The 105320-nt window shown below is 40.4% G+C and overlaps 3 protein-coding genes and 1 long non-coding RNA gene across 14 annotated transcripts; 1 reads left to right on the top strand and 3 right to left on the bottom strand.

The window, feature by feature from the left end:
• Nucleotides 1–10755: 10755 nt before the first annotated feature.
• On the bottom strand, nucleotides 10756–53541 carry TENT4B (terminal nucleotidyltransferase 4B). Of its 2 annotated transcripts, none has more exons than XM_055818686.1 (12): nucleotides 52861–53541; nucleotides 31720–31843; nucleotides 27059–27105; nucleotides 24462–24582; nucleotides 23349–23456; nucleotides 19999–20127; nucleotides 18527–18740; nucleotides 17532–17658; nucleotides 17329–17432; nucleotides 15733–15920; nucleotides 15013–15177; nucleotides 10756–13688 (listed from the first exon to the last, which is right to left on the bottom strand). In XM_055818686.1, exons 1-12 carry the CDS (start codon nucleotides 53406–53408, stop codon nucleotides 13509–13511), a joined length of 2055 nt encoding a protein of 684 aa, XP_055674661.1. In that variant the 5' UTR covers nucleotides 53409–53541; the 3' UTR covers nucleotides 10756–13508. The 2 variants fall into 2 exon arrangements, with proteins under 2 accessions (XP_055674661.1, XP_005233902.2); XM_005233845.4 differs by lacking the exon at nucleotides 52861–53541 and adding an exon at nucleotides 52109–52489.
• Nucleotides 53542–56022: 2481 nt separating this feature from the next.
• HEATR3 (HEAT repeat containing 3) lies at nucleotides 56023–78864 on the bottom strand. 4 transcript variants are annotated; one of them, XM_055818688.1, is made up of 15 exons: nucleotides 78727–78864; nucleotides 76637–76809; nucleotides 75751–75838; nucleotides 74676–74788; nucleotides 72780–72889; nucleotides 72286–72426; nucleotides 71237–71520; nucleotides 70492–70582; nucleotides 67265–67422; nucleotides 66149–66231; nucleotides 65762–65898; nucleotides 63238–63326; nucleotides 62259–62402; nucleotides 61980–62156; nucleotides 56023–61037 (listed from the first exon to the last, which is right to left on the bottom strand). In XM_055818688.1, the coding sequence occupies exons 2-15, from the start codon at nucleotides 76681–76683 to the stop codon at nucleotides 60918–60920; spliced, it is 1782 nt and encodes a 593-aa protein (XP_055674663.1). In that variant the 5' UTR covers nucleotides 76684–76809; nucleotides 78727–78864; the 3' UTR covers nucleotides 56023–60917. The 4 variants fall into 4 exon arrangements, with proteins under 4 accessions (XP_055674663.1, XP_055674662.1, XP_027637387.1 ...); XM_055818687.1 differs by lacking the exon at nucleotides 78727–78864 and adding an exon at nucleotides 78262–78422; XM_027781586.2 differs by lacking the exons at nucleotides 76637–76809; nucleotides 78727–78864 and adding exons at nucleotides 75210–75295; nucleotides 75396–75590.
• On the bottom strand, nucleotides 78764–85894 carry CNEP1R1 (CTD nuclear envelope phosphatase 1 regulatory subunit 1). Of its 3 annotated transcripts, none has more exons than XR_003553002.2 (7): nucleotides 85765–85873; nucleotides 83414–83485; nucleotides 81110–81183; nucleotides 80641–80750; nucleotides 80465–80519; nucleotides 80115–80215; nucleotides 78764–78892 (listed from the first exon to the last, which is right to left on the bottom strand). XR_003553002.2 is itself a non-coding variant. In XM_005233844.4 (6 exons), the coding sequence occupies exons 1-6, from the start codon at nucleotides 85787–85789 to the stop codon at nucleotides 80174–80176; spliced, it is 378 nt and encodes a 125-aa protein (XP_005233901.1). In that variant the 5' UTR covers nucleotides 85790–85894; the 3' UTR covers nucleotides 78924–80173. The 3 variants fall into 3 exon arrangements, 1 of the variants encoding a protein (XP_005233901.1); XR_001226465.3 differs by lacking the exon at nucleotides 78764–78892 and adding an exon at nucleotides 78924–79685; XM_005233844.4 differs by lacking the exon at nucleotides 78764–78892 and having other exon boundaries at nucleotides 78924–80215; nucleotides 85765–85894.
• A 96-nt stretch (nucleotides 85895–85990) lies between these two features.
• On the top strand, nucleotides 85991–102077 carry LOC129785640 (uncharacterized). 5 transcript variants are annotated; one of them, XR_008749793.1, is made up of 6 exons: nucleotides 85991–86038; nucleotides 87581–87664; nucleotides 93462–93638; nucleotides 93870–93982; nucleotides 99681–99776; nucleotides 101828–102077. It is a non-coding gene; the product is annotated as an uncharacterized LOC129785640 (long non-coding RNA). The 5 variants fall into 5 exon arrangements; XR_008749790.1 differs by lacking the exon at nucleotides 85991–86038 and adding an exon at nucleotides 86045–86306; XR_008749792.1 differs by lacking the exon at nucleotides 85991–86038 and adding an exon at nucleotides 86367–86896.
• The last annotated feature ends 3243 nt before the right edge of the window (nucleotides 102078–105320 follow it).

The raw sequence follows: 105320 nt of genomic DNA, 5'->3' as shown, positions 1-105320 counted from the left end.
GATTAGTAACCAAACACAATTTTTATTTGCGTACTGCTAGCCAGCTGGTATTTTCTATACTCTGTAGGCCCGAGCTATGTGCTTGAATTGCCCCTCGCGGAGGGAGCAGCGGTTCAGTGCACACACCACAAGCACGACATCTTCGTTGGACCCTTAAGCTCCTGTTTGAGTATTGGTGGGCAAATAGGAAATACATTTCCTGAGACTGCCCAGCCATTAGGATGCTTTGGGGATGTTAGGGCTGGGGATCTTGGAAAGGAATTTAAATCCAGTTTCAGCAATTTGGGACAAGTATATAACCAATACAGCCGGGGAAGAAGTGGTTACATACCTGAGGCGCAGGACTGGGCAGCAAGCAAACTGGACTCTGCTCCTCTGTTCCCTGCCCTGTGACACTTTTATGCCCAGTCCTGAGCAAGTTACCTAATCTTACCTAGGTCTTCCCATTCCCATTTTAGATACCGTGTATCTGAAAAGCACTAGGAAATTATGCAAGTGTTCAGATGGAAGCAGCACATAGGATATTCAGACCATTTCTTAGAGAGGAGAAAAAGGATCTTCCAGTAAAATGATTGTCCAAAAGAATTCCTCCTCTTCGCTGAAAGCTGGATTAGATAACAAGATCTAAAAATCGCAGGAAATGGAAAATGCATTGTTCTGCTGAGATCATAAGTGGAGTCGTTTCAGAACAGATGGCCTCCATTTACCACTTCATCAACACTTTGTGGACCTTCAGAGTCCACATAGATTGCTTAACATCATTTCTGTGTACCCACAAATATTTACTATTCCAGAGTAAGATCTGAAATTCCTGCATGATTCAGTGTGACAGACATTGTGGGGTTTTTTTTAATGGCAGCAGTACCAAAGCACTCTTCAATGCTGTATGTACGCTGTTATGCAGATTACTCTTAAACCACTGGTAATTACTATAACACATTTTTAGCAAAACAGATGTAAAAGGAAAAAAGCAAAATATGGAAATTAATGTCCAGCTAATTGGCTCCTGTATGTGCTACGTATAACTTCCCCTTTTCTGTTTCTGCTGCTGATTTTTCTCTCGCGCGCTGTGCAGCTGAAGTACAGTCAGGGCTGATTTTCACAACGCAGATGCTACCACCCCTTACTGGAGAGCACCTGACATTGCTGGGAGACATACTCCACGACTACCCAAGTGCAAGGTTCTGTTCTGGGTGAGAAAAAGTGATAGCACTTAACCTGCCATTTCAATACCTTATCTCTTTGCACTTACAGATTGATCTAAAATAAATTTCCTATGCGTATGTGATAGCTGGAAATATTTGATATTGTGAAAACATAGCACTTAATCGAAGGTCCATCTGAAATGACACTGTCCAAATTAGAATACAGCAATCCCTAGGGTTTCATTTGCTTCTGTGAAAGCATTCTTCATAGATGAGCAAGTATTATGATTTTCAAACTCTCACTTAGAAAAAATTCCAGCAGCTCTACAATGATATGGACATAATATATTGAATATATAAAACGAGAGAATTAAACACACACACATCTGATCTTCCAAAGATTGAATTGGATAACTGTATCGTAAATACTTTTGGATTTTTAGTTAAAACAGAATGCAACACAGATGATAAAAATAAAAAAAAATAAAATTCAAACTATTTTTCAATTTTTTATTCAAAGTATTTTTAGGTAAGGTGTTTATACCAAATCTACCTGCAGTGCCATTTACAAACTGAGTTATAGAGCATTACAGAAGCCTGTTTTGTACAATTCAGATGTGTGCTTCAATGTAAATTGCCATAGTACCCAATGCCATGAATCATCATGAAATAGGGAAAGATCACTATTTTTAAAAGCAGCAGAAATAGAAAACCATAGTAATCTTCAAGTATAATTTTCACATGGGGGGGTTACAATTTCCTCTTAGTAAATCATCATGGGTTGAATCTGCCTTCAGTATACGCATGCTTGTACTATTCACACTAGTAAAACGTATGACACTGTTTGGTCCCAGCAGGTTACTTCTGAATCATTTTATTTGCAAAATGTTTCAATATTCAGATTTTCAGTGGCTCCCATAAATGAGTCAGAGAGGACTCAGAGGGTGGTTGCTGACCAAACATATACATGACGAAAGCAAAACAGAAATACAATCTCAGAAATTATTCTTTTAAATTCTTAGGAATAATTTGAAAGTGAGTATACAGTGGACTATATTGTGGGTTAGACAGGATCTTAAATAGCACGATACTTTTAAAAGTCTGTACACAGTACTTTTGAAATTAGCAGGTAGACTTTTAAATGTATTCACTCCTTTTAAATATGCCTTTGACATCCTGCAATACCACAGCAGACAGCATTTAGGAAAGCATGCTTTACCACTCTGCCTTTTTGCAGTTCCTCAAATAGCCAGAAACAGTGACCAAGACAACCTTAACTTCTTTTCTTCACTAGTTTCATGATTATAATTCAGAAAGCCAGGAGTAAAGTGCTGCCTTTAATGAACACTACAGTAGGAAGTATTTATTAGAACATTTTTGATGTTGTTCTTTTGGGTGAGATTTAGCACCTATTTACCAGTGCCCATATGCACACACTACTCTCTTGGCCACTGATCAGTTTAACGAATGAGACAAATAACTTGAGTAAATTATTTGCTATTTCCTGTACGTTTATGATTTCAAAGACACCGAATAAAAGAACAATCCCAAAGTGCGAGGTGCTACATACTTCGGAAGGATGTAATGAGACATTATTTTGAGCGGCTACGTTGCTGTCACCCTCATTTACAGGGCAATACTAGAATCAACTGCTGAAGACCGTAAAGTTTATGCTATTATATGCAGGAGTATCTTATTGCATCAGGGTAAAGAGAAGGTAGAGTTTCACTGCTGTTATGTAGTTTGCACTGAACAATCTTTTGGGAATCATTTGCTGCTTTACTGCAAATAAAGCAATAAATGCCACACGTTTGGGGGTTTTTTAGGGAAATGAAAAGCTATTCAGGTCACTTGTCCTGTTCGTTATTTCTTTTAAAGTTGCCCAAGAGTTTAACTGACTTGGAACGATGACCGTATTTGCTAGCATTCCAGGTTTCATCAGTGGGACTTAATGCTACAGCAGTAATTTCTCCAAAGAAAACTTCAAGCCCAATGCAAACTCACAGCACCGTGAAATAATAGAATAAATTAGGAGAAGTATCAACAGTTCAAAAAAGTATCTGACTGAGGAGTTAATATGCTCTCTTCTAGAGGAACTGAAGGACTGCAGAATTCTAGAAGGTTTTGTTCCATTTCTTGGATTAAGAATCAGAAAAATACCTCCATCTCCTATCCTGCTCGTGATTCAGGTTCCTTCTCCAGAGCAAGAACACGCATTATGACTTGAAAAATCAGTGCCTGGCTAATTGCTTAAGCCTTTTACCTGTACTTGCAGGTGTGATTTGGACTACACTAAGGGCTATAGATCAGACTTGGTTTAAAATCTTTCTGTATAATCAAGTTGAACTGTATTAAAAATGGAACATTTTCTTCTAGAAATTGAATTACTCTTAACAATACTGAGTGACTGGTCTGGTCTGTGACTTCCTACAAAACTGTTAAATGGTCTTATTGAGGATCACTCTTTCTTTTCATTAATTGACAAGTTACGCAAGGGAAGAAAATAAATGAAAGGAAGGCCATTTCTCAGTTAGATATGGTAACACTGTGGGTGGAATTTGCAACAAAACGGAATATATTATTGATTTAAAGAACACAGAAGAGTACTGATCATTTTATTTTCACAGTGAATGATGAAACTATTTAGCTAACTGTTTCCAATTTGCACTTCCAATAATCTTCCTCTTAGTAGCCCGGAGGGCATATTGGAAAGAAAAGAATACTTCTTTTAACAAGTGATAGGACAAGAGGGAGTGGCCTCAAATTGTACCGCGGAGGTTTAGATTGAGTATTGGGGAAAACTTCTAAAAAAACCCCCAAACTTCTAGGGTTGTCAAGCATTGGAACAGGCTGCCCAGGGAAGTGGATGAGTCACCATCCCTGGAGGTATTTGAAAGACGTGTAGACGTGGCACTTAGGGACATGGTTAAGTGGTGGACTTGGCAGTACTGGGTTAACGGTTGGACTCAATGATCTTAAAGGTCTTTTCCAACCTAAACGATTCTATGCTTCTCTTTGGAAAAATCAGTAAGGAACAAATGGACCACGTGTATTAGCAGGGGAAAACGCTTTTATGTAAATCAAAATACAATTCTAGAACAGGAAGTTCTTAAGAGAATCCACTAGGAAACACAGAATTACTAACAAAAAAATTTTTAGAAGTCTGTTACAAAGCGATTTTAAAAGTGTGTGGACAAAGTTCACCTGGTTAAATCAACATAACCCTATTATACTGAAGCCAATGGAGTAAAAATTACTTACTACCCGAGGCTCTAGCTTTTAATATTAATTTACTGAGCTTAGGGAAGTACTTGACCTCTTGAAGATTAGTTTATTTAGATTGCAATGGTGATTGTAAAAGAAATACAGAGTAAAGAACATAGCCCTCCCTTTATTTTCCTTGATGCTGAGAAACGGAGTGTATTTTCCTCCAAGTAGCTGGTATTTTCAAACAGACTGATGTCGTAAGTATCCCAAAGCTGAGAGGGACTAAGATGGGAAATGCTTTACTTTCTTACTATCCTGAAATCAGAGTTCTGCTGCAGCAGTAACTGATGGTGTTTTTAATTGCTCACAAGACCAGTATCAAAACCCATCCTGGTACCACCAGACATCACGATGCTATTAAATACGGGCCAAGGAGGTTTTAAGAGTTTGCCTCACCTCAGTGGATCAAACAGTGGGCAACCGGCTAATCTAGTTCGTGATGGCAAACATGGTTCTAGTCCCTGGGATCCCACCCCTGGTGGAGTCTGTGGTGCAGGAGGTCCTTCGCCATTCACCAGGAGCTGGAGGAAGGGCCTCTAGCACCACCTTCTCCTTCACCCACCCCCTAGTCCAAGAATCCACAAGCTGTGTAGAGTTACTCTGTTGATTGGCATGGCTTCTGACATTTCAGCTGTGTTTAACTGTTGTCTTCTAAGCAAACTTGGAAGACAAGTCACTAAGTGTTAATGGGTGGTCTATAACTGAGCAAGATGCCTGCATAGTTCTAATCACTCTACTGATGTATATACATTAGGTTTTGCTTAAAAAAAAAAAAAAAGTTGAAAGTCTTTGAAACTCTGAAATCAAAAGATTGAAAAATCAGAGGAAAAAAACAGATAAAATTGATCTCACTGAAATCAGTAGGAAACCTCCCCTTGAATTCAACAGAACCAGGCTTTTAGTGGTAATTCTTGGAGTAAGGCAAATGAGTAACCTCAAATTTGCAACAGCAAAGATCTCTCTCCTTTGCAATAAAACCTAAGAATTTTTATTGATATAGTAATGTTAAAATTGTGTTCATACTGCACCTTCATCATTCCAGTACAACACATTATTAACTGAAATCAGCTGGGAAGTGATTAATTTCAGGATAAGGATTGTCTAGTGCTTTAGCATGTCCACACAACAGTGGGTTGTACTGGTATTGTTATGATAATTTTCTTCCATGTGGATCGAACAGGGAAGAAACTTAGCTAGCTTCTAACACAACTGTATCAAAACTGCATACTTGCTGTTCTTTAACAGTGATCCATCCAGCTCATAAAATTCAGTCTTAACCGATGCCAGCAACCTGCTTAGGATACAGGACAGCTGTGATTTCCGATGAGGCACATAGGTAGGAAAAAATGTATAAAACCAGAGATGCTGATGAGAACACAAAACAAGAAATGAAAATAAGTAAGTCTGTAATAGTGACATCAGAAAAGTAAACGTCAGTTCTAATTTATGTCCTTTTAGTATTGCACCAGCTCATCACAATTGTTAATTGTACTCTTCCCTTACTAGGCAGCATCAGAACATTCAGACTCTCCCAAATGTACAAATACAGTAAGACTTCACAACTACTGTTTTTTGTGGGCAGCTTTTTAAGTGTTGGTAAGTGGAAAAAAGGTACATAATACAGAAACTATAGGACTAGCATTACTTCATGACTTACTGTTTTCTATTGCTTCTACTTCAGAAACACTCCTTTAAAATCACCACTGTAATCTACAACACTACTTCATTCAATAGAAATGAAGTGCGGTAATGCCATTTGAAGATTTAGGGGGTTTTTTTGGTTGGTTTGTTTTTTTAAATATGACTATCCATGCACAGTAAAAGTACCAGACCACTGGTCTCTGTAACTGCAAAAGTTGGCTTCCTTCCTTCAGCTTCCAGATTCCCAACTTCTTTATTTGCCTGCACTCCTAAGTAGTTTGTTCTGGTTTTGACTGACCATCATGTGACCTCGTTCTGAAGGATTCAGAAGTACTTAGTTGTTAAATGTATTTATTTAAAGCACTTTGTGTTGGAAAGCAGGTCCAGGGCAACGAGAGCTGGCCAGGGTGGTCTCTGGCCCGTTTTGCTGGAGGAGGTGAAGGCTGCCTGGCTGCACAGCTGGAGATGCCAGGGCAACCCACTGCCCCGGCTCCTCTTCCTAATAGCTGGTACCACTCTTACCCCATGGCTTTTGAACCTACTGATTTTGTTTAACCTTTTTTTTTTAGGCAACAAAATTCAGTTTTCTCAGCCATACCTTCAGAACAGTCAAAATCTGTGAGATTTGGGATGCGTAAGTGCAGACAGTAGCTCAGCATTACCAGGTAAGTTACTACTACCTGATGGTGCTATTGTCTGCATAAAAACATGGTAAAACAGAAGCCTTCAAGCTACCTTTTGTAGTTGGGAGTATGTAGCTTAGACACTGCACAAAAGCAAATCACTAGATGGCACACACTCCAGCTCAGAGATACGTGAAGTTTTCAGCAATTAGATCGCTTTACGATGTTATCTATGATGGATAATAGTTGATATCATAACATAGATTTAGTAAGACATGCTTTGAGATGAATAAAAATCTCGTAGAAAAGATTGAATTATTTTGTAAGTTATTCCTCCCTTGCACTGTCAAAAATTTTGACGAGCACAAGCAAACAAGCTAGCATTGAAGGAAGACAGTATGAAAGATTTCTACTGGGTTAGCCATTGATTTTTCTAAGAATGGTCTTTTCATACTTACTGATTACCAGGCAACCAGAAATTAGTTTGATTCAAGATCCACTATAGAGAAGCAAAAAATCCAAACCTGCCTTAATCAGTCCTCTACTTGTAAGAATGAACAACAGTTTTGTTTTGAAACAGGCCACAGAAGGAGGACAATGCAAACAGCAACCATTAATGCACATTTCACCTAAAACAAATGTTATTGGTATAAGAAAAATATTTCTTCATACTCTAGGTGCAACAACCTGTTGTACAAAGACCAGCAAGGTGAATTTGTTTTGGGATTTTTTTTAAGATGGGAACTTCACGTTCAGAACAGGCATTGCTGTGGTACACTGGCAGGCAGCATAAACAAGTGACTTGAAGCAGGTTTATTTTCAGATTTCACTGTCACTAAATCTGGTTCAGTAAATGAACTTTAGACCTGGGAAAATGCAGGTGAGAGCAGCGATTACTTTCTCTAATAGCTATTCAGAAACATTTGATTGCTTAATGATATTTCAGCTCAAGAGTCAAACATTGCTTCACACAGAAACAAAAGTAGCTTTATATACAAGAGTTTGTTTTGTTTTTTTAATTTTAAATAAGCAAAACACTCACCAAATCTGTACCCATGGTTCCTTAGACTTCCTCTACCACCACACAAATGCATTCCTTACAAGCCAGCTCTTGCATACAGCTGAGAAGTTTCTTCCTCAGGTGCTTTGTACTAGGGAAACTAGGGCTTCATTATACAGAAAGATTTTTTTTTTTTAAAAAAAAAATATATATATTTAGTCTAACATCCAAACATTAGATTCTTGAATGATTTGCACAGAAACTAGCTTCAGTGAGGGCTAGGGGGATGTATTGCCAACTCAACCTGCTCAATTAATGAGGTTTGTGAGGTTTTATTTTTCTTTAAAAAGCAGCTGTAGCAGCAGGCAATACCCTTTTTAAAGCACTATCGGTCTCCATCCCTTCCCACTTCACTATAGCCTGTTGGGACAGGATTTGATAAATGCCGTACTCACCATCAGATCTCTGGGTCATAAAAAATGAAGGGTGGACTCAGTTAAAGAAGGATGAGGAGGTTCAATTCAGCAAGTTTAAAATATCAAGAGCCATCAAGGATTTCAAAGACAACTTTCAAAGGACCACTAGCAGGAGAGCAGAACCAAGACATACCCATATCAGTCTAAATGGCAAGCGGATTCACTGCTCAGGCCATTCAGCATCTGACAAGTAGTAATGTCTGAGCACACTGACTCATTAGAAGACGGCGCAGCGCCTCATTGTTCATGCATCTAGGAAGCCAGAAAGACAGCATTCCTCCAAATGGTTTTTATACGGAGGATCTCCAAGATTTCTTTTTTGTCTTCCCTTACTTGTGTCCAGAAGTGATTTTCAGGATCCTATCACCTTGTACCAATTCATTTACAGCAAACTAACTCCCCATGTCATAGCTGCCCAAGTTCACCGCTGGTTACACTGCTACAGGAAGGAGCAAACAGGAACAGGCAATTTTTAAGCTTGCTACTGCCAAGAGAGAGGCCTATTGAACTGTCGGGTCAAGGTGTCTTAACAAAAGCACCGCACTTCTGTTAGAAGTTTTTGGAGTCCACAAATCGATAGAATGGTCATGGCGGGGAAATCACTAAATACACTAAGAATTAAAATCAAACCTGTTCAGAATTTAACTGATCTAAATTTTACAGTAATCTGAAATATAGATTGATTTGATCTAGCACTACCTTAACTAAAATGCACAAGCAACAGCCACTTTCCGGCTCTTTCATTCCCATTTCCTTTTCAAGTAGATACTTGACACAAACTTTGGCCTTGTAAAGACCCAGTAAGGCCACTTGAATTTTAATTCCTGTGTTACTCAGGATGTTGTTCATTGAGTAACCTGCAAAGGATTCTTGGTGCTGAATAATTTCTCTCAGATCATCTCAAACATCCTAACAATCAACCTTTGAAGATTAGTTCATTAGGTTCAGAGCAAATTACTACTGGGAAGAGCCCGGTAACTTTGACACAGGAAAATCTACAACCATGATGTAATTAAAGCACCATGAGAACTGTAAAGCTGGTTTCAACTTACAGATGAAACCACGAACACGTATGTCAGAACTGCTGGTAAATGACTCATGGAAACAGAGTCAAAGCACATTTACATTTAGGTCACTGCACCTGGAAAACATTTTTGAGGAGAACTTGTGGCAACACTACAAAGTAGCTAGAAAAATAAAGCTCTCAAATTCTGCACTTTCAAGACAGTTTCAAGACATGGCAAACTTGATTCTTAGAAAACTATTGCACTATTAAGAAGCAACTTCTAGGGAGTCTGCAGAATAAATAATCACTAGTCTGCACTTTAATAGTAGCTGGAATAATTAGATGTATTTTCTGTTACAGCCCCTAAATAGGTAAACATACTCTCTTCTGGAGTAATTATATACTCTGTAATCTCTTATAGCTTTTACTCTCCAGGGAATAAAGTTGGAGTCTCACGTTCAGTTTTATCATCTATCATCAGTGTTAACATCCATCCAGATGTCAAATGGCTGGCTGCTTTTATTTACGTTTTCAAGATGAGACTATTTTCTAATCAGTTGCTCACGTTATATTTAGGACGCACTCATGATTACTCCAGACAAAAAAATTAAAAGTTCCATTTTGAAAGTACATTTTAAAAGTTGCCACCAGCCACTTGACTTCTGATTATTTTCTTAAGATTAAATTCTAGGAAAACAAGTCTATTATAAACATTTAAAAACCTGAGCTGTGAATTCTGAGGAAGCTGCACAGAACATGGAGGTCAGTATCAGGTCATGTCTCACAAATGGGAAAGTTTACTTACATTTCAGCTTCTTTTCTGCCACAAGGTGGAAGACTGGCAACTTAAAAGAATAAAATCAATAAACACACAGCTTTTAACTATAAACACCATTTGAACTATTCTTTAAAAAAAAAAAGTAAAAAAACCCCTTAACAAAATAATCTAATGTCAAACAAGAAGATATATAAACATTTCAGCTTATTTATTTCAGATGGTCTTTGTAGACTACCAGCAGCACAACGACAAGAACTTTCCAGTGTGTGCACTGATTTATGCAAGCAAGGAAGATAACCAAAGTTAAGAGCATACTTTGGCAACATCAGCTGTGCTTCAGGAATTATGCTAAACACTGTTTCTAGCTGAAGGTAACTCAAATTAACTTTTGCGTATTTCTGCAACGCCCTCCTCAGCGTGGCAGCTGTGGACAGCTGTGTCCTGCAGCTGGAACACAGCCCTTAACCTGAGTTCGCAAGGGAAAGAAAACACATCCTTGCACAAGTTTCCCATGTACAGCACAGAGGAAAGTTAAGAGAAAAATTATACGTTAAGAACCCTTTACACATGTATATTCTTCCACTTATTCTCAGGCATACAGACTCTGCTTCAGCTCTCCTGGGAGGAAACATGGCAGACCAGGCCCACTTGAACAAAACAAGCTTCCAAATTCCAGGCAGAGGGGCCCAACGCTCAGCTGCGGAAGCACCCAGATACTACACAAAAACGTTACAAAGCGCCTTGAGCAGTCTGCTCTTTCCACAGGACTGTGAAGGAAAAAACAGGGTAAGCGTCAAGAATGGTGATAAACTGCAGTAGTTAGATTAAACATTTATTTTCATATATTCACAAAATCTTCACAAAAGTATTTAAACTCAAAAAGGAATTAGACTTGAGTCAAATACAGAGATGAAATGTACAAGACAAATGAGCAGGCAAACTAAAAGGTCTTGAAAGTATTTTACTTCAGATTGAAAAACGAACAGTTCAACTGTTCTGTTTAAATAAAGATTTGCAAGATATACAGTATTTTATGAATACAATGCTGGTCATTTGAGGCAATGTAAAATACCTCAATTTTTCCTTCATGCTTTTTTTTTTTTTTTTTCTTTTTTTCTTTTAGAAAGATACTGTTTACCAAAAAGAAACTTGAGCAGTCCAGGAAAAGCTATTTTCCATTAAATTTATGAAAACCATAAATTGAGGCAAACCTAAGATTCCCAATGGAATCAAGATTATCTTCCCGCTACCACCACCTTAAAATTATCACATGCTTATTGGAACACTAATATCTGCACCCTAAGAGTACATTTGCTTTCAACAATGAGGGTGATTCTTTTAAAAACACTTCAGTGTGGTAAATGCGATACAGATCTTTGTAAGCTTTAAAGTTTTGGAACAGTTTTGCTAATAGCAGCTAACAATACTGGATTAATATAATTTATAAATAATTGTTCCCTAAGCGGTGAACATAAGTCTACACATTCACAATAATCTAAAACAAAATAAATACTGTGATTATGCATAATGTGGTACAACTTTTACTAGTTTCTATGAACAAAAGCTCAACATCTTGTTGATAAAATTATCTGATCAAATTAAAATATGAAACTAATTTTTTTTAAAGAAAACATTGTCAAATTAACATCACTTAAGCTTAGTGTTTGAGTAAATGTTACGACTTTTCATATCTTTGGAATATATATTTTTTTCCTTTTTGAAGTAAAACACTTTAACACATTGAAAATGTTTATTAAAGTGATGACATCAGTTCTGGTCTTATTCTAGCATTATTTCACTTTAAAAATCATTGCACTCCTTAGTGCCCATTAAAAGTCAGGTTGGTCTGTAGTATTCTGTAAATGTATATAAAAAAAAATTTCTAAAAGCTAATAGCACTTTTTATAAAATCATCATCTCCGGAATAGCTGCATTTAATACAGCCACATATGCCGAGTACAGACTTTCCTCTTTAAAGAAATAAGTGAAAGTAAATGCCACTTAACTTTCTACCGTTGAAGTGTCCCAGCTCCTGTTCCAAGCTATGCCTGTGAGTGTAATTACACATTTAATTTGCATTCATGGCATCAAACCGCAACCTAGACTTGTAATGCAACTGAACCAGACAAAGGTGGAGTTTAAATTAAATGGTAACTAGATCAATGAAGAAATAACATGAGATATGAAAGGTTTGGGTCTTTAAGGCAATACAAAATATATTTCATTATTTGTTGCTCTGTGTTGATTTTTTTTCAGTAATTAAGTGTAAATATAAAAATGCCTAAGAGGGGAGTGAGAAAAAAATACTTTAATTGTAAAATTCACTTAAAGCTTCAACAGTTATCATCTCCTACAGGAGTTAGCAAAAATATAAAAGACAAAAAAACCCAGACCTGGAAGGAGGAGGGAAGGCACAAACAAAGAGGCATGGGATTAAAGCAGCCCAGGAATGAAAACGTCTGTAACAAACCGAGTTTTGTTTGTGTGGTATTTTTAAACGGAAAAAAAAGAAGAAAACAATCACCATCAACAACCAAACAGGAAAAAAAAAACCAAGTGGCTTTGTATTTCTTTAAAAGAAAGGGTTGGGAGTGACCACTGAGGGGAGGAAGAAGGATGCAACTATAAAACCCCATTGCCTGAAACGATGGCACTCTAGAAAACAAGGTGAAGGATACTTCTCCGAGATGACAAGCTCAGTGTCTACACAAAGTACATGTACACTTTATACAAATGAAAAACTTCATTTGCCACCATAAACCTTTCTTTCAGAGGAACAGCTTTTGCAGATCAAATGTTCGATTAAATCCTTTAAATGCCAAGAAAAGAAATTCTGAGCAATATAACTAGTAATGTCTCTTTATATGGATGTTAAGATGACAATTCAGATTATTTTCCAAACTAATCCTGAGAAAAATTTATGTTTACAATTTAAACAGTAATGTTATGTAAAAAGTATTAACAAATCCACTATTACAAATGTCAGTTTTCCTATATGGTCATCTATATATACACAATAAAATGGTAAGTATATGCAAAAATAATAAAAAAATCATGCACAAATTACTTTCACCTTTAAAGGCTGGGTTTCCCTCAAAATACAATTTTTTGCTTTTTTTTCCTATTTTTTGTGTTTTATTTGTTTGTTACCACCCCCTAGACACACTGAGTACTACCTCTACAGGTCAGCATGAGCTGATGGGAAATACATTTATTTTACATTCAAGCTTTTATATTCTAAATGACCCTGTTGTAGCATATGACTTATCAAATGAGCAGCCTTTTTCCTCTTTTTTTTTAAATTTTTTTCTTTTTAAATTTTTTTCTTTCTTTTTTTTTTCCTTTTTTTTTGTTTTTTTTTTTGTTTGTTTGTTTTGTTTTTTTGGGTTTATTTGTTTTTGCAGTGATCAATCTTCATGATCCGTTCCGTGGCGAGCTGGGAAAAAAAAAAATGCAGTTGCTAATCAATGTCTGAACAGTCTGAAGCTCCGGAAGAGATCCAAGGAGTCACTATCAAACTATCCTGTAGCATGAGATCATTGCACACAGAAGAACAGTCATAAAATAGGCAACTATCTACAAAGGTCTGAAAGGGCTGCATCCCTCTTGTGTTTCCTCTTTTTGCCGTGGAAAAACTGATGGTGTGATTTGCTGCCTTGGTGTTGTTTGTTTGTGACTGAGGTACCGTGGCTTGAGTTTGTTGGACCTTGGAAGCCTTTGTTAGAAGAGCGAAATAACCGTGCAGATCCATGCTGTAAAAGAAGAACATGGCAAATCAGTGCTAAAAAAAAGAAAGCTGTGGCAATTACACAACCCTACTTCTGGATAATGAGGATGTTACCTCATGACGGTGCTACACTTGGAAAAAAAAAAAAATGGATGTGGCAAAAGAAGCTAAGCCAAAAGCAGCACAGTACCACAAAACCTTTCACTTTGGTGGTTGCAAAGAAATGCCCATCTCTAGACCCAAAACCATGCAGGTTGAGAGAGAAGAGCAGAGCACTCTGAATTTTGAAAAGGATAGAACTGTTCTATCGCTCCTACTTTGCAACCATCAAAAAAATGTTTTACAGAAATGTAAATCCATAATCTGAGATGACAGGTGAAGATTGCTCAAATCTCATCTTCTGTGCAAAATTAGGAGAACGTTTTTTTAAGAGCAGGACTAATTTTATACCGCATCTTTGTTTACAGATGTAGAATATCTCACATTGTCACATTCACATTCCAGCACCAGAATTACCTCTGCGTAATAAGACAAACATGCATTCATGGTATATCGAAAGGCCTAGTTTGTAAACGGTCTCATTACTAGCTAGAGATACATCGTCAGCAAGCAGGAGGCAAGTCTTGAGAATTACTTTTCAGGAATAACATTCCAGAAGATGCTAGACTATTTATCATTTATTAAAGAACTCCTAAATTCTGAAAAAGCATAACAATTTAAAACTGTATATATCCCAAATATACAGTATATAGAGGCAGACAGTATTTCTAGATGACCGAGTTGTCACAGAAGCATTCCTCAACATGAGAAATCCCCTAAATGCATAAGCTCTGGGAGGTCTCATTATAAAGATATTTGTCTTTAGGTGGAAACAAGTGGGAATTTCAAGTATCAGCAAGGAATCTTCATCTCCCTTAATGAAAGACAGTTCAACAAGTATCAACAGCTAACTGAGCAGCGAGTCACAGTGTTAAACACACACTTCTGCTAATTGTTTTTCACTAAATGTAGGCAAGCCTCATTAGTTCTCAAATTCTGTAGCCAAGACTGAACTGACATGCTTTTGGGTGCAACACGGCTGTGTACTTCCAGCAAATCCAGATTTCCCAAAACAAAACCAATCCAGTTTCATCTGTTTTAAGGCTGGGAAAGCCACTGTTGCAAACTCATCTGTGTAAGCTAAACAGAGAACCAGGTGATTTCAGATACAATCAGTACGCAAAGCTTTTTAGTGGGGTAAAGGGGAGCTGAAAAACAGCATTTCCTTTCCAGAACAAGCTACCCTTCCATGGAGGACATGTAATATTCAAATAATCTCTACCGTTGTTGTTTTCAAACATTCCACAAACCTGAGATTTGTTCGTGTTGCTGGATGTATTGGCTGTTTGGCTATTTTGTGTTTTCCCACTTGACTGAGAGGATTCCAGTGACACTTCTTGTGACCCCACTCTGTTTGTGGTAGATTGACGACAACTCAATTGTTTAGAGGTTTTGCAAGGTGTTCCATCAGAATCCTTCAGGAAAATGTAAAGTATTAGTGAGTTTTCCTACAAGTGAGTGTTCCCTTAAAAATAAAGCTAGCAGTGGACAAACACTTAAAATGTGATTGTTTTCATTAGATATTAAAACTCCTTCAATCCAGAATTCTGAGTAAAATGGACAGATTTAAAAATGTCTTGATGCATGATTCTGATTTGGGGATTTGCCTTTTATTTTTTAAACAGAATTCCCAAACAGATATTTTTTAAGGCTTTTTTTTTTTTTTTTTAAAGCATATGGCTTAGGACTACCAGTCCTTTTTCTGAAATACAGTTTTCCCAGAGAAAAAGAGGGCCATGGAACTTTTTATCTACTGTATTCACTTTCTATATGTGCTGTGTCAAAAACACACTGGAACTTACACGTGTAGAAATTGCATAAGAGCCAATACCTCATGCAAGTTAGGATTCTGAATGAAATAACTAACTAGGATTCCAAGCTTTCAAAATGTGTTCTGTAGCAATACAAATCAGAAAAAAAACCCCAAATAAATTTTAAAAAAATAAAATCAGAAAAACTCCATTACTTACTACATCACTAGAGCTGGACAGCGTAGACGATGATGACGATAAAGGACCTGATGAAGAATTTGAAGAATGTTTACTAAGTGTTTCTGAAGTTTTATTTCTAGGTTTTCCCAGCGCTTCGTTCTCTTCAGCAAGATTATTGTTGCACTTGTCTAGCTGCTGAGTGTCTACTATCAAGGTTACTCCATTACCTATTAAAAACAAAACAAAAACATCACTACACATTAACTACTAAAATAGGTTGTGCTTTTTTTTAATTTATTTATTTATATACCCACTCAGGTATTGCACATCTATTATATCCAGCAGGACACATACAGACATTTGCACACTTACATACTTTTAATACATGCAGACACTTGTGTGTACGTATGGCATGCAGCAAGCCAACACCTCACCGAGGGCGCGGTGGTTTCCCAACAAGATCCATTAACGCACACTAAGAAAACCACCAAGCACTACCCACAGTTCAAGATGGAAATTAGAAAGCAGACATGGAAGAAGGCAGGAAGTTCAGATGTGCTGCTTCATAAAATTATTTCATGACATACTTCAACAGCACACAAATACATAGGTTTAAATTCTGTTCCTACATGCCTAATTCTCAGAAACTCCCATTTTTCTTCTACTGGAGCTGCCAGGGTCATAAGAACTCCCAGCAAGTCTCGTTGCTTTGTAGGATATGCTACACTGAAAATACAAGATACGGAACTCTCGTATCTCACTAACTTGTACCTTAATTTAAAAAAAAAAAAACAAACTGGAACTTAAATCTAAACTAAATCTACAATATGACTACTGTAACTGTCATCATTATCTTCCTGATAAAGGATTATTTTTTTAACTAAGGTTTTATCTCACATAAGACACCTAGGAGTTACCTCTGACATATAATATACATTTGTCGGCCACTAGCTGTATTTGTACATAGAGCTTAGTACAGAGATCACAACAGGTAGCCAAGTATTACTCTGGAGCTTGTGGGACTGCAGTGCAGTTGTCTGCCATCGCCAGGGGGTACAGCAGTGCCACAAGGCTGGCAAAACACGAATGGCCCAGAAGCACACTGAGTTTACAAGGGCAGTGAGGGAAATCACTAACAAAAGCTTTAAAAACAAATAAACAAAATCCCAACATAGCCTGAAGACTGGGTAGCTGTGTCACTTTCTCTGATCAGTCCCTAACAAGAGAAGACCTCTAGTTGGCCACATTCTAAAACTGAAGAGTATTAAAATTAATTTGAATTTGAAAACTTCCAGACAGCAGATCACCTACATCAAAAGAGGGTGGCCACTGGCTGGTGGAGTCAGAAGATGGGCAATGAAAATAAAGACAATTTTAAAGGGCATTTTCAGCAAGTTCTCTGGATAGATTTTTTTGTTTCCCTTTGTTAGTAACAAGAATTATGATTGGCATTTCAGGATTTTTCTGTGTAAAAGACTTATTCCACTTATATGGTCAATCCTGGATTAAATATTGCTTCTGCACACATAGACTACATTAAACTTCAAAATGAAAAACAAAAGAACAGAGGGTAAGGATTTAGATTTAAACTAGCAAGAATTTTCCCACTATCAGCCAGGCTCAGTCAGAACCTACCATTACACGAAGACTCTGTCCGACTCTGCATTCCCCACTGCTTTGATATCCAGTCTCTGTACGTGGCCACTTCTTGTGTTACTCTAATTATTCTACCTAATATACTGTAAAGCAGGAAAAAACCAAAAACATCACCATGATTAACTCCAAGACACGCAAAATATCAGCAATTCATGTCTGAGATTTAGACTCATAACATTTACCTTTCCGTTTCGTTGTTAGGATAATATTTAGCTATTGGGGAAACTGCATGGCTCAAAACAACATAGGCATAATCAAAAGCCTGTTTCACTTGCATGGCACCATAGGAACTCCTCCCAACATCATTACCTTAAAATAAGAATATAATTAAATAAATAAGTAAGATTGAAACCGTGGGTATCTCCATTCAGACAGGAGACAGTAGTTTTTAAAAATTGCTCTTACGTCCCAACTCGCTGCAGTTACCTCTTGTAGAATAGGATTAGTGATGCATAAATATTTGAAAGAGCTTAAAAGACCTATAAATATTTACATGCACAGAAATTCAAAATAGCAATTCTCTGGGTAAAAGTCCAATAAAGAGGAAACAAAAATAGTAATAATCCTGTACCGCATGTATTACACGTAATAATACTGTCCCGATGACATACTTCTAGATCAGAAATACGTTAACTCTTTTCTACGAACCGCACTTGACCCATCATTTCAGAAGCCACCCAATTCAACAAACTTAATGTGTAGGAAACGGTACGCAATGAAATCACTGTGTGTTTGTGTGACTTTACAGCACCCAACAGGACGCAGCGCGCAGGGGTGTACATACGTGATAAAGTGCAACTGTGACACAGGCAAGCACAAGCTTGAGAGGAAGCATGTGTACATACAGCGCGTCCAGCCCACACTCAGGCCCACGCCGCTGCAGCTCCGTCGCTGTTACCACCGTGCACGTGACAGCTGTTTGGCGTGCCTTCTCGCACCCTGCCTCCCGACTGCAGTACAGGCGTGCTCTCGAGTGGCACGGAAACTTTTGGTAGAAGCACGTCTTAAAAGAAAATTATTGTGTTCCACATGCATCGTGTGTTCACAGACGTGAACGAGGTGCTTCCATTGGGGTTTTGATGGTCATTCTATGCTATGCTTTGATTTAACTCCCCTAGATTAAGCATTTGCGCAACTTTTTTCTGTCAATATGTTATATTTTGGGTTATAAGGATACCTGGCTGTAACGGATCTTCGATATACAGCATTGATGGTCTGTAGCCATCCAGCATGCTTTTTTGCACTTCATCCTTGGCAACGTAAGAGCCACCATCCTTTATTCGGATTCCGGTCTTCAGATAATTGAAGTGACGTCCATATAATTCAAAAAACTCTATTAAAAGAACACCATAGTTGGCATTTGGCATACAGGCATCTTCCCTGGGATGCAGCTATTAAGAGAGAAAAAAAAAAAATTCTTCAGACTTCAAGTGCCTCTAAGTGCCTTTTCTTTTTCACAGCAAACACGTTTGAACACAATCATGAATAAAACATAATATAAGAAGCAAACATATCTAAATATAGTATTTTCCCTTGAAAAAGCAGTTTTCTTTAAAGAAAGATGCTATCAAAACTTTCGATAAGCTAATTACCTCTTAAAAATAAGGCTGTCAAGTACTGCAGTTTTTGTATGCGAACTTTCAGTTCAGTAAGTGAACTTCCAGCACTAATGGCAGGGTTCTTGTAAAAAAGCGAAGATATTTACACTTCACAAACCTGGGTTTGCAATACAAAATACAGGCTTCTCATGTGCACAGCCGTATAAATGATCGCCTCTACTGCTAAGTACTCAGCCTGAGAGAGGATGCACAAAACCAGTTCATAACTGTAACAGATGCAAAACCTGACTTCTGTTTTTGCAGGAGCAAATGGAAATGCTATTAGTCAATCTAAGAAAAAATTGGGGTTGGGAGATATTTTGGTTTCTTTAGAAAAAAGTACACCTGTTGCCTTTACTTTTTTTGTGTTCAGTAGGCAACTGCATTAGCGGCCAGCAAACACGGAGCTCCAGTTCAAGGCTCAGGTTTAAGAATAACTACAGTCTGGAACAGACATACACATACACGCACACGGTTACACAGTAACATTTAGTACAAGAAAAAAAACCCTAGGTTGATAAAGCCAGAACTCGGCTCCTTTGTATTTCTACAGTATTTTTCTCCCCCAGGCAGAACAAAGCAGATTTAGCTCCTGCATTTTCTCCTCTTAGATTTAACAGAAAGTTGTAAAACATGTTTATTTGATCTCAGCTTAAAAACCCAGACAAACAAGCAAAATTCCATTGCATTCATTAAAGCATACAGGGTGTACGACTGGGAAAACAACTGCTATACAGGACAGCTGCATCTAACACTAACCTATGTAGCTCGTTCCAAGTAACTTGCACAACAGTCAAGTGATTTTACCATGAACGACACACGTGCCTGGTATTGATACACCAACGGATATTCCGAACATCTCTTAATACCAAAAGAACCAGTATGGGAGAAAGAACAGAAGACAGGTGGGATGTGTTGATTTTTAAATGAAAAGAGGGTGCAAAACCACAAACAGGATAGCCTAAATGATGAAATTTAAGGATTGGTTAAATTCCTTCTTAATGTAACGTCCTTTTGCACCAATGGCATCCATAGATTTCATTAAGCTTACCTGAAGGAAACTGACAGCCATTAAAAAAAGACTGTAAGAACCGATTCCACCTGTAAATACTTCATTAAGGTCCCTCTGCAACAGGAACTGTTTCAATACTAAAACTAGATAGGGTAATACAGGATATTTCTGAAAGAGAAAAACAGAGGTGTCAGGATACTGTGATGCATACACACAACATGCTAATAAAGCATATTGAAGCTGTCTGTTACATTAAGTCTCAAAGCGAAGTATAAATCTAACTTCTTTTTAGTAACAGGGGAGAAGCCAAGGGCTCTGCCTGGAATCAATACTGTTATTTTACCTCTTCACCTCTGCTGGCAGCTATTAACAATAGAAAAAAAGTTATTACCTCATAAAATCAGAACGATTTCGCTTGAATATGAAAATACACTTGCTTTTCTCATACGAGTGAAAAGGAGAGCGAAGGAGATACCCACATCTGTAACAAAACCTTCCTGCTACAACCAGTGATATCCCAAAGAGGACTGAGACTCCTGTCCTGCAAGGGCTTCCGATGCCCAGAGTTCCAAACAGTCCTCCAAAATCGCTACACCCAGGTAACATTTTTCAAAGGAGCTAAATCCTTACCTTTGGGTAACTGCTCCTGCAATAGCTTTGTCCGCATGGGTTCCCTTAGAGGCGTGCATACACTGCACGTGCGGAGGACACGGACCTTGTGGACAGCAGTGGAGGCTGGGGCTACGCCTGCACTCTGTACACCCCCTCACAGGGGAGGGGGCAAGCGAGGCTCAATAAAATCACTGCTTTTATCAACACAGAGCTAAAACGTTCCTTAGTGTCAGAGATGTGGATCATGGCATCTGCGATCGCAAAAGACTGAAGGGAAAGAATTTCTCCAAGAACAACTCTGCACGAGTCTAAGGATGAGCAGCGGGAGCCCTACTGAACTGTACATCCCATGATCACTTTTTTGAACTACTAAGAACTTACAGTCACAAGCTGAAGTGTGGAGTATCAGTATATACCAAAATTCAAAGACAGGGTTTTTGTCAGGAAACAGCAAACCCTTAATTAAGGATTCAGCTGCCTCAGACTTCCTACGTGAATTAGATTAAGAGAAACAAGCATTTCCAAGGGTAATACTGAACATGACGCCTCAGCTCGGTATTCAAAGTTACGTGGGACAAAATAAGACCCAAGAGAATTCCCTGCAAGTGTTTTATAGAGAGGTCCTCGAGAACACCGATGAAGTCAGCTTGGCAAGTGCACATCAAGTTTTCTCCAGGTCCAACAAGCGACCCTCGGCAGCAGCGCAGCCACGACCTGCTGGCGTCAGGGCCCAGTGCCACCTCTCCCCGCCACACCGGGCTCGGCTGCCCGCGCCCCAGGCCGGCTCTGGCGCAGCGTGGCGGCACAGCAGGGCTCGGGCTGCTGCCAACACAGCTGCGTGGGAAAGCGCCGCGTGGGAAGCCTCGCCGGGAGCCCCTCCGCTTCGCTCGGGAGCTGCTGTTCACCTCAGCTGTTCCCCTCCGTCTGCCTGAGCCAGGCTGCTGCGCGCCGACGCCGACCCTGACCGCTGACTGGGCGGCGTCAGCCTGGCCCTCCTCACTGCGGCCTTGCCCGCCGGCCGGCCAGCAGGCTGGCCCTGTCACCACCACGCCTGTCATCACACAACCTGGGGCACCACGGGGCTGCGTCCCTGCAGGCAGCGCCCCTGCCCGTGCCTGCCGCGCAGCCCCCACTCGTGCCATGCCCTGACCCAAGGCCAAAGCTCCTTCTCCAAAGGGCTCCAAACAACCCGGGCAGCAGGAACACGCCAACACTCCGTAAGCACACAAAAACGCTTCCCAGTCGTCAAGGGAAGGCTACCCCAGCCCCCCCCCCCAACATTAAGCAGCACACAGGCAATTTTGGGCAAGTATGCAGGGCCTTATGGACCCACCTAGAAATAAACGTATACGCGGAGCGTAAGAGAAATACAGCCCCTGTGTTGCGGCAGAAAACCAAACACAGCCTGCCTGTCTACCACAAGGCATCACAACAATGTAAATGTTGTAAATTGGGGAAAAAAAGAGGATGTAAAAACGGCAGTTAGCACCCAAATTCCAGGTAGGCATCTTACAACAGAGAATCTGGGCGGTTTTGTTCCCCAACGAGGAGCTACACAGCACAAAACTGTCGGTCTTGATTTAGCGGCAAACGGCCGGCCAACAAGAACGACTGTGCTCGTCGGATAGAGGCTGAGAGAGGAGAGGTCTCTGCACCCACCCCACCGCTTACCTCGGACGCGGGCACAAGGGGCCTCACAGCACAAGGTGCAAGCAGGAGGGCTATGTAAGCACACCGGTGAGACTAGGTGGACAAGAACTCAGACTATCCTACTGAAATTAAGGACAGAGATTTTTCTCCTGTGTCCTTCTATAGGTTAAAGAAATAAGAGACTGCAGAAACAAACTGAGCTACTGTCATACTTGCTGCTAAATGTACATAAAGGAACAGAAGATTAACAAGTTGAAGGCCATACATTCAACTCATTAGCAATTGAAAATTCCCCAAAATCTAGAAGACTTCTTGCAACTCAATGACGTTATTAAAGCAGATGTACGTCATTTCTAACCCTTAATGACTGAAAGTGAAGCGCTTACCTTATTCAGATTTATGGAGTTTTCTGAAGGAGCTTTACCTGTCTAGCTAGTGAAATACTTTGATTCTCCTGCTGTCCATTAGTTTGGTTAAAAAAACAAAGCACTTGGTAGTAGAACAGTAATACCTAAGCACTTAAGACTGAGCTGCACTTCGTCTCCCTACAGAGAACATGAAATTCCAAGAAAAACTTTTAACTGCTTTTATGAGACATTTACTACGAGTGTTCAGTGCCCTGAACAGGGGCAGGGAAGGGAACACAGTGTAATAATACTTCAGAACTTTACATACAAAAGCAAATCAATCCTAACAAAATGATCTCACATATTAAACAAAAATAACTGTGATGTATCTATGATACAGGTATTAGTGAATCCCTGAACAGCAACTTACTAAATTTAACTTATTCTACTTCATTGAATATTGTTTCAGCGTGCAAATGCTAATCTAGAAAAAGACAGTTCCTACTTTCTCAGAACATGTGGTTACTACTAATCTTAAGTTCAAGAAACTTGGTCGTTGTACCACTGTAACTCCTCCATAGTTTCTTTGTACGTTTTACTGCCTTCATGCCTTTTTAGGGCAATATACCTAAAACCCCAGAACATCACACAGTAGTACCAGAAAATAAAAAATAACAGAGTGAAAGTCTATTCTAGGAAGGATGCAATCAAAGTAAAACAGAAAATCAAATTAAGTCATCGAATATTCAGCTCTGTAGCTCTACTATAGTGTTGCCTAACCTTGATGAAATCTTTGATGAGCTGGGCTGCTTTAACCCCATTCTGTACATTAAAGCTTATATCAACTTTTACTTCAGTGAAGGAATCTGTCAGTTTGATAATAGGTACCTGCAAAAGAAAGACAGATTCAGTCAATACAGATTTCCAAGACACATTTGGTTTCATTGATACTTAAATGTTTTATGAATGTGTAAAAGAAGGTAGCCAGAGAAAACAGGACTCCCATCTATTTACTCTCTCCTTGCCAATCTGTTTACATAAACTTTGCTCTTCTAATTCATAAATGCTATTTTCAATTTACTAATGTGTTTAACAGAACTTAACACTTCATCTTCAAAGCGATTCATTTTAAATTGTTTTCAGTCAGTTCCTGGTGCAGAAGCATAGTTCCAATGGGAAAAACAAACACCAGAGGGAGACAAAAGCTTAAGAAATAAAGATAAATGGTATTAGATACTCTTAAAGAAAAGACACACTCCTGTCATTGTGGGCCATTGGTTCCTCACCAAAATTATCTTCAAACAAGCAACACAAGATATTGAGAGCATTCTGACATATCTCCACCTGAGTGATTTCCAAGTTACCTCTCTCTGCTAATAACAGCCATCAATTAGGCACCTGTCTAAACCCCAACACTTTACATACTCTTACAATTAGCACATGGTAGGAAGTTATAATGGAACTAATCCTACCCTGTGCGAGACATACCATTACATATTTATACAAGGCTGTACTTACTACTTCTATAGGAAAATATACTACATCTGCTGGCGTGCAGTAAGAAAAAATTAAGTAATTTACTTAGGTACAAACTCAGCTCAGAAATTCACAAGTCTAATCACATTAACTGCAACAACTGCTGGTATAATCTCACTTAAAAGCAAGTGGATGTTGTGGAATATGGAAAACCTGATGATTTTCTCCAACAGAAGAAATGCTTCTGTTGCAGCACTATTATTTTGTCAGTAAAAAAACCCGTACTAAATAAAAATTATTGATTCTATTTCAAATTTATATATAAAATAGCTCCTGCTTAAGAAAATTCATCCTTTTAACCAAGATCTTTAGAAATTTAGCTTAGAATAAGGAAATACCCTCTTCCCCCAAACTTACTGTTGCTTTATCTAAAACCTTTACTGAGTTTTCATCTGCTACATTGTGCTTTCTAAGAGCTTCTTCCAGGGTCCAAAGAGGTAACGTCTCCCATTTTCCAAACACAACTAAATCAATATCACTGAAATGGAAAGAAAATAATACTCATTCAAATTAAAAGGCCAATACAGTTAAAAGAAAAAAACCCTGACATCCACACATAATTAGAATAACGCTGACAGAATGTGGCTTAACCAACTACTTGATTCTTAATTTTCTGAGGAAAGGGATGGGGATGAACTCTTACACTTGTGGAAACACAGAACACTTCAGGTTACCGAAGGGAGGGGACAGGTAAACACACAAATCCACGTAGGTCATCACAGCACCTGTGGGCACATGGTACGCAGCTGGCCTGTAGGGCCAAGAACAGGGAGCAGGGAAGGAGAGAGGAAAATGTGGCAACTTTGACTTCAGGAAGCAACAAGCTCTTAAATAAGATCAAACCAGCTAATTAACTCTAGTCATTAATTCAGCTCCTTGAAGAAGTGTCTCCACCCCACCACACTGCCTCCCTACGCACATACACATTTCATTTGTCTACACAGGGAGCTGGCACCCTAATTCAATGCCTAAACTCAAATGCAAAAGATGACTGGCATCCGAACCGAAGCCAGTGAAGGTTACCCTGAGATCCCAAGCTTTTTTGTCTTTGCTCCTCAACTTCTTTGATTAACCCTGCTTGGCTGGGAACATGAAGGAGGCGAGCGTATAACCCTACGGTTATACTACCAGGCTGCTTCAGCAATATGGAAAACTGTGTACAGGAAACACGAAAAAGATCAAGAACGCTTCTTCCCTCCCAATACATTCTACAGGTCTGCTGATTCACAAACACCACTGCTTAAACAGTCTCAAAGAAACTGCATCTGCATTAATGAAAAAAGCAGCATTGGCAGCAGGCAAGTTCAGCGGCCGTTCAGCTGCACACCATCTAGCTGACAAGGACAGGCAGCACTCGGCCAGTTTCAGAAAATTATGTTCAAAACTCGCCTGGAGAGTGGGAAATGCTTCTGGACACTTCTCTTCTAAACTAATTAGTGTTAAACCCGTTACTGATGCTGACAGTTAACAACGGGGGACATTTTTATGATGCGCACCAAGAGAGAAAAAAAGCAGCTCTGTTGTCACCTTGAGAATGGACGATGCCTGCAAAACCACACAAGAGATCCAGCAGCTACACAACCACATGCCCAAACCTTCAGTATCAGCTTAAGTAAGAGGATATAAGGCAAATTTTAACAGAGTAACAGAATTAAAAACACACTGTAAGTCTTTCCGAATCCCAGAACCTGAAATCTACAGTGACTACGCAGTTAGTGACAGGTAGGGAAAACCTAGGGCAAAGCGAAGCCCTGATAGAAGGCAACACTGAATTAATTACCAACAGACAAATGCTGGTTATTTTGAAAGTTTGGCAAGTACTGCCACAGGCAGGTTTTCTGTGGGTTTATGTACTGTGTTTATAGTATCTGCATTTGTTCTCCAACAGAAACTCAGCTGAAACAGATACGGAGGAAAGAGTATATGAAACCAAACAAACAACTGCAAAGCATTTTTGTTACATCAATTTCAAAACAATCAAGCAAATATAGTAAAGAACTATTGCCATCAGTCATGTGAATAAGAGTATCTCTCTTGCATTAATTATCAGCATACAATCAAGTTTAAGCAGGCCTATTTGAAATCAATGAAAAAAGGGCAAGAACAAGGCCAAATGTGAAAACAATGTATATTTGTACACCTTCAGACTTTCTGAACAGAAACACAGTATTTCAGCCTACCTGCAACTCCTTACACTAAAGCAGACACTAAAGCATCCACCTGATACTTCCTTTTTGAAAAACGGATTAAATGATGACTTGGGTATCCATCAGTTGCAGCCAGTACTAGATACTAATTCCTCATGTTCCCAATGTACGGAACTCAATTCAAGTGTTAACCTCAGACTTTAGCTGTTTAAATGCATTTATCACCTGCAGCCATTCAAGCCCTTCATTCTCTTTAATTGTCAAAAACACAGTTTCTACACAGAGGATACCAGTGTCACCGATGAATTACTTTTCTTTATGACAACTAGTAATAAATCTGGAAAAGGCAGATGTTGACTACTGTACAGATTTCACAGAAGCAGACTGAAAGAAAAGCAATTCTGTATGTAATCTTTTCAGTGCCAACAGTATCATTAACAAGGTAACATTACAGGTTTCAATTTAATCATTTGTGGAGAAAAAAAATAGCTTTTCTTCTAAGGCAAACCTCTTTCTTTGGTTCAGTCACTTAATGAAGGCAAATCACAAAACAAGCCTTTTTTTGACAACATGGTAGTTCAGACCTTTTACCAATACATGCAAAATACATATATGTATTATAGCTAAGTCTTAATTACTATATTTCCATACACTTTGCAGAGTACTAATAGCTTAACACTTTTTTAACACTCCAAGCATACGCACAAGTAACACAGCTATTGAGAGATCACATAAATCACTACAGGGGTACAGGTTCAACAGGCTCTCTTTTCTCTTGCACTGAATTTACACTGAAAAATTACTAACCTTGTAGGTAAATATAAACCAGTTTTAAAACTTCCAAATATCTGCACCTGAAACACAAGAACACAATACATGAAAACAAATTTTCAGGCTTTGGAAGACGAACAAGTTCCATAAAGTTGCTTGTAAAGGCTGGTTATTGCTACCCTCCATTGGTAGATTTCGGTATTGCTAACAGGCACATTCTGAACAGAAGTATTGGGACTCTTTTCTGTTAACACATTTCAGTTTAGTGGATTTCTGTTGCTTTGTGTACTTTAAAAGAAAAATTAAATCACCATCCATTTATTTTTTCTGAATTACAGAGCAAGTGGCACAACTGTGTTTACTTCTGCTTAAACAACATACTAAAAACGTTTCAGATCCCACATATTTAGTTTATTATGCTGGATTTTTACTAGCACTGGAGGTTTAAATAATCAGGTTTCCACCATAAGCTGTCTGAAACCACACTCTCATTAACTTAGCCAAGCCTCGCAGGGAGATCGGACTCATGTGCTAAGTCTCAAAGGGGAGTGGTGAGACTTCAAAGTAAAAATATCTACACATTTGGACTAATTTTCAACCAGTCAGTCTTCTGATGTCTTTTCTGGAGCCACCTTACAGACTTGCATATTCTGCTTTAATAAGTCTCATACACTAGCTCGATAGCCACCTATCTGTATGTCAAGTGACCCGCTTCTTATGTTTTACCCCTTTGGGATAAGAAAAAAGGGCGAGATGGGAAAAGGTGATGTTTTGCAAGTAAGTGTCTTGATACTTCACTAGACTAAGAAGCAGTATGAGTGCTTCCTCATTATTATTTTTTTATCACTTCACTCTTTTTATCCCCTCACCCCCACACCCACCAAAAAGCACATGCTGGCAGTAAATTTAATGTTGAAAGTTCACAGCTTCTCAAACTAGAAAAGACTGCAAAAGATGCCACAGAATTAGCATCAATATCGTACTAGATCTTGGTAAAAGCATAAAGGCATCACAACGCTAGAAATGTAATAATTATTACTATTTCTAATCCAGGATAATAATAAAAGCATTCTCTGTGAAACTGTTTGGGTTCAATCAAATCAGGATTTATATGGCTATCAAAAACATCTGAGAAGTGCTTTTGCACAGTTAAGACAACTGCTGATGGATTCGGAAAAAACGAAATGTGCTTTTACATTATCAAACAAAATACTGTGTTCAGCTGAATGGCAAAGAGAGCCTTTACTGAATAAACAACCCTGTAAGCACTCGTAAACTTACTGATACAACATATATGACCTTTACCAAAAGGAATGAGACAACATCTGCTGTTGTACAATAATTTGGAGTATAAGAAACACTGAATTATTATAAAAGAAACCCACACCCACACTTCAATCCCTCTCTCATCAAATCTGGAAAGATGGAAGAGGAAGTGGGGAAATCAGAAGTTTTAAAGGATTTTGATTTATTATTTGATTTATTTATTATTGGATCGGAATTTAAACTGTTGAAGCTCTGTAGCCATGTACGTATTTAAAGCATCCCAAATATGGGACACTACTACAACTTGAGACATGAGCGTTAGTTTCTGTGTTGTGCCAACACTGCCGATTACGTTTTTGTTCTATGTGGACAGAGAGATGTATTTCCGTTCATAAGATAACTTAAGACTTCACAGTACTGTAACAGACCCCTTCAACTCCTTTATGTTATTGTTACTATTTATCCTACATTTCTGTGAACTTGTTCATATTAAATTCCCAAGTTCCTGAAGGGCTTTGCTTGTGGTATGTGTCCAAATATGTCCTCACTATGCACAACTTGGAAACGCACAAAAGCTTGCAAAGTCCTCGCTACCAAAATCCCTCCATCAAACCAACCAAAAAAAAAAAAATCTCTGTAGCCAATTCAAATTTACCCTTCTTCTACATCATTAAGTAGAATTTTCTGAAGCTTGTCAAATTAAATAGAGTTAATCTTACTACTTCCATTTGCAATCACAGTATTTTCATAACTGAAGCATGTGAAGTATACATTACCTCTTTTCCGATCTACGAGGCGCCACGCAATACTCTTGACAGAAAGCTGAAGGCATTATGACAACTGTATCCTAAATTCTACTGTATAAGTACTTACTTGTTCAACAGGCAAATTTTCATATTCAACTGGTCAAAAAACTTTTTCTTAAGATGCTTTCATGTAATGTTTTGGGTTGTTCAGTTTCAGCGTAATTAAAGCCTTTCTTACGGTCAGAGCCTTGCTGATGCCAAGAACAGTTCTCACTTACTAGGAATGTTTCCTTCTAAGCACATTCCCTTGAGTAAGAGAGCAAATGACACAATTGCTAACTTCTATAAATAAAGTAACAGTTTAGGATACCTAGTTTTACCCCATCCTCCATCTGCTTTTTCAGCCTTTTCCTAAGTGGAACAGGAAAAAAAAAAAAAAAAATGCATGTGCACAGACACATTCCACATGCTCTCTATACATTTAGATTCATGAAGCCTAATTTTCCTTTACTTGGTATCTGATTTTTATAGAGCATGTCTTACCTACGTGTTTAGTGAGAAACTACAAACTAAATGTGTATGTTTAACTTACAAGTTTATTTTAGCTGGATTCGCTGCATCTATGACTGAGAATGAACAGCTTAAACATTAACTTATCGCTTTACACTACAGCTAAAGCTGAGGACATTGGACCAGATAACACTCCACCTTCTCGGAGTGTGTACTCAAAACTTACATCTTACAAGTAGCTAAACCAACAGATTTCCCAAAGGTTAGTGATTAACTCAGACGACTGAAAAATTACAACAAAAGACTGTCGAAGTTGAACACAGTTGAGTTCAGCAGCTGTTCTCAACAGATCTGTAAAGTATTAGAAAAATAACATTACAGTAATTTCTAGATTCTAACCTGGCGTGCTGAACTGAACCATCGTTCAGTTCCCTTCTAGTCTCCAGAAAAAGGAGAATTCTTCCTTGATGTAATGACAGCAGACAAAATGCAGTTAGGCTCTGAAGAGCAGAATTGAGAAAAAAAGGAACTGGCATGCTCTTCTCTCTAATATTTTGAAGAACAGCAAACAAAGATGGCCACGGCCGTTTTAAATGGTACTAACTGAAAAGCGAACTTTCAACTACACAATGTGTGCTTCCTCTCAGTCACGTTACAGCTAAGCCCAGTGGTCAGCTGTCACTTGTGGTAGGGCTTGTAACTTCCTTCCCCTTAGTGACAGCTTCTCTAGGCTGAAGCCATCAGTTATTTTGGTGAAATCCCCCACTACAAGCCTTTGGCAGGGTGTACCATAGCACACACTGTTTCGTACCTGCACTGCTTCCTCTGCTATTCAGCCTGTCAGACCGGCAGCCCACTCCTCCTGCTCCTGACTACGGTCTACAACACTGTTCACTGGGTGAGAGGAGAGCGGTACACCACCACCTGTGAGGTTTGCTCAAGTCTCTTGGAAAATTTATTGGTTTTGCTCAGAGAAAATTACCAGACACGTGTAGCACTGACTCTATCAACCTCCTGTAACTCTGCAGAGGTGGCTATCGCTGAGTGGAGAGCGCTCCTTCCATATTATACATCACTAATACGATGCCCATAACACAAGAACCACCTTGTAAATGTGAGTATACTTCACATACAAAACCACATGCCACATAGATACAGCTAACGCAGAATTCACATTCTGCCAATTTCTAAAAACACATTCCAAAAAACAGGTTAAGAGGATCCAAAATGAACAGTGGGTTTAAGTCACTCATGTCAACACTGTCTGTCACTATGGCAGGACCAAAGAGCATTAAAGATTCTGCTGTCTGAATTTGGTTTACTATTCCAGCTAACAAGTCTTTATTTTCAGCTACTGTTATCTACAGATAGATGACTACAGCTACAAATCTCCATTCTTATTAACCATGTTAGCAGAGGGATACAGTTAAACTATATTCAATTAAGCCAAAAATCCAACCGAGTCCCCGTAAAACCATCTGGAGTTGTAAAAGCAACTTCCCTGGCTTCTCTTTAATGCAACCCTTATTAAAAAAAGCACAGCTCTGCATAGGAGAAACGAATTTCAATTGAATGAAGTACTAGCAAAACCCCATCTTCAGTGGAAAGAGACTTTACAGATTTTCAGCTCAATACACAGATTTATAGACTTGTTCGTGTACAAAAACCCAGTTCCTTTAATTTTGTAAGATATGTCAGTTTAACTACCCATTAAGAAGAGCATGATCTATGTAACGCGGCGTTGCTGACATTCCACCTTAACAGACATATTCAAGACTGCAGGTCTTAGGGCTAGAAGCCCTGCTACTAGTGAAGATCTGAGTTTCAGAAGCTGCTTTTTTTTAACACGATACTTATCAGGCATGCATGCACGTCTGATACGTTCCCATATAATCTTAGTAAATAAATATTAATGAAACTACATGTTCTCACATCTTATACCCTTTGTTTGACTACAGTAGGTCTAGTTTGTTTTTGTTCCTATGTGCGATAGAAAAAGTTGATCTTTTTGACCAGAAATCCCTTTGGGTTTGTTCTGTTGTGGGTTTTTTTGTGTTGGTTTTTTTTTTTAATACGGAAAAATAAACATTACTTTCATTGGTGAATACTTCACAAAGTAAACGGGCACAAAATGTTGTTTTTACGTATTAACAAATAGAACAGCGTCCTACTCACATCTGCATTAGGCCACAGCTCTTTTATAACGTTTTCTATCCTGTTCACCACTTCCATCCGCATTCTCTCTTCTTCAGGTCTGGGAGACATATACTTATAAAAGTCAATGATTTCTTCATGAAGACTAAGAAAGAAAAAAAGAAAAAAAAATAACAGAAAGTCAGGAAAAAAAAACCACAGGAGAATGAAACAGCAACTACTCTAATCGAACATGCTTTTTAAGCTCCTAGTTACCCATTTAGTTAAGAGGCAGTTGAAGATAGCGTGCAATGAAAAAAAGCCCACCAGATTTACAACACTTAGTACTGGTTAGTTCTACATCAGTTTCTTAAGCCGTAGGTCAATATTGCACTGCATTTGCTAAAAGTGTGGAAGCAAATCTAAATCCAAGCGCCTCAATTCACATTGAAAATCACACTCCGTATTTTAATGCCAGCATAACACAGAAACTGTTTGGTCTTCAGCTAGGAATGCAGCTGTAAGCTCCGAGTACACACTTCCCAAAAATTTAAACAGGAGGTTTTCAGCCAACGCTTCCTAGTCAGCCCCTTGGCACCAGCTAGGGAGTTTCAGGCATCAGTCTGTGTTCAGTACCAAGCTTTTAAAAAGTCGATAGTAATTGTGCCAGTACTAGAGCTAGAAAAACTGCTTCTTTTTACTGCTTAGAGAAGATGAATAAACTCCAAATGCACCCGCTCCCCATAACAAGAAAATATGTAGTACAAGTGCAGAAGTGGTGGCTCAGAAGAATAAGTGATTGACAGACAGTTAACCCATATATTTGGCAGTTTACTGTATTACATGTGCTTCTCACCGTCAGTAAGTCATTTTTAAACTGCCTATTATTAGAGATGAAATAAAAATGTCTTCATACAGCGCCACAAATTTCTACGCTTCTGTAATACCAACAACACATCACCCTCTTGACTAACAACATTTTTGAAAAAAAACCAGACGCAACCCTTTCATTTCAGCCACAGAGCAGCTAAATTAATTTCATTTGTTCCCTGCAATGGCCATTATAGTAATAGCTATTTTTTTAAAATGTATTGTTTCTAGTTACCACATACAACTGCATCTCTCCTTAAAGCTCTGAGGGACCATCAGGACAGAGCAATTCATTAAGAGCAAGCCCTCAGATGAGATGTGGAATCTAATACTTCCCTACTGTACACACATTTAAATAAATCAAATGTTAATAACTGGAAGTTGTATACAGGTGTCAACAAAACAGATTAAAATATCTGAAAGTTGTATTTAACGGAGTCAGGGTAAGGACAGAACTCAAACCATCTGGCATTGGCATTATGTTCTTCAATACTGCAGCATTATGAACAACACAAGCTTCTTTCTCTCCAAGATGAAGGAATAAAATATTTACATTACTTTTTACTGAGCATCTACTGGAATTCCCTACACACACACACGGCAAGGGGAATAGTTATAAAAGCCTAGCAACCTGTGGTAGCCATCATCACAGCTCTCTACAGCTAACGCAAAAACTCCTCTGACAGAGCTCCTCCAAAGGGAGATCCAGACAGATACCCAATTTAGCTGTTCCAAAACCACCTTTGGAGAAGCTTCTCCTCATTTGACACCTACAGACGGAGACTCACAAACACTTCAACTAAAAACTAAAATAAAACCACCCCTCCGCAAAGATCTCCTGCAAAAATGCAAGGTGCCACCTCCCCCCTTCTCCCCCGCCTTACTGGCACACTGGCACCAGCACCGAGCCCCGCTCACACACATCATCTCAGGTACCACAAGGATGTTCTGAGCAACGCAGCTGCAATAGTCATACCGATAAATGCTGTTTTCAGCATGTATTTTGACAATGCTAAGAAATTTCGTACCTCCTCCTACAGCTGCTTTCTTGCTTTTCCTTGGAAGCTTACAACCTGGGGTTAACATGCACGTTCTGAACCACCACTGCCATCCTGGGCACGGGCTTCTCTGCCTTTGGCTTTTCAGCCATCTCCTGTCCTGTTCCTCACTGTTAGTCAACATACTGGCACTTAAACATTCTTAAAGTTATCCTCCTGTTGCAAGAATTGAATTCACGTGAGAAGTGCGTGACAAAGGGCAAGTTGAGCACTCCAGCAACCAAGTTCACTCTCCGTCCCCACTGCCAGTCACACATACCGACTGCTAGTTTAGTCTCTGCGTGCTTGACCATTAAGGTAGCATTCAAAAACAGGAGCAACTAGGGGAACAGGCAAAAAACTCGATAATCAAACTCCAGAAAATAAAAATTATTTTTCAACTGTATTTGGCGAACCAGCTTACGGGAAGACCTGGGAGTCAGCCCAAGGCTTCCTACCATGTCTGGCAAGCTCTTCACTTTCTTTGTGGACTACACAGGGGGGAACTGATCAAGTTAACACAGACCTGCTTCTGCCTCTGCTCCTCTGGACTACCTGGAACAGACTGGTTACACCCACAAGGCACAAGATTTGCCCCAGAGCAATGTTTTTAGTAATAGAAGATGGAGTGCACACCATGAGGAGTGTCACCACATCATCTGAGGGCACTTAATGGCACAAGATGTGCTGGGATAATACCAAGAGACTATCCCTGGGGAGAGATTCATGTATGGCACAGCACAAATCCATACTGCCCGTCATTAGTGGGCCCAGCTGCTCCTGGGCTTCCGCTTTACGGGAGTTAATTGTTCCCCTGCCCCGTAAGGGAACCTTGGAAGAACAAGGCAATCAGAAATGAGGTCCCTGAAGTGCACAAAGGGCCAAGCCATGCAGACACTGCAGTTCTCAGGGCACTTCTCTTTATTAACTCCACTGACACTTTTAATCGAGATAATTATATCAACTGGCGTACTCTTCAGAAGCTCATAAAATAATGATGTATTGTCAAAATCAGAGGTATTTCTTTTTTTAAAAAAACATAAAAAACATATGTCTGCATCTCTTTCAGTGGGATCCTTCTTGGTCTTAGGTAGTCATAGAAAGCTTTACGGCAAAACAAAAAATTAAGCAGCACGCAAACACAAGGAAACATGTATTACACATGCACTGGATGTTACTGAACAAATGCAGATGTAGAAAAAAAAATAAATTTGAAATTTTTCAATGATAAAAGAAAGGCTTACAGACTACTAGAGAAAGTTCCCATCACCACACCAGCTGGAAATATTACAGATCTATCTGCGGCTTCACCTGCTGCAAGACTGCATGCAGCTAGGACCGCCTGTGCTGCACTAAGCCAGTGTGCAGAAGGCAGGCAGAAGCCATAAAGGCTCCAGACTACACCTAGACCCATTATTTCCCTGCCCAACAATGACTGCTGCCAAGAAATAATAAGGGGATGATTAATTAAAGCCAAGACAAACAGAAGCAGCCACATGCAGATTTCAGAGCAGTACAACATGACTTAGAGGTGTGACTCCAATTAATGCCGAGTTAACTCAAGCTGCATTGAAAATTAAAACTCAAGGTTATTCACTGTCTTAATCAACATCTATTATAGTCGCTGCTTTTCAAAACAATTTGTTTGGATTAATGGAGCCTGTTTACAAGAGTCTCTAGTGGAATTTTATATCTTTAACCAAAATGAAGATCAAAGAGACTGAGAAGTTATTTTTGGCATCATAACAGTATTTTATTATTTAATGCCATTACATTCATCAGTTATTTTAGATAAAAGTCTTTAAAAAGAGACTTGTTTGTAGAAGGAAATTATGCTGTAATAAACCTGATTTCATTATGGAGAGATACTTCATTTGGCTTTACAGTCATACTGAAGCATACCAACACCCAAGAGCTACTCGGGATGGATGGAGAGAGGTCTCTGCAATGCATAAGAGTATTAGTTTACTGGTTTTATTACAGTAAACAGCAATAAACAACTGGGTCTTTGTCCCATGCTTCAGGAAATCTTAACATGTGGGGAAATGAAAAATTAAATAGTCTCTTACGCTTTCTCCGAGTATGTTCTAAAACAAAGTACTAGCTACATCACACCCTGTTTTCAAGCCTGGTAAGCTGATTACATCAGAATTTCACAGACAGAACACAATTACAGGGAAGAGAAGCCACTAAATTTAGTGGATTATAGCACCTGTTATGTTCATCTGACAGAGTTAGTGATGCACCATTAAAAAATAAATTATGGCTGCAAAAGTTGTAATCGCAAACTTCCCACTGTATCATCACTGAATAGCACCAAGAGGAATGCGAGTCTGCTAGACTCAAGCTGTTCAGGTGAAAAGCTGCAGCTTTTGCGCAGGTGCAAGTGCTACAGAACACCGCACATCACACCTCTGTCTTAGTTGGATCACACCTTACTTTATTTTGTAGCACAACTTGTGGGTTCTAAATGTGCAACTCAGGATTTCAAACTCGTTTACATCTGTCCCAGATGTTTTTCTGGAGCATGAATCTTAATGCACCTCTGGCAATCAATTAAAAAATAATCACATATGAACAAAGCATTATTTCTGTTTTATATGCACAGCACACAGACAGATACACGGACAAACACATACGCTTGACCGTATGCTTCAGTCACCTTACACATAAAGCAGCACACCTCGCTACTGCTGTACATTAGAACTGGAACCAAGAGCGATACTGCGAGGCATGTTGCTTTGTGAAACCTAACTGGAGATACAAGAAGTTTTACCTTTTGCACTAGGATCCTGACGCAGATTTAATGACCGGCCCGCTGTGCTCACTGATTCTGGCAGCTGGAGGAAGCCAGCCCGACACAGCCGATGCCCAATGCTTGCCAGCCACGCCAGCGGCTGCCCTGCATGGGACCATGCCCTGCATGGACCTCCCCTGCCTGCCCCCGGCAGCTGAGAAGCAGAGGCACAGTCCTGCTAACCTGAGCAGCCGGCAAAGGGAAGAGAATTCTGACTGGTTTTGTTTAATCACAGGATAGCAGTTACGCGTTGCCTTTGTGTGCCCACACAGCAGTATTACTAACCAGAGTAATATGTTTTAATTGAAAAGTTTCCTCCTTTTGTCATTCTGGAATCGTGTTATACTTCTGCTCTCCTCTGGCTCTTCTTCACTCTTCATTTCACAGGAGAAATTATGCAGGCATGCATATTCTAATTTCTCTCATCAGGGTGTTACCCACAGCTTCTGCTCCAACTGTTAAAAACGAGTGGGTTAAAAATCTTGCTCATCCATCCCAAAGAGTTTCCTCTGCCTTGAGCAAAAATATTTCTTTGCACAGGAAATGCTGTTTGCAAACATCACTAAAGGTAATTTAAAACAATAGATATTAACCACATGCAAAAGAATCGTACAGTGCTCATGCACCACAGTTTGCTCTTTGGCAGGTTTTTCTGCAGGAAGCTTCGTTTTCAGAATCATGAAAATCTAAATTATTTAGAACCTCTGCGGATGGTGGTCAGAAGTAAGCAATGACTTTTGCCTTCCCAAACTCTATGCTTTAACATGAATCACTTGTGATTTAAGACTTTGATTTTGTATCCACACTTGGATGGGATGTTTGCAATGTACCCCTGTAGCACTTAAGTAAGCCTTTTGTATCTGAATTTTCTTTGGATGAGTAATTCCTACAGGACAGTGTTTAGATGCCCCTAGCGTTTTAAGTCTCCTCGGGGGGGGTGGGGAACCAAAGGCAACAATGAGAAATATTGTAGATGTTCAGGTTTATAGTTGTTTTTGAGGAAGACAGCGAAAGAAGATGAATCCGAGGTGTTTTAGCATCTTGAAAGCATCAATAGTTAGAAGTCCTAACTGCATCCATCCCTCCACTCCCAAGAGGAAAGCTAGCATTGCACAGGCGAAGAGAGAGTAACTTAACTCTGGTCCTTTGGAAGTTCCACAAACTAAACAAAGCTCTTCCCTCTCCCGTCTGCAATCTACTTGATCCTAAAGCGGTTTTGAACAAAATTGCAACAAAGGTAAAGGAAAGACACAGAGAGCCCAATCCTCTCTCTCTCCCCCTTCAGAATTATGCAAATTTTTTTTAATATTTATTTTAAAAGTAACATTGACACTCTACAAGATGGGGAATCCAACAGCTTCCCAAACTAACTTTCCGTTTTAACATTTACCTCCCACAAGCTTAATAAAATAATTTCTAGACTACTACTACCACCTAGACGTGTCGAATAATGAAGCAGGAACAACAGCAGACACTGTAAAGATCATAAATTGTTTTCCCACCTACAAACTCAAGCAAAACCAAACAATTTGAATCATCTGCTGAAGTCCTCTACTTACCGCCTGGGCCTCTGGAGCAGAAAAATTCTTTTAGTATTTGCTGGTTTAAGCTACTGAAAACACACCTAAGTGCATCTGCAGGTGATTTAACAGGCAGTTAAGTTTCACATTGACTGATACATCAGTCCTCATGAGAAACTAAAATTGTGCATAATAAAGCAAACAATTTTCAAAAGCCTCAGAGACTCTGACCATTACTTCTATATCCTTAGTTACTAAACCATATGAATATATTATAGGTCACATATATTGAGCTGCATATGCCCTATGGGAGCTTTAAAATGAAACATCCCAAAAAACATCCTGATTAGTAACCTGACAAGTCACACATTTTTCCTCAGTTTCGTTCACCCGTTTGAAATCCAGCTTCACAGACCATCTTTCCACAGTTTACCTAAAGACACACATGCAGAAAAAACACAGGTATTCCACTGCCATATGATTACTAAACAGCACTAAAACCCAGGATACCTACTGTATAAACCGTTTCCCAAGGTGCAAACAGAGAATTACACTTTGCAGAGGGCTAGGTAATGAGACTTATTTCTGTCCCCCTCCATTAGAGCCAGGTGTTTGTCACCACTCCCTGGCTTCCCAGTGACCAGGTCTGTTATAACAGGATTACACAGGCCTCCCTAATCCATCTAGGGCAAAGTTAGCCAAGTTAAACCCCACCACCTTCATCAGTTCAGCTAAAGCAGCCAACTTCTCCTAAGTGTAGCCAGGCACCCGACGAGGAGCCCTTGAGGACAGCAGCAGCCGTCACTTCCACACGGATGGCACTGGGTGAAAAGAGAAGGAGAAGAAACACCTTCAGCTGGTGTATCTACAACCAGAAGACACCCCTCCAGCCACCAAGCAACATCTGAGTAGCTTTCAGCATTCACCCAACAACAGCTTGACCCTTCTGATTAGCATTTATCATCTGCTCAGTAATTCACTGAATTGCCTTGCAGGATCCAGGGAGGACAAAATTTTCACAGATGCATTAAATGATTCAGGAACCTAGATCCTGTTTTCAGGACTAATGCCTTTCAGGATTAACCTAATCACTCTGATCCTGAGTTTGAAAACGCTTTTCTGAATGGAGTTAGTTCATTCCCTTCAACAATTTATGGTGGACAGCGGAGTTCCCTCTCTCTTTCTCCCATGAAACAGCCATCCCCCCAACCCCTCCCAAATTAACACAGGGTTTTATTTATGCTCTGGATTTAACCTCAACTTAAGGGTTTAACTGCATCATAAAAGGCACTAAAATAGCACTGCCTTATGGAAACAGCCAAAGTGTGGTAGAAATGTATTAAAACACAAGGAGAAAGAAGCAATGTGGGCCATTCTTTTCAATTATGTGTGCTTTGTCTTCCTAAAATACACTCAGATGTGCTACAATTTTTCCTACAGAAATTTGTCTTTTAAGAGGAAAGAAAGTCCTATTGAACTTGAATTATAACTCAGTGCTTGAATTAGTCCTACCAATAAGCAATCTGAAGTATAACTCTGCAACCCATCTACTGGATTTTAAACCCATGCTTTATGCACACCTAGTCTTGCTATCTATTTTTACAGCATTTCCAACAAAAACATCAAATGCCAACTGGAAAGACTATTTTGAGAAGTAGCCTCACTTCCCATTGTTTTTTCCTTTTTTTTAATCATACTGTACATAAAAACAATCTAGCTGAATCACTACATGTGTGGGAACAGCCTTCTCTTTTTTTTTTCCCTGGAAAGTATCTACATATCATCCCTTCTTCTCATCTCTGTAAGCAAGCACTATGAGAATCTGCCGCTTCTTCTTCCAGGCAATGCATGGCCAAAGGCATGTGGTTTTGCTAATGGGTGGTATAATAAAAATTAAGAGAAACTGCTACCTCAACTGAGCTGAAAGAAAAATTACTAACAAAAGAACAAGATAAAGCAGGAGAGAAAGGTTTTGTGCAGGAAAAACGAAGTGGGAAGCACAGAGATGGGAAATTGCAGTTTTATTTCATAATGACAAAAAGGCTTCAACTTCAGTAATACCTAATTATCTGGAAACACACCAGTAATTCCAACATCACCTATAAAATACTACCACAAGGTTTTTCTTTAGCTCACTTGTAGAATTGTATTAGTCTGTTGGAACAGTTACATATACAGACCAGCTATGCAGTTTGCAACCTCCTAATTTAAAATACAGATATATATGTTTTAAAGCCTCCAAGTTTCAAGTGCAAGTGTTAGCATGCACTTCATACATTCCATAATTACAACTTGAGGTAAATTTCCAAACAGCTAAAACCACAGAAAAGCTAAAGGTATCTATTTCCTTATAGTGGAGGATTAGTAATTCCTCAGCCTGCCAGTTCCCCTTGCTTAAAACCCTCTAAATCAAAAAGACTGAATAACAGTTTGTAAGTGTTTTTTTTTTAAGTAAGAGCTTAACAAAAAGGAAAAGTAACTATCAGTATCAGTAGTAGTTCAGTTTATTTTAGCTGAACTTTCCCAGCAACACAGTAATGTTTGTGTTTGTGTTAGTATTGTAATAAAAGCTACAGCCAGCAAATCACCACAACGCTTGTGAGTAGGTCTGACCCCTTCTGTACCAGCACAACAGGCAGGAGAAGGCAGTTACAACCAAAAAAAGTGTATTAGATCAGTTTTGCAAATTATCACCAGTGGTGTTGCTATTAAACCAGAACCGCGGGATACAGCAGGTCAGCTAATACACCTTTCTGTTTGGTTCATAAAGCCAGGCTAGCAGGACGGTTCTTTATACATCATTAGCACACTGCTACTCTTTTGCCAGTGCAGTAAATATTATCACACACACAAAACAATCCGTGACCTGCCAATAAATGACAACACATCACATAACTGGGCAGAGGTGAGACTAACACACTCCCGGCAGGCTTATGAGCATTTCCAATGGATAACGTGTGCTCGGAAAAAAAAAATCTCCATCTGAGGTCAAGCTAGAAACTTGCAGCATAGACCTTTGTTACCATGTAAATAGCTGCACGTGTGGCAGGTCCCCCAACATGAAGCCAGGCAAGCCTTGCACGGGGCTCAGAACAGCGTTTTCTGACACAGAAGAGTGTGGAGAAAATTCCACACACAGCGGGTTCTGCCTAGCAAATATTCTTCTTCTTTATGACTTGGGAAATTAATTCACTTGAAAGATTAGTTAAACGAACAGAAGGACAGCAATGGCATTACAAACTCCTGTCTCCTTCCACCAGAGTTGATTTAAACTTTCAAATGTCCACACCAGTCCCTAAGAAGGAAGAGGGATACTATCACAATCCCAGGCTTACGCTGTTCGCCCCAAAGGCAAGTCAAAAAGCTGCTTAAAGTCCAAGTTCCTACCAGCAGCCAGTACTGCTCACATACTGGGGCCTGCAAATTAGTCCCACACACCTCAGAGCGCACTGTGCCGACTCCAGAAAGCCGCCTCACGTCCAGCTGTGCAGCAAGCCTGCTTTCTAGCTGCTAAGCAGGCAGAAGAACCAAGAACAGAACAAAACTCTAAACACCTCTGCTTCAGTAACACATTAGATCTAAACTTAAAATAATAACATAAAAATATTAAGTCCAGTAACTAGCCCCAGCTGCAGTTCATTAAGGTCTTTTCAGCTCTAGCATAACATTTTCAAAATACATTTGAAGTGCCAGTATGCTACCTGGAAAGTCAATGCAGATTCCTAAAGCTTTCCCAACATCATCTAACGATCACAGTTTTGGGTAGCTTTTTTATTTATCTTTTTTTTCCAAGAGGAGACTTTTGCACAGGGTTTTGCAACATTCAAGGAACACAGAAATGAGCCACAAGTCACTCTGGTCGCATCTCATACTAAAATATTCAAAACTTCTTATGAGAAGATTTGAAGTTAGCATTTGCTATTAAAACCACAAGGTTTTAAATTTGCATGTTAAATTTATATCCTCCAAGCAAAATGGACAGTGATCCTAATTCACCTGTTTAGCGCATATTCAGAACCAGCTTATCACCCATTTTGTAGTTGTTGCTGCACTTTGGTGACGCTCCGCTACAATATCAACCCAAGTTTAGACGCGTGGCTGGTCATATCCAGGCAAAATTCAAATCCCAGTAGCAGTTCTCCCTCCCACTTCCAAATGCTCAAAAGTGACTGGAGTGGGTGCATTTTGCAGGAGGATAGGGAGGAACAATCACACATGCTATGGCAAGGTACAAGGAACATTTCAGGTGGCTTTTTACTTTGATGATTTGTTATCTTTACAGTAAGGGTGTACACAGTGAACTATGTTCACATTAAACAACGCAGTACTCATTTTGGGACTCACGCTGCAGTAATACACTCTTTTAGAAGGTATATATTAGAAGCTGTTTGTTCATATTCTGGTTTGTTCTCTTGTGCTCAGACACTCCCACTAGCAAGGCAGGATACACGGGGATCAGAAAAACCTTGGGCTAGGAGGACAGCACTCCACCTGCAAAATATTTTGGAGAGTCACCAGCCTCCTTTTGCTCTGCTTATCACTCTGGGCTAGAAAGCTACAAACAAAAATACAATGCCTAAGCAGATGACAGCAAAATGTTTTCCGAGGTCATTTCTACTAGCCCAGTGATAAAAGGCATGTTCAAGAGCTGTGGTGTCAGGAACTGGAAGAAATGCTTCTTCCTCCATGCAGGTAACCAGTCTCATCCTTCAGAGTATCTGGAGAAGCCAGTCTCTTCACTAAACCTGTGGATCAAATCATGGTTTTTATCTTCTTCTTTTCCTTGAAGCTTCAGGTAGTACATCTGTCAGAAAATCAGCAATATAAGCCCAGAAAACACTTCACTGAAATATCTTCCATGAGTCCAAAACCTGAAAATTCAGAAACACCAACATATGCTGAAAGATGCCTTAAATAAAAGATTTCAGTTGCTCAGCTGAACCTCAGTTGCTAGGTTTCTGTTTGGACATAAGGACGAAAAAAACCATCACGCTGTGAAAAAAAGGGACTTTAATGGTTTGAGAGTTAAATCCTCACAACTGACCCAGGTTCAGCATCATGTAGGCGAATGCTGGAGCCCACTCTAGCATGGGACACCCCTGGCACTGCACACACACCTCCTCACACCATCCACATGTTGTACACTAACATATCTGTGCGCGGCCTTCCGACTGAAGCAGCAAACAGTGAGGGGCTCTGCAGAGCTCTCTGAAACCCACTCCAAACTCATCCAACTCACCTACTGAAACCACTCTTGCAAAATAATTTCAGTAATAATGTGAAGATTAAGCAAATGTGCGTAGTGTACCAAAAAAGTAAGTAGAAGATGCAGTAGTGGAGACCAGTGATCAAAGAAGCACAAGAGGGTGTCTGCGAGCTCTACAAACTGCTGAATCAATAGCAACTGGTAAAAGCACGTTTCAGCATGCCTGAAGCAGGTACGGTTCAGAGGAGCCAAGGCTGCAATGAACTATTCCAGCATATAATGTTCAGTGACTTAATGCCTACAGGCAAATACCGCATTATACAAGAAATGAGAAAGTTTGTTATTACACAGTTATTCTCGTCGTTCACTCTGTGCTGTTATACTGGGAGCTGACACTGCTACTTACTGCCATTGAAACATTATCTTTTACCACCTACATATACCCTGTCACATCTGGCCAAGTTGTAACAAGAGCAGCTTCAGAAGATCACTAGTTAATTCAAATTTAGGTAAGATTTGAGCTAAGAAAAGGGTTGCAGCTGACGTGTAATATAATTACAAGACAGCAACAAAAGCAAGATAGTACCATCCCTTCTGCCCGATCTCAAAAACTATCCCGTAAGAGGAAATCCAATAGCTCGATGAGGCAAAACTTCTCTTCCACCTGAGGCTGGAAGCAGAGGTGCATGTAAAGAAGCTGCTTACCTCAAAAAACGAACCAGCTCTTCGAGGCAAAAATCAACATGTAAATTTTCTCCTGTGAGTACCTGCCAAGTATGACTACCACAAGGAAAAATCCCCATGGATGAATGTGAGTAAGACACTGAGTCCAAAACACGACCAGAAAGCTAAGTAAATAGAGGATCCTCAAGCACGCGAGTTGAATCACCCAACTGAAGAAGAGTGTGACATAACAAAGCAAACATTAAATAAAATCCACTATCAGGACTTCATTTTTTCAGCCTGGCTCAATACTGGCCCAAGACTGTAATTTACAATTGTGATCATTACTCAAATGAAGGTAGTTCCTTCACCACACTACGTTTAACTCAGTGATTTAACTGACAGTTGCAGAAAGCTTGCCAACCAGGAGTACCTCTGACTATGTAAGAGAGAAAGCCATCACGCTTGACAAGGCACAAGTCCAGAGTAAAACTTTACACAATTTTCAAAAACGATATGCATACTTATTTTAGATTAAAGCCAAAATCTCAGTGAGGGAGAAGGGGGAGGAATGTAAATGTATATAAAGGAGCATGCTTTTTGTCACCATCCCCTTGAGAAGAAACAAACAAAAAAACCCAAAAAACAGAACTAAAAAAACTTTTGCTTTTAGTAATCTCAAGAAAATATCAGCTGTTCCTAAAGCAACGGAGGAAGTGAACAGCTCTAAAATGAACACAGTGAGACAAAGAGAGTTACGTTATCATACTTCTTCAGTCTTCATCAATCACAACATCAAGAGGTCAGGCAAGGTCAACAAACTTTGATTAAGGACTCACTATCTTCAGACTACACACTGACACCTAACAGTAAGATCAACACCTTAGTCATCAGACTACAGCAAGATACTCCTGTGTACTGCATTTCAGTGGTATTCTTACCCTAATTACAGTACGACTTTATTTGAAGGGCTTATCTGTACTTGGTATTTGTGACAGGTTAATGCAAGTTCTTTCAGATTTTACTGGGTCCGTAAACAAAGTATTTGTAAGAAAGCATGTGACACTTTAAATGCGTGTACTTAAATCTACCTGGAAGTAAATCTACACTGAGTGAAGATAAGCCAATGTTCCTACTGCCTACACACCTCTTCCTCTGGCACCCTCATTTCCCCGATTCGAAAGTTTCTAGAGGACTTTAATGTTTGTATTTGCCCACTGTTGTACCCCATTACTTGTAGAATCACACCATTACTTCCTCCATGCTGTCTAACAACATTTTCAATATGGTGTTGGCTATTTCCCCCCTAATTAATCACAGCGACAAGACAGAAGAGCGGAGATGCACAGTTGCCTACTTTGATCCTAAGCCTCCGTGTATTTGAGCCTCTGCTACCACTGTTTTCCAGTAAAAATCCTGTAAAATGCAATGCAAACCCACCCTGCAAGATGTATGCAGTACAGTATGGTGATGGAGAACTCTGCACCGTAAAACCTTCCCAAGCAACTGTAGCAAGACTGTGCCCCTTTAGCTGCACATCGCTTTTGAATAATTCAGATGTAGTTCTCATGCCATGGAGGACATTACGAGCCTGTCAGAGAGGCTGATCTGGAATGAGGGCTGCCAAATAATCTTAATTGTCACCATGGGAGGAAGAAAATTAACAGATGTTGCTGATGTACCGGCATAAGACATCCTCAGACCCAGTCACGCAGCCAGTTCATCCTCACACTGAGCTGATGTGCTAGAACTGCCCTGGAGCAGCTGCCTCCTACCTGCGACCTGCCCTCAGAGCTTCACGGCCTCAAAGGCGGCCATGGTACACCACCAGCTCCCAGGCCGTGCTGCTCAGTCTCACACAAATTTTGGGTCAGAAAGATAATCATCGGGAACAGCTAGCATCAAGAGATCTATACTGACTACAGCAATACTAACACATGAATCGCATGATCATGATACAACACAAGTATCAACATAAAGTTACCAAAAAGATTTACACAGGCTCTAGAGATCTGTAAGAGAGTTTTTTGTACAAACTTACCAACAAGAGTTCTTCTGCCTCAATCCACGTCTATCTCTTGCTTTGACTTAATACTATGACATTCATAGTATTCCTGGAAAAAATTCCTGCTGCGTTATCTATTGAAGTTACAAAATGATTAAAGTTCACATTGCTCCTTCTGTAAAGCTATTTGCAGCCTAGGAAAAATATCTGAAGCCTGCCTCCAGCTCACTAGTTTTCCTCTCTTTTTCTTGCTTATAGGAGTATTTTCTTTAGTCCCAATTTCCAGGCAAAGGGACAGAAAGCAATGTTCAAATATGACCGACATCTTGAGCACTCTTCGGCAGTTCATCCAAAAAGATAATCCAGGAAGATGAATGCTCATAATTTAAGAAATCCCAGCATGTTCAAATAATGAATTAGCATGCCAACTGCTCACGAAGGACGGCAGTAGCATTTATTTGCTTATAATATGTGTTAAGCAAGATTTTCACTGGTTGTGTCACTTGATCACTACCAGCATACACACCTCTCAACACAACACGTAAGGTGGCTCTAGGCTGCATTCCGCTACTGCTGCCAGCTCCAAGAGCCAGCAAAGACAATGCAGGAACCACTCGTTTACATCACATGCAACATCAACAAATTTTAAGCAACCATCACCTCTTAAATTTTGGCATATACGCTATTTTGGGATCACATACCCTATATTCACAGATGTATTCTGAATCGCCATGTTATGAGGTCAATAAAAAGAAATACGAAGCATTTATATTATTGCCTATTTTGATAGTAAGGTTACGTACAACACTTATCAAAACTGCATTTCAAAATTTTGCAAATTCCCAAGGTAAAAAGCAGACCGTGTACTCCAGTTTTAAGTAAGCTAATAGAAACTGCTCAGGAACAAAGCATAACATCAAGATGGTTTAAAAAAAAAAATTGAAAGATTGAAAAAAGCAACAATATGCTTTCATGATACAGGTCTCCATCTATTTGTGTCCCCCAGGACCAACAATATAATCTCAGGCTTCCTAAAACTGACCTTACACTAAGAGTTTGCCAGTTAAAAAAGTAAGAGCTCCAACCCCAACGTAGTTTAATACAATACTAATAAAGATTAAGGGTGAGCAGATCCTCTTTTTCCAAATGCATACTGCTACAGAAAGCACATATCTGCTCTTGGAAAGCAGCAAGCACACAAGAGGGATTCACATACTCTTCCTATTACTTAATATAGACATCTCTATGTACCAAAAAAAGTCTGCCAAACTTCTGTTCCTTATATAGCCACTCCAAGGTAAATAGGTGTCCAATTCACAAATACAAGATAAGAACTGGAGAAAAAACAGTTCATGAGAATACATTCACATGCTGCTCCCCTGCACATGTAGAAACCAGCAGGCCTCTGAAGTCCTCCTTAAATTGTTTAAACAAAGCACGCCAAAATGTTGGCACATTCCAAAATTCTGCAAGCACAAACAACACTGTTATATAATATTTACAGTATATTTCCGAAATGTTTCCTCCAACTGCCTTTAGTCCAACATCTTCATCCCCTAGTAAATCTGTTTCTCTCTCCCAGCCCCTCCAACAGAAGTCATTTCTTACCGTGGAGGCTGTGGGGCAATGCGTGGTTTCACCTCCACAAACCCCAGATCACCGCCTTCAAGAGCTGCACAAGCTGTCACCAGGTACTGCCAGACCTGTGCTGTGCCATGACTCAGGACAAGACGGAGAGTGACGGCGGATCTTATCGGATGGATACAAGAAAAAGGATTTGCACCCAGGTCACATCCTTGCACTTCTACCTTACAGCTTACATACGCAGCTACAGCGTGAGGAAAGAGTACTGTTCTAAGAGGCTTTTCTGGGAAGCAGATTTGTGCCTATGAACTCCTCCCGAATAACTCATTTTTACATGACATACATGGTAAATGCAACCGCAATCTAGTTTTAACATACATGTCTTCAAGAAATCCAAAACGCACGCAACTACTCTAACAGAAGACATATTAAGAAGTCACACACACACACACCTCGTCCTTTCAGCAGAAATCGGAAGGCTGCGCCCAAAAGCGCTTGTTTCGCATATGTGAAGCTTTCGTATGTACCGAGTAATGCAACAGCGAATCAAGTACCACCCACGCATTTGATTTAAGCGCTTAAGAGCACATGATGGAAAACACCACAATTGATTAGGATTTAAAAGATATCCTGAAGTTAGGCATTCAGTCTGGCTAGACCTTTTGATGCAGGTACACGCGCCTGCTCTGCTCACAATACACTCAGCTCTTTCTGTTCATGCTCCGACCCACGTAGAAATCACACCGCTGTGGCTGGTACCACGCAAGGGCCTGAGCTAGTAAGAACTAAAGAGACACGGGGTAAGTTATCTCAGGCAGACAGCTGCACCACTGTAGCTACACGTCCTCTGGTCAGCTCAAAGCCTGCAGAGAATGAGCCTGTGCCTGCCTTAATGCACTTAGCTTCTTTCAAAAAAAAGAGATTAAAAGACCTGAGAAGCTGACAAACTTCACGCGGAAAAAAAAAAATCATAATAGAATTTCTGCAGCAAAAATGTATGGCTTTAAGCTATTTTCTTCCTAAAGTAGTTGCGATTTTATTTCATGGTATTCTCTGTAATCCTGGGCAACATGCTGGGAACCCTTGTATCAAGCTGAAGCCTGCTCAGTTCGCTGCCAACCAATTCAGCAGCCTGCGAGCGCGTGCACGTCCGTGTGCAGACCCCTCCTCTGGGGTCACAGGAGTCTCTCCCTTTCATGGCAGTTTCTATCAGTACTTCAAAACAGCGTGCATTCAGTTTTTCAAAACGCACTGTTTTCTATTTAACCCAGGTTCCTCCTCAGGAGTACATGACAGATTTTCCTCCTTAAGCTCACACATTAATTGGGTTCTTGCCTTTGGCTGCAGCTGCCTGTGAAAACTAACCTGCTCCCCACACCATCCCAAAATCCGCATCTCCTACCTGGGACCTGCGTAACTGGACTCTGGCACCAGAGTCACAGAAACCTGTGAGAAGACAGGTCAAACTCACGTGCAAGTCTTTGGGTTTGGGTTTTGTTATGCTGAAGGCTTCTGGCTTCAGCAGTTGTTCTTGTGTCACCTTTTAGCTAGACTCAATCTAAATCCAGCGAAACCTGTAAAACAGCCGTTTCAGAACCCCAAATGCTTTTTCTTCCTTTTTAATCGTGACACTAGTAACATTACTACTAACACTTACTGTTGCCCTTGGGACACGGACACACTCACCCCAAATCCCCTCCAAAACCTCAACCCACACATCCTTCTACATCCTTGCGTTTTCCTACAAAGTACCCTGTGTCAAGGCAAATCCAATTAAACTCTTTTAACACACGTTATGTGTTAAGTCAACAGTAACATCATACAGATGCTGTAAGGCTTTGAATTCGTTTTCTGCATTATCTGTTCTTTTTAGCACTACTGTCTGTGGACAAAGTCCCCAGAGGATGTAAGATACGCAAGTTGAATCCGCCTGGTGCAAAGCAACTTGCAGGCAGCACAAGACAACTGATTTACAGCAATATTTCAGAAGTCGCAAAGTTAAGTGTGCCAGAACAAAGCAGAGTACCTGTAATGCAAATATACACATTATTAATTGAACTGCAAGCCTGAAAACTTAGAATAAAGGAAAATATTAAAAGATAGGCCAGAATATGATGTATACGATAGCACCATTAACTCTGTGAGGGAATGAAAACTGGCCCTCGTGTTGAAGGTCAATATTTCAGCACCAGTGAATGTTAGCAAATATTGTGCAAATTTTGAAATAAATCTTGGAATAGAAAACAATACTGTTGTGGGTTATTTTTTAATTATTTGGCTATATCTTCATATGTATAAGTAGCCTTAACTAAGAAAGTATGTTTCTCAATATAAATTAAAAAACTGAAAAGAAAAAACTCAAAGGTTTGACTGAACAGATACTTAACTTTTAACCTCTACTATTCCAACATGTTTACCTTACCTAAATATTCTTACAGCTAGTTACACGCTGCTATGTGTTTACATAAACTGTCCAACTAGCTAAAAATTACTGGACTGTTTTTCCAAAGAGCTGATCAATATAATTGCGTATTCAGAGCTGGTTTTGCACAGCCATACACACAAGTGACATCCTTGCTCTGGAAATATGAATGCCACATATCAGCATTCAACTGTTTGCCAGAAAATCAGGCCTGATCTTTCTGAAAATGGGTCTGTTCCACAATGCTGTCATATTCAGAAGGCTCAAAATTTAAAGCTATTAACTGAAAAAAGTTACAGGACGGTATATAGGGAAAAGTGTTAAGAGCCTTCATTACTTTTTCAAAATTTGCATCGAAACAATTAGGGAAGGAAAAGGTACCTGTTAACACACAAGTAACGCAGGTATCTTCTTTTTTCTCAATAACTGTTGGAACTAGTCAACACAATTTTAGGAATTCATGTTGCAAACAATTATAAATATTTACTTCAGCAATAATCTCATTTGCTAGGTTACAAACCTCCCTATCCATCATTACTGTACAGCATCTCAAGACCCGAGACAGACACCTTACAACAGTTAGTTATTAAAAAAGAGACTTGTAGGCGGGAGCGATGGCAGCACCTCAGCGCAGACCTCGGGCAGTTCCACGGGAGGTTTCACACAGCCTTGCCAGCAGCCAGTCAGTCACACTGCAACCTTCACAAGACCTAAGTGTTCCCTGTGCTTTCCTAAGAGGCTTCAGCACCTTTCAGAAATTGTTTTCACAATTTTTAATTCAAGATTGTTAGCCAACTGCCTCTAAATACCTTTGGAATAAATAGCTTGTTAGAAGCAAGCACCATTCACTTCTGTAATTCAGGAAAAGCAATGTAGGGGTGTATCTTAGAGACAAGAAACAGCTAAAACAGAACCTCAGCATCACGTAAATATATACCACAAACTAGACAGTCAAACCAAATGCAGACCAACATGTTTCAGTACTTTTTGATACTACTAAAAAAAAAATAAATTGTCTACAACACACTTCCAGTTGGAGTTTGAAACAGATTCCACCAAAATTCTACTCTAGCAACAGACGCTGAATACTACCACCTTGAATACTTTGGTACATATTATTATTATTAATCTCTTTCTGAAGCTCACCCTTCCCCCCTCCTCCCCCGTATCTTTGATAAAGGGAAAAAGTTTACGGATTTATGAGACAGAAAGACAAAGGCACTTCTAAAAATGTTCCTCAACTTTCAAGTGAGTGAGTGACAAGCTAGAAGACAGAGTCCAAAAACTAACCTACAAAAATGCAGTACTTGGTATGTTTTGCACATACTGCTTTTAAGTCATATGAAGCAAGTTATGGAAGGTTCCAATGTATAGTGACTACAGAACTTAAAATAGCATGCTTCTGCAGTGTCATTTTATGAATTATTATAACCCCAGCACTAAAGGTAACATAGGAGCTGGCAAGAAAATACGCAGCCAGAAGCAGTAAGAGTTTGTCTTCCAAAGCAACCAGCAAACCTGAAGAGTCATTTTGACAAATCTTACAGAACGGTGGATTTTGGAAGGCAAAGAGGTCAATGCTTTCCAGCAGGACGGGACTGAAGGACCCTTAGGTACAAGTTGGGCACACACAAACTGACAGCACCCAAAACATAACTGATTGCTAAAATGAGCTCTTCTGGGCCTTCGGCTGTCACCATACACCTCCGCCATCTGAAACCTGGAACCGAGCCAGACTCGTTTGTAAAGGAGAAGGATTGGCAAGGGTATTACACCTGCAGACACCACACCAGAAACTCACACTTAACCAGTCCAACACACGTCAACGTGCTCCTGCCACGGGGAGGAGAGGTATGCTGTGGGTCAAGGCAAAGGTTATATTTTGAAAAGCATGAACTTAAAAAAAAACAACCAACCACATAAGTTACTAAATGGCTTTTACCCAGGGCATCATCCATATCAAAAGCTAACCCTGCGTTTAAAAAAAAAAAAAGGGGGGGGGGGGGGGGGGGGAGGAGTGAGAGCTCAAAAGAGTATTCTGCTAAACATAGGATACAGGTTTGCCTGCCCTCGATCTCTGTGGGCTCATTCAACGCCAACCGACGAGACCTGAGCTAACACAAACCCACTACGGGCAAAACACTCAGATCAGCACACGCATTCCACAGTCAGTGACCCATGAAAACCATTAATAATCCCATACTGACATCCATAACGTTCTATACATGCATGCAAGTTTCCTTCCGAGAGCTGGGGCCAGCACGTGTGCGTACCCTCTGTCACCTCTGGAAAAACACTCTCCCTGCACAACCACCTCGCACACGCACCTCCGTTTAACAGCAGCAGATGATTCTTTTTTCGGCAAGTTGTAGCTGCTGCGAGGCGCCTGCCCCACACCCAGCGCAGAGCCCCGGCAGCGCGGCGAGGGGCCGGAGCTGCCCCGCTGACAGCGGCCCCCCCCGGGCCCAGCCCCGCAGCGTGTACGTGAGCAGCCAAGGGTGCGAGACGGCTCCGCAGGCCCCGCCAGACACCCGGTACAGCGCCGCGGGGCGCCGGCGGAGCGGCGGGGCGCCGCACCGGGCCAGCAGCCGGTACCGCGCCCCACGTGCACGGGCGGTGACAGCGGAGCGGCCTGCGAGCGGCTCCCGTCCCCTGCGGAAAGGCGTGCCCGCACCATTAGCATGCACCGGGCACCCGCGGCAGGCGCTCCCCCCGCCCCGGCAGTCGCCGCCCCGGCCGGCCGCGCAGCCCAGGAGGCCGCACGGGGGCCGGCCTCGCCGGGCACTGACAGCCGCGGGCACCCCGTCTCCCCCCCGCCGCCGCCGGCGAGCGGCGGCCCCGGCCCGGCCAGCCTGCGCCACCCGCCGGAGCCGGGCCTGGGCCGCGCCCCGGCCCTGCGGCCCCCGCCGCCCCTCGGCGGCCGCCCCGTGCGCGGCACCGCGCCGCCCCGCTGCCGTTTGCCCGGCCCCGGCGGGCGGCCGCGCTCCCCGCGCCGACCCCGGGGCGAGCAGGGCCTCGGGGCCGGGCCCGGCACCCCCCCACGCCAGCCGCCCTCCGGCCCGGCGCCGCGGCCGCTCACCCCACGACTCCCTGGCTGTAGTTCCTCTTCTTCCAGGGGGTGCCGGTGTAGAGCGGCTCGGCCAGGCCGGCCTGGGCCCGGGCGGCCGGCTCGTCCCCCAGGGCGGGGGCCCGGCCCTGCCCGGGTGGCCCCAGCAGGAGGCTGTAGTTGAGCCCGAAGGTGCTGGCCTTGTTGTCGCGCTTCCTCTTGTTGCTGGCGGCCGCGGCGGCGGCGGCGGGCGGCCCCCCCCGTGCGGGCCGGGCCCAGGCGGCGGCCCCCGGGGGCGGCGAGGCCTGGTGGTGGCTGCGGTTGTGCTGGTTGTTGGCGCTCTCGAGCGGCAGGAAGTCGGGCTGGGGGTCGGCGCGGGGGGCGCGGTACATGCCGGGCGGGGAGACCGGGCCGGCCCCGGCGGGGGCGCTCTGCTGCTGCTGCTGCTGCTGCTCCTGCTGCTGCTGTTGCTGCTGGAAGTAGAGGTTGCGGACCCCCTGCGTGGTCTCCCAGATCTGCATCCACAGGCGGTTCGAGGGGCCGAGCTGCTCTGGCTGGAACCAGGCTATCCGGGGATCCATCAAACGGGGACCCACCCCGGCTGCCTCCGCTCCCCGCGCCGCGCCGGCCGCCGACGCCGAGACCCAGTCACCGGGTCCCAGCGCTAATGGCGGCTCCTATGGAAGGGCAGCTCCGCGCCTGCCTGCTCGCTGCCGTCGCTCCACAGCCCCCGCCCCTCCTGGCGAGCGCGGCGAGGCGGGGCCCGGCTGGGCCGCCGGCACACGGGCCGCGCGCAACGAAGGGGGGCGGCGGCGGCGGCGGCCGGGCCGGGCCCCCGGCGGGCCCCGGCCTCGCCCCCGGCCCGTCACCCGCCGCCCCCGGCCCGCGCCCGCCGCCCGGCCCTCCCTCGCGCCTCCGCCGGGAGCGCAGCCCCGGGGCCGGGCGGCAGCGGGCCCGGAGCGCCGGTTTCTCCGGCGGCGGAACCGGTCTGGCCCGGCCCTCGGCACGGCACAGGCTGCCGGGAGCCCCGCCGGGCCTCGCCGCGGCGGCAGCGACGGGCCGGGCCGCGCCGCGCCGGGAGGACGAGCCCGCGGCCCGGCTCCGGCGGCGGCAGGTGCAGGCGGGATCGGCGGGCGGCAGGGGGCAGCACCGCCGGCGCGGGCGGCCCGGACCGGCCCGGCGGCCGCAGGGCCCAGGCGCGCCCGGGGCTGCGGGCTCGGGCCCGTGTGCGCGATCGGCGGGCGGAGCGGGGCCGGCGCGCTGCCGCACGTTACTCTGCGCGCACACCGCCCGCGGCCGCTGCGCTCCCCTACGGCTGTTTTTGGGGCGCTCACGGGTACTTCGGGGTCTTCCTGCCTTTCACCGGGCTCGAAAGGAGGGAAAAGGAGCCTAGGTGCCGTACTCGTACAGCCAGCGCTTCTGCAGATGGAAAAAAACACGTTACGTGTGCAAAACGGCATTGAGTAGTACAAGTTCTGGTCAGATTCGCTTTTATTTTTAGCGTTTCCATTCTACAGCCTTAGAACATCTTTAATAGGGGCTAGAACGGTCCCAGCATACTGTGTGTGTGTGGAGGGCCTGGTGCTTCCCATAGTTTCAGAATTGCACGGGAGAGGATTTCTCTTTAGGCAGACGGAGGTGGAGGGTTTGGAATGAAAAAGCTGCGTTTCAATGCCAAGAATCACGTGAGATGGACCCTTTGCAAAGCAGTAGTCCCAGCATCACTCCCTGATGACAACCCAAGCCTGAAGTTCCGGCTTCTCCACCCCCCCAGCCCAGAGCAGCACACTGTGTCCCCAGCCCTCCCCCAGTCTGTCCCAGGGTGTCACATCTGCATGGTCACAGAAACCCAGCTACAGCGGGTGGAATTTGGCTTCCAAGTTGACATGCTGAATTGTGTTGAGAATCAGGATCTGTACCTACAACTACCACCAAAAGCCAAGTGGAAACGGGCAGGACTTGAGCATAGCTTGGAAGCAGAGAAAAAGCACCCCGAATAACCCTGTTTTCCAATACCCATGTTCTTCAGTTATTCTGAGAACTACATATATACCAGCAAAAGGTAACTAGAAAATGACTAGCCTGATGTTCCTCTTACATCAAAGATGCAAAAAAAGTTTCCGTTCGTAAACATTTTTTTTAAAACACAACACAGAAAAGTGAGCATAAATCTAATAAAGGATTGCATATTACCCTTCAAGAGACAGCAGTAACTGAAAAATATACCTCTTAGTTTCCTGGTTGTTTTTTTTTAAGCCAGCTCTGCAAAAAACAATTTGTTCTACACTCATAGCACATAAATGTAAACAAGGTTTTTTTGTACGACTGAAGTTTATTAACAGGATTCCTCAGTAGCAACCCCAGTCCCAAGCAAATAAAGCCAGGACACAAGTGGTGTAGTATCACAAAGGCTTTAGATTGGTGAATATATCTACAGCGTATTTAAAAAAACAAAAAAAAAAAAAAACCAACCCAAAACACTAAAAAAGAAGAGAAGAAAAAAACCAACCCAACAAAAAAATCCCACTTATGAATAAGGTCAAAGTGATTTTTTAATGATGACTTTGAATTTTTAACTCTTTGCTTACTAAAAAGAGCACTTCTCAGAAAACATTATTTAGAAGCATCATGCATTTTCTAGCTGAATCAGTCATTCTTCAGTTAAATTCTGGAAGTGCCTTTCACTCTCCATCAAGGGGCAGGAAGGAGGGAAGAGGCCAATGCAATTTTCCTTAAAAGTTCAAAAAAAATTTCACATGTCAGAGGAGAAAGAAAACTAAGAATCATCACAGGGTTTTTCTGTCAACAAAAGGAACACAAAACTGGGAGAAGGTATACCGACATCCTAATAATCTTTAAGAGTGGTATCGGTATTTGTGTGAGCGCCTCGCAATCCCAGGGCTGCATCCGGACCTGCCGTTGTGTTGAGAACACGTAACAGCCGCAGTCATTCTAACAGTGTACAGATTATTACAATGGTATCTTATGTCAGTTCACAAGCAGTTTCATTTAAGCCCTTAAGAAAACAGTAATGCAAGGAGTTCCTGATACTCAGATTTGAAAGAAAAAAAAGCATCTTGCTATATCCTTTGTGTGCCAGTCTCAAACTATGTTTTTATGTGGTCACTGAATTATGGCAGACAAAATGCCTTTCATAGAAACAAGGAACTTATGAAAATAATACAGAACCAAAACGAAATTAGAGTGAATTCATTTAAACGCACGCTATTTTTCTTGGAAGGTACAAAAGTTAATGGCTTAAATTTATTTCAAAATTAGACAAAAAACCCCACTGCTCAAGTATAAGCTTCTTCAGACAGAGAGGCTCACCATGTTTCAGCCTTTGTGGAAAATCTTCAAATTCCTTATTCTACAGTGACTGTTAAACAGTTTTCAGGTTTTGCCAGTTACCCTAATGTTACATATCTTAACAGTATGTCCAGCGCAAACTGTATTTACACTGTTTGCTCAATTCACCTGCACCAGAAAGGAGGAACATTATTTTCAATTACCACTACCATTGCCTGAATTTGAATTTGCAACACTAAATGTGCAGCTAGGCATTTCTATGCAATCCCCTGGGAATGCTTTTACTGAAAATTACTTACTAAGGAAACAGAACTTGAATTAATGCACATTTTTGGTTGGTTGTTTTACGTTAATATTCCACAAGATATGCATTTCACTTGTAATACTTAAACTACAAGCAGATCTTAATGAATTTGTTCTGTAACACAGTTCTCACTTCGTAATTTTACTGTGCTTTGGGGTTTTTTTAATATTTTATCTCAAAACACAAAACATAAACCCAAGCCAAATAATACTGGTTAAAGTTATTTTTGTTCCTCTAAGACAACAATCTTTTTTTTAAAAAAAAAACAAACATACTGTGCAAAAAAATACCTTCAACACACACCACAACCCCCAAATAGTTGAACTATTGACTATAATGTGGTATACAGCCATCTTCTGATTGTCAAGGCGTGACACATAAGAAGTACTGCACAACAAATGCTTAGTTAAGCCTTACCAGTTGTTTTTCATAGAGAGCAAAAATAAAACCACATAGCAACGATAACGTCTTATCTACACAGCTGGATTCAACATTTTGCAGGCTGCAGAGAGGCCAAAGCAGCAGCAAATGCCACCGGTCGTACTGTTTCTGAATGGGGCGGGGAGCCCACAGCCTTCTTCACACTCTTTACTTAGTACCATAGACTGATTTAAATTCAGTACGTATTTTGGTATAAAATCTCAACTCAGAGCCAGATTCTGTTGTGCTAGGTGTCAGACAGGGAGACAAATAAAGCATCAATCCATACTTTCAAAGGACTGCAGTTTTTAGTTGAAGCACAGACAAGATGATGCCTTAAGGACCAGGATAAGCAAACAAATTCAGTTTCAGATACCTTTTTTGATACCAGTCTCATCTGTGTGATTACATGAACTGATGAAGATCACTTACGTCTATTTAACATCTATTTAATTATGCTGCACACTGTCTAGATCAGTCCAATTTCTGCCACCCTCAAATTATCGTCAAGATCTGTCTTTGCCTTTGTAGGCTGTCAAGGATCTTGCCTTCATCTCAAGCTTACCCTAAACCTTCTTAAATAAACCAGTGCCAAAAGAGCCCCTGAAACATTTTTTTTTTGCACCACATCGTCACTTCTGCTGCTGCCTTAATTTTCCTTAACTGGGTCAGAACAACTTCTATAGCCCCCATCTTACAGCATAGCTCTTCTGTACTTATAAATCTCATCTGGTTTTCAGGCCCCCACCTGACACTTCTTTAAAGCACTGGGAAGTTGCCTTGTTTTCCACAGACAAAAGTCTTCAAAGTCTTCCACACTTTTCCTATCATCCTCTATCTTGTCCCTTATAAGCAGAATGTGCTTTTTAAATTAATGTACAAAATTATTACCTCTCGTTCAGTTGCAAGCCCATTAAACACCAAAAGGAAGTTACACTAAACTGGTAGCTAGGCAGAGTAAGGTTCTCTCATTCAGAGAAAGCAGGGACAGCTTACCTGTCTCTCAACCCAACCATAGCTGGTGAGCTGGTGACAGAGCCACCAGCTTGTCAGTGTTTCGTGCCCTCAGCCAGACAGCCCCATTCAAGTGCTGTGGTCTCCTCAGATGAAAGGGATGGGTCAAGGGATTGTTCAAGTTCTTGTACGTCAGGGCTTTAGTACAAACTCACACGAAACCAAAATGCCTTTGCACGTCCTCATTTTCCACTACTAGCTAGAAATGGCATGTGTACTAGAAGGCAGAAGCAAGTATTTTAAGTGCTAAAAGTCATGTATTTCTGCAAATGATATGGTTCATACTATGCAACTATCCTATTAGGACACATTATTTTTTTAAGACATTCAACTGATTAGTGCATAGCAAAAAAAAAATAATCCATGCTACTGCTGGAATAGTTTACGACCTAAATGACAGTGTGTCTTTTCACTTGAAGGAAAAAAACAGGGTCTGATAGGTTATATTAAGAAAACCAGGTTTTCTAGTGGATTCCCTATCTTCTATAAGTTTATCTGCAACTTTCGGATTCATATTTGAAGAGGAAACGTTTCTCCTCACAAAAATCCTACACAAAAAGATCACATACTTCATTGTCCTACCAGTTCCCAGGAAGCAGATTCTGACTGCTACACTTGATGTAAAATGCAAAGTCCTGCACTTGGGACAGAGTAATTCCATGAAACAAAGCAAGTTCTTGACCCAGTAGCCAAAGAGCAGCTTTGGAGAGAAGGACCTAAGGGTCCTGGTGGACAGTACGTGGAAGAGAAGTCAGCAGGGCACCCTTGCAGTGATGATGGCTAACAAAAAAAACAAAAAACGGGCTGCATTGGCAGCAGCATAGCCAGCAGGTCAAGATGACCGACTACTTCCCTCTATTCAGCACTCATGAGATCACACCTGGAGTACTCTGTCCAGTTTTGGGCCCACCAGTACAAGACAGTGGGGCAGGTCAAGCAGAAGGCCACCAAGGTGGTTAGAGGGCTAGAATACACAGTGTACAAGGAAGGACTGAGGGAGCTGAGTTTATCTGGCCTGGGGAAGAGGGGAATATAATTGTTTTCAACTAGCAGATGGGGGTTATAAGATGAGATGGAGCCAGCCTCTTCTTGGTGCTGTGCAGTCAAAGGACAAGGGGTGCATTCTGCAGCAGGGGAAGGTACCAGGGGAAAAAGAAAAAAGGGAAAAAAAAAAAAAAGTGCACAGCGAGGGCAGTCAAGCACTGGAAATCTGTGGGATTTCCATCCTTGGAGTTGCTCAACCCACCTGACACCAAAGTCAGCCCTGCTTTGAGCAGGGGACTGGACTAAGAGACCTCCAGAGACCCTTTCCAACCTAGATCATCTGCAGTTCAATGTAGCACCCAGAAAATGAAAGCAGAACTTCCAGTGTGAATGTCCTTTTAAGTGCTCCAAACTAACATTAATACTTTTTCTCAGGCTAATATTATACTACCCTTAGTATACAGCAAGTATAAGCAAACACTAGGATTAAAATCCACGCACCGCGCAGTCTTATGCCATTATCGACCTAGCTACTCTTTCCTCAGCTGTTACACTCCAGCCCTCTTCACTGCCTGCCCCTGCCAAATCCCTGGATAACCTTTCAACTGCTCTGTGCTCCCTCTGACTTCTGGACTTCTCCAGGCCTGGCTCAATGGCCCCTGAGCCCTCCCGATCCCACATTCTCACTCATTCATTTGATTAGCAGGCATCGCATCACATCACACATTTCATCCAACTCCTGTAAAGTAATAGCAATAACAGGACTTCCAAGCAGTACAGCTGCTTAAACTTATTTTTCAATTTCTCTTGCATTTGACAAAATACTGTATGTCAGGATTTCATAACGTCAGTCATTTGCAAGTTATCTGGTCGGTCCCTGAGCCTGCTTTCCAATCTAAGAGTCTGCAATCTAACAAACTGAGCAAATTTGGTCTTTACAGTTCCATGCCTAACACCATGGGCAAAATTGTGCCAAAAACTAGATGCCTGTGCTAAGGCAGCATGTTAAGAGAGGCAAAAGCTTCCCATTTCAAAAATAGCAGTAACAAAATGTTTTCGTGTTTGGTTGTGGGCTTTTTTCCGTAAAAAAATGTGTATGAGAGGATCTCATTCACAGAAATAAAACCAAAGCTTTTGATATATGGAAGTTCACATACAATCTACATGATTCAGTGACATTTTTTGAAAATAGTTTCTCTATTTTACACCCTAAAAATCTCTATCACAAATATACGAAAAAGATAATTTAAGCAATTATAAAGTTACTTTAGATAATACCTCAGCATATAAAGATATTTTTATTGGGTTTACTACTTCCCTGAATTCAAATTCATCCTCCTGTCAAATTACAAGGAAGAAAGTAAGTCAGGAGACTTGATTTTCAGAAGTACCAATCAAAATAAAGTAAAACCAGGGAACTGTGTTTAAGTCTAGGATCCTCTTTATGCTGATTTCCACAGCAAAAAGCTATCATACTGACTTTATCAGAAATTAATCTGAAACAGCTTTCTCTTCAAAAAACCTCATGAAGTAACAGATCCAAGTGCTGACAGTAATCTACATGCTAGTCACACAGTTCTCTTGGGGAGTTTGCCATAGGTGCCTGTGCAAATCTCGACATAGGTAAGAGCAAACAGCAAATACGAACATTCTGCCACTGCTCAATTCCCTGAAAAATACCTTGAGCTTTTAATTTTTTTTTTCTTGATCTGAAACATAACCAAGAATATTCTCCAAATGACTTTGTCCTGCAAATACAGTTCTCTGCCAGGATATGTAAAGATTTCTAAACAATGACAGTGGTGCTGTGTACAGACCTCAAGACTGCAAAAGCACATTCTTACCACTGCTAACACTCAAAGTATGCTGTGTTTTTTACACTGATCTGACTTTCATATTGCATCAACCCAAAAGTATAAAAATACTGAACATAAAAAAATGCAGTATTAACATGAAAGCAAAACTGCTCTGCTCAACAGATTTTAGAAGTTCAAAACGGTTATATTTTTGGAAAACATTATTCAATAAGGGAAACCTTAGTTTAAAGTTCCTCGATGTTTCAAGTTGGGGTTTTCCCTAGTGTCTCCTGATACGCAATGAATCTTCTCAAATTCATCTTCACATTGTCAAGAACACACAGCTGATCTGTACTGTATTGTCCTTTGCCTTCTTTTCGCATCTGTAAAACCAAAAAATACATACTTTACTAATGGATAAGCTTCTCCTAGGAGATCACCTGAAGTTTATAGTAATTCTATATACGTCTTCTATCAAGACATGCTACCCCTGCCTTTTGAGAACTCCCAACACATTCACACGTGCACGTGTGTTGCCAGCCATTATTTCTGCAGGTCACTTTACTATAATACATCCCTGCCTAAACCTGGACTATTACTAGCATGCCATTTCACTCATAAATCTGGGGCACACTTATTTTCTGTAGCTTTTTAGATTAAAGACTTTGTACATGTAACTAACCAATTGTAGCACTGTCAGGTATGTATTTTGTGTGTGTGGTGCTCAGCTTTAAGACTATGAAAGTCACTCCTCAGGCTTCATCTGACTGATGAAGCAATATATTGAAGGTCATTCTCTACTTAAGACAAGAATGTACCTAAAATTCCAGTTTAAAGTTTTGGCCTTGTGATTCTTGAAAAATACAGAATACCTGATCAATTTTAATTAACCAACAACAGAACAAGAATGTCCACTTGCAAGTACAGCAAGTTAAAAGCAAAAGATGTCAATGCAGCTTCAGAAGGGACCTCTTTCCCATCAATTTAGCTGTTCTCCTCCAGAGACATCTGCAAGATTTTCTTCTACAAAGGTTTCAGAACAGTACAGTGATTTGGACATCAATAATGCTGATGGTGTAATGCAGATGTTGCAAGCAGATGCTGCTCTGTTACCTTCATGGTTCCATGAACTGCAAGATAAATGTAGTTGCTTTCCTCTGAAGTAGAATGTCCGAAATTTGATTATTTGGGTGGTTTGGGGGTTTTTTTGGTCATCTTATAAAGCCATACGTTCCTGCTTAATTATCTCTTCTACCAGCCCAAATCTCAAAGCTTTACCCCACATTGTGTGTCAAGACCCTGAGCTGGCTGTATTTGATGCCTACCCTCATTTTGAACACTGGCTGAAATTCTTTCAGTGCTGGAAGCAACTTGATCTGTAGCGCTGCCTTTTCTGCTTCTTTACCATCTGCAAATACATCAAAAAGTGCATCCAAGGCTTCTCCTGCTACCACAAGAGAAGATTCCTTCATAGCAACCTCCAGAAGAAATTTTCCAATCATCTGAAATAAGAGAGAAAAATTATTTTTTCCAGCAACGCTTAAGGAAATTGAAAGAAGTATCAAAACTGTTTTAGGCTTGCAATGCAAAGTTTGCCTTTTCACCTTTAGTGTTTCAGCTGTATCTTGCCCTTTTGCCAGGACACTGCCAGAAATTCCAAGGATGCTCACTACATTCACTCTAACACTGGTATTACTGCTGTGAATACCAGCTTCACATAAAGCCAATAGCTGCTCAGGAGTCATACACTGTTTAGCAAGGGGAAAAGAAGGAAGACAGACATATTTACATTGTCATGGAAATGTTCACATACAACATTCAGAACATCTGCTTTTACAGAACACTGGCAAATTTATAGCAGAGAAACAGAGTCCTGTATTATTAAAACTACATGAATTCTGAAAATGTAATTAGCGAGAAAACTGTTGAAACTCTCCCTTTCAACTTAAGGTGTTTCTTCCAGAACATAACCAAGGCTGTCATGAAGCTGAAGGAAAATGCTCTGAGCCCAAAGGGATTTTCACAGACTTACCTAGCTTGATAGCTATTTCTAACTCATTACAACTTACAGTCTAGAAGCTAATTTTTCAGTTTAAAGCCAAAAGGACCAGCAGACCATCTAGTTTTACATCTCCATATAACAAACAATTATGTTTCATTCCTATATTTAGCTCACTAATTCACTATTCAAAACTAAATCAAATCTAGAACCGAGGTTCTAGAAGGACAACCAACTTCACCTAGATCATATCAGGAAATTAAGAATCCACATTTCTACATGCTAATTTACTAAATGCTTGTCATTATACCCATCTCCCTAAAGATAGTGCTGTGGTTTATTGCTATTTTGGTTTTGAAATACCTTTCATCTGCTTACATATTAAGGAGGAGATGTACATAACAAGTATTCCTGTAAGGTCCATCCATGAAAGACACAGAGTGAATGCTATTAAATCTGTTCTTTCAGTGTTCGCAATTGCTGAAATTTAGCACTTCATTTAAATGGTTTTGTTTCAAAAACTTTCCAGCACAATCTCACATGAATTTGAACCTACCAGAGCATTTGAGTTTGAAAGCTTTTACCTGGGAGATGTTATTTGATGCCATTGTTTGTAGGAGAGCCCTCAAAGCGCTGGTTATGGCTTCCAGGAATTCTGTGTCTGTCGGGAGTTCTGTCAAAGAATTGAACCCAGAGCCAAAAGTTAAACAGTAAGATAAAGGATACAAGAAGCAAAGAAATACAAATTCCTTAATCCCTTAATTGTTCCTCCAGGAACTACCACAAACAGGAAGAGCTAGGTTTTCAGAAACTGGTCTTTGTAGGTTGTAACCATAGTGATCTGTTTGAATTCAGTATTAATTGCATCTGGAGGTTAGACCACAGTCAGTCCTCATTTTCAGGCACATCCCTGGTTAAGACACTTGTGTGACCTAACATATGGTACAAACCATTGCCATCAGAACAGAAGCTTGAAAACCGGTATCACATGGAGGCCGTAATACAGGAACTGAGAAAACCACAGAAGCTCTGTATTTTAACTGCTTTCTTCTGTCTAAAAAACAGGCTTTAGACACTGGACTCTTTCCAATTTGTATGAATAGCATGTTTTCCAGTTGTTTAAGTAACCTTTCAGAAATGTATGACTCAATCACCGCATTATTCTTGTTTAACTACAAATTCATCAATGACAGCCATCATCTTCAATGCATGTTCTGCATTTCTTGAAGCTTTTTATTTGCCTCTAATGTGCTATTTTCTGAACCACTCCAGATGCAGAACCTCCTGATTATTTCATGCGTATCTCCTCCTTTCCCATGCAAGCAGCTAGATCCTTATGCCTCTTTTTCACCCTGTAAACCAAAGAATTCCTTCTAACTACATGCTGGTATGTAATCAACTCTATCTGGCAGTTTTTATTACATAGTATTTAACTATTAACAAAAAAATACCGTGTTAATAAAAACGGACCTGGGCCATTAAACTGATTTATTAGTACCCTCTGTCTTCAGTTAGCCACTTCTCCAGTATCATGTAAGAACTTTCTGACTATTGCAAAGCGTAACATGTAGACCCTGAAATCTTGGAAGACTGGTCTTCAAGCATGAGACAGACATTTCGTGTGAACTTCCTTGCATGTGTCTTCATATATATTTTCATTTCCGGTATTTTGGTTTTTCAAGCATTACACTCTCAGTAATAGTGTTCCCATAGACTGATCACATGCTTTTAATGACACCGAGGAAAAAAAAGTAGGTTTTGCAGGCAGATGCATTTTCAAGCATTAATGCAGTGTCATACTATACACCACAGCAAAGAAAAACTACATATACCACATCTGTGGCTACAAATGAAGACGCTTGAAGGAAGGAAGAAAATTGAGTTTCTCAAGCTTGTAAGAGACAAGAAACAACAAAGCCATGCATATGCTAGACTTCAACAGATCTGTCTTAGGAAAAACACTTCCTAACAATTTTGAGAATTGGCAAGCTTTTCCAGCCTTGAAGAATATCTCATATTGTTTGAAAAGCCGTCATCACTGACCTTAAAACAAAAACAGATTATCAGAATAGTCTGAATGACGCAGACTATCAGAGAAACCAACTGCTGGCTTGGAACCAGGTTGGGGGGGGTGTGCGCCGGTTTTTTTTCAGTTCTGTTGAGCTTCTCTAGTATCAGAAACAGAGAAATCATAGCGTAAATGGTCCGACAGTATTATAGGAATGATGCTGATTTGATGTATAAGATTACAGGAGGTAGCTGGAAACGCTAACTGCTGTGTATCTACACTAGACCATGCAATAATACTGATACTAGCAGATGTATAGGGAAACCATCACAATATCTCTATGAAATAATGTGCCTTGGATGAACTAGAGTGGATACGTTCTAGTGTTTACCATGATATATCTGATATTCTGAAAAAAAGTGTTTTTACAAAAATGAAATTTACTGCCTTCTGCATTGAAATGAAGCCACCACCACAACAGGAAGTTGAGCAGCTTTCCTATTAAGTCATAAAACCTTTGCACATGTTCTTACTCCAAATATATTTTCAATAAAGCTATGCAATCATATGCACAAAGCATGTCCTGGAGATAAGGCAGCTGCTCTCTTTCCTACTGTAATAAGCATGTACATTCTTAAGATTTTTGCAACAACCACCTTTGCCGTAACTTTGTAAGACTCCAAGAAAAAATGATGTGAAAGACTGTTAGGTACCCTTTTCTCACGTATCTATTTAGGCTAGTTGGCACATTTAAAAAGAAAACATCCCATGTTCTTCATGGCTTGTCTGATGGATGAAAAACTGCTATGATCACAAATATGATCAAGCAAATAGCTCCGGTCCTACAGCAGGGCAGGACTCATCCACAAACTTAGTTACTTCTCTGTGCGCACACAGATGCAAAGCACATTCTCGCACTAGAAGCATCCTTGCTCAAGGTGCAACTTGGATAAACACATCCTATCAGGATACACTGTTTTGTCAGCACATTTCCGACATTCAGTATCTTTATTCTGAAAGACCAAAGGAATAAAATTAGTAACAAAATGGCAATAACTTACCAACGTACATGGCTACCTTACAGCTATATTACATCTTACCTGTTTTAGAGAAGACTAGCTGTGAGAGATGCTGTGCAAGGGACTGAAGTGCTGAAGCTCCTCCAAGACAATCCACATCTGACACCAACAAAATGCTATGAAGACACGTTAAAGCTCTACACTGCACTGCATTCAGTCTGAAACAAACAAAAAATGCACTTAGCAGATCTCTTTGACAACAGATGTCGAAATACAAAGAATCTTGAATTAAGTAAGGCTGTGGTCCGCTGTGCAGTTTACAGAATTGTATCTCTTTATTCAAAATCATGTATCAGATCTGCCATCGTCCACATCTTAAAAGTAACCCAAAGATGGGCAATCTTTCTAAGAGTTCTAAAACAACTGAATATAAATGAAAAACAGTAAGAGAGACAATGAAATTCCTACTTTTTAATTAATGGTTTCCAAGACGGATTGTGCATACAGATGTCTAGAGCAACACTGTTCGGAAAAGCAGTTTTTTCAAGAATCTGGGGAGGGGAAAAAGAAAGGTTTAGCAATAAAGCTTTTTTTCTTTTTTAAAATGTGTTTGGAGGGAAGACTGAAATTTTTGCTAAATGTCAAACAGATACTTCAAACTACTATTTTAAAGCTTTCCAGGTAGCAAGTGTCTCAACTGCTAAAAATGCCAGAATCTTCCTCAATCACTCAAATGGTGCAATTATACACTGGGTTTAGCGTGGCATATTTTAAGTATCCAACCATACTGAAGAAAAGGTGATTTTCTAGGTCTCTGCTATTTTTTTTATTTAGGTCTTTCCTCTTACAGATGCTGCTACAGAATTTTCAGATAGCTGCAAGTCTAAAAGACTTTGCCATGAAACTTAAGACTGCTTGCTATTAAATACAAAAAGCCTTGAATATTTTCATCTTGCACCTTTATGCCTTGGGTTAGAATTCTACAATGCTGCTGAACTAGCATAATAACTGATTCAAATGACAAACTTCATCTTCACAACCCCAAATAAGAACGATCAAAACAACTCTGAAACAAGAACACCTGAATTCTTGCCAGTGTCAAATACTGTACTTCAGATACTATGCATAAAACAGGTGGAAGAGGAACTTGTACTTTTTCAGTGCTGACTGTTGCCATTCACAGGTTACTTCCACCCCACTTCACCGGTATGGAAATGCGGCGGACATGCTTCTACTCAAAGTTTCCTTTCTTTTTGCAGGAGTCCAAGACAAGGGATAATAAACTTTGTATTCTGGAAAAGCCAAATAAAAAAACCCACACCAAACCCAACACACAAAAAAAACGAAACCAAAAACCCCACCAGATTTCTGAAACACATGAACCCCACTTACACGAAGAAGTTACTTAGGTCAAGACAGCTCGTGATGGTGCTCAACCTCTAGGCCAAAAAAGGTGAAGCTAAACCGATATAAAAAAATACTCCTTTTCTCCAGAGGGACTGGGATAATTTGTTTCCCTAACCTGGGATACAAATCAGGCCGAAGGGAAAGACTGTACCGTGTGATGGAAATAAAAGACAATACCTTCTTTGGAATGAGGTTGTTCAGAAATGCTGAGTTAACCTCATCAGAGAGGCACAGGGGTGACATAAGCAGCCCACTCCCCTCATTGTATGAGTTTTCCATAAATAAGTCGCTTTCATCACTGCTGGAGAGTTCTTCCCATTCATCATCAGAGGGATCTGAAAACAAGAGACAGACTTGTAAATATAACAGCACTCATGCAATAGGTATTCTACTTCTCAGTTATACAGGTCTCCACCTCTTGGTTTAGGAGTCTTTAAGCTCTTGCACTCTAATGAAGTCCACAGAAACCAAGTGCCATCAAGCCACAGTTCTAAAATATTATACAGCTTTTGTTTAAATTGTTTTATTTAATTTTTTTTAATTTATTTTTATATCCACTCAAGCAACAAGTATTCTTGTAGGACAGGTCTTTTGTACACAGGTACTTCATTTTCTGATACTAACTATGCTTACTTAAAGGTATCAAAAAAAGTATAGAGAAACATTTAATAAACTGTTCACTAAGATTTTAACTTGGATTATACCATTTTACTTTCTGAGGTAGATTCCAACATGCAATTACACCAGTTTAACTTCTTTATTAACTGCAGTTGGTTTAGAGCAACTGTTTTCTCAGGCAATACTGAAGCCACAGACAGATGACCTCTAACTGGGCTGGATAAAGATGTTACTGTCTCCACAGCAAGGCCAGTTGAAAGGAAATGATGACAGCAAAACAAGCCAAAGCAAGCCAGATCATCTCTGTTAGCCATTTCAGACAACACATTTTAAGTAAATTAAACTAGGTTTATAGTTATAAACCTGAACTAGGTTTATACTTAACCTGATTTACTCTACTAGCTGATCTGTAAGAGCAGACACGGCGAGAGGGGTTGAGGTTGTATTACCAGCAGGCACTGCCACTGTAAACTGAATAATCTGTTCATGGCTAAAGACAGACTTGGCCTGACAAGCACAACCTAAGTCCATCATTTATATTTAAACTGATAGAGCCTCATCCCCAGGGTTTACACTGATTTATCTAAAGTTGTTTTAAACCTGGTTACATTTTAACTGGTGTGGCACTGGTGTTTACAAAAGTCCTAAGTCTACAGGTTGGACAGAACCTCCTCACTGACAGGTGAAAGCTCTGCCCGCACACACAGATCAGGGTATTTAACCACTGTGAGAAAAAAAAAACATATTCACCCCCAAGTAATTTTGTCCGACAACACAGATTTAATGTGAGATCTACGTGGTGTAGTGACTACAGAAACAGCCATGCACTTTTTCTGTGGCCAAAGGTAAATTCATTCACTTAAAATACAGCAAGAAGGGTCTAAATGAATGCATTTCACCTGCACTGTGCAGCAGCTTAAGAATTTGATGACTACTCTCTGTCCAATGCAAATAATTCATCAGGCTGTGGCAACTTGCATCACATGGACCTCTTCTTTTGCTTATGGCACTATCGAATTAATTCTACAGCCATAATTTGCTGGTGTTAATAGCATTTGCACGAAAAAACAGTTGTATTTTATGCTTTACCCACCCACAGTAGCAACAAGCCTGAGAACAAAGCAAACATCCCTCCTTTCAGTCAGTTTCTTGCTTCTTCTAAATAAATTCCATCTGCATCTTTACAAAGCAAAGAAAGAAACCTCCTTGAAAACTAAATGATAACTATATAAGCTGACCATGCAATTCAGCAACAATAAAGACAACAGCCGTCGTACATTCACAGTGATTGCCCAGGGCAAAGCAGGAACCGGCTCTAGAACATTAGTCCGTAACTAACGTCAGGTTTTTTGCAACATTCTCGGAAATACAGAGGCATTTCCATTGGCAATCCCATCTTAACTAGCACTGGTAACCTAAGAACTACAGACTGGACAGCAATGCTGGAGTCTCCCGCCTTCCATCCCGTGTCCCTGTTATGGGGAGAGGACTCCGCTTCTTCCAAATGTCGGCCAGTAAAATGTGTCTCTTGCCAGCCTCGTTGTTTCCCTCAGTTCTGTGGCAAGCCAAGTGTTTCCATGAACTCAGCATAATGGCTAAAGCTATTTTAGTCCTCAAATAACTCGAAAATTAAATGAACAGCTGCCTCTGGATTCCTCTTAATTTCTACAGACTATGTTTCTGTCTGCCCATGAATGGGTAAAGCACTGTAGTGAAATGCAACACAATCAACCTTACATTACACTGAGTGAATGGCAGAATATGCAGCTTATCCACAAGAGATTTTCCAATTAAAGGGGAGAGCTTATGAATTACAGCTCATTAGATGAGAAAAGCAGTTATGAAAGGAGCTTCATATACTAGGTACAGAATTTCCTTGCACTGTAAGAGGGGGAAAAAAAAAATCACCATTGGGAATAAGTGGGTATTACTGTGGATTTTATTAGAACCTGAAAGATTTACACAGAAAGTTATCTACTACACAATGACATTTGCATCAGGCTTACAAACTGTAGTAGCAATTAAAAGTTTTCAGTTTTGGAGGGGTTTAATGTGGGATTAGTTTTGTTTGGTTGTTCCTAGGTTGTTTTTTTTTAAACAGAATTTGAGAATCACTTATTTTTTTTCCTGAAGATTAGGAGAAAAGCTATCAAAACTGAGTATCAAAGTTTATAAAAGATACTCTGTATCTATTTCCTACTCTCTCCAGAGAATCACAGCCTTCCTTTCTCCTCCAAAAAAAATCTTAATCTAGACAGAACTCTGAACAACCTAAACCTGCATTGTTGCCAAAGCTGCATACAAAAGCTCTCTCTCCTCCTTTCACAACACCTGTAGTATCAAAACTAAATCAAAATTACAAGATTTATCTGCTTTAAAAAAAAAAAAATTGTTCCCCCTGTCCTGCAATAAGATTCACACCCATATTGTTTCAGATGAACACTCAGACCGCGCTTTAACTGAACAAAGCATTTGCTGCAGTACTTTTTAGGAAATACCTCTTCAGCACAAGTGCTTTGTTTGTTTGTTCTTAAATGTTGGCACACGTAGTATCATGCAAAAAAAAAAAAAAGTAAGCAACAGAAATAACTTAAAATGAGAAAAAAACCCACTTAAATTATAAATTAGAAACCAATGTGACCCCCAGATGAGGGTATCTGGGACCATAGTAAGTCTATGTGTGTTTGCCCTTAAAAGCTAAGATCACCAAACAGCAAACTAAACATGACCTATTCCAGAAACAAATGCATCACCAACACTTGCAATGAAAAGAGATTCCTACAGACCTTCACTGCAGCACATATTAACAATGATTTCCAGAGCAGTTTGCTGAGCCATCAGTAAAGCTGTCACTTCTTTCAGTTCCCACTTATCAGACTAAAAAATAAAAACAAGAGCCAAATTTAATATTGTAAAACATTTCAGTGCAATTTAAAGCACCCAAGCTGTCAGTTAAAAACTACAATCCAGCCATTTCCTCTCCCATCCTACACCAAAATTTTTTAAAAAAAAGAACCACCACCCACACAAGAGGCATTATCTATCATCCTTCTGCTGGATGTTTCAGAACAAATTTTACCACCTTCAAGAAATGCCACCTGCATTAAAGTTGTAACAGAAAAGTATTTCTGTTACTCTTTTCATGTACACAACAGTGAATGCATTTGTTAACCCCTGAGCCACCTTCACCCATGACTGAACAGTTACAACCATTAAAAATCTCACTCGCCTTATGCAGAAATCCCTGCAGTAGCTACAGCAAAAAGTGTCAGATAAGCTTACACCTTCCCACTAGAGGAAAAAAAATGGAAATGCACTTTCCTGATGGGCTGTGCAACTTGACCACACTGGAAAAAGTTGTGCTGAAGTTCTCCAAGTTCATCTTTTAAGTTTTAGCTAAAACAGTCAAGCTATTTGGGATTTAGGATTAGTGATACTCATAGGTAGTTTACTATGAGTATTTGGTTCATTTGGTTCATTTGGTTCAGCCAAATGCACTGAGCTGTCCAAGAGCCAGCCAGACACACTTACTGGAAGAAGATCTGAAATGTCATTTTCTCTCCTGACTTTTCCTTTTGGTATTTCTTCCATGTCATCATCTTCACACAAAACACAGTTGTCTGTAACATGACTCATATTTTCCTCTGTTTCTGCCTCCGTAGCAAGTTTTAACCTGTTTTTTTCAGCTTCATTCATACAAATAATTGTTTCACCAGCATCTATCGCTAACGATTCTGAAAAAATCTTCAGGATTGCATTAACCATGCTTCCCAGGCTGCCTGGTGGAATGGTATCCTTGATATTCCAGACAGTACCTAAACATGAGATAGTTGAAACATTAAATATATTCAAAATACTCAATTCCCAGCTCTGTAATAGCCATGTATTTTTTAAGGACACAGCCTCCATTGCTTACAATATTCAGTGCTTATATTTCAGTATGAATGTTCCAAGTCTTTTCTCTACAGACTTCTATTTTTTTCTGTTTAGCATTTCATATATTCATCTGTAGTAACTACGTTATGCCCACATCTTAAGCTTAAGTAAATTTCAGCACGTAAGTATACACAGAGTATTTGTGGAGTGACCCTGGTGACACGTTTTACCTGTGATAATAAATCTACATGATAGAACCATTTTCTAAGGATTCTCAAAATTAATTTATTACACTCCAGTATCAAAAAATCACACCATGGTTAAGCATTTGAGGTAGAAAGAACACAAAGTAGAGAATGAGGTAAAAATCCGCACCTATTAAGATCAAAATAAATTCCTTACTACTTATTATTGACTCATTTCATTGTTGAAAACCAAATGAACAGTTAAAATGAGTTATCGCACTAAGCAGCTACTGAATTCAGAATGAAGCATTTAAGGCAGTTTTAAAACTACTTGCAAATATCTGGTCACTCCAAAACACAACCCCAAAAGGCAGAAACAACCTCATGAACCACCTATACAGTCTTTTTGACGATCTGATGACCAGACTGTAACAGAGAAGACTAAGACTTCTCCTTCCCACCCTGCTTTACCAGCCATGCTCTCCATCACAAAGCAGTGAACGCCCTCGAGCACTGTACCTGCTATCAGTGTTCTCAGAAGGATATGCTTCATTGTGCTCTCTGGACACAACATGACAGTTTCCAATACTTGTTGTGCAGAAGCATTAAATGAAGAAAGAAGATCTGGATTATCTTCCGTCACTGCTTGCAAGCAGTTTGCTGCAGCAAACAACAACAAAGATAATTAACAAACCCAACAGTACCTTCCACTCTCCTAATGAAAAAGCATTATCTTCCTGAAAGCTGGAGTAATAAAACACAGGCACAGGAAAAAACATTTCATGTAGCATCATGTTGTAATGGCACGATGCTGTCCTTCACAAACTGTGTTTTAGATTAAAAGACATTCTATGCCAAACCTGTACACAAAACAGACGAGGACAGTACCACATCAGACATGGGACTAGCTGTATTAATTGTAAAGGTGAAGTAATGCTAAGGCAGGTGCATTATGCACAAAAGAAAAAAAAAAAGGCATCTTTAAATCCTGATCTTCTCTTTTTACCACTTACCTACTGAAATAGCCAGATCCACATTCGTGGAAAATTTCTTCATGTAATGTAACACAGCCTCCAGACATCCTTCTTTATTGAATATGTATACTGCAGTATTGTTGCATTCACTAGTGCACAGAAAAGATTAATAACACTTTTCCCAGGAAAAATTACTGTAACAACATTTTAAGTAACATGTACTCACTGTTACTCACATTTTAAACACCTCCCTAAGAACTACACATTAGTCAAACAGCTATTCTTTGTTTATCGAGGTTATGATCAACTCTATATAAAATGGAAAGAGAAGCTGCAAGACCCTGGACACCTTTGAGGAAAGCTGCCTTCTGCCAGCTGCTTCCTCACAGAGAGCTGATTTGGGAGCCTAAGTACAGTCTCATGCAGACAGAGCCAGCCAGAGTGTGAAAGGCAGCTTACAGCTGTGGGCTCCAAGCCAGCCCAGGGCTTTCCGCACCCGTGGAACACTACATCCACAAACCCACCAACAACAGAGCGGGCTGTTGCCTTTCACATTAATACCGACTTACTCCAGAAAATGACTGCTCTTAACATTCAGAAATGCATGCTAAATCAACGCTAAATATGACATTTACCTTAATTATCTAATAGTGAGATTTGTATTTCTTCAATTTTTTACAGCTCTTCCCATTTTTAAACTCATATATTGATAAAAGACAAATTCAAATTGAAAAAGCATAGGACCTAACTAGCTACAAGGGTCTTCAAAAATTTACTTCTGAAAATATTATGTCTCAGCATTAATACCGGCCCAAATTTTATCAGTGCCAAACTTAGCAACTAAGTCAGCAGTTCATGGTTATTGTCACAAAGTTCAAAATACTAAAGTGATTTATAGCACACGTAACAATTTAGTTCCTGTTTCAAAGCACTTATGTCTACAAAAGCAGTAATAAAAATGAAAGCAAAACATTGTTGAGTCAAGAGTTACAAAGGGTCATGTATTCTGTGTAAGGTGCCAAGCAAGCAATCTCTCTACTGTTCTAGATTCCAATTCCTAAAAATAAAAACACAGTTTACAAATAAGGCCTCAAGTCAGCAGCCATACCATACAGCCACAGAGGCAGCTCCACTGAAATACTGTATAGTACAAAATTCTGTATGGACCAAAGTGTATAATGACACAGAGCCATTACAAAACAAACAACACAACATTCAAGGAGAACTTTCGGAAAAGCTTTGCATCACTTCAACGTTTATAGCCATTTCTGTATTAATAGTGTTGCCATTTCTCTTCCTTCACCTGGTGTTTCCTGTGTAAACTACTAATTGAACAATTCACATTCTTTCTCACGTACTTAAGTAATTTGTGTCAGTGCCTCAGTCCCTAAGGCACAGTTTCTCCAAACATTTAGTATCAACTTTTGGGATGACATGCAGAGGGAGAAAGCAGTACAAGAACTCGTCATATTCCCAGAGCACAGCAGTCCACTGATCAGAATTTCATTTCTTCCATCTCCCGTATCATGACAAGGATATACAGGAACTACATGCGAGATCCTACAACCCAAACTGTACCGCAGACTATGACAGAACACGTTCAGAAAACTGTATCAGAATTTTAGATGAACAACCAACAGAAAAAATAATTTTGTCACTCTCCTAAAACTAATGACCAACTTTGTGCACTTTTAGAATCCTTCATTTACAGAAGTAATTTATGGTAGAAGATAAACTTGTATTTCAGATCAAATGAGGGCTTGCCGTTTATTAAAGGCAAGTGTAAGAGCAACACAATCAGAAATCAGAATCAGCAGCCAAATACATCTTCCCATGCAAGGAGAGTCATTTCTTTTCTGCCTCAATTACCATGCTCCTTTGCAGTAACAATTTAATTTACCTCTTCCAGAAGGCCAGTGTTTACACAGCACTTACCATACATTCCACAGCAAATTAATAGCTTCATTGGCTATGTCTTCAACATAATTTTTGTTCGTCTCTCTGCATTTCTTTGGAGAGAGCTGGTTAGCATCTAGTCCAGTGCTACACTACAACCAAAAAGAGAACCAGGGTTGGGAAATAAACAAGCCAAGAAGAAAAGCAAAACCTTAAAATATAAGCAGCAGAGTGAATGGAGCGATCTCTCATGAAGTGTTTATTACCAGAAAACCTGACTAGTTTCCTACTCTCTGTGAAAACTGGGCCACAACAGAATCATATCATTGGTAACTTTTTTCTCTTGAAGAAAGACTCTTGTAGGACTTGCTTTGCATTCCGTAGTCCGCAGACGCAATTTTGTTATAAAGAAATACTTAGCAATTTTAGAATTTGAAATGCTGTTTCTTGCTAATACAGTCTGTATGCAATTTTCAACAGTTCTTTCTAATCACAAAGATTAATTCAGCTAATAACTTGCTGTGCATTACAATAATGCTATTACTCATATTTTAAAATGGGGAAGAAACATACAGAAAATGATGGTATTGCTCAAGGCTGTTCATACAAAGACAGCAGGTGACAGAATTCAATGCAATTTCCAAACTGCACTGCAACACCTGGACCAAACAAAGAATAGGTATTCAGTACAGAGTATTCTACAATAGCAGTAACTACCCAACTGTAAATCCAAGCTTTCATTTAGACAAAATTACTTACCAAGAAAACCTCACTAGAATAATGCTGCAACATAAACGATGGATCTGGATCTTGACTGACAGAATAGACTTGTCTTGACTGATGTTCCAGACCCAAAATCTCCAGACCATTTATGCAAAAATCATCCTAGGCAGCAAACCTCACCATGGACCCAAGTTAGCAGGTCAGGAGGCAGGAGCAAGTGGTTTGAAATCTCTGGAATGATTTTTGTACTGTTAAACCTACTGAAACATTCCTTGAAAAGATCTTTCAAATATCTTATCTTGATATGAGCTACAAAACTAGAGCTGTCTTTGAAAATGGAGTAATTCAATGGCTAGATCAGTTTTAAAATCAGAATAAAACCAAAACACACCTCTTTCAGAAGTGCAACAAGGGGTGTCATGATATCTTTTGTCACCATGTCATCACAGACTTCAAATCCTCCACAAGCACTCAGATTTCTGTGGGGAAAAAAAGTAAATGCTTTGGATCAGATACAATACTTTCCAGGAATTTAAAAAAAAAAAATACTTTCTGTATTATTCTTCTCTAAAGGTTATAGTACTTCTTGTTTAAAAATCCACCCGCTTCATGAGTAACTTTAGTCTTCCACCTTCCTGCCATAAATAAAATTTTGGTGTTAGGAAACAAACAATTATTTTCAGTTATTTGTCTAGCATAACTAGAAAGCTTATCTGTCCTAAAACACAACTTCTGTTAGGTATTACTCAGCGTAAGATACAACATGAATGTTAACAAGTATTAGCATTAGATTTTTGTACAAATAAAGCAAGCTGTAGGTCTGATCACAAAACACCAACTCAAAATTATGCTGCTGAGTATTTACAAGTTTCTCAAAGAGCCAGATATGTGCATTCTCTAACTAACCTATCACTCCTGAAGTGTTACCAAGACGCAACATGCCGTATTAACAGTGTTCAATTTTTCTGTGTTTCTTCATACTACTGCTTATTTTTTTCTTAAGATAAGGATCGAAAGCAACGCATTCCACTGAGAGTAGACAAAACGGTAGTAACTAATTTAAATCCCGCTCCTGACATTAAAGTTTCATGGCAGCCTACTGGAGTGAGAAAAGCCCCTCTCTCAAGGACTTTTGACTAATGTAGGTATACTTACCCAAAACGGAGTTAAAGCAAGAGAGGCTGGCATTCAAGCTCACAGCTTTTAACAGCAAAACCCTACTCTTCTTTACCATACCAGGAATACCTCATTCTAACTGAGTATTATCGATTGCTTACCGAAGAGCACCTGCAGCTGTCTCACGAACAGCTAAACTGTGATCCATCAACAATGGTCCTAAACACCGGACAACATCTCTCTGCAAAAAGGCTGGGATTACATGCTTCTGCTGCAACAGCTTGGAAATGCTGGCACAGGCATACTCTCTCACTTCAGCACTTGGATGCTGCAGCTGTGGAGACACAAACAGGGCAGATCAGGGGCAAAGGTAGCTGGAAGTTTTTATTGAGTTAAAAGATTGATCTGCCTTTTTGCTTCGTAGGCCCAGCACTATAGCTCCTGTTTTACTGCTCCTGAATGGAATCAAGAGCCTTTAACTTCCATGGAAGTTCATAAATCTTTTCAATCTTTTCCTGGGTTATGCATGTCAGCTATACGACTAGACAAATACTGAGTGTTTAGCAAGAGCCATAGTTCAGACACAGGTTTGACACTAGCTGGCACTGGTGAGACCTCACATCTAGTTCCCATCTAGTTCCCATTACCATGTGCTGAAAAAAATGGACAAAGGGGGGGGGGGGGGGGGTCGGGAAACACCATCAAGGAAGTGTAACAGACATAACATGCCACCATAAAGACAAACTAAAAAACCAAAAAATACAGGAAAACACAATAGCCTCTAGATTAAAAACATCTATTTAAAGACAAGGAGCAAGTGCTCTCTGCATCCACAAGACAACACTGACTTGTGCTTTAACAGAAGTTCAGGTGAGATGTAAGAATTGGATACCATAAAAATAATAAAACAGCTGAAGTGCCCATCCTGGAAGGTCATGGTGTTTGCTGAAAATCTAACAGGAAAGATAAACATCTGCTGAAGAGCCCAGTGGAAAGCGTGGGACATCCGATCCTGCCTCACTGAAACTGACAGAGGTCTCCCCATTTATCCTCACCTGTGCGACTGTATTCATATTTTTTTAAGCCTAACCAGGTTAGTCCAGAAGAACAATCAAGCAGTGATTTGTTCAATGAGTTCAGTTAGTTGAATCGCACAAAGGGGATTTATTTACTTAAATGGAAACAGATTTTTACTTCTGATTCTAAAGTCACATGCACAGGAGGAGGTTTAAACTAGTTTTCATCTGTAATACTTAAACCAAACCCAGCAACGCGGCCAGCCAGTGGCCAAACCCAGTTATTCTCAGCATTTCTTATCAGTTATTTCTCACGTCTAGCTCCAGAACTCATCGCTCTGGCTACCTACAGGAAGCCGCTCCAGCCGAGCGGACCGAGGACAAGCACTGCACGGGCCCCTCGGAGCCCCCCCTGGGACGGGGGGCACAGAGCAGTCCCCGCGCTGCCCCCGCCCCTCTGAACCGGCCAGGAAGGTGAGAACGAGAGGCCGGACGGGGCGCTGGGGCGAAGGCAGCAGCCGCCCCTCCCCGCCCAGCCGCCGGCGGGCGCAGCCGTGACGCCGGGGAAGCGACGCGGTGGCGGCAGGAGGGGCGGGCGGCCCCGGCTGCTTCCCGCGCCCGAGAGCGGGCGGCCCCGCTCCCGGTCCTTCGCCCGCCACCTCGCATCACCCCCGCCGCGGGCGCAGCCCCGCAGGGTCGGAGCTGCCCCGGTCCCCGGCGGGGGTGGGGGTGGGGTGCCGCGCCGAGCCCGCCCCCGCCCCCCCCCGCACCTTCTCCAGCAGCTCCGCCGCCGGCTCCTCCTCGGGGCCGCTCTCCCCGTCGCGGCGCGGCTCGGGGCCGGCGGGGCAGAAGGCGGCCCGGCGGAACCGCCGCGCCCGGCTCTTGCCCATGGCTCCGCGGCCGCCGCGCCGCTCGGCGCCGGCGCACCCAGCACCCACGTGTGCGCCCCCGCGCAGGCGCCGCCCCGCCCCGGGCCCGCCCCACCGCGCCCCGAGCCGCCCGCTCGCTGCCCGGGGCGGGCACGGTGGAGCGGCAGCCCCGGCACGGGCCCCGGGGGCACGGAGCGGGCCAGCACCTCCAGCGAGGGCAGCCAGACGAGCCCCCCCGCCGTCCCGGACCGCAGGCGGCGGCCCGCCGCGGCCGAGCACAGGGTGCCGGCTCCGGGTGCAGCCCCGGGGCAAAGACTCACACGAGATACAACGTCGAACGAAACGGTTTCCTCTAAAAGCACTTACAGAACCAGGAACGACCTGTAGGATGGAAAACGGGAAGGGCTTTCTCTCTGGTGTCAGTGTCTTAGATTATATGAACCACATCAAATACAGGAAATGTTGGTCCGGTACAAAAGTTACAGACTTTCAGCTATAAACTTCTGAAGTTCTTCTTGTGTTCGTTTGAGATCTGTATTTGCACAGTACAAAAGAAAATAACATCCGTTTATACAAAGAATTTATTTTATACACATTTACCTACAAAATATACAGCAGTTAAAAATAATAGATGGGCAGAAGACTTACTGGAAAAATTACAGGAGATAATTGTTAATGTCTCAACTGACAAAGTTACATCAATAGGCTCCTTTAAAAGCCAGTCTACCTCATAGCAGGGAGTTACCAAAGCTGTGACCACTTTGCAGATTTAGTCAATTAAAAGAGTCTGAAACAATTAAAAAGGCACCTTGAACAACTTAAAACTCTTAAAACTCTTTAACAGCTTTAGCTATTCAAAAGCTACGCTTTATGCGTATAACATCCACACCTTGTTTTTAACACTCTTAATAACAAATGTTATTTTATTGTGGCACTCTGTTTTCTTTACCAAATCTTAGGTTATACATTTGCAATACTAGTTTCATATTCAGACTATCACTGCATAAAAATCCACTCAGAATGGTCAGGTGGACTTAAGATACAGTACAACCTTACAAGCGGGAACATACAAGCATATTTAAGACAACTTTTAAAATATTAAAGTATTAAAATATTAAAATAGCAGTGTTGTGAACCAGATCAAACAAGGAGCGATGTATGACCACAATGAAAGTGGCTGGTGCGCTATATACACAACTTGACAAATGTGATCCTCGATATGTAGGCAAAGTTTTAAACAGTAAAACCAGTTTTCTCCAGCACAGACAGTCTTTCTGCAAGCCTTCCAACCAGATCCAAAAAGAGTGACCAGGAGACAAGGACAGCTGTAATGAGTAAGTGTGCTAATAAAACATCATGGGAATGGTAAGTATTCCTTTCAATATTGTTCATGAGAACAAAAAAAAAAAAAAATCATACAGCAAATATTACTTCTTTTTCTGAACATTGGCATCAATCCACTATTTACAAGCTTACAAACACACATAACACAAATGAGGTTTGATTTTCAAGTTCAACTTCATAGCTGATTAACATACTCCACCTGTATGTTCTGTTCTAGCTGAAGTAAAAAAGTGACAGTAATACTGAAAAAGAGGTAATCGGAAGTAGCAAAAGCAGTGATAATATGATAACAAAGAATTTGGATAAATAGTCAAGAAAGTAATATTGCACACTTTGACTGTCAACTGTGTAAGACTTGCACTCCCAGGCAGTGACAACCAGTCCTGTTTGTTTTTTTGCTGTCATACTACCTTAAAAAAGGTCATTTTTGGTTTCCATGGCAGTGGAAAAAACTGAAGGAAGAGAGCCCTTATTGAACATGAGGCCTAGGTTTCAAAATTAACTTTCCAGTCTGCAAGACAGAAAAAAAAAAATTAGAGCCTGAAAGTTGAGCCCAACAACTGCACTTCAAGTTCAATTTTGCAGGCTAAGTTTCAAACGACACGTAGAACAATCGTAAGTATTCTACATTCCAGTTTTACAGATAGACAGAATTCATTAAGTCATATACAAGTGCTGTTCAGAGAAAAAAATATGCCTTTTCAAATTAGTTGCATTTTTTTAAAAAACAAGGTTTAGGCAATGAACCACTAAGACTTACATCATCACAGGACATATTATATTCTGCCAAAACAGTTCTACATCGGGCTGCAATACTGTGTGGACTGTGTCAAGGAAAGCAGCTAACACTTGTACACAGAGTAAATAAAATTTGAAAAAGTATTAGCACAGGCTTCAGTAACAATAGTAACTACAACAAACACGACTGAAGGATACATTGATGGTGCCACCACTCTTTTATGTATTCCAGCAAAGAACAAGCCTATTAGGGTAATACAGCTAATTGTGAAAAACGGGTGATTCCAAAGTGATGTGAAAAATGACACCTAGGAAAGAAAGCAGATTAGTGCCACTGTTCACTTTCTAAAACATACAGAAAGTTGCTGCGTAATTCACTTAGCAAAAAAAAAAAATAATAAAAAAAATACTGCTCCTAGCCATTTCTAAGTACTTCTGAAGAATTCTTTAGGTAAGCATTCAAGGTGTAGCATTTAGGTAGGCACTGTCCCAGGACATATTCCATATTCTACAACAATTCCAGACAGCTTGAGAGCTTAACCAAAAACAATCTCCCAGCTTCATGGGAGAGCCACCTTTAGCCTTTTAGTTTTCAATATACTATACCGTTCAACTGCAGCACCAAGGTCTGAAACAAGACTACATTTGAGATTAGCTTGATCTTTACCTTTTGTGTCTCCGGGTCTATTAACCAGTTCCAAGCACCAGTTGCTGTGCAGACTGATACTACTATCAGAATCACTGATAAAGAAAAGAACAAGAGTCATAAACAGTATCCTGACTCCTATTAAAAAGTATTTTTTTCATCAGCTCTTAAGCATTTATTTCTTCTCCCACTTCTGAAGGAAGAAAAGCTTCTACTTGGAAGGTAGCAATGAAAACAGGCAAAGAAACTTCTATTATGGGAAACCATAAAGATTCTGTACAAGTTTCCTGGACAGGACTAGTAGGTACCAAAATCTAAATTGTGTCAAGTAGAAACATCCTGATGCTTTGAAGAAACAGAAGTTTCTAAAATAACACGGTTAGCAAAAAAAGATGAGTTGGAAGACTTGAGTTAGGAGTTGTACTAAATGTTCAGTATGCTATTTGAGCTTATGCAGTCTGGGCAACAGAAATGCAACACCATTAAATGGCAGAGCAGAACTAAAGTTGCAGTCCTGCTAGCTCTTCTACATAAGAAAAGCCTGAGGCATTGAGCACCAGCAGCTTCAGTGGTACGTCTAAATTTTGTTATGCTACCCCACCCCAACCAACACAATTACAAGCAAGGAAAGCTGACACAGAAAAAAACACAAAAGTTAAACAACATTCAGAAGGCATGTTGGCATTAGCACGTGAAGATTAACAAAAGCTTCTACACATCCAGAATGGCTTAGAAAGAATAATCAATTCACTGTAAATGGATAATACTAGATACATATCAGAGTAACACAAGATATTAGACTGATTTTGAGACTACAGGGGGTTGGGAAACAGGGGGTGATGGAAAAAGAAAACAGAACAAGTATAAAGGTAGAGAAAGCTTGTGTTCTATCGCACACCCATAAAGGCTTGCAGCTTTCAGTGGACATTTGGCAGATCTGGATGTTTTCTGTGGAGCTTGAAGTTCTGGATACAAATAAAGGCATTTACTGGGCCTGGGGGCGGAGGAGGAGGAGGAAAACAAAACACACCACCAAAAAAAAGACTTTAGGATCACAGGACAGAATCTGAAAACAAAACCCACATGCTCATGAAATACTACTTCCAGATTTGTAAGACTGCTATAATTTACTATGGAGTTGCATAACCCTTATTGATATTACAAAATTAAAACCAACATTAAAAAGTAATCCTAACTAGTTATGTTTTCAAAAGCAAGTTGGCAAAGACCTATCAAAAGCATAGAGCTTCTTCACTACATAAGTAAGTATTTTCTTCCCAGGATAACAGGAGGAAAAGTTAACATTAAGTACCCCGTTATAATTAAAGTAAAAAGTCCCTCTATTGTATGAATAACAACACTAGGAAAACAAGCAGTTAGGAAAAAAAGTTTGCCGATGAACACAATACTAGTGATGCAAACCTTTTTTAAATATGCTTAGAAGTTTCCAGTATTCTGTTGGGTTTTTGTAGTATATGACAGTAAACAGCAATTCTGGAAGCCAAACACATTCCTACAGTAGATGCACACAGGCTGGGCAGATCTACTCATAAATATCTGCTTCCACCAAATTGCTCTGAAACAAGGGGGCTTTGGGGGTGGGGGCTGGTTGGTTGTTCTTTGGGGTTGTTTTTTTGTTGGTTTTGCTTTTTAACTGGTCATTCCTCCACTTCCTTCATTTGAAATTAACCTCTTGCCCTCTTGGGAGGAAAGACACTACTCTATATGTTCTAAAAAATGTCTGCATTCTTTGAGTATGGAAACTTCAGCAGAATCTCACAACAAGAAAGCAGTCTATTTCCACCATGGACTACCGATCCCAAAGCTGGCAGCATATCTGTGGTATTTTTTGCCTTCCCTCCTCCTTCAAACTTGCCTGTTAGAGATGAGGTCATATTCTGCCCTTATGGCACACTGTTGCAACTTTTTCACCTCCGATTTTACAGGGTCTATCTCACCCATTCACACATAGTTCAAGTAACTATAGCAACTGTCTGGGAAGTCTGAGCCTTCAAAACAAAACCAACAAAAAGCCAAAGCAAAACAGAAATAAATACAACAGCTTACTGTCCCAACTATTTCCAGAATAATTCAGCCGTGAGCCAATTCAATATTGGCCTCATTTTTCTAATTCTGGCTAAAGTATTAGTCTGTTATATTGTATTACCTTGTTGCAGGGTGTTTGAAGGTATGCAACAGAAGTTTTAAGGACAGTTAAGCACAGATCTTTGTTTGGGCCAACACAAATCAAAGCCACACACTGGCAAATCTAAAAAACTTGCAAGACAGAAGAATCCTATTTATCCCTTGGAACATCAAACTTACTTCTCCAACGTCCTGTAGCTGGCTGCAAACATGCAATATATTCAGTAAGTCTTCTTTCAAAAGCTTTGAGATCTGGGAAGGATGTATATGAAGCATAATTAGATCATCTAGTTAGTCAAATCTTAATGTAAAAGATAAAAGGAATTCACTTTTCCTCTTTTCACACCCATTTCTTAAACTGGCAGAGAAAAGAAATGCAACAGTCATTTAGATGTAATAAAAACACAGCTGAAGTAGCTTCATACCACTTCAGCTAAAAAGTGCAATGGTGAAGTTACACTACATGCAGGAAACAGTCTCACTCACAGAAAAGAAAATCGATGTTCCTGAGAAATCAGAGTATTTTAGACATCTTTAAAACTACCAAGAGTTAGATTTAAAATAGCTTAAATAGCCCTTACACACAGGAGAAAAAAGTACAGGAGTCTTAAGTACATCAGGAAACAATTAAGTTCTATTACTATATAATGGTACTTTTAAAAGTTGGCCATTTGCCAACTGTTCAAGGGGTTATTTGTAGCAGCATGGCTTTGATGACTTTGTAGAAACTTAGTGCCATGATACATATATACACACACACAAAAAAACCCCAAAGAGAACACTAGCCCAATTATCTTGTTTTAATTTTTTTTTCTTTAAATAGATCTTCTTATTGCCATCATTCTCCCATGGTCTTTCCATTGAAATTGCTGTTAAATGCCATGCAGCATTTCAAGTTCGTGCTCCCCGAGTTGGTTTTTTTAAAAAAAAATCTTAGCTGTTTCACCTGAAGTCTGTTAGATTTAAGATTCTGTTCAAAAAGGTTAGTGTTTCGACAACATTTCAGTTAAAGCTAAAATACTACCTGGAGTTAAGTTTTCATTAGCATAAAATTAACTTTCAGCTAACATGTTTCAGTTCGCATTACTCTGGAAATGTTTTCCTTCAATTTGCAACTATTGCCAAATTATCTATCATAATAAAGCAATTAAAGAAAAAGATTAGAAGAAATATACCGATTATGATCATTAATAACGCAGTTTCCAAACTGTGCAGTTACTCCTAAGTGGTTTGCAGATGAATTAATGGGGGAAGATTACAGCATCTCGACTTCAGCCGCAAAACAGTTAACTAGTCTTAATTACTGCTAACAGCCTGGTAGTTATGGCCTCTGCTCCACCTCCCTTCTGGGGAAGCTAAACCACTGCCAACAATTGAAGCTAATTAACTGTTACCTGACTAGCACAAACCCCTACAAACTAGTCGCTGAAGTGGGAAGGGGAATATGAGGCACCACATGAAAACCTGCTGCTTGAAAAATAGCACCGTGTAGGCATAAAATCAAGCCATCGATAACACAGTTCTCGGGAAAACATTTGTTTGACATAGATAGAATTAAAAGAAAAGTCAGAAAAAATAAACCTTTCCAAAACCAGGAATTTGAAAGTTTTAACTTATTTTTTGATATCCATGTTCTAAGAACCTTCTCAGAGTTCATCACTTTGGCACCTGGCAGCTGTAACTAGCAGACCCCTACAGTTTGTACAGACATAGCAAGAACGGCGTAACAACGCCGGACTATCATTTTTTGTTGATGTGTCTACCTCCAGTATCTGCTACAAAACACCTGGTGTCAGAGACACTGATGCATTTTAAAAATCTCTACCAGTCTTATTTTTAGCCACTAAAATCTCCTTTCAGGGTTTTGACATCCTGTAAACCGTAACTTCAAAGAACTTGTAACCCAAACCATCAACGCTCTCAGACATGAGAGGGCTCTCTGAGGTCATGTTCTTCAAATGCAAGAGCTGCTTTGGCACAGCGCGATGTCTATGCCAGATGGGACTCAAAGCCGTAGGACATGCATTTCACGTAAAAACCCGTGAGCGGAGAACTAGTTAAAGCAGCACGAGCAGATTTTGACAAGCTAAACTCAAGAAGCCTTGTCGAGAACGGGTACCGACAAGGCTAAGTCCGCTGTGCAGCTCCCCCCTCCCCCGGGGAGGGAAGCGGCTGGCGGGGCCGCCACGGAGCCCCTCGGCGCAGGCCCTCCCGGCGGGCCCCGCTCCCCAGCCCCGCGGGGCGGCCAGAGAGCCTCGACAGCCCACCCCCGAGCCTCAAGATGCGGAGGTGGCGCCGGAGCCCCCACCCCAGCTCGCCTGTCTGGGCCGAGAAGGAGCGCCGGCCCAGGGAGCGCCGTGCAGAGGGAGCCGAGGCCTCCCGCGGCCGCTTCGCCCCCCTGAGGGCAGCGCCGCGCTGAGGCCCGCTCCAGAGGGACGAGGCAGCGCGCTCAGGCAGCCCAGGCACGGAACCAGAAGGTCCCAGCACGCCGAAGCAGCAGCTGCGAGCTCGCTCCGTGCCACCGCACTCACCCTCAGCCTGGTCCAGGGAGTTCATGGCGGGCGGGCGGAGGCAGCGAGCACCAGCCGTGCCTCCCGCTGCCCCGCAGCCACCCGCCGCCCGCTGCCCAGCCCGCCCCGCACACCCACCAGCCCTACAACAACGCCGCACCCTACTGGCCAGCCTCCCGCTCGCCACGCCTCCCGCAGCAAGCGCGACTCGCATTGGCTACCGGGAGGGAAGGGGCGTGACTTCGGCTGTTTGAGGGCGGCAGCGGCAGCGGCGGAGCTGGAGGTGGCTGGGCTGGTGCGGTAGAGCGCGGCGGAGGGTGCTGGGGGTTGCGGTTCCCTCAGGGTAACGAGGCTCGCGGGCGAGGCAGCGCCTGGGCCCACCCGGGGCGGCTTCCCCTGGGCGTGGGGCTGCCGTCCTTGGTGGGGGCGTCAGGTGCCTCCGCGCGTCGCTCCTTTTCCCCGGCCCGGCCTCGCCGGAGGGCGCTCTGTGCTGGAGCGGCGGCGGCTGGTAGGGGGGCTCTGGGCCGCCTGACAGGGCCCCGCTCGTCCCAGCTTGTGCTGAGGTGACTGCCGCCTGGGGGGGGGGGGGGAGGGGAGAGAGGGGGAGGGGAGCGGCGTTTAAAAGCTGTGGGGGTTTATAGGCTCGTTGTGCCCGTTGGGCACACTGAGATCGTTCATTGTGGTCCCGCGGCCCTCGCTGCTGCCCCAGTTAGCATACAGGGCTAACACAACTGTTATTTTTTCCTCAATGAAAGGTTTTTCTCGTTATGGAGTAACTTCGTTAGCGAGCTCTCTGGGGACCGAGGCTCTCTGCGCTGCCGTCTGTAGCTAACCGGCACGGGGGGCTGGGCTGGGGGGTTGGGGTCCCTCAAAGAGTTTGGTGTTTCTGTCCTCTAAAAGCTGCCCCTGGGCACTGCAGTGCCCTCGGGGTGGGATGGGGTGCCACTTCTCGGGTGGGCAGGGCGTTGTTGTGTACAAAGGCTTCTTCAAAGGAACTGTGGAAAGCTGCAAGAACAGGATTTCTAATCGGTTTGCTCTTACTGGTTTTAAGAGTAATGGCAAAAAACCTCTTGTCTCCTAAAAAGTCAAGTTTACTTTTGCTGTGGTGATGGCCCACTGAATGTGGATGATGGTGTCTTATTTTCTTCAGAGTGTGAGTCAGCTTATTATAGTTTTAGCACAGCTAGCTTATACTGCTTTTGCTGGTGTAAAAACCTACAGGAACGGTCTGGCTGGTGGTGGTTGGAATTCTGCCAGCCACGTGGAAAAGTCAAGCACCTCAGTGGTGTTCTTTCTGACTGTTGAAGACTAAGCAGGTACTAGCACTAGAATATTTCACTGAATCAAGACTGGAGTATGCAAAGTAATGTCTTCTTCCTTATTACAGCTGTACTCTTGCAGCTGGCAGAGCCTTAGATTAATCAGATGCCAAGAAGTTATATGCTACTCTGAAAAATGGAGTGCAGTGCATAGCCCTTGGAGACTTCTAGCATCCTGAAAGCATCAGAAAGTTGTGATTTGCACTAGGCTATTTATACTTCTGTGAGTTTGTTGATGTGCGGAACTCCTGCTGATCTCTTATCTTGTTCTAGATACTAGGTTTACATCTGAAAAGATACGGATACCCGCAACCTGGCTTTTATTCAAGCTTGCATGATTTGTGACACTTAAAAGCTGAAGCTATACCAGCAAAAAAAATTCCAAGAGCACTAACCCTTGAGATAATTAAATAAATTGTAATTACTTTATTGTTTGCAATGTAAAATGTCTTGGGCAGCTCAAAATGCTTTTATTTGCCTGATATTTTTCCAAATAGCTTTTATGCTTTTCTGTACAGTTCTGTTGACTGGAGACCGGCTAAGGCAAGGCAGCGTAACTGTCATCATACTACAGCTATGACTGATTTGAATAATCTCTTAAGGTTAGTGCATCTGTTAATAATCCTTGATGTCTTTTTCTGCAGCACCTGTGAAGCCTTAAAATTAACAGGTTAAGCAGAAGGGCTTAGTGTATGTTTGGGTTCCTTCACACTGCAGAGGTGATTGGAAGAAATGTGCTTTGTCAGCCTAGAATGATATCTCAAGTATCTCTCTTTGAGGTGCAAGGGATGCATCAGAGTTTAGTCTTTGGTATCTATTTCTGGTTCTCACAGCTGTACTTTGAGCATAATGTGAGAGCATCTGTTAGCAGCATCTGCTATCAGAGATAATTAAGATGGGTCACTTGTTTCTTAGTTTGATTGCATTTCCAGCCTTCTCCTGCTCATTTGCCTCTAAACAGTCCCTCCCTTTTAAGGCAACATGTTACTTCAGAGATACTGTGCTAAATGTTTAAGGCTGCTAAAAATACAGTCTTTTTGAATTTACTAATCCTGTATTTTTATACATCTGTTTATTGTAGTAACTGCCTTCAAAGCTTGAAGAGTATTATCCTAACTTGCATTTAGCGATATGAGGATACTATTTATATGCTTTATATTTCTTCTCTAAGTGGATTTTCGAAGCTTAAAATCTTAAAAAGAAATTCTTTTTTTTTCTTCATTCTGTCTTACTTTCTCTGAGAATGGTTATTTATCCACAGAACTACTGGGTTTTTTTCTGTTAGGAGATCTATATTCAGGACATCTTCGTTTAGACAACAGAAATTCTGATCAGAATTTTTTTCTCTGTTACTTTTTTTTTTGTAGCAGGCCTATAGAATATACTTCAGAGTTTAGCCTGGAAGATGAGCTTTATCAAATAGCAGCAACTTCAGTATAAAAGATAAAGCCTTTTTTGGATATCTGAACAAAATCCACAGGACTGTCTTTACACAATGTATGCATAGTGTAAAAATATACATTCTCTGTGTGTCTTGATGTAATAGAAGATTCATCTTCACTTCTTAGAATTGTAGTATAAAACTAGTTCTGCCCCACTGAATGCGATAAGTTATGACTTGAGATGCTGAATACATTTTGAATTGTGGTGGTCTGTAAACCTAATATGTCTTCCTCCTCTGCTCTTGTTTTTTCCTCTTGTTCTTCAACTGAAGTGAGTGAGGTTTTCATGTACTTTAAGGTCTTTAAGACAGGAGTAGTAAAATCCACCCTCTTATTCCTTACAGCACTTCAGAAGACAGGCTTCTTGTATCCAAGATAACTTAATTCCTTTTCCAGTTTGTTTCTTTTAACACATTTTAGGGTAGCCTAAAAGAATGTTGGGCAAGTTCACTGTTCTAATTAACACAGTGTTTTATTAATCTGTGGTGACTGTTCTTTGCTGTTTGTCTTCAGTAATATTTAATCTCCAACTTTCTTGGCCTTTCAGCCCAGGCATAGATCCAAACAGACTCCAGTGAATAATACGTAACAGAAATGTTGCTACGAATCAGCCTATGAAAAAAGGGAATCTTTGGATATTAGGCATAGAATACCAAAGTAAACAAAACTCCTTCACAACTTCCACTTTTTTGTGATGTCTTTACATTAGGATAGGTTTCATGTTCACTCTTGAATCATGTTTTTTCATGAATCATTTTCTTAGTCCTTCCATTTGATTCCCAAGTAGTGTCATTTCAGCCTTTTCTCTTACTCTTCATGCTCTCCCACAATTTGTATTTGGTTTTCTAAAAAGCTGACAGGGAGGAGATGTATTAATCTGAGTTTTCCTTGTTTTGAGGGGTACCTTAGTTCTTCAATACTGAGTTACAGAGTTGTTCTGTTGACCTTAAGGTTGAAAGCTGTGTGTTTAGAACAAGGATATTCTACTTTGAAATCTTAAGACTTATAGCAAGGACATTACACCAGAATAATAATAAAGGGTCATAGGAAAACTAAACTTTGTTATTAACAATGTAGAGAACCCAAGACTGAAAGCTGAAATTTTTTTCTGTCATTTTGGATGTACCTGTATCGTATCCTTGCTGTGGGTCGGCAGACCTTTAGAGGTGGTGAGGCCACATTTCCTATCTGACTGGTTATTCCCCGTGGATATGTCCCCATCGTTCTCCCTGGCTGGCAGCTGCCACTGCTGAGTTGTGTAGCCCAAAGGTGTTAATATAAGCTGTGATGGGTGCAGAACCTGGTGGGACAGGTTGTGGTGCTGGTACAGCTGCAGTCACGTGGCTGGCTTGCTTTAACTCTTCTGCTCGGTCTGCTTTGTGCTAGATATGGGAGTAGGAAGTCTTGACTTTTGAAATGATGAGCCGTATATCCCGTTGGCTTGCCAGGATATGCCCTATTTCTTGTTTCCAGCTGTGGTTTTGGGTGGGTTTTTTGTTCAGCCTGAGATCCTATTCACAGCAGCTGCTTTGAGGGTTGTTTGCATTCAGCTGTCTGCTTGTCCTGTGTGGTTAATGTTTGATACTACTTTTGTAGAACAGTGATTACTTCCAAGCATAAGCGCTCCTTATCAAAAACAAACATAACCACAAGCATGCAAGTCTGGTTACGGTTTTTATCCCTTGCATTGCTCCATCCCATACCTACTTCCAAAAGAGCTTATTATGAAATACGACGATTGCTCTGTTAAGTGAGCTTTCCTTGCTCTTCTCTCTATTGTATCGAAGTTATGGGAGATAGTTTCTCTTGAGGCTTTTGAGTAATAGTCTTTTGAGGAAAACCACAATGCTCTAAGTAAAATACAGAATCTAAATTGATTGTTTGTCTTTATTTGTGCTTGGTTAGGTACTGATAACAAAACTGAAAAACAAAACCAAAAAACAAAACCAAAACATATAGCCCTAGGGCTATCAGGTGTTTGTTTGCGTTAATACATGCATTAGATAATCTTCCTCTGTATGTCTCTTGTCTTAGAATATAGGATCTTTGGGAAGTACAGCAATTATTGCAAACAGAGCTATCAAATAGTACATATCCCAGCACTGTTTTGGAGGATTCTTATAACCACTGCAATAGAAATATATTTAAAAAAAAAGGGGGGGGGGGACGACACACACAGATGGACAAACGAACAAAACCCCTGTGACCTCTTTTAGAAGGCTGTACTTGATGAAAGGCCCCTTGGTGCAGGCAAAGAAAGCAAATATATACAAGCTTGTCTTACAGCGGGTTTAGAATGTAGCTTTTCAGTAAGGTCTGTATTTGATACTGTAATCAAAAAAAAGCTTAGTTTAGAATGTGGAAGTGATGTACAAGTGCAGATCTTATTATGGGGAGCAAATAAATGGGATATTAATATAAGTTGCTTTAGATCCTGTAGGTTGCTGATGCTTAATGAAGGCACATCCTACTGTAAACTGTTCAGTACCCCTTTACTCAAGGGAAAATGGATGAAGCAGAAAGCTGTAGAAGGATCTTGTATAAGCAGAAATCTTGGCTTAAGATGTCCCACTGTGGCTGTGAATTTTTGCAATGACTGTGATGTCAGTGTACTGCTTTAGGCTTTCTTTAAACAATGTCAGGAGAAACTGACTGCGCCGCTATATACTGTATCATAAGGTATTCTGTAGGTTAGGCAAACCCAAGCAAGGAAACAAGACTCTTTCATATCTCCCTAGAGTTTGTCAATGAAAGAGTGGTGAGGGAGAAATAGTACATCACTTTTATTTGATGTAATGACACCCTTTTTAAAAAATGTAGTATAAAAATCTATTTAATATGCTTATTTTATCATTGTTTAACATTTTGGATCATTTTAGCTTTTGAAAGACTCGCCTGGTAACATATACATAGCCTTGTATTCTTACCTCTTCTAATATAAATCCTTACAAATCATGTTAGTCATTCTTCCCAAGATGATTATTTAAAGGATTTTGAAGATCTGAATTGGTAAGAAACTTCCAGTAGCATAAATAGAAATTATTCTAAGCCTTTGAACATCCTGTGTGTTAACAGAAAAATATTTGTAATGTTATAGCAGGAATATACATTAATTTTAATAGTAATCTAGTCGTATAAATAAATACCCAAGAAGAGTATCTCATGCCTTGAAGCCCACCAAATTCTAGACTCTGCTCTTGGAGACTGGATTCCAAAGTGCTGCCTGTTATCAGTAATTGGTTACTGAGTTTGGCAAAAAGAGTAGATGTTCTTGTTGTGGTGTGAATTGACAACTTTTATGGTGTACAAGCTTGATTCTAGGTATTTATTTTTTGAAAAGTTTGCCTCATATTATCCTTTTTTCAAGAGCAAACAAGACTTTCTCCTGTTCATTTTTCAGAGTGCATGTATGCATACTTTATCAGTTCTGGAGTCAGCCTGCAATTTTTGAGGGTTTTGTAATTACCGCTTTCTTAAATAATTTTCTTCTTTCTATTAGTGGTAAAAGAAAATTATTCTTCACTAGACACTAAATCTAGCTATACGAAAGATGCTGAGTGCATAATCTAATTGTGTGGAAATAGTCTTCTAAGTTTTTGGTTTTCCTAGTTGGTGCTTCTAAAAAAAGCTTGTAAATTTCTTTACAAGTTTTAACATATAACTTGGGTTGAGCTATGATTAAGTAAATTTCATGTTAATTTCTTGTTCATACAATTTAGAACAATGTTGGAATAGGATTAGGTGATGTAGTCCTCTAAAAATGCCTCAGCTTTTTCCAGGAGTCGCTATAACACAGGTTCTTAATGATCTGCTAGGGAGTTATTTGTAAGAATGAGATGCACAGCTTGACAGGAATATCATTGTACTGAGCACAAAAGTAACTTGCATTTGGCCTAATTTTAACAGATTGGCCTTCTATTTGCAACTTGGTCTCTCACCTGTGATATAAAGTATTTTTCTTTGAACTTTTACATCTCTAAGTGGGTTTTCTTGGCTTAAATTGTTGCTCAAAATCTAACTTTAAATGTAAGAAAAAACATATTAAATTAAATACCATTTATAAATGTCCATTTTTGTGACTATTATAAATAGTTAAGACAACCATCAATTACTACTGGTTATTTTCCAACTTACAGAATAACAATAAAATACATGGATATAAAAATTAGGGATATAATATAAGGCTTTATTTCACCCATTCGGTCTTATCTATTTACCAAAGATCTTGCAAGTGCTTGCAATTCAGCGCATGAGAGTGGCTTTCAAAATGGGATACTTAATCTCAAAAGCAAAAGGACCTTACTAAGATAAACTCCTTTAACTTTTTAACTGGCTAGTCCGTGGATCTGATGTAGGTGATGTGTTGGTGTAATCTCTTGCCAAAATGTTTTCTAGAAATGCAGCTCATTATTTTGCCATTGTTTTAAATATTCTTGTTTTGATTAAGTCTTTGAATTTGTAAGCTAAAAGAAGAGTGTCAGTGCTGAAGATGATAGCCTTGTAAAGGCCAAATTATTTAAAGTTTGGGGTTGCAACATTATGCCAGGCTTATGTGTCTCTTACCTTTCTAGGAAAGCAGAAAACAGATTCCAAAAAACTCACTTTATTAGCCTGGCCTATGTTTAGTGAAAGGATGCTTTCTATACCCAGAAAATGCAGAGAACCTATGTGGCAAGATAACTGAAGGTGGTGGGAGAAACAGAAAATGCAGAACAGCAAGAAAAGCAACTAGCAGCTAATGCAAAGTGAGCTTGTGTGAGTTGTGGGGAACAGTATTCTGCATCAGTTCAGTCTTAGTGAATCATATAATTCACAGCATTCACTTACACTTAATATTTTGAAAATGCATATGTCTGATTTATTTAAATCCCCCATAAGCATGGAAAAATATTTTGCATGAACTGGCCTTTTATTTTAACTTGGTGAAGAATGCATTCAAAATATGTTTTCTCCTTAGCTTTGAAGAGTTATTTGGGCGGCCGTATGAGCATTCAACAGGGGAAGAAGATTAATACGAGATACCAGCGCTCTTAGCAAGCTAAGAATTCTAACTAGCTCCTGCGCCTTCTTAGAGCATGCACTTTTGTCTGCAGTTGACAGAGAAGTTCATAATATCCATCAGTCTCTCTTCAAGGTGAGTAGTAGCCTTAAATCATTATAGAAAAATTGTAATGCTTTTTTACCTTCAGGAGGCATCACTCTTTGGATCTGGAATACATGTTGAGGCTTGAATTGCTGAATGATGACCACAAAAATTATTAAATAAGCATGTTTCCACTACGGTAAAGTAGTGGAGACTTAGTGATGTTCTAATATAGTGTTGCAGTCTATGTTGTTGCTTAATTGATTTTTCACTTGGTTGCAGATGACTGCACAAGGGATGATTGTAGAAGGAAGCTATACCTGCAGTTTTACCACAGATGCAGAAAGAATGAGACGCCTTCCGACTATCGCTCCTTGCTGACGGCAACAGTAAAAGTAGGTTTCTATTAAGATCTTTTCAGCTAATTCTGTTACAGAGATGGTAATTACACAGGTAAGTGTAACCCAGTTCAGAAATGTGACCCTGCAAATATGTAGATAATGTTTGAAGATCATGCCTATTTAATGTTTCAGGATCTCCTTAATACTTCTAGTTAGTCCTAAAATTTCTTAAGCATCTCCCATGCTTTGCAGTATGACAGCTGTGAGGGACCTGTCTAGGTTTTTAAAAAAACAAACAAACAAAACTGACTTGAGAATTGTCTGATCTTAATCCAACCGTAACTTCCCTTTTCTGTTTTAAAGACCACCTTGCATTTGGTTGGATTTTTTTGTCTCTTAACCTAGATATACTAGAAGTAGTTTTGATTACTGTTTTTGCCTGAATAAAAACCTCTGCAGGTTTTGATGTATGTCAGGTACCTTTCTAATCTGAAAGATTCCTTTCACAGTTGCCAACAGAAGGAAAAATGGAAGCTTGCTATATAAAAAGGACTTTCAAGTGCACAGAACTTTTTCGCCTAGTCTCTAGTTCTTAGTACTTGAAGCGAAACTAGAAGAACACTTTGAAAAAATGAATTCTTGGAGTAACATTCTTAAACAGAAGACAAACTTCTATCACAAGTGTGTCTACTCCTAGAAAAGAGTTAGTTTTCTTTATACTGCTGTTTAGCTTCTGGAGGTGAGCTGGGTCAACTTGAATATGGAGATCTTAACCACTCAAATGCACGTAATTCGTTGCTCTTGTAAGAGGACTATCTAGAGAACTAGAAATCTAAGCTGTTGCTGCTTTGATATTCTAACTATCATTTCTCTTCTTCCCCATAGCAAATACTTTGCTATCAAATTTGTTATTGGTGTCACTGTCCTATGTATTTAATACACCTGAAATGTATAGGAAATTTAACTATATATTCCGCCTTCACACATCTTCTAATAACAGAATCAAAAAAATTATTTTAAGCCGAGACAGTTGCTTTTCTTTGTATTGCAATCTGGTGCTGTAAATGCAGTATTTAATTCCCTTTCTCCTCACTGACCTCCATATTTGACATGTCCCTTTCGGATACTCATGTGATTGGGAGTGCACCAGAGACTTTCTGTTTCAATTCATGGAGTGTTGCAGAAATGTAATGGTAATCCCTTCAAATGTGAACTGGAAATTCTCTGCCACCATCATGGTTTAATGGTCTATTGAAATGTTTAGTAGAGAGACTTGAAATCCAAGTAGGAAGAACTACGGCTGCTGCAGCTGGATTGGTTAACGTGCCTGAAATGCAAAGATCTTGTGGGGTAATCAGAGCAGGTTGTAAATTGACTTCTAATTTTTTGAAACTATTAAAAATAATTGAAGCTGACAAATCAATCAGTTTTCAGTTGGTTTAAGCCCAAACATGTTGCTTTAATATATAAATGAAACACTTTTAGAACTGTTTAAAAAAGTAGGTGTACTACAGTATATGAAAAGTCATAGTTCTTCATTGACTATCTACTGCCCATTAGTGATTTCAGGATCAATGTTAGCTTTTTTTAATTGCCAAAGCAAATGGAGTGTTTGACTTATCTATATTGCTATCAGTAAGAAAAGTTATTAATCTTCCAAGTCTAAAAGACTAAAATCAAGAAATCAGTAAAATTCTTAGAGGATAGTGTTTAGCATCTCAGAACAGAACCTCTTAATTTTTATGCCTTCAATCATCAGTATTTTTTCAAAAAACAGATTACTAACAATCACACTAATATCAGAGTAATGGTCTATTACAGACTACTCTTTTCAGTTGAATGTTTTCTGGTATACCAGGATGAAAAAAGAATCAAATGCTAAATATAAATAATACCAATAATTACTGTATTTCACACTCAAATCTAGCACTAAAACATGGTCAAGCAGGAATCGCTACCTAAACTTCCTTTTATATATATTACAGCTTCCTACTATGCTTGGACAAATTCCAAGTTTTTTGTGTGGCTTAAAATAGAGAGCACAGTTACACTTTCTACAACATCAGGAAGTATCTGATTAATGGACACAGTTTTGTAGTTTTTTTTTCTACACCTCACAACACTGACTTGATACTTGTGGCTTCTGGCACATACACGATGGTAACAGCACAGCAATGAGAAACAATGACACAGAATTTTATTTACATATAACCAACTTCTCTTCAGGGGAATATGCTAGTGTTACAGGCAATCAGTTAAAAGAACCTGGGCTTGTGGTGGAAATAATATACCTTACATAAGTCAGATCTCACACCTGCTTTCCAAGAAGTTAAAAATTATAGTTTTGTAATCTGGAACAGCTTTCAATTTCCTCTTGGGCTATTGTCATGCTTCATTATTCTATCAAGAGAAAGTTTAGCTTGTTTGAGAGATGTCACTTAAAATAGTCCCCATTCAGAACCGCAGTTTAAATGTCTTTCAATCCATTAAAATTTTAAATTCTGTTTCATTGCACTTCTGGGTAACAGAATTTGACTTAGTTAATATGAGACAGCTTTGAAATAGTTCACTGAATTTCTCATGATTCATAACACATGGAGTGATTAAATATCTGTCTGGGATTGCTGCTTAAATGGTATAAAATGCATGCAATACTGTTACATATAACTTCTTATCATTATTATTATATAGAAATTGCTTAATTAAAATTTCACTTTCTTGCACTGATTCTGTGTAAATGAATCAACGTCCTTCTTAAAGTTTTTATCTGTATTTGTTAAGAACTTTTTATTGGAAGTATACAAATTTCGCATCTTTTCTTGTATCAAGAGCACAATAGTAAAAGTCAGTTTCTCTTGGAGGGAAAGTAACTGCCCTCATTTGCACTTGAGTAAAAAATATTCTGAGATTAAGAAAACAATAAAATCTGTACTAATACCATTATTTTAGGTGTAGATGTTTGAAAGTCTTTCTATGAAACTGGGAATCTCTCTTAGTTCTGGCTTTAGATCATGAAAGGTCAATAATGTTTTGACAGTGGGAAGGAGAAATTACAACTTTTCATTTATATTTCAAATGAAGTTCACATACTGGTGCTGAATGAGAACTAACCTCTGCAGCTGCAGGACAGCTGTATCAGTACTGAACTGAAGGCTTTAAAAATCTTGCATAGTTACATGGCGTAGACTTAATAGCTATATTTTTCTATTTATTGTAAATGTGTGAAGTAGATGAAAACACAAGCTTGATAAAGCCAGCTATCACTTCTCTGTAGTGCATCGTAACATGCCCGTGGCTTTCATAGTTAAAGCTTTTAGGAATGTAGTTGCTGAGCATGAGCAACAGGAGTGTACCAGGGTTTCATGCAAGACTGCTGACCTGGTAGATGCCAGCTGAGTGCAGGAGCTGTGAGATGTAAGGTGTGCCTCTGGGCATCGGACACACTTCTGTTAAGTGTGAGCGAATACTTGGATTGGATGGAGTTGAACTCAGTGAGTGACTATGCAAGACCAGAGAAGATACGCTTGAAGGCATTAATATTTTTCTGGCTGAAATACAACTTCAAGCATCTTTTTAAATCTGATAGAAATAAGCTTGTGTACATTCCACATAAATAATGTGTAAATAAATGATAGGCACTAGAGATCAAAAGTTTGTGTAGAAAATGCCAGTCTGTGTATTAATGGGCACATATGTCCTGAAGCAGGGTGCATATATTTTTCACAGAACTAGACATGTTATAAGGACATATACGCAAGTCTCCTAACGGGCAGTTGCTCTCTGCAAGTTGTGGTTGCAAGGTGAGTATTTGATTATCTTCTAATACTGATGAGTATTTAAGTTTTAGTAACACTGTACACATAAATGCATTTAAGGTAGTGATATCCATCAGTCCATTAAGCAGAATGCAACTTTTGATTTAACAGAATTCATAATATATTGTTGTATAAACTTTTTAATTAAAGTCTAAAATCCAGCAGAACATCTCTAAAAGAAAACTAAAAAACCCCGCCACAAATCTAAATTATAGACTTGGAATATCTGTGCCTTTTTGATTTTAAGAGCTACTCTACAGAAAATTCTTGGATTCCCTTGTGATAAGGGGATAGTGGGATTCTTGCAGGCTTCTACATGTGCTCTTAATGTCTTTGGAAGAATTGCTTACCACTTCACTTGGACTAAGTCTTATTGAACAAACTGATCCTTCAACTTCAGTTGAAGACACGTCATGAGCTTGTGAGGCCATGTACAAGCATTGTCACCCATACGTTAAGTAAACTTCCACCTCTTCCACTGCCAAGCAGGATCGCTGCCTTAGGCCAGTCACCCCTTCCTCAGGTTAAACCTTCACTTGGGTGATTGACTGTCAGGGGCTCTTCTTCCGATACTATTTCAGTTCTGGATTTTAAAGTAATTAATTCTGTTTTCATGACTGGCTTGATCACTTCCCATAGTACATTTACTCATAAAAGTAGAACAAAACATAGTAGATACTATATGAGGTACAATCAAGTAGATGGGTGGGATATAGAAAACCAAACTGGCAAATATTTGGTAGTGATGAAATAATAGTTAATAGACTGGAACTCAGCCATGCTATTTTCAGAGCAAACTTTATGTGAAAGAATAAGAGAGTAGGGGAGTATACTATTCTTTATTTAAAAATGAATTTGTTCTAACATTATATTCTTACACTTTTATAAAGCTTATTTTTCATGTCCTTAGTCTGAAATCGGATTCATTTACTGTCCTTGCATCTGTTTGAAGTTGGTATGGATTGAGGTGAACACACCTGGCTATTTTAGGCTTTTTTTCCCTCTCCTGTCGTGAACTTTTCCCATTCTTCAAAGGATTCTTTTTTAGTTTCCAAGTTGGTTGCAATTCTTTTGAGTTACTGAAGCTCGTTGAAAACCAAAAGGACAGTAGAAACAGTGAGGGCGGTTCAGGTTTTAAATGTGAATATGCTTGGATGCATAGGATTGGAGTATGGTGCTTTGTTGTAAATTAAATACTGCTTTAATGATTGAAGTAAGTCAGCAAAAAATATTGTGCCATCTGCTTAATTGGCTTTCTTTTATTAAATGGTAGTGTAAAAAGAAACCACAGGTACACTCTTGACAGCTATTGATGTTAGTGCTGAGTCCGATTCCTTAGAATGAATACTAGGCGCACACTATCAAAACTAGTGACCTACCTTATGGTCATGATTAAATCCTCACTTAAAACCAGCCTCAGATGAAACCTAACATGTTTGTTATGACAAAATCACTCAGAAATAAAATACAGCTTTCACTTCCCATACCAACTGTACTTCATCTGTTGGTTTGTGTTTTAACTTGTGTGTGCAGGTTAACATTAGTATCAGGGGGAGTTTTACTTTGTAGTGTGTTCATGCTAAGATTAGTACCACTGCAGGTCAGCGTGCTCTGTTGTTAAATATGTACAGGGAGGTTATACTTGTAGCTCAGTGGTGGTACATCTTTTAAAGTGTTTTGAATGATAAAGGCTGTGGCATTTGGCGTGGCGTGTCACTGCTTTGTCTGCAGTGCTAGTTTGTCTACCTATTTTCAGGCAGGTAACTGGCATTTCTTAAGCCTAGTGAGTTTAGACCTGTACAGTTAATGAGTGTCCTGTGCAAACAAAAGCAGATTATATGGTTTGTTTTTAAACAGTTGACAATGAAAAAAAACCAAAAAACATTTCCAAACAGGACTGTCAGATGCAAAGGCTAATCTTCCACCTCTTGTTTTAGCACCTGCTAAAGGATTTGGACTTCTCGGATACTCTTAACATCAACCTGCAAAATGGCCACTGCCTGGAGGGACACCTGGCCTTTTGCCAATGCCAGGTGAGAGTGACAAAGCTCTGTAGTGGTTTGGCTTGACTGTGAATCGTTTCTAGTTAAAACCTTCACAATGCTGACAGCCATAAATCTATTCTAACTGGAGAACTTTATTTCATTTAAATAATGAAAACAATGGTCATCTCCAAGCCAGTCTCAGCCTGAAGGATGCTGTTTCTAAATTGAGATAATTAGATACCGCTTTCTAAACATGCAAGTCCAGTGGGTTTCTTTAGCTTTGTCATAATAACCAGTGTACTTACCACATAGATGCTTGTGTGGTTGTTACTGATGTCATCCAAGCAAAATGAAATGTTATTCACAGTAGAAATACTCTTATTATAAATCATATTATTGTATTTAGGATTTAAAAGAGGTAGAAAAAAACCCAGATATTGCTGTAGATGTAATATAAAAATAATAATGCATATTTCCTGATTTCAGTATTTTTTTTACTGGGAGAGAGGAAGAAGGCTCGATTTTTAAGACAGCTGCAGAAACAAATGAGTGCTAAACTGTAAATAAATAATTTTCTTACATCGCTACTTGAGTTTAAAGTTCTTAGTGTAAACTTTTCCATAGTGTGGGGGGGGGGGAAATAATTTTCTGGATGTCCATAATTCACTGACAGTAGATCTGAAAAAGTAGATCACAATCAACTTTAAGTACTTGATGACCCTAAGCAGACATGTGTCCTTGCTTGCAGAGTTGCAGACCTCAAGAGGAAATGCCTTCTGGCCTGCAGGAAGGTTGGCTAGCTTTTCTGTAGGGTTTTGCCTTTGGTTTTGTAGACAAGTGTGGGATGGAGAAAGAAAAATGAGACACTGAACACTATTTTCTCTACTAATTTAAAAAGGGATTAGACCTATGCTGACTATCTTGCAGGTAACTGTTTCTGGTAGTTTAGCTACTGTGCCCGTCAGATCTGCTCTCAGTACTTGCAGGCTTCTTGGTGTTGGTCAATAATTTGGATGTGTTAGAACAGAGGTTTTGCAGCAGCCACGATCACAAGGGGAGGGAGAGGAGGGAAGAGGCTTAGAGTCAGCTTGAGCTTCTACTCAGTGAAGGCCAGTGCTTAGAGAGGAGCAGACAAGTGACGCTCCATTGATTTGATTTGCAGCAGGGCAAGCTGATTGTTGCTTTGAGTATATTTTTTGGCCTCCTTAAGGAGTGAAGGTTTTTCTCCTTGGTAGGAGTCATAGTAATAGCCAAGTGTGATGGTTAAATGTTTGAGTAATTTGCCATCCCTGTATTTAATAGATATATAAAATACAATCTTAAAATCTGCTGATGTGCTTTCTGTAGTTGTGGAATGGAAGTGGCTGTTTCTACTGCTTGTTAGGCATGCAGTGCTGTGGGGTTATCTGAGAGAGCACGGTAGCTGTGAGCTGACATAATCTGGAAGGCGTTATCAGAACTATAAAAGATTATTACAGGAATTGTGTAGGGGTTTTTCAGAGTTCGTCCTCTTGGCATGGGTTGATTCTTTCAAGGTCATAAAGAGGAGGTAACTTTTCTCTGTGGTCATTGTAGACAGAATAAGTAATTGGTTTAATCTGTAACAAAGGTTACTTAAAAGTGAAGAAGTGTGTGACCAATTCATACTGAAACACGTTGCCTGGACAGGAACAGGAATTGGTGAGACACACACCCATCAGTGGTAAAATGGGTATACACAATTCCGCATTGGATGTAGGATAGCACATAGCTTTTAATTTTAATGATGTTCTGCAGCACAATGTCAGCTGAAGGAGTATGGTAGCTTTGCAGTGGTCCCTTGCCTGAAACCTGATTCAGGTATGCAGGATACTTGAAAGGAATAGCATATTGGACTATTTTGCATTGAAGTGCAAAGTTAGATGTTGGATTACCTGCTTGAGGAGATGGAACAGTCAAAAGTTTATAGCAGGTTTAATACAGTAAAATGAAACATTGAGATGGCAATTAGCCTTTCACTTACGGATGAGGGTAATTGTTTAGGTAAAGTAGATGTGGGGGAGGGTGACGAGATACAGAAACTACAACTGTCTTACGCTATTTGTTGTGTTTTGTCACAGCTATTCATGTTAAACCAGTACAGCACCAATGAAGAGCTTAACTAAGACACTGCTGACACCATTGGCAATAGTGGAAGTCCTGTAACCACACATGCCTTGCCCCTTCTGTTGCGCTCCAGCCTGTGAGAACTTCTGAAAATTTTAAGAAGGCTTTTCTATTAAAACAAATGTTCATGAATGTCAGGGTTGTACGTTTGTAATACTAAATTAGAAGCTGCTAAACAGTCACAAAATAAAGTTACCTGTTTTACACAGTTGTCACCAGTTTCACTCTGTTGAATTTCATCTGACTATTCAAGTTAGAAAGGGCAGGTCCCGTCAGACCTAGCTTTCAGTGCATGTTGGATGGGATGGATGGAATTTCTCTAAACTCATGGAAGTTCCATCAGTTGTTTTTGCATTTTACCTTAGAGATGAAGGTGAAAGAACAGGATTTAGACTCAACTAGAATTGTTGGTGTTACTTGCCTAATAACAGACAGTTTTGAAACAGTTTTATATAGATCTCTTGAATATAAAATTTGCTTGGGATCCTGTATTTTCAAATGTGTTCACTTCCTTTATGACTTGAAGTGAAAAAATTAAGGAAATATTGAAATAATTGTAGTTTAAAAAGCAGTCAAGTAGACTAATGTGAAAAGCCACCTTAATACAGTTACATACAAGCCAGTCGAATACCGGATTTAAAAATTATTTAACAGCCATACTACTGAAATATCAAGTATACTTGTATTTAATAAATACAAAAATAAATACCTGATATCAAGGTTAAATTATTGCTTATAGAGTGAACATAAAGAAACAATGCCAGAAACGCTGATCCAACACTGATCTTGAAATTTTATGTAGATTTTTCCACCTTCTGAAAGAGACAATTACTTTCATAGAGAAAGTAGTTTATATGCCTATGAAACACACATTAAATTACTGAGAGTAAATTCTGTAATGCATTAAATAGATCATAGGTACTACCTGTAACCATAATAAGCGCAGTACTATTTCAGAAAATGAGCCAAATTTTTAAACAATTGCAATGTCTTTAGAGATGGGAAGTCATTCTTATTTTTTACATTTCTGGTATGTATGACAGCTGCTTTTCATAATTGTTGGGGGAAATTTTTGCTGGTAGTGAATAGTGAAGTACTGAATAATATGTGTACTCATCAGTATATCAGAGTAATTAAATCATGTTCTTTTTGCAAGACAGGCTGTCCAATGCTTTCACTATGGATTATGTAGTGGAGCACTTTGCGGTCTAGGTGGTTACACAGAGACTTCAGCATTGTGTTTTTCTGATACTGCTTGCTTAATTTGCTCTGTCATAACTTATGTTGTCAGATGTGTTTTAATTATTGAATTTGTTCATTCTATAAATTAAATCAACTCATAAATTTAATTTTGTCAAGAAACAATACCAACTATAGACCTTAATTGAGCAAAATTTCCCTGCAGTGCAAACTGTGGAAAATAGTCCCGTGCTTCAGAACTAAGTAATGTCTTTCTGCAAGACCTACAAACTTATTTTTATCCTGCAGCTTTTTTTGCAGCTTTTTTCATTCATTTAATGCATTAGCTAAAACCATTAGGAACTGTCAGCCCAATAACTTACTATTTTTCAAGACTGCCCCTAATACCTGGTTTTTAAAAATGTATATATGACTTTTGTGGTGATAGTCTAATGGCAGTGCCCTCTTGGAATAGCTAACTAATCCTCAGAATGATTGCAGCCCACCTAACTCCTACCTATGCATTTATTTGTCTGTTGATACTACAATATCTGAGGGTTGTGCACACTTACAAATTACCCTGCCGGTGTCCATGTGAGAGAGGAGATTGCATAGGCTTTCCCAGGGGAACCTGGAAGCTTCTTTCGAGCCTGGAATTGAACTAATTCTCTTGAGCCCCGCAGTAGGTCCTTAATCACAAAATCATTCCCCACTTCCCCCAAAGGGATTAAATGTAATAACTTGTATCATTTAAGGGTTTTTCTTTTTTAACACTTGAGGTTGAGGGTTTGAGGTGAACTTTGCTAACAAATTACCTGTCATGGTGTAAAAATCTCTCTATTGAAAGGCAGGGAGCGGGAAGCTGTGGTGCTGCTCCGGCATGTGCAGGGATGGATCAGGTCCTGCTGGCCCCGCAGTGGGCTCCAGCCCTGACCAGGGAGCTGGCGCTCTGTGTTGTGAGAAGGTGCTAAAACTAAATAACCTAAGGGAAGGAAGAGTGAATGTGAACAGAAATTAGACATGTAAAAAAAGTGAAAAGGGGTGTTTTGTTGCCATTTGAGGAGTCAGCTTGAGTCTCTGACTTCACCTGTGAAAAGGACATTGAAGGGGACTAACCAAGGCCAAGCCAGTTTACACCTGCGTTACAACAGTGGGGCATTTCTGTGCGTGTTTACTTTTCAAGGCAATTAGGTTTAAGGTGGTAGCCTTACTGCTGTGAAATTAGAGAAAAATAAAACTCAAAAGTTCTAAACTCAGCACACTTGTGCACAAAGTAAGTAATGTTTGAAACATCATTTAAATACAGCACAAAAACCCCAAATCAACCTGAAACAAACAACAAAACCAAAAAGCCCCTGAAACACAACCCCCAGACCCAAGCTAAATGAATTGTGAACTTTGAATTTGCTTCCCTGAGGAAACCTCTGAGCAGCTGAGAGTAGTTTAGATACTTTTTTTTTTTTCATTGACCCTCTGGTCTTAAACTGTATTACAGACAAACAAAACCGTTTGTTTCTCCTTCAGTGAGGTGCTTGGGTGGAGTATGTTCAATTTTAAATCTGTTAAGAAGGCTGATGGCCCTTAAATATTCACGGTACTGGCGTGTGTGCAAGAAGAGCGATATGCAGAACCATGTAGGTGAGTAAAGAAAAAAAATAAGGCAAACTGGAACTTGGACAGGTAAATATTTAACCTGGCTGGCAGCGCTTCCCTGAAGGAGCAAGCAGCAGGTCGCTGAGGCGCGGCTGGGGGCAGGCGGCGCTTCGGGCCTGGCAGGGCGCACGCTGTCACACAAATACAGTCAGGCTGCTGGTTGTGAGAGGCAAATAGATCAAATTCCTATTTACCTATGTTCACTGCTCATTTTTTAGTTGCCTGTGAGTTTCTGGAGGTGTCTCTGCTCTCCTCAGAGCTATGGGCTGCGCGTGGCGTGCAGGCCTGTGTGAAACAGCCAGCTTGCTGAGGACAGGGGTGGAGGAGGCAAACTTCAGCTGTCTGTCTCCTGGTCTTCAAAACTTCATGTTACACCTGAGGATGGGAATAAATACAAAGTGTGGCCACATCAGAGGCCTGCAGGAGGTGTGTTGTGGACACCAAATCACTCTCAACGCATCCTTTGATCAATCTGCTGTTTATCTTCCGAACTGCGTAGCTGCACTGTAGTCAGTCAAGGCCTATGTTGTATCTTACTAAGAAGAAAGTGTATCAGTTGAGATTTTAAGCAGATTCCTGCTCCAGTGAAAGGAAAGATAACTTTCATCTGTAGTT

This window comes from Falco peregrinus, chromosome 14 (genome assembly GCF_023634155.1).
Source record: "Falco peregrinus isolate bFalPer1 chromosome 14, bFalPer1.pri, whole genome shotgun sequence".
Lineage (NCBI taxonomy): Eukaryota > Metazoa > Chordata > Aves > Falconiformes > Falconidae > Falco > Falco peregrinus.
The sequence above is the reverse complement of the archived record's forward strand: the minus strand, read 5'-3'. Positions and strand labels throughout refer to the sequence as shown.

What these genes read in the sequence shown, in the direction of transcription:
- HEATR3 (XM_055818687.1), bottom strand. Translation starts at nt 78,381, where the DNA reads ATGGGCAAGAGCCGGGCGCGGCGGTTCCGCCGGGCCGCCTTCTGCCCC. An exon ending in TTGTTGCACTTCTGAAAGAG is followed by an intron (nt 74,789 to 75,750) that starts GTGTGTTTTGGT and finishes TTTTGGTTGTAG; the next exon opens with TGTAGCACTGGACTAGATGC. An exon ending in ATACAGCTGAAACACTAAAG is followed by an intron (nt 62,157 to 62,258) that starts GTGAAAAGGCAA and finishes CTCTTATTTCAG; the next exon opens with ATGATTGGAAAATTTCTTCT.
- TENT4B (XM_055818686.1), bottom strand. Translation starts at nt 53,408, where the DNA reads ATGGATCCCCGGATAGCCTGGTTCCAGCCAGAGCAGCTCGGCCCCTCG. An exon ending in AGCTGTGGCCTAATGCAGAT is followed by an intron (nt 27,106 to 31,719) that starts GTGAGTAGGACG and finishes CTTGTGTTTCAG; the next exon opens with GTGCAGATATTTGGAAGTTT. An exon ending in TGTCCAGCTCTAGTGATGTA is followed by an intron (nt 15,178 to 15,732) that starts GTAAGTAATGGA and finishes ATTTTCCTGAAG; the next exon opens with GATTCTGATGGAACACCTTG.
- CNEP1R1 (XM_005233844.4), bottom strand. Translation starts at nt 85,789, where the DNA reads ATGAACTCCCTGGACCAGGCTGAGG. An exon ending in CTCCCTGGACCAGGCTGAGG is followed by an intron (nt 83,486 to 85,764) that starts GTGAGTGCGGTG and finishes CATCCTTCCCAG; the next exon opens with ATCTCAAAGCTTTTGAAAGA. An exon ending in AGCTACAGGACGTTGGAGAA is followed by an intron (nt 81,184 to 83,413) that starts GTAAGTTTGATG and finishes TTTCTTTATCAG; the next exon opens with TGATTCTGATAGTAGTATCA.